The 143,577-nt window shown below is 44.1% G+C and overlaps 2 protein-coding genes across 5 annotated transcripts; both read left to right on the top strand.

Annotated features, from left to right (window-relative positions):
- Positions 1–45,718: 45,718 nt before the first annotated feature.
- UBAC1 (UBA domain containing 1) lies at positions 45,719–75,590 on the top strand. Its single transcript, XM_090022057.1, has 10 exons — positions 45,719–45,994; positions 54,574–54,694; positions 56,858–56,931; positions 58,194–58,301; positions 60,279–60,381; positions 60,875–60,983; positions 62,378–62,609; positions 67,460–67,546; positions 68,684–68,822; positions 70,465–75,590. The coding sequence occupies exons 1-10, from the start codon at positions 45,857–45,859 to the stop codon at positions 70,578–70,580; spliced, it is 1,227 nt and encodes a 408-aa protein (XP_089878183.1). The 5' UTR covers positions 45,719–45,856; the 3' UTR covers positions 70,581–75,590.
- Positions 75,591–82,014: 6,424 nt separating this feature from the next.
- CAMSAP1 (calmodulin regulated spectrin associated protein 1) lies at positions 82,015–141,577 on the top strand. 4 transcript variants are annotated; one of them, XM_090021327.1, is made up of 19 exons: positions 87,169–87,306; positions 87,993–88,152; positions 100,016–100,178; positions 113,637–113,899; positions 114,117–114,278; positions 114,760–114,840; positions 118,695–118,836; positions 120,318–120,457; positions 120,555–120,651; positions 122,964–123,141; positions 126,109–126,200; positions 127,619–127,703; positions 128,103–130,539; positions 133,424–133,560; positions 134,152–134,360; positions 134,458–134,560; positions 134,861–134,976; positions 137,430–137,548; positions 139,388–141,577. In XM_090021327.1, exons 3-19 carry the CDS (start codon positions 100,016–100,018, stop codon positions 139,688–139,690), a joined length of 4,827 nt encoding a protein of 1,608 aa, XP_089877453.1. In that variant the 5' UTR covers positions 87,169–87,306; positions 87,993–88,152; the 3' UTR covers positions 139,691–141,577. The 4 variants fall into 4 exon arrangements, with proteins under 4 accessions (XP_089877454.1, XP_089877453.1, XP_089877452.1 ...); XM_090021328.1 differs by lacking the exons at positions 87,169–87,306; positions 87,993–88,152 and adding an exon at positions 82,015–82,032; XM_090021326.1 differs by lacking the exons at positions 87,169–87,306; positions 87,993–88,152 and adding an exon at positions 98,905–99,077.
- The last annotated feature ends 2,000 nt before the right edge of the window (positions 141,578–143,577 follow it).

The following is a 143,577-nucleotide window of genomic DNA, read 5'->3' as shown; positions in this document are numbered from 1 at the left end:
CTACAGGGACGACTGGCAGAAGGGCAAAGTGTTGCAGGTCAGACTGAGCTGCACTAGAAGAGACGGGCGAGATGGCAGCATCTGGCCCACAGCCCTATTGTCATGTTACTATTTTCTAATTTTCTTCAGCCCCAAAGTCTCCCACAGACTTGCCTTTTTTTTTCCAGAAAAAAATAATGCTTTTGGTTTACTCACAGTTCATTTGAGGACAGAGGGATCTGGTTTTTAAGAACCTGACCTTAAAGAGTCTTCAGTTCTTAGGAACCCCTCCTGCAAGATGGATGGCGGAGGTCTGTATCTACTAAAACTTTATACCTTAGTTAGTTTAGTTGTTTCCCTCCATGCCTATGCCCAGCTTTTAATCACTAGAATTATTACAGGCCCATTCGAGATGCTGTTCAGTGTCCTTCTTTAAATACATTAAATAATGATGTTGTAGTATTACAGCCATGTCTGAAATTACTATGCGCTGCGCTCCCAAGAGAACCCTGTAATTGTGTAATAACTTGAGATGGAAGATAAGGAGAGAGAGATCTGACATCCAGAGATAAATTAGAAGTCTAAAGATTCTTGAATTTCCAGGAAAAAAAAATCGCTTTTCTCAGAGCTTGGCAATGACCAGTTTTCCCCCACTTCTCCTGCCCTCTCACTCAACCAAACTGATTGGAAATTGCTCCAGCCATTATAGTCCTCATTGATTTGCACAGGTTCAGGCTTCTTCCAGTTCCTTTACCGACGGGCGTTTCTTCCACCGGCTGGTGCTCTGACGTTTGACGAGGTGCAATGCCAGGAAGCCATTTCGGTTTTGCACCGGTTTGGTTTTGGCAAACGCAGAGCGCTGTCTCCAACCCAGTTCCTTCTGTGTCTTCAACCTCCAGCATTTGGGGTTGCTCAGCTAAATGAGCCTGTCTTCAGCTGTCTTGATGGTCTGATCAAAGTCTTTCCTGCCCAAGTGCAGGGGGCTGGACCCGATGATCTTGTAAGGTCCCTTCCAGCCCCTAACATCTATGAAACTATGAAAAGGCACATTGCTGACTAGAGAGGCTGAAGAAGGGGATTTGTGTAGGACACACCAGACAAGATTGTTCCAACTCAGTTAATCCTCCCATTATTGCTGTCCAAGTTGGCGACCCCTACAGCCACCTGGCAGGGCTTGTCTACGTAACGGAAGAGCTTCGAATGGTGAGGACTGACGGTGGGGTTGTTGGTTGTAGCCGTGTTAGTCTAAGGACAGAGGCAGGCAAGGGTCTTTGAACAGATGTGATATCTTTTATTAGCCCAACTAAACTGAGGAATGACTGTCACACATCAGATCCAGGCCCATGTTATTTGTCACCAGCTTCCTGCGGCAGCCAACTGCTGAGCACAGGCCCTCCCGGGGCGACCTTGCGGTGCTTCTCCGGGTCACTACGCGATGCACGGGCACAACGTGGAGGAAGGTTAAACAGGGTTTGTACCGCCTGGTGTACAAGCACTGGGCCACAGCAGCTGCGTTGTGCCCGCCCTTTCATTTCACTCACCTGCCCCTCATGCTCCGCAACTGCCCGGGGCAAGTTCTCACCTGCACGGCCCAGTTCTCACCAGGTTTCCCCACGTTTTGGAGAAAGGGGTGTCTTGTGCCTTCATCTGTCCTCTTCTCTTGGGGAGCATGAGGCCCTGCTGTGCCGTGGCCTCTCCTTTGCTGTAGCAATGTCAAGAGAAGCTCGGTTTGCTCTGAACATTACCGCTCACTTCCCTCCCTTTATATGTTGAGATCCCGCTGTCTGTCACCTCTGAGTGATGCCGTCGGCTTCGCTCATGAATATCAAATGAGCGTTACGCTGCAAGTGGCAGTGAATTCTCAGTGTGGTTCTGGCAGGTCTCCTTTTACGTTGTTACAGAGGCAATATTTATTATTAAATGTGACTTATAGGCCCTACTCTTTTTTTTTTAATGTCTAACTGGTATTTTATTAACATACTATAAATGTCTTCTTTAATCTAAATGAAATCCTTGTTTGAGAGACTTAATTGAAAGTGTGAATGCATTTAGTTATATTTCAACCACTGTTTACTTTGGGTCTCAAGACCAGGATAGGCCAGGTTTAAAATATGGGAGTATCTTAATGATCTATTAAAATCCCTGTCATCCACTCCAACAGAGAACTGCAAGGAAGCCTGTTGGAAGAGAGATTAAAAACCCTCATCTTTCTTCTCATCTCTGTCTGGGGTCTTTGTACAGATTAGGCCCCTTGGAAAGAAGTGAGGCTCTTTGCAGCATATTCTGTGATCACTGCACCGCCGTTATTGCTCACTGGTTTGACAGAGGTTAGGCGCCCCCGGCACCCCCTCCCCGTGCCAGGCTCTCTAGCGACCGGAGTGAAAGCACAGCCCCAATGTCAGACAGGACTCAGTGGGTGTCGGACAAGCAGGCGTATAGGAGGCAGTGAGGCAATAAACAGTTTCTCATCAGAAAAATAGAAGTCTAAGCTGTTACTTAATTGGACTAATGTCAAAGAGAAAGAGTTGTAGCATCACATCAGGGGAGGATGTGAAAATACTTGAGGGAGTTCAGAGGTGGGGCAGAAAAATGGTCCAGAAGCTGGAAAAACAAGTTTTATAGTGTGAGCTTGGAGAAACTCCACTTACTCGGTTTCCTAAAGGCGGGATCAAAGGGCGGCTTCAACAGCGTGCACAGGTACTTAACGGGTGGCGAAGGGGTTGCTGGTAGGGCAAGACAAAGACATTCGAAGAACCAACGCCTGGTATTAAACTTCAACCTCAGCATAAGCTGCAGTGAGGGGCATGAAGCCTTGGGACCGCTAACTCAGCACTGCTTGCAGCCCCACACAGGAAAATAGATATTTTTTTCAAACAAAAAACCCACCAATATGAACTGGTCCTGTTGGATGCCCGTGGGAGCCCCAGCTGGCCTTGCAGTCTGTGCATCTATGAATCTCCCGCGGCCATAGAGAGAGACCAGGATTTCCTGCTCCCACCTCAGCGTGTCCAGGAGGCTTATACGTCTCCATTAAGACGACGGCTGTAGTTACGGCTCGTGCTGCGGGCAACCTCCTAGCAAGGTCAGGAAGGAATTTTTCTGCCAGTGAGGTTCGGCTTCTCCCGACGCACGTGAGATTGGCCAGAGATGGAGACTGGATGTACACCTTGCTGGGGTCGTTTGGCCCCAGTACTCTTTCCTGCCATGGCAAGGGGTCGGACTAGATGATCTGCTCAGGTCCCTTCCGACCCGAGAAACTATGAAACAAGACCTGGGGTGACATGGATTAGTGCCCCAAGTGGTACAAAGACTATAAGTGTACCTGGTGTGCCTTGCTCACATGCTCAGGATCAAACTGATCACTGAGTTTTGGGTTGGGAAGGAATATACCTCCCCCCCGCCACCCCTGTCCCCGCTCCTGCAAATCTGGCCTGGGGGGAGGGTCTTATTCTGCACGATGGGGGATAGGTCACCTACTGGGAGGCTAAGCACCTCCTTGCCATTGCAGGGGCTTCAGGTGTCAGTGGCATGTGGGACCTCCCGGTTCTCTGCCTGCAGCAGTTTAGTCTCTTTTTAGGACTTACCTGTGTTGGTCCAACCCCAGTTATTGGGCTGAGTATAGGGCAGAGCCCAGGGGCCTGTCCCATGCGGGAGGTCAAGGTAGACGACCTGATGGTCCCTTATGGCCTCCAGCTCTTGGACCCTATGGAAGGAGGTGTTTAGAAATGGAGGAAATGTTTCTGAAGCCAGCAGAACTCGGGTGTCTGTAACCGCCCCCCTTCACGGCCTCCTCCTATTCCCACCAAAGCCAGGGGGGAGGTTGGAGGCACGGGAGACGTTGGGGCCTTTAAGTAACATCTTAAACTTCACGTGGAATATCCCATTTTTGGCTGGCTGGCAGACGTGATGCCTTGCAAACTGCCAAGAACGTTGCTGAAAAAGAAAAGCTATAAATAGCAAAATGTTTGACATTCCCTGAGCTCTGGCTCCTATGACATACTAACTATTTGTAACCAAAAAAAGTATGTAAATACATGCAATTCTTTATCTAGCGTTACCTGCATATTTGTGGCATTTTTAAAAGTCTGCTTGAATAGAAAAGGGGGGTTGGGGGGAGTTGGATGTTTTAGATGTCAAGTGGGTGAGGCAGGCAGCCCCAGAACCTGTCATTTGTCTTGAAAAAGCAGTTTGTGGAAGAAGAGATGCTGGGGCAGGGTCGTAGGCCAGGACATCCTCTGATGCTTGCTAAATGCCACTGCACTGGGTAATTGAGAGCAGTGGAGCTGCATCAACCCACATTGCCTACAGCGGGCAGGCCTTGCCAGCCCAAATCATTAGCGATGTCATCTGTGATTGGGGGAGTTGTTTCTGACCCCTGCCCCCTCCTGACAGTCTTGCTCTTACTATCTTCATCCTTTTACTTAAGGCAGCTTCCAGTTGCACGGGTCATGGCTGCAGCTGGGGAAGGGGGCCTGAAGGCGGTTGGTCGATCCGTGTTGTGTACAAGCGCCCCCTCACCAAAGGGTGATGTTTCTCACGTGGAGGAAAGCAGAGCACTGGTTCAAAGTCCCCAGACAAGAGGGGCTTTGTATGATCCTACGTGGCAGTGCAAAGCCATCAGGGCTAATACAGACAAAAAAGACCTGGTCCAGATCTCCTGCTGGTCCATTGCAGCTCTGCCGATTTACACCAGCTGAGGATTCAGCCCTTGGAAAACGTAGCAGCTCCCAGCCAGGCTGGGCTCCTGCTTTCCTGCCAGGGGGTGCAGAACACCTGGAGAAAGACCTCTTTGTTGGGAAGCGTCCAAGCTGGCCATCAACTCCTAGGTGACTGACGCGCTGCTTGCAGCATGACCGGGTACTTTCACAGGGCTGGCAGAGGTGCCAGGCAGCACAACGTGCCCGGTCCCACTCACGTCTTCTCCACTTCACCGTGGAGGGAGCAAGGAGCCTTGGGCAGCGCCAGGTGGGTGCAGCAGGGCGAATGCTCCAGCTTCCTGCGATCAGCTCTGCAGCGTGTTTCCCTCCTGACCTACAGGTCACTACTAGCAGATCTTGCTTAGCTGATCCCGGGAGATCTTGCTTCACTGATGCACCACAGTCCTGGTCTGCGGGGCCCGTGCCATGCCGATCTGTAGCTATTCACCCAGATCTGCTAGTGCCCTGCAGCTCTCTCCTCTCTGCCGAGAACGCCAATCCCTGTTCTCCCCTAAGTGAACTCTAACCATTGCACAGCATTGCTCCTTAGCAAGGTTGTGTTTTTTTCCGCAGAGGTGCACCCTCAAGAGCCCAAGGCGAGGCAGGGGAAGGCTATTGCTTGGTTCTCACCAGGATCAGGAATGATGGTAGGGCTCCGCAGGTAAGCAAGGGGCAAGGCCTTGAGTCGTATATGGGGGAGAGCTGCCCGGCCTCTTTGAGACACGTTTGCGTGGAAAGGCAGAAGTGCACTTGCAGACTGTGGATAAGAGAACAGAAGTGGCACCAGCCGCTTGTTTCCTCTGTGCTGGTGCTCATGGAAATGTAATTGCTGTCTTGTAGACAGTGCATTGGGTTAAGGAGACGAGACAGCTCCGATCCTTTTCAAGCCCTGGCCTGAGGTCTGAATGCTGGCCTGTAGACCGGGGAGCGTTGATTCGTATTCAGCGTTTCCCCAGATCTTTTTCATGGAGAAGTCACTTTGTTAGCCTAAAACTCCTGGCAGGAGGAACCAGAGGAGTGAAACGTCTCCTTAAATTCAGTGATCCGGTTTGTGCTTCAGTGTGCAAATCCCGATCGTTTAGGCGGCACCAGGAGCTAAAGTGGAAGTGACGTTTTGTGTCTTTTGACATTTCATTGTGAAGCCTCTTGCACCTCTCCCGCTAGGGCCTTGCCTGAAGCAATCCTCAGCTGCTGCACACAATTGAGGGCAAGTTCATTTGATCCAGTGCAGAAGCCCTTCCCAGGGAGATGCTGCGTCTGCACTTAGCTGGCATTGCCAAGGAGCCGGTTTGGGATGAGAGACACCCCCCCCTCCAACCACCACTCTTCGGCTAGTTTGCAGCAAGACCTGCCCTGAGCCAAAACGAACCTTCCTAGCTTCACTGGGCATCGCACAGCAGGCAGGATGATTAAAAAATCCTATTCACATGCCCCGGCGGACCAGACCTGTGCGGGTCCTATCCAGTGTCCAGTCCCCAGCTTTATCCCAGCGCCATCTTCACCCCCCACAACAACGTGTGTCACGTGCTCAGAGCTGCGTGCGGGGGAAGAAAGTTCTTCCTCACCTTGTTAATATTTTTCGGAGCTGCCTGAAAACCAAACAGATCGACCTAAAAAGGGCCTCTCTCTGGTTTCAGTTGAAAATTTCCATTTTCCACCCAAGTGTCCAGGTTTGCGTCAGCAAGTTAAAACTGCAATTCCATTTTAAAAATTTTTCTCCCAACCTAAACTCCGCATTTTCCACTGAAAACCTTCCCCCTTCAAATTCCCCGATCTGGGGAGTCCACGTTCAACCATCTTCTGTTTTCTCTCGACACGTTCTGCTTACTGGTAACAGAGGAGCTGGAGTTTGCAGTCTTACAATGCAATTATGAAAGCTGATTTAGAGGCTTGATCAGAATAAAGTAGGTTTCTTTTTAATCATCCGTTTTCCACGAGGCCAAAATGTCCTTTCCAGCCGCTCTACCAGGGCTGTGGCTCTTCAATTTTTGCACATTGTGCCCCCAGCTCCTTTGCCAGTGCGAACAGTAGTGGCTCACCTAGCCTCAGTGGACCTCTGCTGCTTTACACAGGCTGAAGATATGGGCCTAACATTTTCTGCTGCTCTTTTTCATATAAGCGCTCATTCCTTCTCAAATACTTAATTCATAGGATCGTAGACAACAAGGGTGGCAAGAGACCTCGGGAGCTCACATCTAGTCCAATCCCCTGCTCCAAGCAGGACCAGCCCCAACTCCATCATCCCAGCCAGGGCTTTCGCTACCCAGGTCTTAAACACCTCCAAGGAGGGAGAGCCCACCACCTCTCTGGGTGACCTGTCCCAGTGCTTCACCACCCTCCTAGCTAGAAAGTTTTCCCTAATATCCAACTCCAACTCCCCTTGCTGCAGCTTGAGCCCGTTGCTCCTTGTTCTGGCATCTGCCCCCACTGGGAACGGTCCAGCTCCAGTTAGATATTTGCACACCTGTATTTAAGTAGCGATCGCCATCTAAAAGCCTTACATGTAACTGGCATCGTGCCACCTCAATGGCTGCTCACCGCTCAGCATTTCACGTGCCTCTGTGCTCCAAGTGCAGAGGGTAAAATGGCACCTGAGTAACCACTTGCATTAGATGTCACAAATTTAAGCAGAAATGTTAAAGAAATGTCAAAACTCTGATGTAGACCGGGGGGGGGGGGGGGGGGATGGATAGATTGAAAGCAGGAAAAACTGCCTGTTTAAACCTCTTTGCAAACGCCATGATTTTTACACCTTAGAAGTGAATGAAGCAGGTAGATCTGCTTATATCCTGCAAAGGCTGATAAGCCCATTCAGCTCCTGGGGCTATACATGTTTATAAAAATAAGTAAGTGTAAGTCTCTGCAGGATCGGGGCTTGCTTTCAGAGCCCGGTTCCTCGCCTGGAGGTTCAGGGGATGGAAAAGGGAATCCAGGGGCCTTTTGTTTGTCAAGAGTCTGTACGCTGAGAGCTCTCCCCGTGCCGACCTATTTGTGATGAGCTTAGCAAAATCACAGTGCCTGGCCTGAGCCAAAAAAAAAAAGAGAGAGAGAGAAAGAGAATTCAGCATCCCCAGAGATGGCCCACGCAGCAATAAACCTGAGGGAAATGGGAAATTAATTTTTTATTGACATTTATAATACAATATAAGTACTATAAAAATCTGATTGCAACAATTAGCCTAAGATAAACCACAGGGTAAGTGAGACAGTCCCAGCAAACATCCTGTTTGAAGGATGCAGCTGGCAACGTGTCATGTTGTTTACGCGGCGGGATCCGAATCGGTGTTGCCGCTCGTTGCCCTCGAGAGGCAACCCGAGGGCTCGGCTGCGAGTTGGCCTGCGCTAGGGGCTGTACGGAGTCAAAGGAAAGATGAAAGCCAGAAAGTCTTTAGTGCAATGGGTCGGCGGGGATCTTCTGTCCAGACACCTGGCTGCAGGTAAGGATGCTGCCCAAACGTTGGAAGCCAGCTGCAGCTCCGTACTGAAGAGCTGAGACGGAGAAGAAATACCCCGAGGGCACGCCTGGCTCTCTCTCGGGCGGGCGTGCGTCCGACTGTCTGCGTGTCAGGGGCGTAGGTTGTAGCCATGCTGAGCTAAGGACGTGGGCAGACAAGGTCCTTTGGGTAACTGTGATTTCTTCTGTTAGACCAACTTGCAAAGAACAATTTTTCCAGCAATTTAGTTGATCTAATAAAAGAAATCACGTTTACCCAAAGAACCTGGTCTGCCTGTCCATGCTTCCAGGGCCCCATCATGACAGGCTCTGGGGCCTTCCCAAGGAGTCAACTATATAAAGAAGTCATGGTCACCTCTGTCCCTCTCTGTCCTGTAGGAGCAATGTGCTTATTTTTAAGCGTGTGGGAGAGAGAGAAACACGGAGAGACGGGGCGCTGTGCTATGCATCCGAGCTAAATCCAGACGCTAGCTTTGCTGCAGGGTCACAGTGTGGTGAGGGTGCCTAGATCCCTCCAAAGTTGAGGCCCGGTGGCAGAGAAAGTCCTTTTTTCCCAAACCACTAGATCCTTGTCCCCATTCTTGGCCAGGCTCACAGAATCGGCGGGGCTCGGCCAGCGTGACGCCAGGGTCCGAGAGGGATGCCACCCTCCACCCCTGAGAGCCAGTCTCGGAGCAGAGACTTTCTCTGTTGCAGTGGAGAGCCTGCGCGGCTGACAGCCCCCCGGGGCGTGGATCACGGAGGCCAATAGATAGACTTGGGCTTGTTAGTTTTAAACATCCTGGCTGCTTTGGCATGCCAGACAGGGCCAGGAGTCCTCGCTAGTGGGGAGCGGTATAACTAAGCACCTTCTTTTGCAATACATAGACGACCAGGACCACAGCAGAGCTAAGCATGGCCGGTTAGGACCTCCCTGCAGAATGGATTTAGGCCTGCCGACCCGGATGAGCCCTGTATTTATCAGAGTTCAGTATTTCAAACTCTCTTTGGTTTCCTCAATATTTTTGCCAGACGATACCCAGTCACGCTCAGCAAACAGCGGACGTGGTGCCAGCGTGAGCTGTCGAAGCCCAGAGGCAGAGCGCACCTGCTCGCAGCCCCCCGGTCTGGAGGCGCCTGCCTCCCGCTTTCCATATTTCTTTACATATGAATGAAGTGTGAGATTTATGTCGGAAAGAAACATGGAGCAGATGCCGTAAATCACCGGAGGAGAAAGCTTGCCGCAGCAAAGGTTGGGGAACACTTCATGGATTTTCTTATTTATATGCATCTTTTGCACCGAGCCATTTTATAATAGACTGTAGAGCGGCACTCTAGCACTGGAGCCGGCTGATATATATCGCGCCGGACAGCAAATACAAATAGAGAGTGAAGGGTAGGGACTGCATCATTTCCTAACACACACAATTATGCCGGGATTGTTCTAAGGCTGTGACTTGGATGCCTCAGCGCTGAATTAGGATTGCCACGGCTCCCATAAATCAGGCTCTTGTGGCATAGGGGTGCAGACATCACCTCTGGAACGTGATTGCAGGGCAGATGATGATCATGAGAATGATGATGGTAATAGTGCTGGCGATGCTGCTGCCGTGACTTTCAGTAATGGTAAGGTTACCCCAAAGCAGGGACTTCTGCAGCCTTATGGCTCACAAGCAACGCCTCAGTCAGAAATCGGAAGGGCTACTCTTGTTCTTTCATTTATTATTATGAGCCGCCCTACAAGAACCAAGCAATGCATCCATGCAGCGGGCAAACCTTTTGGCAAGGGAAACAGCTCCGTGCCAAGGGTGTTACTGCAAAAAGCATCTGATGATAACTTAAATCAATGGGGGCAAACTTTTTGGTAGATGTACCCCAACTTAGCCCTCCACCCTCCCTGAGTGTCACTCTGATCGCCCTCCGCCTGATCTGCTGCTCTGCTTTCTTCACCTCTGCCACTGTTCTGCCTGTCCCCCTCCCGAATCTGCCGTGTGCCCCAGGCAGATCCTGTCCGTGGGCGGTGGTCCCTCGAGGGTGATGTCCATCAGGGTTGATGGGTCCTCAGGTGGCCGAACGGTCCTCTGAGCCGTTGGTGTCAATGCCTCGGTGCTTGAGGTTGACCCCGAGTGTGTCTTTGTACCGTTTCCTTTGGCCACCCTTTGAGCGCTGGCCAACGAGAGCTGGGAGAAGAGTATCTGGCAAGGGAGGCGGTTCTCGGACATCCGGACGCGGCGGCCCGTCCATCGTCCTTTCTCAAGAGCAAGGCTTTGATGCTGATGGACGCAGCTTCCTGGAGGATGCTCACGCTGGGCCGGCGGTTCTCCCATTTGATCCCCTGGATTCAACACAAGCACCGCTGGTGTAAGCTCTCGGGGGTCTTAATGTGCAGTCGGGAGATGGTCCAGGTTTCGCTGCAGTCGAGGAGGGTGGTCAGCACAACAGCCTTGCAAACCAGGATCTTTGTTGACGCCGAAGGTCTCTATTTTCAAACTTTGTCACAGCTTGAAGAAGGCAGCGCTGGCGCAGTTGACCCGGCGCTGGACTTCTTCATCCATGGCAGCCTGTTGAGAGAGGCTGCCCTTGCCAGGGTGGCCACCCCGAGCTAAATGCAGGTAAATTAAGATGCTTGGGTCTCTAAACAGCGAGGAGACGAGGGGTTAATGAACAGTGAGGCCCCTCTTGCTCAGCAGCTCTTTGACACATTGAATGTCATCACCTCGTCCTCGGCAATCCCTCGCAGGCGAGGACGATTGTCTTCCATGACTGTCTTGCCCGTGGGGCTGAAGATAGCTAATGCATATAACTTGCTTGGGGAGTCTGGATGAGATGGCCGGCCCGGCGAAGTCGACGTTGGATGATCATCGGCCCGATGCTTGTGGCGTTTGCTTGCGGGACGACGCTGATCTTGCTTCTGTCTTCACCCTGGATTGCAGGGGTCTTCCGCGGGCAGCGGTGACGGCGCCGCGCCCGCAGCTTGAGACATCTCCCAGGCGCTGTCCTCACCTCGGCTCCGTGCGGTGAGGCGGGGATCACGACTGCCTGGCAAACCACGAGCTTGGTTTTGGGTCGTACGTCTGATCTTCCAACACCCATTTCTTCAGGCTGCTCTCGCACGTTTAGGGTGATGCTGGACTTCTTCATCGATGTCTGCCTTCTGCGAGAGATGGCTTCTGAGGTACAAGGAAATGCTCGTTGTTATTTAATGTAACCGTCTAAAGCTGCACTGACTCCTGTCCTGTTGCTTCCTATAGGTCTTGCAACCAGGATAATCTAAACAGGCTGCAGAGGACCACTCCGGTCCAACAAACAGCCCTGATAGCCGACTAAAACTGGGCGGCAGCTCGGCTCTGAGCTCAGCGCAGAGCACGTGACCCTCGGGGGAAGAGAAAGCCATGCTTCTTCATTGTGGCGCCCCTTGCTCCCGCATGCATCGTATGGGGAGCCTGGGCATTTGCCTCGGGGCTGTGGGGGCCACTCTGAGTCCTGTAAGGCGGTCCGTGGACCTGGTCCTAAGTCTCCTTATGCTTTATTTTTGCAAAGTGGGGACAAATGCCCAAAGCTGTTGAGGTATCGGGATGCTGGAGTCAGGGGGTGTCTCAGCGCCGCCTTTGTCTGAGCGAACGTCTCACCTGGCCCGGTGGTGCTCCTGGTGCTGCAGCTTGCTGGGCCGCGCCGCCTGCAAGGGGGGAACGGCCTCTGCCTTTAGGACTGGCTCCTCGGAGGTGGGCGCCCGCTCAGTGAGGAGGGGCAGGTCTGCGCCATGACTCGCATGCCCAGCGTGAAAGGAGAATTAAACCACAACGACGTGAGCGGGAGGGGAAATGCATCAATGCCGCAAACCTGCACCCGGCCTGACTAGCGCGGAGGGGCCTGCCGGGCAGCCGGAGCTTCCTCTCCCCAGCCTGAGACCTCGGGGGCAGGATTCGACCTTCGTTATGTGCGTGGAAAGCCCCCCGGCTCAGTGGGGCTCTGACTCCTAACCGGGATCTCTAACAACCAGTGCAATGCAAATGATTAATGCTAATAATTAACAAATGCCCTGCCCCGAATGCAAAAGCCAAGTCATAACAATCTGACCACCCAGGGCTTTGCCGGGAAAGGGAGCGCAATTAAAATGCTGAAGCCGCGAAGCATTTCTTCAGCAATTCAAAGCCGTTCATTTCTTCAGGAGGAAACCCGCCAGCCGCTTCAGCAGCCGCAGGTTTGATTTAGAGGCGATATTAGACGTCAGGAAGGTGAAGGCCCCACGAGGCCACAGATAGCCCAGTGCCCTGGCCAGGACCAAGGATCCTGGGGTGCGCCCAGACTTGCTGGCTGCTAGACAAGAGAGCAACGCCGACAGCAGGAGCAACTAAATGAGCATCGCCTGCAAAGTTCAGGTGCGAGTTTTTACAGCCGCCGCAAGTTGCTGGAACTGGGGAAGCAATGCAACATGTCTTTGAGGGGATCTCCCTGGGCTGGTAAGAGAGGGGGGCTTGCTCCTGACCCCCCCCAGGGAGGCAAAGTCGGTGATGAGGAGCGCCTCTCGGGAGAAGCCCGGGTCATGGCCATGTGGTGACGTGCCCTTGGGCGGGTGCCGGACCCGCGGAAGCTGGGAAAGCAGACAGTGGTGTGACGACTGACGATGCAGATTTGCAACCAGAATGAAGGTAATTATTAACTTCATTAAGTGCAAGTGCAAAGTGATGCACCTGGGAGGAACAACCGGCACCGTACCTACAGGTTGGGGAACTCCCCTCTTGTCAGCACGGAGGCGGAAAGGGATCTGGGGGTCATCATTGACTCCAAGATGAACATGGGCCGGCAGGAAGGCCGACCGCACCTTGTCGTGCATCCACAGATGCATCTCGAGCAGGTCCAGGGAGGTGATCCCCCCCTCTATGCGGCACTGGTCAGGCCGCCGCTGGAGTACTGCGTCCAGTTCTGGGCGCCGCACTTCAGGAGGGACGTGGATAGCATGGAGAGGGTCCAGAGGAGGCCACTCGCATGGTCGGGGGCAGCAGGGCAGGCCCTACGAGAAGAGGCGACGGGACCTGAACCTGTTCAGCCTCTACAAGAGAAGGCCGAGGGGGATCTTGTGGCCTGTTACAAACTAGTCAGGGGGGACCAGCGGGCATGGGGGGGTCACTGTTCCCCCGAGCACTGCCAGGAGTGACCAGGAATAACGGTGACAAGCTGGCAGAGGGCAGGTTTAGGCTAGCTATCAGGAGGCGCCACTTCACGGTCAGGGCGGCTAGGAGCTGGAACCAACTTCCAAGAGAAGTGGTGCAGGCGCCTACCCTGGGGGTGTTTAAGAGGAGGTTAGATGAACACCTTGCTGGGGTCGTTTGACCCCAGTCCTCTTTCCTGCCATGGCAGGGGGTCGGACTAGATGATCTGCTCAGGTCCCCTCCGACCCAAGAAACTATGAAACTTGTGATGCCTGCCCACGTGCCTAGCAGAGGCATGCCGGGCAGAAGGGATTGCAGGTGACTTAGCCTCTTCGTTCGTGGCTGTGCGACTTGTCGGGAGCTTGGGGCTGGGGCAGCGGGCCCCACCTGTGCTAGAGGAGGCAGGCAGTGGGTGACCGGCTGGAAGGTGCGGGAAGCTTTGTGTCCGCCCTGATCTGGATCCCAGGAAAGCTCTGTTGCGTCCTGGGTTCAGGAAGGAGCTCTACCTGGCCGGGGAGAGGGTTGCAAGTTGGGGCATGGGGGTGTTACCCCATTTGCGAAGTTTCTGGGGATTTGCAGCCTAAGTTCATAGTGATGCCGCAGAAGAGGGAAGCCATATCCTTGTTCTACAACTCTCCTAGAGGGAAGATTAAGTGCCTTGCCCACGGTCACACAGGGAGTCTGTGGCAGAGCCCAAACTCATCTTGGTCTCCCAGCTCCCAGCCTGGACTATCCTGCCAAACTTGGATTCCTCCTAGTGTCCTCCGGGTCACGTCCACATGGCTTCCCTCCCAACCCTGGCTCTGCCTCCAACAAAATGAGCCCTGTGGACTTGCTCCCACCTGGGCCGTTCGGCAGAGCGCGCAGCTCGGTCGCAGCCTTGAGCAGCTCGGGGCAGACTGGAGCCTCCCACCGACGCCTTGCCCGGGCCCTTTCACAAGAGCGTGCAACGCAGCCCTGGGGGCACCTCCGCATTACTCCAAGCTCCTCCCTGGACCACAAGTGTTGGTGTCTGGTGCCCTGAAGTGGGGGGGGAGTGCGCGGGGTTTATTTTGTCATCAGCTGTCCTATAGTTGGGAGGAGGCCACACAGAGGTCAAATCACAGGAAGTGAGGGTGGAAGGGACCTCACATCTAGTCCCCCCCCGCTCCAAGCAGGCCCAGCCCCAGCTACATCATCCCAGCCAGGGCTTTGTCTAGCTGGGTCTTAAGCACCTCCAGGGATGGAGAGCCCACCACCTCTCTGGGTCGCCTGTCCCAGTGCTTTTCTACCTTCCTCATGAGAAAGTTTTTGCTAATATCCAACCTCAACTTCCCTTGCTGCAGCTTGAGCCCATTGCTCCTTGTCCTGCCATCTGCCCCCACTGAGACCAGCCCAGCTCCATCCTCCTTGCAGCCCCCCGGCAGGGAGGTGGAGGCTGCTCTTCAACCCCCTCAGTCTTCTCTTCTGCAGACTAAATACCCCCAGTCCCTCAGCCTCTCCTCACCGGTCCTGTCCCCAGCCCCCAAACCATTTTCATTGCCCTGCCCTGGACTCCCTCCAATTTGTGCACGTCCGTTCTGCGGTGGAGGTGCCCAAGCCGGACACAGGCCTCCAGATGTGGGCGAGCGTTGTCCATGTCCGCCAAGCTCCAGGCCCAGCCTCTGCTTCAGGGAAAGGACGGCTAACTTGACTGTGCAAAGCAGGCCGGGAGCGTGACGCTTTCCCCAGGCTGTGAATAAAACAAGTCCTCCACAGACGCTATCCCGTTCTGCCGCAGAAAGCAGCACCCCCGGCAATGCCTGTTCTGCGGGGAAGTAACCACTTTGTCCCAAGGATAAAACGTCAAGCGAGACTCTGCTTAACTTTTCCATGACACTTGCCCAAATGAAATGTGTTTCTGCTTGGGAAAAAAAAATAGACCAAAAAAAAAAAGCCCAGATCGTTCCAGTTCAACGCAAGGAGGAAAAAAATGCAGAGCCGCAAACTGAGAAGACAGATAAATCCTGGAGGGGATGTGATCTCGTTCCCCAGGCCAACAGGGAAGTTGCAATACATAAATTATCGCGCCTAAAAGCTTCCATAATTGAACTTGTATTTGATTCATCCTAAAGTACCACCAGGCCCTCTGCATCCAGTTGTTTGATTAGACGTCTGTATCTGGACGCCGTGTATGCTTGAAATAACATTACGGGAACAGAGATGGACAAGAGGATTCATTTGAATGGAAATCAATTTGATTAGAAAAGTAAATTACCCTGAGTATCAGAGCAGCATAATGCAGTCGGAATTAAAAAATGAGAAAAAAAACAACCCAGCGGTCACAAATACTTTTAATATTTGCAGGGCGTGAATGACCTGTCACTGCAGCGGGAGCCTTGGTGGGTGCTGTGGGGCACCCTTAAAGCACAGCCCTAAACCCTGCGAGTGAGCAGGGCTGCACAAGGGGCAGGGACTCTGTGTGTACGTGTGTGTGTGCACGCGTACGTGTGTACTTGTGTGTGTGCATGTCTGTGCACATGCACTGATCCCGGGGTGGTGCGTCAGGGTTCAGGTCGTAGTTGCCTCTCAGAGCTTGGGGTATAGGTGGGGTGCCAAGGGCATGCTGGGCTGGGGTTAGTTAGTCTTGGCATTTAAGACAGGGGCTCTCCCGGCTTCACTGAGGATCTTGGTGAAGCTGAACCCGCCATGAACTGTATTGTCCAGCTTGCTTCTCGGGGACCCGGTCCTGGGAGGTTTCGGGGTGTAGCACAGAGCAGAGGCGCTGAGCCTCGCTGTGGCTCTTTCCAGGAAAGGCTGCAGGCAGTATAGATGTGTCCTATGCAGAACGCACCGTTTTCATGCGAGTCCTATATACACGGTAGCTAATGTTTGTCGTTTCCATCGATCCAGTGATGAGCATATTTTTTTTAGACCTGAACACTGCAGAGGGGGAGCAATCTATAACCAGGGGAAGAAGGGACCAATTTGGGCTTCTTAACACACTGATCCTGTGTCATTAGCAACGAGACCTGTGGCAGAAAAGCCGGCTTGTATCAGAGTTTATGGTGTCATAAATTAACGTGAAATGGGCTCTCCCTACTTCCCCAGCAGGTTTTGGAGCTGGCAGAGTGATGGATGGCTCACCTAGTCATCTAGGGCAATAGAAATGGCACTTGGCTCTCGTGCGGATACAAGGGCAAGTTTAACTGCAGCCCACGGCCGTGGGACAAGGGACAATGTGGAAGAATAAAGATGAACTTCGGATCCCGACAGACACGCTGCTCCCTGCAACAGCCCAGCGGTCGCCTGGCTGCACTTCCAGATTGACCGATGCAAGCTGCTCATCTACGGCCACTAGCACAAACCTCGGGTTTTCAGGACGGTGCCGTCTCCCGCGAAATCTGTGCTGCAGAAACGCTCTGGTGGAAGAATCGCCGTCTCTCAGGTTACAACACCGCTCAGATCTGATGTGCAGGCCGTTGTTTCTTCAGCTGGTGCCTCCTTTTGAAAGCAGTGGCACTATCCCTGGTTATCAGAGCAAGACGGGATTTTCTTTCTGGCAAAGCGGGTTTTCGCTGGAAAATGCTGATTTGTTGTTTTTGCAGCCGCGTGTTGGTTTTGGCACCGGAGAGCCAGGGTCGAGGGCTGGGCTCAGGCTCCTTTCCCTGGATGGACTTGCATGTTGGAGCTGGTAAGGACGATGCTGGCCCGGGGCCACCTGTGCTGGGGCCTGGCTGCAGGCTGCGCGGTGACCTAAAACGAAGGTAGCTCCTGCTTTCAGTAAAGAGGGACAAAGGAGGCTCCGACAAGGGTGTAACCCAGCCTGGAGCAGTCGAGCCGTCTAGCAGCACAGCTGAACACAGAGACCGGCAGGCGTCGTCTGCAAGAGGATGAGGTCAAAGGTGTCAGGACAAGGCTCCAAAATACATGCTGTCATCAGCATGCCAAGAGAGTTCGGCCCAGGGTTTAATAGCGTGATGGCCGGCTGGTCTATAAATAGCAATTGATTAGTAAAAGTGCATTTACGCCTTGTCAGTTATTGCGTGATAAGACGGTGGAGTTGCAGAGTTTGCTAAGCTGCACTATTTTATAAATAATCAATTGGTATTTAATTCCCATGCGATAACTGTCTTATTAAATCTAAATTTAATGTGTATTTGGGAAACCCTAATTTAAAGTGTTACTGCATGCACCATCTGGTGTGCTCTCTAAATACAAATGCAATACCATAATTCAGAATTACATCATAAAAGTAAGTTATAAGAGATTAAAATGCACAACTATGTTCTTCAGTCAAGGCAGCTTTTATGCTTTTTCTCCTGATTCGGATACAAATCACTGCAGAAGCCTTCTCCCCTGATTAAGTGATTTTTTTTTTTCCTGCTGGGATTTATTTAATGGCAAACAAGAACTCACTATAAGGAGGATCAAAAACAGGCACTTGTTCGTGCTTCGATGTGCTGAGAAAGTCAAGTTCAACCTTTACAACAACGCTCCAGCGCTTGTGATACGCCATCAGTCCTGGACGGGATCGTGGTACTGCACGTGCTTTCAGGACCTGCCCGGCATAGGTCTGTGTGTGCCTTGTGGCTTAACCGTGTGTCATGGGTACTGCGCTGCCAACAGCGGATGGAGATTCTCGGTTGGATCAGGCATGACCTTGGCTTTGGAAGCGGGGTCCGAGTTCAAAACCTACAACCTTTCAAATCCCCGGAGCGTAAGCGGTAAAGGAGAGGTCCTGCGGGGGCTGGCGTCCCCACCGACTCCCCTCGTCCAGATTCACCTGCAGCAGCATGACTGTAGCGTCTCCCCACGTCCCGGGAAAGGGCGATCCGAAGGGTCGGGAAGTATGTCTGGACAGCTCTGAGGCCTGGCTGCCTTTCTGTGCAAAGTGGAGCGCTTCCAGGAATAAGGCCCGGGAGCTTCAACAGCCTTTGGGATCCTTCAAGAGAGAAGGTGGCCAGACTGCCTCTTTGCTAAGGAAAGTGAAAATAAAGGCCATGTCTACAGGCACCCATAGACCCCCCAGGCAACCCGCAGCCCTGTTACAGGAAGCCCAAAGCTCAGAGAAGAGAAGCAGTGGTGAACACGCTAAAGCAACTCTTATTTAAAAACTGGTCAAATATAAAGCATCCTTAAGAGCATCAATGATCTTTTATAGCCGCAGTAAATCTAATATCTTTACAAAACCCCCTATTTTCACTCAACGTTGAATGAAACATGAGATTCCTTAATAGAGAGGGAAATTAAAATCTAGTTTTATTGCAGTTCCTGTAACTGGTATCTAAGCTATTAATAATCAATCCATTCTTGCTTAAAAGCTAACATTTATCACGCCAGCTGAGATGGGCTGATGGGCACTGGGGGGGGAAGTACAATTGTCGGCAATTACACGGTGAAAAATGTTATCTGTGCCACTGACCACTCGGGATAAATGATGAGATTTCATTTGTTTCTTTTTCCAGGAGGGCGGTTTGCAGCCTTTTTCCTAGAGCTCGTTGCATGCCAAGGTAATTGATACAGGCATTTGCCTTAAAGGCACTGCCAAACAATGGGGCTGTCCCCAGGAAAAAGACGGATGCCCGTTTGAGTCGGGCTGCTGAATAACAGGGAGTTTTATCTTGTGTGCGCAGAGGTTGGGGGGAGAAGTAGTTAAGGAGCTGTAGCTCAAGGCATCCGTCTTAGCTGGAGTTACAGTGAGTTTCTCCCTCCCGTGGGAGCGGGTATCAGGGGCCAAAACGTGACCATTTCTTGTGGGGTGGACTCGGGTGGTGCAAAGCGATCCTGTTATCGTTGTTGCACCCTCGAAGGGCCTGGGGCTTCCTTCAGTAGCAGCCAAAGGCCGCCGCAGCCATCCGCTACAAGCCTGCAACGCTTCGGTCAGGCGAGCCGTGTCCTGAGGGGTGCAGCCGTGCAAAAGGAATTGCTTTTCACCACCACGAGCCTCTACTCCAGCCTGCCATTGCACGAGAAAGTCACGTTTTGATGTACTGGTGAAAAGCAAGGCAAAGAGAAGAGCGAGACGTGCTTCAGCACAAGGGAGGACGCTCAGGGACTCCTGCTGCCCTGCCTGGACCCCGGCCTGCGCCTTGTGCACCTGCCCGCTCCAGAAATCGGCAGGTCCCATTCGAGGCCCCTTCCTGCAGGACGCCGTGAGCGCGCGCAGAGATGCGCCTGCAGCCTGCTGCCCGACAGTGTCAGCGAGCGCGCACAGCATGGGAACGGGGCCCCGCAGGCCCGGGGAGACGCACGTCCCGCCTTCGCGCAGGGGTATCGGCACGGGGATCTCAGCTTCCCATCGCGTCTGCACTCCCTGAACGAGGAGCAATCCCCGGCCCTGGCGCGCGTAACAGGCGGGGGCCTGGGCACTGCTCACTTAGGTGTCTAGCTAGGGAGCGCGCTCAGCTGCAAGCTGTCGACAGCCAGGGATTCGCGCAGCGTCAGCACTTTCTGCCAAGATCCTCTAATCCTTCCACAGCCTTTCTTCTTGTTTTTTTTGCAGCTTGGCAGGCAGGAGCTGCCGGAGTCAGACTGGCACCGGCAAGAGCTCCGCGTTTCTTTGGCAGGCAGCGAGCGGCGCAGAGTTCAGGCCAGCGGGGACAGGGAGCAGGGACGTATCCGTCCCCCTCCCCACTTTTGGGGGACCTGGTTGGCAATGCAGGTGAGGGGGGAGGCCTTGGTGCAGGGTCCTTGCCCCTGGCTGGGCAGGAAGGTGTCGCAGGTCTCGGAGGGCGGCGAGGAATCGGACTGCCGGCCAGGTCCGCGCCTCCCGCGGCCCTTGCACGTGGGTCAGTGATGCCAGCCCAGGCAGCCCTCTTGCCCTGCCACTTCCCCTGCCAGTTAGCCTAGACCCCAGAAAGGGGTAAGAACAGGAGTTAGATTGGACCCTAAAAAGCTCCCCCATAAAAAGGGGAGAGAGCTCTGCAACCACCCCGCTGCACAGCAGTGTTGCAAAGTGCAGCCTTTAAACCCGGTGTCCATTGCTGCATGGGTTTTATGCTCCCACAGTCAACACCTCCCCGGCGTGGCTGGCTCCAGATGTCCCCCCAGCGGGCGGCCCACTCCCATCCAGTCCCTTCTCCTCCTTTCTGAGACATTCCTCGTATCTGCCCAGGTCTGTGCTGCCAGGAGAAGCTTGCTCCTCCGATTTCAAGGGGGCTTTGAGATCTGCCCTGCTCTGTGCAGAAGCAGATGGATCGCCCTTTGGCTATTTTGAAGGGAGCGTGTGTCTTTTGCCTGCTGTTGTCAGAAGCCACAAGCTGCCAGCATGCCACTTTACTGAGGCACGAGCATAGCTGCATCGGACACGCTGTTTGCCCCCGGGGCTCTGCCAGGTTCAAAACCTGGGTGACAGAGCGCCCCGTCTTCTACCAGGCCTGGCCCCATCCTTGCCCCACTGCAGACTCCATGGACAACGGCAGCCGTGGCAGGCAGCTTACAAAATGCAATTCAAGTGAAACAGGGAGTGCATGCATCCCCGCAAATCACTTACCCCACGGGCTGCTCTTCCCACTGTCCCTACAGCTCTGCCTGGGGCAGGCCAGGTCATCAAACCCATTAATAGCTAGGGGAACTGGAAGCTCAGTACCGGCTGCCCCTTTGGCGATTGCGTTGGAATGAATGATTGCATGTTCCCGAATAGTTATTACCATCCGGGCCAATTTTTCAAGGTCCTGCAGGTGTCTGACTTTAATAAGATAATAGGTCTTCAGGAAGGGAGACTCAGAATACGTCGTATGGCCATGGTCACCTGAAGGGATGTTAAAAAATAATGAGAACGCCTTATTCAAGTAGGGCAGCTGTATGAAGGCTTTGCATGGATGTGTTAGATGGGCCACTGCAACTTGCCTTCATAGCATAGCATGCACACACAGCACTAGGGGCACTTTTAAATGCTCCCCTCTCTGCTGTGTACAAACGGTTGAGTCCTGCTGGTAGCTCGGTGTCTCTGCTGGGCTTCCCTGGACGCTGGGGCATGAGAGAGTAGCTTTTGGAAGAAAAATGCCCACTGCAGAGGTGCTGCTTTGGGTTATGCGCAGCTTTCTGATCACAGTGGGCTCTTGCATGCCACTTTTCATCCATGGGCCTCAAAGCACTTTGCTAGGATCGGACCAGGATCTCTTATCAGATGGGGAAACCGAGGCACGCAGAGCAGTGCGGCTTCCCCAGCTCAGTGGCATTGTTGGAAGCAGAGCCCAAGTGTCCTGACTCACCCTGGGGCCCCAACCACTAGGCCACACGTTCAGCTCCCTTTGCTCAAGTCCATCGCATGGTCCCTGACTGTTCCTCCTGGACTGCAAGAGTAACGTTTAACTTTTCCTGGAGTTAAACACAAGCCCTTCTATTGCCTGTCTTCAGCTTAGGCTGTACCTGCTTCTTTCCCAGGCCTGAGGAAGGGCACGCTGGGCCTGAAAGCTTGTGTAACACCTGTCCCAGCTACAGGCAACCCCATGAAAGAGATCATCTAAACCCTGTTCTTCTTGCATATTCCTTCGGGGGCGATTCGACTCCTTTTGCTTTCCAGACGCTCTCCGTTGTTACTCCCTTAGCTCTCACTTAGCCACGCTTATATGTATTTAGCCTTTCCTCTCTGTCCTTAGTTCTCTTTGTTAGCCCAGGTTGGCAGTCACTTAATAAAACTGAAAAGGAGAATCAGTGACTCAGCTGGAAAAAACCTTAAGAAAAAGCCGCATGAGCAAGATACTACAGTCTTGGCCTTCAGTGTGATTTGAAAATGCCACATTGCTCTACCTGCTGCAAACACCTTAACATGTTGCAAGCCCCTTAGCATCACGTTAGTGCTTCTTTTCTTTTCTGTTTCTACAGTCAATATTATTTAAAAGGTAACCCCGCACTCCCTTGTCCACCTATTGCACTCAAATTAAACTGAGGCGCTGTCATGCTTGAAAGACCCTCACTGCATTTAGCTGCTAGGCATTGATTAATGACCTCCAAAGTCAGTCCATCGTTTGTTGATATAGGTGTTAGGGCATTTTATTTATGGTGGACACGGATGAACCAAACCCCCAAGTTTCTGGCTCGCAGTTTGTTGGTTTTATTTTCTGCATTTTATCATGGGGAAGAAAAAGGAGGTGTTGGAACGGATTTGTTTGATTTACTGGTATTAATGAAGTGTCTGACCACAGAATTCCTGCAGCGGTCTTGCACTTGCTGCGATAATTCTCCAGACTCCAAACTTTTCAAATGAGATTTTGCAATCTAAAATTAATAATTGTTCTGTCTAGAACAAGGATAATTAAATGCCTGTTCATCCTCATTATTGTCAGCCTTGTGATTTGTTGTTTTCTCTGTAATAAAATTAACCAGTTTAACTAATGGATGCCAAAACTTGATAATTAGAGCTGAGCAAATAATTTGCAACAAATAATTTACCCATTGGCTTTGGCAAGGGATGGCTTTGTACTCAAGGCTAAATTGGGACTTTGCCATAAGCCCGTGTAAGCGGCAGCACGTTGTTGCTCTGCTCCAGAAGCAAACTTGGAACCTGATTGTGACTCCGGTGCAGCGACCGCAGCAATGGGCGTTGCTTTGAAGGTCTCACTTTGCAACCAGCATTGTGACGCAACGGGGTGCTTGCAGAGCTAACCCCCCCCTTTTTTAGGGAGAGATTTGAGTCCAATCTACCTCCTGTTCTTAGACCTTCCTAGGGTCTAATCTAACTCCTGTTGATGTTAGTGGGTGTGGGATCAGGATTGCATTCATTTCTAACTCCTGTTACGTACACCTGGGTCTCTGGCTATCATTAAAGCAAATAAAGAAAAAGAAACCTGTGAAACACATGGCTGCGAGATGTTGTCGTCATCATCTGCAATCCCGCGCATTCGAGGATGATTGTCTTCCATGACTGGCTTATCTGTGGATCCGAAGATGGCTGATGAAGCCAGTCCTAGATCATATGATCTGGGATCTAAGGCTGCAGTAGCTGAGCAAGTTTTAAAAAGGCGTAGACATGAATTGGAGTACCGCGCACATTCGCGGGTACATTAGGTAGCGCGTTAGTCGCTCTGTCAGGGCTGCCTCCACACTTCACGCTCATTGGCACTGCTGGCTGGTTAGATCAATTAGTACCGCCCCCCTCCCAGGCTGATTTGCACACCCTGCTCACTACGCATCAGGCCTGATTTAGGAAGCCGCTCACACAAGTTGCACTGCATCCTCCAGGGTGCAGTTGCAGAAAAGGCGAGGTTACCCTGTTGATATGGGGGCTGAGTCTCTCAGGGCCCCGGTTCCCTGTCTGTACAGCGGGGATGTAGTTTTCCCATCTGTACAATGGGGATATGGGCACTCTTCTGTCGCCGAGGGGTGCTGGTCAGGATGTGTGCGTATAGGATGTAGGGTGCTCAGACTCTGGTAGCAGCTGCCATATAAGATCCTCTTCATGGGTGAATTCCTCCTGGCTGCAATTCCCATAGAGTTAAACTCAGATGAATGCGGATCCCTTGACCTAGAGAGCATTTACAAGTACTTATCTGCCTGGTGTAAGGCAAAAAACCGTCCCTCCCCCAGCAGGCACGTGTTGCATGTTCTCTGGGTGGTATTTTCATTGAGATCTAGAGAGTTGCCTTTTGAGGAAGGAGTGTGGTATCTGCACTAGAGGTGAGTGCTTTGAGATAAAGAGGATGAATGTTTGATAATGAAGATGGAAAGTGTAAAATCATGGAGTAGGTCCTCCAAGCAGAGGAGTGGAGGAAACTTTTAGGCTGCATCATTCTGATACTAAAACTTTTCCTGCGACTGCCCAGCGCGCTGTGAGCTAGAAGCATTATGCCGGCTTCCGGGTTTCTAGGTTTTCATGGTTTGCAGCAGTTGGAAGGCCGGAGTGATTAAATTAGCGCTCCTGAATGACTCTTCCTGGACATGATTGCACTAAATTAGATTAGCGAAATGCAGCTAGGCACATTAGGGTTCTGTGGTTACTCTTAGTTCAGGCACAGCAGACTGCAAAGCATCAGGCAGATTTTATACTTAGCCCCCAAAACGCTCACTGTTTTCCCAGACGTCACTCAGTGGAGTGGCGCTGAGTGTGAGATGGTCATTTTACGGCTGGGGGTCAGCGCACATGGCTAAAAAAAGGCATCTTCGTGACCCCACGCTCGTGCTTGTGTCGAATGTCAAACAGTGAAAGGCAAGGAAGGCTCAGAGGTATGAAGTGGGAAAGTATAAGGCATCCCAAATATAAGGGTCTCTCTCTGCCTCTCCCCCTTTAATACAAGTGGAACGTGTGCCCATTCAGCACGGTTTCCTTGCAATATATAAGCATGGCATTGTTCGGTGCAGGAAGGCTGCAGTTATAGGCGGTCTTCTTCTTGGTGTTTTGCAGAGCTATCCTTGCTGTTGTTTGCTCCACACCCCTTCCAAGGACACCTGGCAGCAGCTGACTTCTTATTTCCATTTGAATGCCTCATATATTTGCATTGCCTCTGACATTTCAGCCGGGAAGACTGACATTAGGAGTGTCAAAGCGCACGTAGGAGACTGATCCGAACGGTAGAAATTCAAACCAGAAGATCAGCACGCCCTAGGCATAGCCACTGCATAGGGCTGCAGTGCCTCCAGCATTGCTAGCAACATGGTTTCAGGTAGAAAACTCATGAGTAATCAAATTAAATGTTAGCAAGAGAGATTTAAAAGAAGGCCACAGTTGAAAATGCCATCGATGTAAGAACGTGACGGGGTAAGTTTCAAAGTTTTGTGAAATTTCGTGTAACTGGGTCTAGCTTTTCCTGTAATAGCCGCTTGTAACCCATACAGACTTCACTGGAGTCACTCCTAATTGACTCCAGTTTAAATGACTCCATTACTCACGTCCAAGACCTAGGAAGCAAGGTTTGGAGCGGTGTATACCAGGATACTCCATCATGGCTTTGATGAGGTACGATGAGTAACTGCAGTGAGCAAGTAACCTCCAGCATTTGCCGGAGACCTCGTCTTTCTTAAAACCCATCGTTTGTTGTTTTTTTTAACATTTCTAAGAAAAAGAGATTCCTTAAAAAGACTTTCCACATATGCAGAGCATGAGATTGACTGCTCATCAGCCAAAGTTTTGCAGGGTAATCAGCACATTAGAAATGCCCAGAAGAAATGACAATTACCCTTAAGTAAATTCCAAAAGAGGATATGTAGATAGTCTAAAAATGGCAAATCTCTCGGGGAGGGGGGAATTAAAATAATGAGCTAACAAAAGGAAGTTGGACAGACACAATCTTCTAACAAGAATGGACTTTAAAATTATGGTTATTAGTGGGGTTTCATTTCATAAGCAGTTAAAAAAGCTTTAGAAGGTATTGCAATTAATTTTTAAGTTTATATTGCACATTATAACACAAGGGGCCATTAACAAGGCAGTGATATTAAATTTAATGTACTTGGCAAATTGGACAGTGTGTCTCTCCCTACTGAGTATATTCCCAGGTGGCAGATAGGGGGAATGATGACAGAAATATAGCTCATCGTGTCAATGAGGAGTAATGCCTGGTTCTCCACATACGAGGGAAAGGAGGGCATAACTTTGGAGGGGTGACATCAATCTCCCAAAAAACATTCAGGGAGAATGTGGGACACTGTTAAGGTAACAAAGGGAGGATGAGGTGTCCCAAGTGCCGGTGGAAAATAGAAGATGGGGTATTGGGTATGGGCATCGTTGGCCAACCACCCAAAGAGAGGAAGAGTTTCATCACGGAAACGTGCTCTCACTGGGTGACTCTTCACTGATAGGAGAAAAAAGATGAGCTCCCACCTCACTTGCACCAAACGTAGCAAAATCCTATGACGCTGTGATCTTAGGCTGCTTTTAAAGATCCCACACAGGGTAGCTGGGCAAGGTGAATGCTGCGGGGGTCTTACCCTCATTTTAAAAATGCCCTGTCTTCACTAGGATGTCACCTCCTGTTCATCACCACAGGTTACCCATTGCCAGGTCTTCCAGCAGAGGTGTGGGCCTGGTCATAATAGGGGCCTTCCCCAGGCAAAAGATCCGTGCCTATGAGCGGGCAGGCGAGAAAAGAGGCAGAATCAACTTACCTAAAACAAGTCCCCTGCAAGAAGGCCGAAAGCAGAATACAGAGATTCAGAAATAATACCGGCTTCTTTCTTGGCGATGCTGTTTATTTAGACATGGCAGGATTCGATTTTTTTATCGGTAAACGCGGACGAATGTCAGTTTTGACTCATACTCGCCGTGCGATGAAAAAATAGTTCAAGTATTAATCATCGAAATTTTATAGAAAGCGTCCATAAGAAGAATGATGGCCGATGGAGTGCGTGCCGGCAGGGGGAGCGGTCCTACCGAACCGCGCTGGCCGTAGTTTGGATGGCAACTCCCAGAAACCCCAGGGGACTGGGAGCAAAGGAGCAGGAAGTGACAAAGCGGATGAGGGACCTACAGGCGAGCAGAGCTAGGACTGATGCTCACACCCCTGTACCAGATGCATGGCTGAGCCCGCCCTTTCCGTGCAGCCTTTGCACGCCCTTTCCATGCAGTCCTACGGTAGCTGCAGTGGTGACAGCGGGCGGTTAAACTGCACTATAATAATAGGATTTGGTCATTAATAACTTGCCTGCCCCCACACCCCTACTTCCATGCATTCCTGACAATGTGAATCGAGGAAAAATCGAAACAAATGCTTAAAAATAACCGATGATCTTATCCATCCAAATGATTTGAAAAAATCGAATTCCACCACGCCCATTTATTCCAGTCTCTTCACTCAAAATCACCTCCGTTAAGCCAATTCCTCATTCAAAAGAAGTAGCCTAAATTACTTTTGTGTGCTCCCTTTTGGTTCAGTCGTTGAACATCAGCTCAACCAGCCCACCCATTCTGTCTCCCCCAGTCGCTTGCTGGGGCTGTTGCAGGTGCTTTTTGCTGCACCGAAGAAGGAAGTTCAGTGATCCGGCAGTTCAGCTCCCTGCAGGGTCGAGGGAAGGAAGGATGCAGGATCCCGTCAAAGTGCATCTCTGAGAAGTGAAACCACCGATTGCGTTCAGGGCATAACAGGTAACGTTTGAAGCATCCTTTGAGGTGGAGACCGAACGGGTGCTCTCAGGCAGGAGAACCAGCGGTGAGCAGAGCAGCCGAGGAAGTTCAGCCGGGTAATGGAAACGGTGATACTTAATGAGCTGATCCGATGGCGCAACCGTGAGGGATGCTGCGGAGGGAAGGCGGGAGATGGCTAGTCGTGCGGGGCTCTGTGGGCAATGATAACAGAGGACATTTGGAAGTAGAGCAACGTATTTCTGACCTGCTTGAGGGAATATAGTTACACCAAGGTAAGGCAGCTGCTAATGAGGAGGTGGTCATCTGGGTTCTGCCTCCAGGTAAGTGATGGGCCAGGGGGATGAGCCCTTGGTTTGACATCAGAGACGGGGAAGGAAAGGTGAGAAGAAGGCAGCCATGCAGGATGACAGTGTAAAGGCTGGAGAACATGGCAAGTGATGGAGGAGATGGCTTGAAGGGGCTACGGAGCTGCTTAGAAAGCCATTGCACACCCTGCTGAAATCCAAAATCACTGATTTCAGTGCCACCCGCCGCAGCTCAGTGCTTCTTCTTAAATCAGTCACTGAATTGTATGACTGTATTGGCAGCACCTGGGACAAAACGGGGGCTGCTTTGTCTGCGTAAGGGGGGCAGAGCCTGGTCCTGTCTGTGGATCTCAGGAGCAGCCCCCCGCCTGCGCTGTGCAGACCTCCGAGCCCCTCGGGCACCTCTGCTAGGGGATGCGCGTTGCTCCGTGCCACGTCCTCGCTCCGTTTTTCTTTTGCTTCCTTCTTCTCCGTTTACTTTTTCTCATTCCCTCCTTCTGTTTTCCCTTCCTTCTCCTCTCATACCTTCTGGAAGTGCTCTGCATACTCCAGGACCACATCTGCCCCACTTGGAGAAGCACTGCCTCTCGCGTCTCTCCTTTTCCCTATAACTGCGTCGGAAACGAGGGATGAGTTAGCTGTTGCTCGCACCCCTGTACCAGATGCCTGGATGAGCATGCCCTTTCCATGCAGTCTTTGCCCAAGATCCCCCCGAGAGCAGACCTGGTTCCAGGACGTAGCCCTTAATTTTCTGATTCCTCTGTGATTAGCCATTTCAAAAGTTTAAAATACCCTGATGGCTGGGGGGTGGGGCGGGGGGCGTGTTGGCCAACTACTCTGCTGACGTTTCTTCTTGCACTAACACTTAGAAACATGCACAATGGACTTGACTGAGCAAAAGGAAGAAGTGATTCCTATTGCTAAGAGCACCGTCGCGGCAGCAGGTAAAATAACCCTGAGCTGGAGGTGAGCGGAAGCCAAAGCGTTGCAGTTTCCTGCTGCATGATTTTTCTAAAAGGCTGAAAGGTTTGTGTTCACCCTGGGTCGTTTTATAGCCTTTCTGCAGGGCAGCAGGGCAGGAGTCTGTCTGTTAGCCAGGGAAAATGCAAGGATTCAAAGGTGCTGAGGTCCTGGCAGGCCTCTGGAGTCCGTCAGGGTGGGCTGGAATATGATCTTGTTACTTCAGAGAGGTATACCTCCCATTTGTCGGATCGCATTTGCTAAACGAGTGCTGGGATTTATGTTTCACGGTTAGACTTCACTTGAGGTTGCTTTCATCCCCAGGACCCTGGTAGTTTGAAGATTTGAACAGCGGCGATGGCTGCTTTTGCTCATAGTAATGTCACCGCTGAGCATCTGTGTTGATGTCAGTGAAGGCACTCCAAGTCTGCAGTGAATAGGGAGCAAGAACCAGTCTTGGCCTTGAGTCTTGGAGGTAAAAGCCCCCACTCCAGATAAAGCCAAAGGCTGCCATCGCGCGAAGGAGGACAATGATGCTAATCCAACTCCTCGGCCCCAACCCCGTGCCACAGCCAACAAGGCTCAGATAAATATGAGGAGCGTATGAAATGTCTCATACCTATAACTTTAAATTAAAAAAGCAATGTACTGTTTATTGGTTCTTCCAAGTGTCTCTGGAGCGGCAGGCTCATAAAGATCATATTACAGTACAAGCCATTATGCAAAGAGTTTACTATATATACATTTCTAAATGCTTCAGCAAACAGCAGCCTGCTTACGAGCAGAGGATAACTGGTTCGTTTGGGGTAACAAATGATCCTTGATTTGATTTTAAATGCAATGACAGCAAAATTTATTTCTTATTTAATCACTTGCCTGAGCTGTTGAGGATGGGATGGTATTAAGCTGCACAATGCAGCATATGACTACTGAATCAGTTGAAATAGGCATAAGAATATATTATGTTTATAGGATAGAAAAAGATTGTACAGCAATGCATATAACTAGAATGGGTATTTTTGTCATTTATACAGTAGCTTATATCATTATTTCTTCCCGCTTCCAATTTTTCAGTAATAAAAATACAGGGGATGTGATTCTCTTTGCATTACAGATAAACCATCTTGATTCTTTATTAAATATTTTTATTAATCTGAAGTACTACAAAGCATTTGAGCAGATAAATCAGGCCCCGAATAGTCATTTCCTCTCTGCTATGGCTCTATAAAGTGGATTCATTTATGAGTGTGCAATACCAGAAAAGAAGGTTTCCATATTCATTAGTATGCCCCCTTATGTTCCTATTTTTATATCCTCTGTACTGTGCAGAAGTGCTAGTGCTAACGGGATAGTTGTTCCCCTAAATGAAATGGGTCCTGGTAATCCGTTCCATAATCCCTCCCTGGTTTTGTGTCCAATTTAATTAGGAATTACTATACAGATATCATTCAAGCAACCGTTGCTTAGAGAATGCGGTTGCTTTTTATGGGCTCGCACGCCTGGAAATATTGCTCTTTCTTTCATTGCAGCAACCCCCAAGTACTGATGGGATTGCAAAGCCTTTGTCTTCTGGCTGATGCCGTCAAATATCAAAGCCAGATGAGTTTATGAAGCTTTGTGCGTTGCGAAGGAGCCTCGGTACGACAAGGTCACATTGCGCGCTGCTCTTCCGTTGACTTCCGTAGGCTGGCAAGCAGGGACGGGGGCGGCGAGGCAGCTCTAGCTGGGCCGTCGGCGATGATTATATTAGCATTGACGACTTGCAAGCAGAACCCCACCGGTTCCCACGCTGGGCAAGATCCTAAGAAGACAGCGGCTTGCATATTTCCGAGGAGGTGAAGTAGCCACTAACAGGCCCTTCTTCGCGTTAAAGGGATCTCTTCCAACCCTCCGGTCTCCGTGTTTGGCATGCAGGTATCTCTGGGTGGAACAGGCCTCCTTGCATCGCTTTACACGAGGGGTTGTACACGTCCCAGCGCCTGCAGGCCGAGGCCCCTCCCTGATCCCTCTCCTCCCCCGTGCCAGACCTCCCACACACCCTTTGCTGGTTGGAAAGAAAGGTCGTTTAGGGTGCTGGCATGTCATTATCTCTCTTAAGAGGGTGAGCGGAGGTGTTGTTTCACGGGAAGGTGCATATTGGGCACCGCCCACCAGCCGTCTGATTTGGGGATGTTGTCGTAGAGAGGCTGGATTGATTTTACCCTATTTGTGCCCTATTTATTTGACCTCGTTCTGCTTTTGGATTTGCGTCTAAACCTGGTTCTGGCCCCACAGGCATCGAGAACCGCCCCTGAAATTTTGGAAGTAGCAGGAGGCAGCTTTGAGACAGCTACCCGGGCAGAGCCGGGTGAGGGTAAATCCTCTCCCTGAGCAGCAGAGCGTCCGTTTGTGCACATCTCAACAGCTCAGGCCGATTGACTGGGAGGTTTTCTCCAGTATTTACCCTGAAGTCCACATGCATCACTAATAATTACCTGCAGTGAGCCTTGCCTATAGTTTTTGCTGCACAAGTCTGCGTAACTACCTTGCAGAGGGCAATTAATGCCACCAGCATTATTTAGCATAAAAGAGAACGCGCCGACGGAGGGTCACGTCTCCGTCGGTCCCGATATCATTTCCTGTTTGCCTAGCGCCCCCGTCGCCAAACATTTTTGCCAGCCTCACCAGTGTCCCAGCTTCCCCTGTATTTCTCCGGGGTGTCTCCTGGATTAAGGGCAGCCGAGGGAGTTCTGCCAAGGAAAGTTGAACTCAGCAACGCTCAGTCTTTCGCAGCTGATGAGTCGTTTAGTCATCGGAGCAAGCTGCAGAGAGGCACAAAGGAATTAAACCTATTTAAAATACAGCCAGGTGTGCAAACAAGTTTACTCTCTTGTAGCAGCTAATACATGAATCAAAAGGACTAAATAAAGGTTACAGTGGAAGCGGTGTTATTTAGGGCTCCTTAGGAGACATGACATTTTGGCGTCTGGATCTGCTACTGTTTTTACCACCGTCTGGTTTCTTTTCAGGTTGCTGTTTTGTCGTGTCAGAAAGGTGGGGAGCGTCTTGGTGGCTCTTCCTAGAAGGTAGGATGCATATTGGGGTCTGCTCTGACCCGCAAGGGGTTGTGAGATCTTTGCACCTCCCAGCCCTTTGCTCAGCCCCACCAAGGGGCTGGAATTCAGCTTAAAATTTAAATGCAGCAGCTGTCTAGCATTTATTTGCCTTTTGGAGAAGGGAATTGACAGAGCACAGCAGAACTTGGCATCATCCCGGTAATACCTGACTGCAGCTAGCCGGGCTCTCGACTCTTCAAGCTCAGCCAGTCTAGGCCCTCCCAACTGCCCCAGGCTACTTGCAATATATGAGGCCTTTTACAAGAAACCTGAAGCCAGCCCGGGTCATTTTGCACCTAGGAATTCACAACTCTCCTCCCATGAATATGCTTCCTTGGTGGGTTTAGCCAAGCCTCTGTTGTGCCTGTTCTCTATTGCACCTTTACATTTTTGCTCCCTATAGAGAGCAGCAGCAGCTGTTCTGTATTTGTACCGTGCCTATCCGGGGGCCGGCTCCGTGATTTGGGACATCCTAGATGCAGCCCCAATAATAATACTATTGTGCTGTAGAGGAGCTGTGCCTAGTTCATTCCCTGACCGAGCTCACCCTCCTGTTTGCTCTGTATTTGTGGCTACGCTACCCTGAAATAAAGGTTTGGGTATAGAAGAAAGCCTCTGGTTGGCAAAAGATAATAGTTTGGAGCCAGGGCTGATTTAAACAGAGACCAGTCCAGTGACTTTTAGAGCTGTGCTGATTCAGAGAGGTGAGGCTCAGACATGGCATCTCCCAGGCTCAGCAGGAGGCCTGAAGGCTTGAGGAAGAGCTTGACCTTGGCCCTGCTGCTTCATATCCATCAGGCAACCCCCAAAGTAGCTGTTGCATGGTACTGGGATGATCTTTTCCCCATGAGTAGCCACACTGATGGCAGGGCAGCAGGAGAAAGAGGATCTGGGCTTCTCTGTAGGCAAAAAGGTGCAAGGCATGGGTGGCTCAGGAGCCCTGGGTTACATGCGACTGGCTTTGCTGCAGGAAGTTAGCCACGGTGCATCCCAGCCTGTGCTGCAGAGGAGGGGTTTTGCATGGGGGAGATAACGACGAGGCCAGCAAATAAATATATAGCCTGCCACAATAATATCACAGCTGTCCCGGGACATTCATTTTTTCGCTTTTAGTGCTGGCATAAAGCTAAATTATGAGACTTGTCAGCATTAACAAAAATGTTCATCTCAGCCCTTCTCATAAACAGCGCACAGCCAGTGGTGAGGTTTTACTGGCTGGTGAGGCCCCAGAGACTGGAGCAGAAGGAAGAAAGTTGGGTCAACTCATATATTTTTCAAATTATGGGGAACAAAATGTTCCCAGGCATGTAACTGGAGGATGCTCCTTTGTCTCCGGTAGCACGGTGCCTAGTCAAAGCCTTGCTCCCGTCTCTAGGGCAGGTTATGAAGTTGCGTTCGTGCTACGGGGGCAGGTGTCAGCTGTAACCATATGAGCACTGTGTGTCCTGGCTGCTTCCCCAAGCCAATAGTGTGGCCCGTCCTTTCAAATTAGTAAGTGGCTGATGTGAGCACTGACATGATTTCAGTAGATTATAGACAAACCGGACCTTTTCCAGCATTAGAAGTATGTGTCTAGTCCGACCCCCTTCTCAAGATCACTTTGCAAGCATTAATTAAGGAGCACCACCTCCCCATCCAAAGGAGAATCTCTTTCATTATCCCCTTGTACAGATGAGGAAACTGAGGCACAGAGAGATTCAGGTGCATCACTTCTGTGTTGCCTCGCAGTCTTGTTGCTCTGGTTAATAGGTGCCCCTGTTTCCATTTCAGAGGTCCTAAGCATCCACAGTTGCCCTTGATTTCAGCCAGAGGTGTAGGGGACTCACTGCCACTGCAGATCGGCCTCTAGGTTGCTAAAATAAATGAAACCCCGGTGCTTGAGAAATCCTTTGAACTTCTGCCGGGGGAGCCATGCCCCGACTGAGCCAACGTGCAGTTCATGGTCGGTCAGCGTTACTCCCTAACCCAGGGGTGGGCAATTATTTTGAGCAGAGGGCCACTTTCAAGCTATTGAGGGGCTGCGTGACAGGCAGCCAGGGGCAGATAAATATACATTTTCTAAATTTTTTAAGGGCCCCGCGGGCTGGATAGAATGGCCTGGCGGGCTGCATCTGTCACCCCTGCCCTAACCCTACACGGGGCAGGGGTAGCTGTTTTCAGATGTCATCGTGCCCCCTCTCTCCATGATCCTCACAACCACTTCCCTCTGCCGGGATGGACTCAAGAAAGGATGTATCCCAAGGCTTGCGAGGCGCACAGAGATCTTGGGACGAAAGAAGCCACGCGAAGGCACGTGGTAGAAAACACCAGCCTTTCACCTTCCGGGACGCGGAAATGCTGTCAAACACCTGCTGTAATAAAGCGGGAACAAAAGCGTTCTGCACCTTTTCAAAATGGCATTCAAGGAGGAAATGGGCAACTAGCGATCCTAATTGAGATGGATGAAAAGACGTCTGGCTTCCCCCAAAGCGTTTCGAGCAACGTACTTGAGAAGAATATGAAGTGCTGCTGCTCTCTAAAGATCGCCACGCTGCGGCTAAATTATTAATGACTAGGAATGATTTCATATTTAATCTAAAGACTATTAATTACACTGCAGAAGTGCCACACACTATCCTGAGAGCCCCTCTCACCAACTGAATAATTTAGTGATGTCCCATATTTTAACTTGATGTGAAGGAAAGCAGCGACACACCCCTTCCACGCGCAAACGGATGGCATTTGGGACGGAGATTAATGTCCCAAAACACAAGTGGTTTTTGAGCTCTTTGAAAATATAGCAAACTCACAAAAGCTGGTGTTCCCGGTTCCCAAGCCCACGTTCCTTTTGTGACAGCTGTTCTGGAACCGGTGGTTTGAACTGGATATCAGCAAAGTTCAGCAAGAGTCGCATGTGGCGACTAAAACTGCAAAGGACTCTCCCAGCCTCTTTCTTCCAAGCAATGTTGATTGCCTCCTCATTGACTTTTGCTCCTTCCCATCCCCTTGCATGGGAAAACCACCTCTTTGGCATTTGCAAAGGGCCCTTTTGTCCTCTTCTAAATGCCTCCTTCAAGTTCAGTTTTGCACCGGTGCCTGCGGATCCCTCCCGGTGTGACCCCTTCAAGCTCAGCCTGCTGGTTTCCTGCACAGCTCCTCCTTCTGCCTCCACTTCCTGCTGGACAGATTTTGGCTTTTGCCTGTAAAGTGAGTGCTCTGGGTTAAGGGCCGTCTTCTTTGTTGCACGTCTGTACAGCTCCTACAGCGGAGCCCTGAACCCCGAGCGACAAGTGTAGAGCATCAGCTCCATTCTCGGGTAGGGGTGCAGGTTGTAGCCATGTTGGCCTAAGGGCATCGGCAGACAAGGTTCCTTGGGTAAATCCAATTTCTTTTATTTGACCAACCTCGCCCCGGTAGGGTGTTTCTTCCTCGGGTCCAAACACTGGCCCCATTAACGGGTGTGTTAAAAGCTCCCGCTATCGCAACGTGATGTCGCCTTAAAAAAGAAAAGTGATGGAAAGCAACGTCTCCATGATGTACCGCAGGTCACCAGCTTGGCGACGCGCCGGCTGTACAGGGTGTTCCAGCTGCCTGGAGCCACATTGACATGCAGAGCGGCTGCTGGAGTCGGGGCTGCGAATGGGTATGAAGAGTCAAAGCAGAAGCTGTGCTCCCCTCGTCTCAATGGCCATTGCGTGGCACCCCTTTCCCAGCGCCTGTGAGATGGGCAGAGTTCATCCAGGCTCGTGGCGCATTAGCAAAATGGCCTAAAACCAGGGTTCTGCTCTGGTCCAGTCGGCGCAGCACCTGGAGCTGGCTCAAGCACCTGGTGCGTTGCAGCAAGACGGTGCCTGGCTCTAGTTTATCTGTTGGCTTTCGGTGCTACGGTCCAGCTACTGCAGCCCAGTCTGTTTTCACTCGGGACTGACTCTCCTCTCAGTCTAGGAGCCAAGTCTTGATCCAAGGGCCATGCCAGGCTGTCCTAACATCACAGCACCCTGGCAATCCCTTTCCAGTCCCTCGTGGTGGGAGTAGCCTCCACCCTGGTTGTGGGCAAGAGGGGCCAGCATTTCAAGAGGCTTGCTGCACCAGCCTCCCTGTTTCTGATAGCAAGATCTGCTCTGGGTCCCCGTCTGTATCACTTATCTCTGTTTATCCAGAGCTCCCCCGGGCTTTACAGCAGCAAGATGAGAGTGCTGCATGCCTCTCGGGGGCTGCAGGTCCACCCGCCGAGGGTCCTGGGGGGCAACATAGTGGCTGACCCTTCTCTCTCCCTGGATTTTGCACCCTTTGGCCATTTCCACTGTGTAAATGCCTGAGTCAGACAGCTCATTTGTACGGGTGTTTATTTGTCCAAGATTAGTGTTAAGATCGCTGATCACTGTTACGGTGATTCCAGGGATGATCATTAAAAAGTGAAATGGGCTGTTTAATAATAATGCTTAGAGCACACAGTTTGCTTCACATTATGGGAACGCTTAAGCATAAGCCCAATTAAGTCCCTCACATCCTTACTGAATATCCCAGTTGTGCGAACTATTAGCCAAGCTACAGGCTCCTTGTGTTCGAAGACAACCCTGGAGTCTGGCACGCTGCTAGAGACCCATTTCTATCCTGAAGCTAAATTAAAATCCTATTGTGCTGGCACTGTTAATATTTCATGCTCTTGTTTCCAACAATTAACTTGTGACATTTTGCCAAAACTTGCAAGAAAATGAGACGGCCCCTTTGACTGGCAGGGAGGAGAATTTGACCGAGCAGACTCCACAGTGACACCCAGATGCCGTGGTGATGGCCACGGTGAGGACAAGGAAAAGCCGTGCAGATAGCACCATTTCTGGTGCTGCATTTGTGCACTGGGAAGGGAATTTGCCCCGTATGTGTTGTAAACTTTCCTTTTTTCCTTTTAGGGATTATGTGCTGATGTGCATTGGTGTAGCTTTGCTGGCTTTAACGGAGATGTGCCCTGTCACACCAGCTATGGACATGGCCTGGATCGGGGTTTTTTCCTACTCCTCTTCCAAGCAGGATCATTAATAATGATATGCTGGACTTACAAAGCACAGGCGCCAGGGACAGGATTCTGCCATCCTTACTCGCCCTGAAGAAACCTCGCTCCCCGAGAAGCCTACCACTTTCTGATTAACCCTAACCCATGTGCTCCCCTTGCCCCCCACATGAGGGCCTGGCAGAAACCACCCTTAATCCATTTGCTGCTATTTCCTTTCTCTTCCAGGTAAGTTTGAAGCAGGTGACAAATACCAGCGTGGCAGCTCTGGAGCTATCATGCCTGTCTTGAGCTGACGACCACTCACGTATGGTTATACGTACGGGGCAGGCTTCCCTGTGCTGCCATGCCCCGAGTCTCGCCCCCGGCCTGGAGGGAAGGACCTCATCACTTGGATGAGAAGAGGGATGTCTCAATGGCACAGTGAGATCTCTGCTGATATGGCCTGGAAAGCAGGCAAAGTTGTGCTGGTGAGGACAGGGCAATGGGAACGCCTGTCTACCTTTCACTAAGTAGCTCCCAGAAAGAGATGACTTTGGGACATAAGCATCCTGGGCCTGTTGGCAGCTGGCAAGGCAGAGGGAAGCGGTCCTTATCTGTCTGCAGGAGTCTTCTGGGCTATGCAGCCTCCTTTTCTGAACCCCTGTGTACTCGCATGCAACAGCAGCTTTGAGGTGGGACTGAATTCAAGCCACCTGGTCCAGCATTTCCCTTTCCCCTCTCTCATGCCTGCAGTTTCTGGGGTGTAAGTCTGCCCCCCTTGCAGACAGGAGGGATGCAAGAGCACTCTGGGCAATTGCAAATAAGTAGCCCTCTGCAGGTGCTGATCCCAAAGAAAGGAGAGGATTTGGGAAGAAATGGAAGAGGTCAGGCACGGAAAGGCCAAGGGTGGGGATCTGAGTCCCAGACTGGCGAAGATGACTTGGCTCCCCTCCCACAGTCAGTAGATGCCAGCTGTTCTTTAAACTGTCTCTTCTTCCAGTAATGAGCAGAGCTGCTAAAAGAGGGATGGAGAACTTCTCTAGGAGGAAAAGGGAAGACATTTGGCATGATTTGTATTTACTGGAATGGTGACTAGATAAATCCAACTGAGGGAAGGGGGGGGGATCTTGTTTAAAAAAAGAAATGACTGTTTGGTCACAGCTTAACAGCCTGTACTTAGAAATTCCATGAATTTTAAAATAAAGACATCGTGCGGTTTGAGCATGCTTTTGAACACACACAACCAGTAGTGTCTAATGTCTTCCTTACCTATTAAAGAGTTGGTGTGGATGGCAGAGTATGTTAAGCACTGAGCTGATGAAGTAGTTAAACAGGATAATAAAACTGCATTTGGAAAGGCTAGCAATCGAGATCCTGGGGTCATACATTACCATCCACGGTAAGCAGCAAGAGCATTTTGTGCCTATCTCCACAAAAAGCTTTGTATATTTATAACAACCTGAAAACTTGTTTGGAGCACAGTTGGGGGCCTTGCAGAAGGATCCTGGGAGTTAAGTTTCACCAGAGAAATATGTTTTCCCTGACACTAAAACCAGCCATAAACCCAGCCTTCCCCAGAGCCCTTCATGAAGGTGATGCTGTAGGCTAACGCTGCACTCCACTCTTGATGAACTAGACCAAGGGATAGCAAAATTCTTTGATCAGAGGCTTACAAAGGCAAATAGAGCAGGGTTTCAGACAATGAGGGATGAAAAGAACTGTGCAATAATAAAGATGATGCTTCATTAGTGCTATGCAAGCAGCCAGAGGGCATGGGGGACCCATTTTGGCTGGCACTGTACAAGGTCATGCAGCTAGAGGTCACTGGAAATTCTCCAATAGGATGGTTTTCTGTCTGAAAAGGCCAATGTGTCCTAAAGGTATATATATGCCAATTTCAATAAAATTAATTTATTAAAAAAAAATTGAATCATAGAAAATTATGTTTGGAAGGAACCACATCTAATCCACCCCCCTGCTTAAAGCAGGACCAGCCCTAATCAGATCATCCCAGCCAAGGCTTTGTCTAGCCGTGCCTTAAAAAGCTCCAAGGATGGAGAGGCCACCACCTCTCTGGGTAACCTGGTCTAGTGCTTTACTACCCTCCTAATATGACAGTTTTTCCTAATATCCAACTTGCCGCAACTTGAGCCCGTTGATCCTTGTTCTCTCATCTGCCCCCACTGAGAACAGGAGAAAAAAGTATTAGTGAATTGTCTCCCTGCCCTCACTAAGCAAAAGAGAACAAGCACTGAGAGCTGGGAATCCCTGCCCCCTTGGCAAGCCAAGAAGTAAAGTAAGGAACAAGGAAAATGCATGCTCCATCCTCAGGGTTTTGAAAAGATGGACATTTCCAGATTCTTTGGACCATAAGTCAAAATAGGAGCGATTAACCTTAGTACCTTCCATTTTACACACACATCTTTTAACATCCTAATTCCAAAGATAACTGAAAATGTTCCTTCAAGATTCCTTCAAGATTCAGGATGACCATAGCATTTAAATAAAGCTCACAACCGGTGGAAGCTGAAAGTGAACAGAGCCTCTTCCATGGCAGGGAGGGGTTCAATACTAGGGAATACGGAGTAGACTCCACATTGGGACTGCTGGCCAGGTCCATGGCTCTCTCTCTCTTGTTCCTGACCTAGCATTTCAAGACACATTGCTTGTGAAAGACATGGGGGATATAAGGCATCCATACAGAAGGGTGCTGGTTTGACCCAGGGCTAGGAAAGAAATGATTATAATCCAATGCAAGGTTGTCAGAGCACCAATGGCAGCCTTCTGCAAGGCATTCATACCGGTAACCCCTGCAAAGTAACTGAGCCGGAGCAACAGCCAGGGCATATTTATTGCTTTAATTTTAATAAGTAGGTATCTTACAGTTACAAAAACTTCACCGTGCAACTCTTGCAAAACCTGAAACCAAGAGATACCTAAGCAGTTTGAGCACTATCCATAATAAAATGCTAATTGCAGTTCATAAATTATGTTAGGATGCCCAAGACTATTGAGGAGCCCTAAATGAGGTGTAGTGTTCAATTTATCCTTTGCATGTTGCCGACAGCGCTGCCAGCCCCCTCTGTGTTCCCCCTGTGTTATTTTGTCATTTCTGTACTATCACCAATTCATCACAAAGGCAACTGAACTCTCCGATGTCCACCCACCAGGTGACTTTGTCTGCGCTACTCTATGACTTCTAAATTAAATTGTCAAAACATATTACAGAGAAAAATATTGCATAGGGAAAGTTCTCTACCCTTTTATCCTGTCTGAGGGGAGCATCATTTGATTTGAGGCAAGCAGGTCTGTCTTGTTATCCCTTCCGCTACCTTATTGCTGCTCTCAAAACCATCAGGACAGATGTGTCATGCCGAAGTCTTGAAATACATGGTGACCTTCCAGCAGTCGGTACATTCATGTATAATCAGAGAGGCCGTAAGGAAGAGGCTGGTTCTTGCTCCCACTCTGTTCAGACTGCATGAAGAAGCATAGGCTTGCTACAAATTCCCTGTTGGAAATGGGAGCAAGCATGGCATGAGGTGAGAGAAAGGGAAGTGGTCATCTCACAAGGCACTCAGAGCAGTTTTAAGGTTGCTCTGCTATCTGCAAGCAACTTCCAGTGCACCAGCTGAAAAGTGCTCTAAGTTGCAGGAGAGGCAAGGCACAGATCCAGGCAGGCATAACCAGCTCTTGGCAGCTGTTGGGACCATCATAAGGTGATATCACTGCATCTGTGCCAAGATGTACAGTGCCCAACTACAATAGAGCAGCCTACCACATAGCCCAAGAAGGTCCTGCAAAGCGAGGTGACCCATAAGCTCCCCCTTCTGTATTGGTCTTGTCCTTCAGTGCAATTTAGAGCAGCCTCCAGGCCAAATCAATGGGAGTTTTACAGCTTTCTGCAGTAGGATTTAGCCTAATCTCAGGAACAAGGGAGATAACCGAGGCTGGAAGAAATCACGGAAAATAATTCAGCAAGAGAAGCCATTTGTCAAAGGAAAAGAGACTTTGATTTCCATCATTCCTTTTCCCCACACTCAGTTTTCAAGCATGGCACATCAGTCATAAAAAGCAGGTTAAACATTGTACACTGATTCCTTTGGATTGGGACAATATTAACATAATACACATAAATTGTTTATTTATGCTACTTAAGTGCAGAGAAAGCAAGTAATGTCCCTCATTTAAGCAGAATACTTTTAAATGCTGGCAGTCCTTGAGCTTTGATGATGTACTATCCATCAGCAGTCAGATTGCCTTGTATTTGCACTTTTATGGATACATTTTATCAGAACAACAGGGGCTGCATTCAAAGCATGAAAACAAACCATTCTGTTCCGCTTCCATTTAGCAAATGGTGTCCGTATGCAAGAAATGGGCAGAAAAATCATTTTCACTGCTGCCATTCCAGAAAGTTTCCTCGCTCTGCAATGATTTCTGTTGATAAAACAGCTGGATGGTTGTATGAAACTCCACCGAATCGTGGACTCAGACATAGCTCCCAGCTCAATTTAGGCCCATGCAGAAACCTGAGTGCTGCCTTATTGCCTTTAAATATCTCTGAATGTAATCCACTGTTTGCTCCCTTCTTAGGGGAGAGAAAGGGCTAGGATTTCAGTGAGTTGCACTGCTGATTCAGACACAAGGTTTTCAGTTCTCCCAGGGCTGTGTAACTAGTAAAAGTCGCATTGAACAAAAAATAATGGTGATAATAACAAAAGTGTGAGCGGTGGTTCCTATAGGGGTTCGATTGATTCTGTGTCTGGCAGCCACCCTGGGTCTTGCAAACATCAGTCCACAGCAGTAGGACATAATTAACAGCTAAAAATGTAAAGAATATGATGGGAACCAAGTGTCTAACAAGACTAATGGCTATAGGTTGTATATATAGGATGTCTAAGGACATCGGCAGACAACGTTCGTTGGGTCAGTGTAATAGCTTTTATTAGACCAGCTCAAATAGTTGGAAAAAAATCTTTGCAAGCTTTCAGATATAAATACCCTTCATCGGGCTGAGGAAGCCTCTGCAGATAGCCTGAGCACAGACCAACTGCAGACACTTCCTCAGCCTGACGAAGGGTATTTATACCTGAAACCTTGCAAAAAGTAAATAAATTTCCAACTATTTGAGCTGGCCTAATAAAAGTTAATGTGACTAGTGGACCTCCTACTGAAGTTTATGAGAAGTCTGGCCTGCAGTGGGTGTCCGATCAGGCCCCCAGTGTGTGGACAGGCTCGGAGAAAAGCCAGTGTTTCAGCACCACGGAGAGGGGCAGGGAGAGGTGAAGTTCAGATCCCCTCCGCCTGCCCCTCACCTCTACCAAGAAAACAGGAACGGGTCAAGAGCTGCCTGCCCAGGCCAAGGTGCCGGGCAATGCCCCAAGAAAAGCTACAAAGTTCTGCTGTTTTTTGCACCTATTATTTTACCGACCAGCAGTGACAGTCGCTGCCGGGAAAGGTTTAATGGCATTGTTGCCATGGGGGAACACAAGGGAAAGGTGCTTCTAAAAAGCAGGGCATAATATTGCAAGGTCGGCTTTTCACTCCGTTTTGATCTCGTGTTCATAACAGTGGGAATCCCAATGTATGCATGGACAGGGAACACCACATAGCATGCTCAAATAGCCTGATGGTTGATGGCGTGTAGCACCGGTCATTCATAAGGAAAGGGGACCTGTTGTGAGCTGCAAGGGTCTGGCAGCCTTTCCCTAAAGCTGATGGGAGGTGGCTAAGGGGAAGTTTACTCCCTTTTGTGGTGTGTTGGCCTTCAGGACAGAGTCCAAAATGCATCTGTTTTCTTTGGCTTGGAGACTTGGGCTAATGGTGCAATTGGGATTTATTGTCCAGAGTAAGGAACGCTTGATTTTGGGCACCAAGAGAGATGGGTTTTTTTAAATGCCTATGGATGCACCCAGATATTTTTGTGATGCAGGCAAATATATAATATTCTCTAAATAATACCCAGTGGGATGTGACTCTGGAAAGCAATAAGGCATCTCCCTTCTTTTTAGAATTCAAATGGGTAAGTGTTAGAGAGCTGTGGAAGGAGGGGTACTCTCTATCATGTAAAGACAGAGATGTGAAATCTCTACCTTGCAAAGATCTGGCCTGGTCTGCTGGTGGGTATACTATCAGGCAGGGTATATATGTTACCAGTAGCTTTTCTTGGCATGTTGCTTTTTTACAAAGGGTGGGAGTTTTTCCTGTACTTTGAAACCTCAGAACAAAGGCTGCTCTCTAAAAACACCTCCAATTTTGGTAGGTATAAGCGGAGGCAAATGCATCAGCATTAGCAGGAAGTGGCTTGTAGGAAGTCATTTGCATTTCATGGAGTCAAATGATCACTGTGCACTGCAACACCAAAGTCAAATCCCATTCTTGGTCAGGTGCAGCTGTAACTCCACAGAGATGTAAAATTTCCTGCCCCATATTGCATGTAACAGGTCCTGGGAAGAGTGCATCATGTTCATAGGGAAGTGTTTCACACTAGAATCTCTTCTTCCTGAGATTGGCCCTACGCTAATTAAAAATATGTATTTATGTTACATTAACATGTAGAGGCCCCACCTAAAATCAGGGCCCTGTGGCACTGTGACGAAGTGATGTGTAATGAATGAGAGACAGAGTCTAAATAAACAAGACGGAGAAAGGGTGGAAGAAAGTTAGTAAAGCAAGCCCCAGGTGCAGCGGAGGATCGAGACAAGGGGAGGGTAAAAAATGTCTCAGTGCAGGCAGGCAGCAAGGTAAGAAAAGGTGTTTCATCTCCTGGTTACAATAGGGTCTCAGAGCCAGGAAACCTTGGTTCTCTTGTGTGAGTTTGGGAAGTCACTTCAATAGAAAGATCAAAAACCAGTTTTTGGGTTTCGCTGCCCATATGAAGACACCTAGCTCTAAATACTATGTTTTGTTTTAATTCTGGGTTTGGTAAATGTAGTGTTTGTAGAATATCTTTCCGTCTGGCACAACACTGTTTTTGCAGATGCAAGGGAAACAAAGAGATGGTCTGAACTAAATCTGTTTTTTTTCCTCCTAAAAATATTACTATCAAATTCCAGAAACATGAAAAATGAACTTTTTTTTTCATTTGTAAAGGCATAATCAGCACAAATCAACTGGAAGAGCAAAATGAATAACCTTACAATGGAGTGAAAGAAAAACAAGAGAAGAGGATGAAAGGATAAGAATATGCCTCCCCTGCTCTAATAAATCAATCGCAGTATTAATATATCTTATATTTCCAGTAATGCTTCATCTCTTCTGTCCTCAATACAGTTTATTGTCTCCCCCTACTGGCTAAATCGAGCTGCTCGTATCAAGTCCTACAGCTTCAAAAAGAGTCATTCAATGAAAGCAGGTTCCCAAATGTTGTTTACAGACCAGTATCCAACTTTACCATGGCTTTATTTTTTAATAGTTACATATGGACTGCAGAAATGGGAGAACACAAAAGTCAGAGCCTTTTATGCATCAAGTTGCAAAGCTTCTGTTTTCAGTCATTTGCGAACGTCCAGGAACGGTGCTTCAGGTCTAACAACTGCTACGTTCAAGAGACAATATTTGACTTTTTTTTTGTTGGTGTCAGATTAGTCCTCCCTCTATTTCTTCTGTTAAAAAATGAGGTGGTTCTCACTGTCTTTTGTTTTCCTGCATTCAGCTGAAGTCAATTATTCTAGGACAACATATTTTCAAGTTACAGCTGGTCTGACTTGTCGTTCTGCATTTTCACTTAAAGCATGTGTATTCTAATATCATTCCGCTTATTTTAATGTATTTTAACATATTTTCTTCACTTCTGGGGGGAAAACAAATGTTTTTCACTGTGTATCCAAAATTCCCCAGCCAATGTTTCACTACCTGAAAGCCCGTAAGCCCATTTCCTGACATGATTCACAAGCGGTGCTGGTAGCAGTGGTGTAGAGGGTAAAGCAGGATGCTCCTAAATCAGGGGGACAACGGTTGAGACCTGCGTTCCCCAACATCAACCCTGCAATACACAAACCTACAACTCTTGGTTCAGAGATGAGACTGTTTATTGCACCAGCTGAGAAATTGCAAAACATTTATATATATAATTAATTTTGGAGGGGCCACCATAAACCTTAGTCCCTAAGGTAGATTTCTGAAAGTCGGCAAAGGTGGACGGGTGTGGGGTGAAGGGACTGAAACCCAAAGCGGACACTCTTGAGCGCTTAGAGAAATATCACTGGATGGTACACTGATGAAATGTCGCTGGATGTTATCCACAGAAGACTTGGAGGGTGAAAAAGCGCGACAAGACCCCCCCCCCACTGTACACCAGTGATTCTCAACCAGGGTCCTAGGGTGCCACCAGGCCCTTTGAAGGGTGCCCTTCCCACAATGCATGAAGTCACCTTGCCTGCAGGGACTGCATCTCCCAGCATGCACCTGGCGGGCTCCATCGTCTGACAGGGACTACGGCTCCCATGGTGCACTGGGGCAAGGTGGATGGAGGGAGCCTCTAGCACACATTGGGGAGAGGAGAAGGGGCAGGCTCCCATCCCTGGGAGGGAGCTGGCAGGACCCCGCTGTAGGCCCAGGGAGGGGGGAGGACTGCGATTCCCACAGTGCACTGGGAAACATCCCTCCCCCTTCTCCCCACTCTGCCCGGGGTCTGAAAGGCCCCCGTACCCCTCAAGGGGGTGGACTCCAATTCCCACAATGCACCGCAGAACTCGCAGCCGCCATGTTGGGGGGAATTATGATTCCCACAATGCACCGCAGCGCCTCCCATCTTCCATGTTGGGGGAAACTATAATTCCCACAATGCACCGCAGTGACGCCCAGCCTCCATGTTGGAGGGAACTATAATTCCCACAATGCACCGCAGAGCAACCCCTCGCCGCTGCCTCTATGTTGAGGGGGACTATACTTCCCACAGTGCATCGCAGTGACTCCCCACCTCCATATTGGAGGGGAAAACTATAATTCCCACAATGCACGGCAGCGCTTTCCAGTCTCCATGTTGGGGGGACTACAACTCCCACAAGCACCGGACACCTCGGCGGCGGCGGCGGCGGCGGCGGCAGCACGGTGCCCGTAACTCCCGGCAGCCCGTGCACGGCCACTTCCGGCCGCGAGCAAGGCGGCTGAGGGGGAAACTACAGCTCCCAGCATGCAGCACGGCTGCGACTTCCGGCGCTGGGCTGGTCCCCTCAGCAGGGGCCGTGGCCGTGACAGGAGCCGTGCGGGGCGGCGGGGCCGGGGCCCCTCAGCGCGGCGGGGGCGCCGCCATGCCGCTGGGCCGGTGAGGGGGGCAGCGGGCGGCGATGTTCGTGCAGGAGGAGAAGATCTTCGCCGGCAAGGTGCTGCGGCTCCACGTCTGCAGCGCGGAGGGTGCGGAGTGGCTGGAAGAGGTCTCGGAGGACACCACGGTGGAGAAGCTCAAGGAGCGCTGCCTCAAGCACGTAAGGGACCGGCCGCGCGCGCCGCGCCTGCTGCCTTGGGGGCGGCACCGCTCGAGGAACACCCCCCGCCCCCGGGCGTCTCTCACATGCACCCCCCCCCCCCGCGTGCACCTGGTTTTGTGTGTGAGAGAGGGGGTGATTTGGTGATCTGATTTTGGAGCAGGGTCGAGTTTGGGGTCCGACTTTGGAGGGGAGGTTGATTTGGGGGTCTGACTTTAGAGGAGGGTTGATTTTGGGGTCTGATTTTTGGAGGGGGGTCTGATGTTGGGGTCTGACTGGAGCGGGGCTGATTTTGTAGTGGTGGTCTGATTTGGGGGTCTGATTTTGGAGGGGGGTTGATTTTTGAGGGGTTCTGATTTTTCGAGGGGGGGGGTCTAGTTTTGGAGGGGGGTTGATTTTTTTGGGGCCTGGTTTTGGGAGGGGGGTTATTTTCGGGTCTGGTTTTGCGGGGGCAGGGGCTCATTTCTGACCCCAAGTACAGCATCGGTGCGACCATGAGTGGCTGGCCGGTCCAACCCCTGCGCATACCATCCTGTGCAACCATCTCAACTGTGCATAAGACGAGCCTGATGCAACACGGCCCTGACACCCGAGGCAGGATCCTGCAGCTTGGCTCCCAGCAGAACGCTGGCACAGCCCAGTGGAAGCCCCCAGCCGCAGCTGTAGGCGGCCCCAGATGCTTTTGGGGAGGCTAAAAATACCTTTGTGCACAGAGCTGAAAAAAGGGGGATTGCCTTGTGATTGTGTCGGCTGCTGCGGTGCTGTGCTCAGCTCAGTCCTCGCTGCTTGTAGCCAGGGGAAAGCGGCTGCGGTGTGCAGTCGGTATTCAAGCGTGCACTGTGCCTCTAGTCGGTTGTTTCTTTTGCCACGTCTGTAATGTCCCCCCCCCCCAAAACTCGGGGAGCCTTGCAGGCCATGAGTGCTGGTCTCCAAGTGCCGAGGAGGAGCAGGGTTAGGAAGGGAGTCGTTTTGGGCCTCGAGGTCGGGATTCGGGTGGCTGGTGTTGGGTATGTCTGTCTTTTATTCATGGCTGGGGGGCGGGGACTGGCAGCTCTATGCTGGGAGAAAATGGTAAACTGGTTTCAGATGACTCCCTGAAGTAACTGCAGTATCTGTGCATTTTCTTGCTCTGTTTTAAGTGCAGACAGACGTGTAAAGGGGAATTGTAGTGGGGAACATCCATGCAATAGAAATCCTTCCACCTCCAAGATTATTATTACACTATGGATTATGGTGTAAACCAATCCTTTTGCAATGTGTTAATTGAAAAATCGCAGCCTTCAAGCTTTATGATATTCCTGCATATATAAATCAAGTGCTTAAAGCTGATTTTGTTTTGTATGAGTGTGTTAAACCCTTACACAGGAATGAATATAACATTGGTAAAACAAATGTCACAACAGTGCTCCCAAATTGGTGCAGTAATAGTGTAGATTGCCTTTGGGGGGACCAGTGGATTATCCTGATGGCCTCTTGCCCTCTATCCCTTAACTCATTTACAGTTATTCCAATGATTCTTTTAGATAACTGATCGCACAGAAATGAGAAGTTTAAAGGTCTCATTGCAGAAGTTTGGCTGGAATACAAAAGGTTCCTTCATGCTGGTTGGCCCAGTTATTGTGTACATGGTCATAAAGTTAATAATCTTCTTATCCAGGGCTCTACTGGATTGAAATCCTGAAGTTGTAAGGACTGTTCAGACACAAATCTGAAATAATGTGTTGGATCTCAGTGTATGATCACACTTTGCCCCAGAAGATGTCATTTCTGAGCCAAGGCAACACAGCCTAACAGTCTCAGCAGGAGATTGCTGAATTCTAATCCCAGGTTTGGTGAGGACTGGCTGTAGTGACTTGGACAAGTTATTTAACATCTCTTTAAATGATTTCAAGAGTGTGAAGGATGCCCTGTACAGTAGTTTGCACCATCCACGTGTTTCAGAGGTGATGTTTCTTCTGGCAATGATGCAGTTTTAATACAAGAAGTTAAAACCAGAAGTGTATGATTACATTTCACATCCCATAACATAAAATGCTGTTATCACAAACTAACTCATTTTATCCTGTAGACATGCAGTGATTGTATTTGAGCAAGGCTGATCAATAAGCTAAATCCATCCATAGCAGTCACACATGACCCACAGCTACTTATTTTTACACAGCCCCTTGGAATTTACAGGTCTCAGCCTTCAGTACTGCATCTTAATCCAAAAGGCCATCTGTTTAGCTCATAGCATGCTAGGGCCTGTAGTCTCCACAGCCACTCCCATGTTTAAAGAAGGCAAGCAGCAGCATTTGGTTTGGCTTCATCCAAGGTAGATGTTGTCTTCGGGCAAAATTGGGCTGTTTCTGTATGGCAAAATAGGTGTGGGACCATCGCATGCTGCAGAGCTTCTGGAGCATGGTATTGCTGTTCTTATTCAGCCCCCCTGAATGGTGAAGGACTATCAAAGTACAATCTTTAAAGCCTTTAGTTTTCAGGAAGCTTAACTGAACAGAAGTTTGTATACAATGGGAGTCAGGCCAGAGGACAATTGATAACTTGGCAGCGGTGGTTGATTTCATTCCATCTACTGCCTACTGCTAATGGTGTGATTTGCATAACTATTATGATAATACACTGTCTTGTGAAGAGGAAGAATAGAATTGGAAAAATCCTGACTAGCTGATGGGCATATTGGGAAGAATCTTGACAGCACCTTTTGGTATCTTAGGTGATTCCTGTGTTCCCGAAAGCCTCTGCCATCACTATTTCAATGAGCAATACAAATGGTTTCATAGATTTCATAGGCATTAGGGGCTGGAAGGGACCTTCTGAAATCATCAGGTCCAGCCCCCCGGCCATAGGCAGGAAGTCAGCTGGGATCAAGTAACCGCAGGAAGAAATATATCCACCTGTTTCTTGAAAGAGTCCAGAGCAGATCCTGTTCTTGTTCAAGTTATGTTCTTTGGCAGTTCCTTTTTTAGATAAGGAAGGTAGGCATTTTTTTCTAGTAAGCTCCAAAGTGCCATTATGTATCCAGATGTATTTTCTTAACTATTTATGGATTCTGAGCAAGTGCCCGGCTTTTAACTCCCTATCTCCCTGCTCTCCTAAGGAGCTTCCTTGTAATGGCTTGTTTGCTTCTGCCTAGAAAAGGGAGGGATCAGTTCACTCTAGAATTTCCATGGGCTGATCAGACAGAGGTGCGTGTGTGTCACCTAATTCATAAGTAGAGATGTCTATTCTAGTTAGCTATGAACCAAGGCCAGTCCTCCAAGCTGATTTGGGTTGTCCATACTTGCCCTCAGTCCTGGGTGTGAATTGCACAGGACATCTTCCAAGATGAGGACCAAAATGTTCCCAAAACCTGGTTTTGAAACAGACAGTTTATTTTCTTAAAGTGACTTTAAGAAAACTCTTTCCATACACGTGCACATACATCTTTATTTTTATCAGAAGGTGGTAAAAGAAGCCTAATGTATGTGAGCTTTACATTTGGAGTCTTGTCACTAAACAAAATACAATAGTACAGAGCAAGCAAATGGCTGTGCAGGCAGAAAATGGGTATGGGGCACAAGTTTTAAGAAACGATACTGAGCCGCTGTAAGTAGAAAGGTTAATCATTGTAATTTCAAAGAAAAAATGGGAAGGTGGAAGTTAAAAAAAAGCCTAATACTCATAGTGCTGCTTATTTCAACAGATCCAAGGGCTTTTATTTACAGACAGCAAGTGTCATTACTCCTATCATTACTTCTATTTTATGTAAGGAAAAACTGTGGCATAGAGGTGAAAAGTAAACTTTCAAAATTGTACCACTGTGTTTGGGCCCAGCTTGAGACATCTTAGGCTCTTACTGACTCTAGTTGGGTTACTGAGTGCTCAACATTTCTGGAAATCAGACTCCACCTCTCAGAAGTTAGATACCTTAAACCAGATACCACTTATAAGTGACTTGCAAGAGATCATAGGCTGAGTCACTGGTGGAGCTGAAAATAGACAACAAGCTTTCTGATGCTTTATGCAATAACTGTCAGACCACTCCCTGCCAAAGGAACATGAGGAGAGGAATAAAACTACAAATTGTTGTCTCTGAAATTCAGTATGTGCTGTAGTTGAGGATTTAAAAGACCAAAATAATGAGTAACATGAGTTGTGTGTGTATTTCAGCTCTGCCTCTGACTTGCTGTGTGATCTTGGACAAGTTTTGTAGCCTTTCTGTACCTCTGTCTGCCCATGTCTTCAGTGGCTACAGTCATATTTCCTCACCTTACAGAGGGGGTCCGCTTAAGCTTAAGCTTGAGCTGTTCAGGCAGAAGCCTGTGTAAACTCAAAGTATCAGCATTAAAATATGCAGAAGGGTGTGGTGGGTGCTCCTCATCACACTTCTGGATCCTTTGTAAGACATTCATGTCCTTTAAGCTTCCATGAGTACAGTAGAGAAAAAAAGTGACCATTAGTAAACTAAACATTGCTGTGTCTTAGTAAAGAATGCATTCAGTTGGCTTCTGTTAACAATTTTGAGGAAAGCAAGCAGAGTATTGTTTATAGAGCCCAACTCCCGAGATGCCATTAAAGCATTGCAAGTTCACTGACCGCTCAGACATCTGTGAATGAAGCTTTATCCCCACTTTTTTCACTGCAAAGCCACCAAGCAGACTGCTGCAAAATCCAAGATTAGAAATCAATGCAAGCATTTAGGCTGGCAATATAAACATAAAATGATAGGTAGTAAACTTCAACTGAGCCCATCTTTCTGTTCCCTTGACATACCCTGGCTTGCCCAGTGCTGATGTCCCGCTTCCCTATGTTCCATCAACCACCACACTTCCAGCTTAGGCTCTGGGGCTCCTCGTCGTTTTTCCAGAGCACTCCCAACATCCTGCCTGCCTGGTAAACCAGGCACAGATCCCAAGGTTCCCCGTATGGCAGTGCTGAGCAATAGTTCCCACTTGGCAGCAGGGTCCAGTGCAATCTTTCTGCTTCCTTTAGTACAGGTATGGTTGTTCCTATGCTGTGTAGGGTATCCCATGCCTCTTTACAAGCTCTCTTCCTCTCTCTGGACATGAGAATATTTGGTTAAGAGTGATCAGATATTCTGTTTAGAGTGGGTGTGCTGCATTTCAAACAGCTCTCCTGAGGCAGAGGTTCCATGCTGTCGCTGAGCCTCCTGCTGGGGTTCTGCAGAGAGGCTGCTGGATTATACTCTGCTGGCTATCATCCTTATTTTCTGTGGCAAGTTAAAGAAGTCTGATGTCTTCGTAATTATACCAGTCTGTGCCGTAGTTCCTGTAGTGGCCATGTGGTGCTATGTGACTACAAGTGAGAGAGAGGTGTTTAGAGTAGTAGAAAGGAAGGACAGAGGTCCACAAGATACTTATTTAGACGAAGCCCACACTATGGACAAGTTTGAGACCCTTCTTCCAAAACAGTAGGTTGTGTGCGATTGGCAGTATTTCCTGTTCCCTCTCAAAGAAGATAGAAGTGCAGCAGATTTGATGGGTGTGTACATACAGTTTTGCATGTGCTGACTAAAAATCTGAAGGTTAGAAGCAGCTGTGGGGTTCCTAGCAAGGTTGTAATGTGACATTAGCTGTTACAAAGCTCTGCACTTAATCAAACCTATTTCTACAAAGCTGTCTTTTTTCCATATGACTTCACTGTAGAGCCGTAACGTAAGGATTTATAAAAATAGCATTCTGATTGGGTCCCGAGGTCAAATGCAGTACAGATATGGGAGCTGTTTTGATTTCTCATAGATTCTCATGCACTCTTTGGCTGTAGTTCTTCAATTAACATGTTGAAAAGGCACTAGTTGAGCTGAAAGTCTCTAAACAGTCTAACGGTGCTAAAACAAATGCAGCAAAAATGTCTTGGTAAAAAACTGTATTGAAAGGAGTGTCATTTGGGAAAGTTTGTCTAATGGACCAACATTTGGAAAGCTCCTTTTTGTGAGCAAACTGCATGAAGTCTTGCCCAAGGCTGGCTGCAAAAGGTGTTTTGCTTGGCCACAGTCAGCTGCCTGGGTGATAAGAGTAACCTGGCTTCAGTGATTTGTAGTTTAAACCATTACATTTTCTAATTCCCCATGAATAAGTGAGAAGCATCTCAATACACTGATGTAATGCTTTTCCTGGAATCTACTCTCACCGTTGTGTGAAGATGAGTCAGTTGGAGTTGTGGATTTGTGTTGCTGTTGTCACTATGCTAAAATAGCTAAAGAGGGCTTGAATCTGAGCCCTGTTGTGGAGCTACTTTGGATACGTGTTCAGAGGGTTGGCATGTGGTTATATAGTTGCTCCGTTTACCAAAAGTCAACCTTCTCTGTAGTCTGTCCAGCTGCAGTGGTGCAGACTCTCAGCAGGCATGAAACAAACTAGCTCCATCAAATTGAACTGAATTCATCTCTCTTATGCCAGCAGAGCATATGACCCACGCTGGTAGCTTATTCCTGATGCTTGGGAGCAGTTCTCCATGTTTTAATTGGACTTTCTTTGGAGAAAGAAAGGAATCTGTAATCATGTGCCAGGTTTTGTAAATACCTTTGGCATTTCTGAGCACTGTTGTAATCAGACTGCAGACAGCATATCTACTGCAAAGTCTGAGTTTTAAGATTTTTGTTGCCTAAGGAAAGTGCACTGACATATGCAGTAAAAAAAAAAAAAGTCTTAAAGCAGCTAGAGGCCTAATGCTTTTTTTTTTTTTAAAGAAATTGGGAAAATGCATTTTCTTTTCTGGTAATTGAACTAGTCATTAAACATTAAATGGAAAATGACAAGAGACTTTATGGTATAACTTCAGTCTGGTGGATAAAGCCGGTATCTTGATACTAACTGTTAATTCCATTGAATTGAAGCAAGATTCAGAAACTCCCACTGCCTTTCTGATCTATAAAACAAGGCCAGTGCTTCAGATTTCTTGTGTTTAGTGTTAGCTGGTGCTTTCAGATTCTCTAAAGGATGCAGTGGTGCAGTACTTGATATCTCTGTAGGATAGAGGCAGAGCTGGCTGAGACCTCAAGGTCATATAGTATGTCTTCCCACCCCCACCTTTTTGAGGCAGGATCAAATATACCCAGACCATCCCTGATAAATGGTGGGTGAAGCTGGCAATGCATGAGCAAATAGTGATGCTAGATTAAGCAGCCAGCTTCTCCATTTAACTCTTTGAAGAAGCCCGCTGGCCATGTTACAGCCTTCCGTCATAGGAAGCATTAGAGATGTTCTCTGTCCTTTTTCTCAGTCTTTTAACTTGAAGGGCTAATTGCTACCCTGTGTGCTGCCACTCTCTTTAAAATCCCCCTTTTTGTCTGAACATTAGCCTTCATGCCCAGAGACTCGCCTGTATTGCCAGTGGGATACTATCTGCATTGTCACGTCAGCATAAATCCACTCTACGTGGAGTATGCTGATGTACTCAAGACTGGAAGTTTGCCCAGTTAAAAGCAGCTCTTAACTTCTACTGTCCTCACTTGCACTTCGCCTGGAGGCAGAAACTCAGTCACCTACCAACACAGAAAAAGACTGCAAAAAAAATGTTCCTTTTAAGACAAAGCTGTTATCTATCAGGTTAGGAATACAGTACCTCATTTCATTAGTGTTAGAAAAACTGCAGCACAGCTATCGTGCTGGAAGTCACCATTCAGTTCCCAATAACATGGACAGTGAATGATGCAGTGACGGTTTTGGTTTTGACCGGTTGCAAGCCGTGTGGTGTTCCAGCTATAATGATCCACCAGTAACGCCCTGCGTTCAAAACTATGTTTCTGTGCAGCATGTGTTTTTTTGAAAAAGCCCTTAGAAGCTCTGCAGATGCACATGAAAACTGTTAAATGAAAGCCAGGCATCCTGGATGGGAGCACCATTATTTTAAAGTGGTGTTTCAGTACTGACCTTATTGGCATGGCCACCTTTTCATCCTTTGTGTGAACATTTTTAAGGCCCTTTGAATCCATTTATCTTTTTGATAGAATCAAACTGTGTGTACACTCTGTTGTGCGATGAATGTTCAGTCACTCTCAGGTTTTCCAAATCACCAGTCAAATTAAGCCTTTGCTGTAATTCCCAAACATTTCTATCCAGTGTTTCTTCTTTCACTTTTGGAGTCATGACCCTGTAGCTGTTGGACGGTAGCATATTGGTTTCAAAAGGATCACCTGCATGTGGAAGAGTTGTGAGTATTTGCAGTAGGGTGTTAGAGAAAGTTGTTAAGAGCTTAAACAACCTGAAAGAACCTAGATGCTCCGTCTTGCCAGCTGTTAATTTATCTACGTCAATGAGATGGGGCTAAAGTGATTTTACTTTCTTCGGCATATTTTCTGATCTCAGCCAGGGAGCGTGACTCCTCAGAAATAAACCCTTTTTTTTTTTTGCTGCCACAGTTTGCGAGAACAGTTACAGCCAGACACAGCCTTATGTTTCTTTAGCGTATTATGTGCTGTATATTGGCTTCTGGCATATTGTACTATTACTTAAGCTATTAAGAAATAAGTAAATGCTGGCACAGGTTGAACATGGAGTCTTTAATGCAAGGTGCAGTGATTCATGCAGCAAGCTTATTATTCCTGTCCTCTGATGCTCAATATTTATTATCTTCTCTAGTGTGTACCTGGTAGCTTGGAGGATCCAAAAAGCATAACACATCATAAACTGATACATGCTACTTCAGAGAAGGTGCTGACTGATACAAAAACAGTCTTGGAGGAAAACATTCAAGATAAAGGTAAGCAGCCTCCATACATTTGTAACTTGTGATCCTAAAAACATGGGATTGTATTTTAATTGCAGGTGTATGTGGAACTGTGACTACCTTCTTACTTCTTTGGGGTTTGAAGATAAGGAAACCTCTTATAAAGGAGCTGTAAGGATTGGGAAATACATAAACAAGTTTGTGTTTTTTCAAAAACCAAAAAGCCAACAGCACTTAGTCTGTATTTGGCAACACATTTCTACAGAAATAAAAGCCTGAATTCAGTATATGTGAGCTAAATCAGTAGGCCAAATGATTTAAGACAGACTTGCCAAACAAAAAAAACAGCAGTGTTGTATTCTGGGTGCATACAACTTTATCCATTCAGAACTTGTGTGTCTGATGCTCCTGAAGCTGGGTGAAATGGACTTTTCATGATCACTTTCATATGCCTGCTTTTGTATTAAATGGGATTATTTTGATAGGTGAATATGAGTAAGTAAAAGGGAATGAAGCTGAGATGCACTGGATCTCCAAGTCACGTAGTCAAATTCTATACTTGCTGAAGTTTATTTAAATGTCTTGGTGCCAGTGTACACTTAAATTGTGCTTTGCAGCCATCGGTCCAAATGAATCCCTGGTGTAGCTTGGCTGATGCCAGTACTATTGTGGCAGGCATCTAATTGCCCTATTGGATTAAAATGTGAAAGAATGAGAAACAAAGCAAGGTCTGAAGGTTAAAACAATAAATGGAAACTTTTCCATCCATCTTGGGCATCTACAGTTAATAAGGATGGGCACTGCTGGAAAATGGGGCCCTTACATACTTCGGCCTCTGTCTTCCACCTGAAGAACAAGTTGTAATGTCCTCTGTAACAGAGGTCCAGGAGACCTATTTAAACAACTGGTTATTGAAGCACTTACAGACCTTTGAAGATCAATGTTTTGGAAATGGAAAGTAGTAAAAGGCTGAAGGAAAGCATGTCCTGGGACATGAGGGAGCTTTCATACTCAGGCTTTGTCCACCCTGAGGACACATCCATTACAGGCACGGGTGAGCAGCCACCATTAAACACCCCCACTGTAGAAAGTGAGCTGCTGGAAGGGGTCATTTCCCCTTAAATCAGGGCTAACCTCTGCTACTGCAAGTAGCACTGCAGTTATGCAGGGTAGCTGGCCAGGGAGGGCTGTGACTAGGGCAAATCCCAAAGATAGACAGCGTTGTAGGCAGCCTAGCTCTAGGTAGCTTCTCTCCAGTAGCTGGTGTTGTTTGCTCACGCTGCTGCCACATTGTCATTGCAGTGGGCCAGTTATTGTCACTTCCCCCAAACAAGCATCAAACTGGGGGGTGTTTGCCTTCAGTCTTTCCCACAGAAATGTTTTTTCTTGTGAGGGGGAGTCCAGTAACAGGCAGAGTGTAACTATTCAGGAGCCATATTCTGAGCAGGGCAAAGCTGGTATGATTTCCCTGACATCATTTTGCTGTTGCAGTGTAACTGAGGTCAGACCCTTGCTTGTGAGGGTCAGACTTTTTGACTACATCTCTCAAAATAATTTTAAAACCCCCCCAAAAACATAACCCCCAACAAACAGCTTGGATTAAAATGAGTTATCTTTGAACCTTCCTTTCTCTTGGCTACTGCTTTACATTTTGTGTGTCGCTTACTCTGTTTAGTAAACCATTCAGAGCACGTCTACACAAGATGCTACGGCGCAGTAGCTTGTTGCTACTGTGCCATAGCATCCGTGGGCATTAACCATGACAGCAACAGTACTGCACAATAACGTTAAAAAAAACTGCGCAAAAGCAAAAATACTGGTTAAGCAAGTACTAAATGAGTGTGAAATAACAACTGTGCAGTCCACCATTTGTGTAGATGCGGCCTGAGCATAGTTTTTGTAAAATGTTTTATAGATGGCTTAATCTTTTGACTCTCTTGCCCTAGTACACTGATGCTGCATTTGGACTGTATGCACCAGTGTAATGCAATGATGGACAGCCCACGAATGCTGACAACCATGTTTTAAACCAGAGAAATTCCTGACCGTTCCAATGAAATTAAGTGCAAGCAAAAAACAGAAGCCATCTTTATTGAGCCTTTCTGTTTGACCATTCTAATGTTTTAAAGCAAAAGCAGCCTGGCACTGGTCCCTCATGTTATTCTTGAACATATTCCACTCTTGTTGTTTTTCCAGATGTTTTGCTATTAATAAAGAAGCGTGCGCCCCCTCCACTTCCCAAAATGGCAGATGTATCAGCAGAGGAGAAAGTGAGTTCAAAAGAGTTATGGTCTTCTTATGTTCATTTTTTTTTTTCCTTTTATTGATAGCTGGGAGGAATATAACTGGATACTTGCTCTTTAGTTATGGCGGAAAATGAAGATGAAATAAAGTTAAGAAGATTTGTTGCTCTTAAAGTTTACAGAGAATGCTACCGCACACGGTCTAATATTGCAGTAACATAAGCTCTAGGATAGCATAGGTAGGCTCTGTGGAAATACTCTAGGGTTGATCTTTATATAGGATTTAATCTAATATTAGTATCGTAGGTTGTGCCTTTTTGCATTTCTGTTTTCTAAAAGGTACCAGTTTAGAGTGGCTAGCCATTTCTATTTTCTATCTTCAGAAGGTGAAAAGCCCAGTGTGGCCAAGCAGGTCTCAAGGGCATTAACAGAGGCACTGCTAAAACTTAAATTCCATCTTTAGCATAGGTGGTTATGGGGTTCCCTCTAATCTGTGGTGTTAAGCACACTTCGGCACTGGTGATAGAAGAGTTGACACTACCTCTCCATGTCGTTACAAACAACCTGATCTATCTGCTTGCTTCTGTCTCTCTTTCTCTTTCTCACTTCTCTTGTGACACTAGTTTCCTGTCAGTATTTGTATTTGCCTGTCTTCTTATCCATGGTCCTGTGGTGCTGAGTGTCAGCCTTAGGAGTTTAAGGCATAGGACTGGAAGGTATCTCCAGGGCCATCTAATCCAGTGGCCTGCTATGGTCCAGTGTTGGACAGTAAGCACTTCTTGAAAGTTTAGAGTGAGTCCAAGGCGTTGTGTTTCCCTGGATGGTATTTACAAGCAGTGCAGTGCTTTGACTAGTTACTATATAAGATATTCAGTGCTGTGTTTGAAAGGAGTGTTCTATTGCAATAAAACCAAAATCATTCCTATCCAGCAGGAATTCACAGCAGGCGGCTGAATTCAGAATAAGCCATTTGACTGCATCTTTTCCATCAAAGGGCACCACTTTTCCAGTCAGCTTTGAGCTCATAGCTGGTCCTGTGCAGTTCATCAGACAAATACCATTCTTTGAAATAAAAGTTGGGATATTGTTTGGGGATTTTGTTTCCTTGATTTGGCCCTGTAAATGCAAAGTGGTTTGCACTGCTAGACTGTGGTTTCCCTTAGTTGCAAGTAGCAACATGATCCTCCATTTGCTTGGGAAGAATGTGGAACTGCAGATAGCTATGCCTCACTCCTTTTACTCTTTGGAATACTAATTACAAAAATCTGATCATGCTTCCTTTTCTGTAGAGGAAACAGGAACAGAAAGCTCCCGATAAGGATGCTATTCTCAAAGCAACGGCAAATCTGCCTTCTCACAGTGTGGATCGCACAGTGGCCCACCACAACATGAGGGACGTAAGTATGGGGTTTCATGTTTAAGTTGCATGTTAAATCTAGAGTTCTGCCACAGGAACAGCATTAGCTCACCTTCACTAAAACTTGAAACGGATGGCAAATGTAGGGCCTTGCATCTCTGTTCAAAAATAATATTTTTAAAGGTTTCTTTCTTCTTATACCAAGAGCTTGGATGATTTAAAACAGCCCTAGAAAGATAGCATTGATCTTGTCCCTGTTTCTTTTTACTTTTCATATTTCTCTTACAAGGGAATAAGACTCCTAGGGCACCTGTACATGAGCAGCAAGGCTGCTCCGATGCACTGTAATTACCACGCTACAGCAGACTCCAGCATCTTGTGTATCAGCATAACAGTGGGGCACTTTTAACTAAAGTTTGTCGAATGAGCTTTAGTTAAAGCAACCCTGCCACCATTTTTAGCACGATACAAGAGATGCTCCAGGCGCTTTAATTATCGGGGCTCTTGGATCTGCTCTAATTAAAGCATCCACCCCACCCCCCTCAACTCCCAGAGCACATGTATAAATGCCCCCAATTTTCACTTTCAGGATCTAATGTACTAGTATAGTATCATTCAGCTGGAATTCAAAATTCTTTGGGGTTATGATTTTTTTTTTTTTTAAAGAAGTGTTAGATCTATGCTCCCTTGCTTCATACATGCTTAATCTGAAACAGACCTCCAAATGTGGAAAATGTTACATGTTTTGTTCTGTTTTCGCACAAAGAAATTAAAAATGACTGTGTCTTCATGTCTCCGTCTATCTTTATAAAGAAGATTTGAACTGAAAGTCCAGTGCAAATGCAAACTGTGTTCCCTACAGATATATTTATTTTATTCCCGTATTTTTGGTTATACTTCATATTAAGATCCATAATGTTAAACAGTTACTTGTTTGACAGGTCACCCAACTGCTTAGAACAGTCTGTAATGCTTTGTGCTGATATAAGCATAATATCTATTGATCAGTTAGTAAATACATTGCCTGTGTCTAGATGATGTTGGTTGGCTGAGCCAGGTTTCTGGTTCTTTTTGTTGTTGTTCAAGTCTCTCTTTTTCAGAGCTCTAAGTTTCCACTGCCTTGTCTTCAACGGAGAGGAAGCATTGCTTCATGTTTCATATTGCCATGTGCTTGACGTAGCCTCTGTCTACATCTTCCTTGTTTGGGGCACTTAAAACAAAGCTGGATAAAGTACTAGTACAGGGAGTAATTTTGTCCAAGGCAGAGCAAAGATGGGGTGGCATGAAGGAAGCTTATGCAGCTGTCTTCTCTGCTGTACCTGTTCTGAGAGTGCATTCTGCTGTAAAATAATTCAATAAAATATTGAAGGTTAAAAAATCAAATATGTCTTTACCATAGTCTATTAATGAAGTGAAGATAGAATGTGTAACACATAGCATGTTTAGTGACCAATTCAATCGGTCACTTATGAGATGTTCTAAAAGAAAAAATCTCTATAGGAGGGGGAAGTCCTGACCCATCAGTATGGGCATGTATTTCACAAGATGCAAGCATTTCTTGGGCTGCTTGTACTTGAAAGAAAGGGGTGCTAATCAAGAGAACTTATTTCAATAGGAGTAGGGGTTCCACTTCTAAAAAGAGCTTCCTAGTATCTCTGCAAAGCCTGCTTGATTGTCTGTCTCCCCCCCGTCCCCTCCTTACAGAGGCCCTTGTAGTGTTGGGACCTTTCCCTGTGAAGAAATGAGCTTTCTCAGTATCATTTTCTTTTATGGCAGGAAAAGCAATGCAGGAAATCAAGCTTTCAGCAAGGCATTTCTTGCCCTGTGTACCACTGCACAGGAAACATGCCAGTGTTTTTTTGTAGGCTAAACACAATGAAAAGCAAAGCCATAATGAAACAACCTTCTCCACAGGGGGCAAGGGCATAGCACAGATGCCCTAACAATAGATGTATTAAGAGAAGATGACTGTTGGTAGCTTCCTGTATAAATGTTTTGATGGTTTCTTTTCCTGCAGTTCCAGACAGAGCTCCGGAAGATCTTGGTTTCACTGATAGAAGTTGCACAAAAATTGCTAGCACTGAATCCAGATGCAGTTGAGCTATTTAAGAAGGCAAATGGTATGAACATATCCCTACCATGTTTTATGAAGCAGACCTTTTAAAAAGTATTCAAAGACATGTTTGCCCATGTTATTGAAAGCATGTAGCCATGTCTCACAAATTATGCAGGTTTGGGATGGGATCATTGGGACTCATCTGGGGACTCCTGATTGACAAAGAAAGTACTATTGCATGTTGAAATGATACTTAATCACAAGACATCAGTGGTGAGGCTTGCATGTAATGGCACACAGTCTTGCTTCTAGTTAAATAGACCTGCCCAGGTAGCAAGGAAGTCTTTTTCACCATGGCTTGCAACATGGAAAGCTGTTGTAGCCAAAGCCCCAATGAAAGTGTAGGTGAGCAATCCAGCATTGGCAGAGAGCTTTGGAAAAGCTCTATCTCTGACTTGATATGTTTGAGATGAGAAAATCAATGCTTCTAACTTAACAAATGTGGTCTTGGATGGAGCAGGCTGGGAGCTGTAACGTGACCATGTTGTTGTTCGTAGCCATGTTGGATGAGGATGAGGAAGACCGAGTGGATGAAATAGCCCTGCGACAGCTCACAGAAATGGGGTTTCCTGAGACTCGAGCTGTCAAAGCCCTTCGTCTAAATCAGTAAGTATGCCCAGCAAACTACCAGGTTGGCAATTAATGAGGCTACCCATGAACGTTATTACTCGGTGTATTTTCTGTAAACAAACAAACCCGATCTTTATTTGAACCACCTGAAACAAGACTGGATGAAGCACTCTAGTGCATGGAACAGTCCTATCTAAGGTAGAGTACAGGGGATGGTGTGAAGAAAGCTTGCACTTCTGTTTTATGTGCCATACGTGTGCTGAGAACATGGCCCGCAGGCTGTCAGTCTGGCACTGTTTACAAGTATTGAACTCTCAGTTTAGAACCCCTTATTTTCTAAAGAAGAAAAATCTAACCCATTTTTAGAGCTGCTTTAGACTTCTTATTAATTTCTAAAGAAGTTATTTGTATCCAGATAGGAGTATTGAAGGCTGTTTTCTTCTCCTGTGGTTACATAACTTTTTATGTTGTACTAATCCAGTGTTTGATTTTTTTTTTTTTCCCTTTTTTTTCCTCTTTACTTTTTCCCTACCATTTGTCTCCATTTTCCCCTGCCCTGAATTTGTGGCTCACCCAAGCGTTCACCTGCTTTATAGCAGATCATGCAGATATTGAAACTATGATCAGAGTGCTCTGTTGGTCTTTTCAGGAGTGGCTTTTTTTCTTTTCAACTAGGTTCACTTGCAAATATGGGCTCTGTTCAAGGTGTGGATGCCCTGCCCTTGTTCCAATGCTCACGTGGGCTCTGTGATCCAGACTTTGGGAAGGAAAGGTGGTCCTATCTCCTTCTTATACCAAAGTGACCTGTTGCTCCCAGTAAACTGTGCAGTTGGAAAATATTCGTCTCTATATTTTCTTATTTCTTTTGATCAGAAATAAAATAGGTAATAACAGTGATACTTAACCATGATCATGTCTGGGTATCAGAATGAACTCTGAGCTATGGTTTCAGGTTCTGCACCAACTTGGATAGATGTTTATTTTCTTTGCCATATTAGGGTTTTCTCTACAAATCCAAACTCTAGAGAGTGACTTGATCTCTGACACTGAGGTTTTGCAATGACGCTGAGGTTCTTTCACTCCCTCAAATGTGTTTGAAAGCACTAGGTTAATGTTGCAGTCAGATTTGAACCTTGACTTTTTCCCTACTCGGCAACTTCCGTTCCCCTCACTGTAGCTCCAGAAGAGGCTTCCTTTGGTATCCATTATATTTCAGAAAGGTAGTGTCTGAGAAATTGCACCAAAGTTCTTTTGTAACCAAATGAGAGGAAAACTTCAAGGAAGGGCATTCATATTTTGGGATTTCACTGATATTACGAGTTAGCAAATCTGGAAGTTTCAGGAGGAAAAGCCAAAGGTTCTGTCAGCCGGATGGTTCGTTACTTGTTGAGCTTTGCTGACTCCTCATGTTTCTGTTAATTTTGCCGTAGTATGTCAGTAACACAGGCCATGGAGTGGCTGATTGAACACGCAGAGGACCCCATGGTTGATGCACCACTTCCTGGTCAGACCTCCTCAGAAGCTGCAGCTGAAGCAGGCGCTTCCTCTGCCGAAGCAAGTGCTGGGCCTAGTTCAGAAACCGGTGGTGAAGAGGCCAAGGATGAGCTGACAGAAATATTCAAGAAGATCCGCAGGAAAAGAGAATTTCGTCCTGACCCACGAGTATGTATTTAACTCTTACCTCTCTGCATAACAAGAATATTACAGCACCAGCAAAGTTCAGATAAGGCACTGTGCATCTTGCAGGGCCTAATATATATTTTGCTGCTCTGGCAGAATTCTGGTGTCTCTGAAACAGAAAATACTGGGGTCTGCTAGAAGACCATCAAACTATCTAAAGCCATACAGCTGTGCTCCAGTACTTAAATATTGATGCATTGAACGTAGGACATTGCACCTGATATCTTTTAAATCTCCTAGCACAGACTTCTGTAACTGTTCTACTCTACTCACTGAAGCTGGAGGAAAGATTGTAGTTATATGTATTGGTGAAGAAGGGTCATAGGATATGTGTTACAGTGTCTTAAAGACTCTAGCTGTGCAAATTAACAAAATAGCAGTAAAGTGTAATCTTGAGATGTTTGCAAAAGTAATGGGAAAACTGCTGTTTATCAGAGGTCAGTGAAACAGTTAAAAAAAAAAAAAAAAAAAAAAAAAGAAAGAAAGCTGATCCCTATTCGAAGCTATTTATCATAGGAGGAAAAATGTGCAGATGTGTGTGATAATTTCCCCTTAAATGCAGTAAAAGGTGCTCTTCAGGATTCTGCTTTTACAACTAAAGCAAGAATATCCAGTTCCACTCCTGCAGCTTCAGTGGGAATCCAGCCCAACTTACTAGCTGATGAGACAGGTGTGAAAATTACTCATCGCTGAAAATGAGACTTTTAAAATTATTTGCGTGTGTGTATCTAAACGTGTAATTTTCACAGCTGCGTAAGAAATCTAAGGAGAGGAGTAGGTGCACTTATTACCTGTCAGACCGTGGCATGTTGTCCTGCTTGAGGCAAGTTGATTAAAACATCACATACATGGACTGAAAGGAATAGTAAAGCTAAGTACCAAACTGGAAGCTTTCTCATAATTTGCATAGACTGGAAGCAAAGAGCTCGGTGCTATTCTCTTGATAGGTTTGCACTGCACAGCGCAGCATATGGCTGGTACCTGAGCTAGTGGTAGTGCCACTTCAGCACAGAGCAACTTGCAGACCTTCTTCTAAGAAATGGAGTAAATTAGCCTGAGTGGAGGTTTGTGTAACCATGATTCCTGCTTCTGGTACCCGAGCAAAGTTATTCAGAGGTGTCTGAACATCTGGGTGCAGCACTGCACAGGGTATCAACATCTTCGGTTGATCCTGAGTAATGAGTTAACTCTAGATTGTCCACTGTACTTGAACAGAATTAGGTCTGCGGGATCCAAACAGTGCCCTCTGCTTCCCTTACAAGTCTGTAATTATTCACAGGGTCTTTCTCTCCTTCCTGTTTCCCAAAGCACTTCAGATTAAGGTTTAAGGGTTCTCATTCCTCTGATCAGTATTCTAAATTGTGTTATAGATAGCCAGCTGTTTTGAAGAGATCAGGCTAAATGCACTTGTTTGCTGTTTTACAATCTGTTTTAAATGTACCCACCAATTAGTGGATTACACATATACTTAGGATTATTTATCACTAAGTAATCTGGATCCACCCTGTTTAAATGGTTTACTTTCTAAGGTTTAAGGAAGGTTATCACTGCGTAATATCTCTATTTTCTACAACACAAAAAAATCCAGTAGTAGCAGTGCCGGGGGTGGTGGAGGGGGTGCAAGCAGGTTGACCTCCCTGGGTGCCAAAGCAAAGGGGCCCCAAGAGGTGCTGCTCAGCTGGGGTGGGGTGTGGGACAAAGCTGCAAACAGCTCATTTGGGGACAGGGAAAAGTGACTCCCACCACTACGTCCACTCCCAGGCCTGCATGGGAGTGTGTGTGCCCCCCCGGATCTGTGCATGGGGCAAGGGCAGGCTGCCACTGTGGGGTTTGCCCTGGGTACCAAACTTAATTGTTGTGCCACTGAGTAGTAGGAAGTGGACTAGATTCAGATTAATGTGAAACAGATTTGGAATTGCTGTTTGGGCAGCACCACAAATATGTGGAGTATTTGGCTTCAGACCACAACTAAGAGAGGAAGCTCCTTTAAAGGTAGTGGGATGAAGGTCAATAGCCATGATATCACCCTTTGAATAGAATGATGGGCTTCTTACCAAAGTAGATGCACCCTGTAGCTCAGTCTCATGAGGGAGGTGTTCACAATACAGGTACCTCTGCTTTTCCTAGTCTGTTTGTCTTTCCAGCATGTACATAATTATCCAATCCCTAGAAACTGAGTAAAGGATAACAATGTCCGAAGAGGATTATGGCATATGAGAAGTGACTGCTGCAAACTGGAGCTGCCTTTGTCATAGTGTCAATGAATGTTTTGAATCTGAAAGTGGCTGTCAAAATCTGTTTAGCTATACAGACTCACCCCTCTAAAATCAAGGAGAGGCTGAACCTGTGGGTGTATACTAGGTAACGAGGGAGAGTGAAGCATGTACTTTCTGTTTGCAAGTACATACAAAATGAGTGCAAAAGGAGATGCTTAAGTTAAAACAATCTGTCCTCCTAGACATTTTCTTTAAGCTTTAACTTTCTTACGAGATGGCGTCTTGCTTTCCTGCAAGTCCTAAGTCTCTTAGCTGTCACAGTGCACAGAAAAAAATGAGTGCCATGGCTCGTATACTGCACATGCTGCAGTAACTAAACCCCTAACAGATTTAATTGAAAATAAGCCATCTGATATTGTCCTCTTGCAGGTAATTAAGGTGAGGAGCAAGAAAAGAAGTAGTGTTAAGATGAGTTCCCACCCCCTACCCCAAACATGTTTTTTGTAGGGATTACTAGAGACAAGTTCTTTTATAAGACGTTTTGCTTCCTTATAGGTAAATTTTTTTTATTAGTGTTTTTACATTTGCCAAACTGCTGTGTCAGTGCTGTACCGTGAATACCTTTGTCAACAAGGTCTCTATCACATCACTTCCAGACCAAGAGCAGTAATGGGTGAATATTATACTGTAATGGGTGAATATTGCAAACTTTAATTCAACTTCGTAATGTAATTCCTATGTAATGAGTGGTTTATGTACAGTCGTAACAGGGCCATCTGATGCTATTTAAGAAGCAACTTGAGTATAAAATAATCCCCCAATATTCAGCATTGTCTGATGGTGCATTAGCAACTTCTTTTCTGAGCTCAAAGAGAAGACCCCTTCCTGAAGATGAATAGACAGTGCTTTCTAAAGTGGCTACCCTTAAATTATAAAGGAACTTTTTATAAAATAATTCTATTTAGAAAGAGTGCTCTGATAACTGAATGACTGTATAAAACACAGAGTTATTTAAATTTGTCAAGCCCTGATGGAACTGGAACAATATGTCAGCAAATGGACCGAATAAAGGAAAGTTGGAAATTTAATTTAAAAACATGTTCTGAGAATTTTCTGCTACAGAGACCAAAGCAGTATGCTGCCAAAAAAAAAAAAAAAAAAAATCCAACTTTTCCTGCATATGTGTAGGAGGGTTGGAGAGTAGAGGTAGCCATAGCAGATAGTGGTTTCAGCTGCCAAAATAATCCCACATTTGTGCTGGGCCAATGAAAGGATGGCTGCATCTGGCACACCACTTAAGAGATGCTCGTGCCTTCTTCAGTAAGACCGTAGAAGGACCCTTCCTGTAAACTGCATGACACGCAGCAGGATTTTCTTTCTTCCTTTATGTTGTTGAACAAGGTTCTTTGGGTAAATCTGATGTCTTTTATTAGACCAACTCAAATAGTTGGAAAAAAAAGTTTTTTGCAAGCTTTTGGGTACAAGTACCCTCCTTCAGGCTGAGGAAGGACTCTTGTTAAGCACTCACCATAGCTCAACCTCTTCATCTCTGAAAACAAGCAAGCAGTGGGCAACAGTAGGCAAATAAAAAGAAGCCCCGAGCAGTAAGGAAAAACAGCATTCCATTTCTTCTCACCCAAATGAAACGCTATTGTAATTTAAGACATGAATAGCTTCTAATAAACGCCACAGTGCTGGGACCATAAACTGTCCAAGAGAGACAAGCTAAAATTAATTAAGATTGGTAGCGGGATTTAATTCAGTTTTAGGATTCTTAATATTTACTAACTGGTCAATCTCAAGACTGACCAGTTAGTAAACATTAACAATCCTAAAACTGAATTAAATCCCACTACGAGTTTTAATTAACATTAGCTTGTCTCAAGACTGCTCATAAAATGGCTTCTTTTTAATACCTATTTAAAATACTTCTTGGTTTTTAAGACTGTAGTTTAATGTGAGCACTCTTAACTATTTACCAAGTATTCACTTCATCCAAAATGGAGTGAACAGGACTTGCTGATTGCTAACAAAATGACTTTAGCTGTCCAGAAACTATTTAGGTTATCTACGATATGCAGACCTAAGGTATAACTTTACCTGGGTTTTAACTTACCTAGAGAACAGTGTTCCTAACAAAGGGTCAGATGCTTTCACAGGTGTTATCTTTGTTAAAAGCTCTTCAAAGAGACTGACATATGCTTGGTGATTGAAGGTACCCATTGTTTTGGGCTGTTTTTGATGCTGTTTTCCTTTCTTTTATTAATAAAAATCATCATAGCAACTAATTGTGGCTATTGTGCTAATCTTTGGCTCTGGTTTCCAGGACAGCAAAGGAAAGAACCTCACATAACTAAAGTGCCAGGAGTCACAGCCTTGAATTGGCATGGAAAGAAGCAATTAGGATTTAGCCTGCTGCTGCTGTGCTGCTTGACTACAGCTTTGGTATTTTGGGGGGTAACATAAACTGCTACTTGACAGCTTGACACACCCCTTTCTGTCCCACCAAAAGGCCCTGTATAGAAGACAACAGGATGTTGTTTGTTCCTGTACATGTAGTGGCTGCTATAGACCAAGTTAAATGTTGCGTGTAATGAGCTGTGTCATTTGATTTAGGCCGTCATTGCCCTGATGGAGATGGGATTTGATGAAAAAGAGGTGATAGACGCACTCAGAGTAAACAACAACCAGCAGAATGCCGCTGTGAGTTCACTGTGATTTTTATTCCATATTGTCTTCTGAGTTGAGAATTTTGGTGGCCAGCCTGGATGGTGTTTTGGTCACTTCAGTCCAAACTCTGTTAAACTGCTTGGCTGCTAATAGACCGGTCCCCATGTTGACTGATGCTGAAGCAAATGTTGCTTAATACTAGGCACCCTTCTAGCTAGATGAAACCACTGTGGAAAGTAGCTGCTTCTGGGGTGGAAGATGGCAGCCAACCAATGCCTAATGTGAAGGGAATGGTTTCCACATGAAAATTGTTCAGATGAAAAATTTTGGTCAGGGATATATATGTGTCTGGTTTTTTTAGGCCCGCCTTTGGAAGCTGTGCCACATGCTGTGAACAGCAGGACCCCATAAGAGTATATGCTGCCTAAAAGAGAAGGCCTGAGTTAAGATAGCCGCTCCTGAAAGTTGAATCAGTGAGTGCCCCTTCATATTCAGACTGGGAAGTCCTGGAGACTTTTGGTGTAGGAGACTGACTGTTCTGGACCAAGCAGCAGGCCCGCAGGCTGACCTGTATAGAGACACCTCACCTGCTTTTTTTAAATCCATGTGCCTGGTGCATTTTTTGCTGTCTCAGACGTTTTATGGCTATGCTCCAAGAGGCGGGGGGAAGGGTGCTTTAATTAGAGCAACTCTAAATAAAGTGCCCGGAGTATCACGTGTATCAGCGTCCCCCTCCTGAAAAATGGTGGCAGGGGGCACTTTAACTAAAGCCACAATTTCTCAGTGCGGAGATGCTGATGCACATGACACTGGAGTCTGCTGGAGTGCAGTAATTACCACGTATTGTATGTATTGTATTGTAATTCGAGTGCATCAGAGCAGCCTCTCTGCACGTATATAGGTGCCCTCAGGTGCTAGACCTACACCCAGTGACATGCAGGACTTCTGCAGTCGCCTTCAATGGGAGCAGCATCCCAATGAATAATAGCTGATGTGTTTAATACATGTGGTTCAGTCTTTCAAGCCACACACAAGGAGAAGTTATTTGTCTGGAATGTCCTAACTTGCGCCTTATTTATCTGAGAGATTAGATGTGTTACCAACTTGCATTTTAATAGAACTGTTCCTGACTTTGTCATGCCTGCTGGGTTTTTTTGTTTTTTTTTACAGTGTGAATGGCTGCTGGGAGACAGAAAGCCCTCTCCAGAGGATTTAGATAAAGGAATAGACACCAACAGCCCTCTCTTCCAAGCCATCCTAGAAAACCCAGTGGTACAGTTAGGACTAACAAACCCTAAAACGCTATTAGGTAAGTATGTCATGGGCTTCTGGCAAAGAAGCATCACCTTTGCAGTAGGTAACAAATGCAAAGTACTATAACTGTAGTGCAGTTAGCAATATGGATGCTATTACTGTTTCCCCTTTAGTCGGACTGAAGGCTTGTTTTTTGCTATTGTGTATTGCTCTGTGGGCCTTTCTCGGCTTGAACACTTGTGAGACTACCACAGATGTGACCCTGAATTCCAGGGCAATTGCTGCTACCTGGAACACTCTGAAGCCCCTGGGTATTCATGAGGATCTGAGAGACCCCTATCCACATTTTGGCAAGAAAATTGGAGACCTGTGTTTGAAATCTTCAGTTCCTTGTCTGCAAATAGTGGGCAAGAGAGAGCATGCTGCAGTACAATTGCTGCATAACTCCCTGCTGAGTGGGCAGCAGTTGCCTGAATTTAACCAAATTGAAAGCTGTGAGCTAAAGCCTTGTCCTGCCAAGGCTGAAATATTAGCTGTGGACACATGCTGTCCCTTTCTTGGAGTTTTGCCCTGTAGTGCCTCTCTTTTCTTGGTCAAAAAGACTGCGCCAAGGAAAGGTACACAGTTGATGAGCCCAAAAGAGAATGAAATGCAAATCTGTGGTTGATGGGTCACTAGGGAAACTTCTCACAGGGAGATAATACTGAGGGAAATCTTACTTTCCATGCTGCATATAAATGACGTGCTTATTCTTTAGCCTCAGTGTTGCCTGGGCTTTTTAGGTAAGGGAATGCCTTTAAAGAAAGATTGCCTCCCTGTTGCTTTATGATAAAGCTTTTGAAAATACCTACATTGATTAAAATGCTGACTTTAGCAATCACTTGCTAAACTTGCTTCTATTTAAACAGGAGCAGAACCTGCCCACCCTGATCTCTAAATAAATAGTCCCTTTATTTCAGAGCAGTGGCACACTACAGCTCAGGGTATAAAAATAGAAAATGAGATGTCATTGTATACATGTCCAAAGCTTGGATGAGGACTGGAGCACAGTACTTTGAATGATACATTGGCAAATCACTAGTGTCTCTGATTTTGGTAATAGTTTCATTTAATTAGAAAAGCATTAATCATAGTAGAATGATAAATCTCTAGTCCTGCATAGTGCAATCTCTCGTCCTCCCCCAAAAGTGTAGTCAGGTTTCAAAGTATGAGATCTGTATCTTATTCTCAGCTCTGCCAGAGACCTGTGACCTTGAACAAAGTATTTATACCTTTCAGAGATGCTGGATATTCATGGCTTCCATTGCCTATAGTGCCAGTTCCATAGGATGTAAGACCCTGCTCTCTGATAAAGGGGCTGTGTAAAGAGATTTTTTCAGAGATGCAATCCCCCCACCCCCTCCAGCACACAACATCCAGGGCTGACCTGTGGGAGACAATAATTGAGGCTCTTTAACATGCTGTTTCCAGTTGAAGAAGCAACCTGGTGAAGATAGAACTGCAGGTGGCGTTGCCATGTATATAGAACATTTGGAGAAGAGCACAGAATATCTAGGGTATGCTCACTCTTGGTTTTGACCGAATTGTGATGGCAACTCTCTGATCACTTCCACAGTAATTAAAACCAACTCCCCTTATGTAAAACATCCTAAATACTTGGTCATCCTTAGCTAAGTACTTCTTCCTTCTCTTGGCAGCCTTTGAAGACATGCTTGAAAACCCCTTAAACAGCACTCAGTGGATGAATGATCCAGAAACTGGGCCTGTCATGCTACAGATCTCTCGAATCTTCCAGACGCTGAACCGCACGTAGAGGGGGAATGCCGATCTACTGTGCCACTTCTACTGTCCCTCGCTTTGTGTGTCCTGGACAAGAGGGAACATAGATTGTTTGGGGGGTGGGAGGGTGGAGAGTGGGGGGAGAAGGAAGCGGGGTAGCTTATCTGGATAGACATCTCTCCAGTGAGCACATGTGTAGTTATGGCCAAGCTTAAGTTAATTGCCTTGTGGGCTTAGTGTTAGCAGAAAACGTTTGAAGACTTGTTTGAGAATTTTTTGTTTTTTCTTTTAGGGGGTTTTTTTGCTTTCAGGTGTTAGATTGAAAATAAAATATCTATCCAAATATAGAAAAAGGCTTTGAAAACAATGAAGCATATGGTCGTTGGAGAAAGTGATATGATGACATCGATCATGTTTCAATCTTCCTTGTAAAAGGCCTGTGACAGTAGTTTTACTAGCCGGCAGTTGTAGCATCTGGCTAGTGTTTACAAAAGGTCACTGACCACTAGCATAGGGTAGGAATCATCTTGATACAGTGTTAATTTATATCAATATCAAAATGCAAAGTGCTTTTTAGGAAATTTATTTTTTACAGAAGTCCAAATATTGAGAGTGCACATTTCTATCCAAGCTTGTTAGTCCTGCATTCTGATTTAAACAGAGTAAGTCAAAGATGGCATTTCTTTAATAAGTAGCATTCCTTTTCCCCTATTTATTATTTCTGCCTTAGTGGTGTTCCAGTCCTACAGGGCTTGTGCATTTGCAGGAGACCTACTCAAGTCTATTAAAGATGCAGTATCTCTCTTTTTTTACAAAACATAACTTGCTATACCAGCACTAGGATTCTCTCGAAGCATCAGTTCATAGGTTAGTCCTGGTTTAACGTATCCTAGGTTAAGGATGCATCCTCGTGGCATTTATTTTCCTTGTATGAGAATGTCTCAGGAAAGGAAGCATTCTGTGCTGCTGATGTCTCCTTTTTCAGACTCTACTTGCAAAAAGAAACTGGCTTGCTTGGGTTTTCACTGTAAGGTGGCCTTAAGTGAAAACTGAAGTTCTTAGGTTTGTGGTTCCCTTGGCTTGTTTATGTTGCATCAAGCACTTTTGAAATATTTAGGCCTTTCCAAATAAGGTGTCCTGTCGTGTCTTTTCCCCACCCCACCCCTGCTTTTTTTCTTTTCTTGTACACCTTCGAAATAACAAAAATGTCAAGCTCTGTCTTCCCTGGCTTTGTTGGAAGGCGAACTAGAAATCTCAGCCTGGATAGATGAACTTTGTTAAGCTTCCAGTTTTTTTTAAAGCATGGGAAACCAAATCTTACACACACATTTCTTCCTCTGACCGTTTATGATGCATTTGAATTGTTTCAAAAAGGCCAAATATTCTGATGAAGAAAGGCATCACTTTTCAGGCAAATGAAACTTGATTCTCTCATTATAAATCCTGCAGTTCTCCCCAAGAAATGTTTCATCTTGCCTTTCCAGCAAGATAGGGCCCTGCCTGGTTTCAACTATATTAAGTGTGTGAAGAAAACAAATCTTTCACACCTTCTTTAACCAGTGTAGTAGTGTGTGCCTCAGGGAGATTTCTCGAATAACTTTGTTGCAGGTCACCTTTTAAAGCAATCGCTTACTGAAGGCAGCTAGCTTCAGTTCAAAAACACACAACAAGTTTTGGCCTGATCTTGGCATCTGTGCTGGAATAGTATGCAGCTGAGGTACTGACATTGCCAGTTTCCCATAATTAGGGTGATGGGTGGGGAAGTTAAGATGGCTTAGATTTTATCTTGACTTACTATCCCAGTTTTTGTGATGTCCTATTAAGTTGGCTATACTTTAGAAAGCTGGTGAAGACTGCTAGTTTTAAAAATGAAAACAAAGACCTTTATAGAATTATTGCCTAGCTTTTGATTTCCAAGTTTAAAATTAACTTTTTTTTCAGGACCTTTTTGCCCGGCATGTCCTCATCTTCCCCTCAGTCTAATTGACGCTTTGGTTTGGGGTGCTATAAAGAAGCCTGGTCCTGCCACATGGCTTCTCAGATCAGTCCCACTAGTTTCAATGCCACTGCCTGTAAGTTATGGGCCATAGTATACAACGCATCCTAACAAGGGGCTTTGAAAGATGTTTCTCCCATCAGGACTTCCTTTCTTACCCCTGCAATTATCCATTTGGACTCATACCCAGGAATGTTACTGTTTGAAGTTCTACACCCTTGAGTATCTGATGGGTATGGTTTTCCCTCCCCAGCATTTTTGTAAATAATCCTTATAAACTGGATGGATCCACACTCTGGTGACCTTTACTGGCTTCTCAGTTGACCACGACTTGTCCTTTCCTACAGCTCAAAATTTAATTGGACAAGCATTGAGACAGCAGCATAACCTGGAAACATTAAGGTCCAATCAGGTTCCTATTAAAAATCAGCATCCAAGTTCCCATTGGTTTCAAGGGCGTATGTTCAGACTCTTAAGAACGACATGAAGTTCCACGTTCAGATACCACCTGCACAGTCTCCACGCCATATATTTTTTTTTAACTCTTCATCTGGAGAGCAGAATATTTTACTCTTTGGAGTCCTTGAAAACCTCTGCATTTTTCCCTACAGCAGGGAATTGGTTAGGTCGCATGGTTTTGTCAGTGCCTGATACTGAACAGTATGCATCTTCTACATTGGATTGATCTGGGTGACAGAAGTCAATCTAAACCACATCCTCTTTGTGACTAACAAGTTCAATACAACAGACTCTTTAAAAACAGCTTTTTCTCCAACTGCAATTAGGAGACTACACTAATGTAATAAATGAATATTAAAAGCAGGGCATTTTTATTTTAAATAACTTTGCAGTTATAGTTAGAAACCTTATGATGAAAGGGATCCTGCATCTTTAAAATGCCTAAAAGCTTTGAGTATATATGATCAGTTTTAGAACCTGCTTTTTTTGAGCTGTACAGGTGAAGTGTAGGAGGTAAAAGAGTGGTTATTATAAAATATTCTCCTTGAAATCTAAAATGGCCTTGTTTTTTTTGGTATCACTTTTAAAAAAGATGCTGCTTATCTTTTAAGAACTTACGTTTCCAATGGCCAGTAGTTGGAACTAGCATGACATAACAAAGATGTAATGTTTTCCATCGAGGCTTAGGAACGAATAACATCCTTGACGTAGAATGCCACTTGAGGAATCAATCATTTCAGCTCATTAATTTCATGTATTACTCATTCATGCTGTATGCTGCCAATAACCATGAAGTTGAAAGTCCAAAGGCACGTGCTGTGAGTCATGTGGATTTCTACTCCAGCAAGGTTAATGTAACATACAGTGGCTGGGGAGAGATTCTCCTGTGCTTCATAAGACTGAAAGCCTAAATGTCCCTGCATTGACTGTTAAGCTGGGATTCAGCATTAGCAGGGCCTGTTCTCCAGGTAATGAATGTGTAGTGAGTGCACTGTCTGGGAACAATAGCCCTGTTCCATGGGTAAAGATAAAAGGGCTATGAGCTTTGTCCTGCAGAACAGTGGGTGGTCCTTAATGGTGCAAGTAGATACGTTGTAAAAACGCAGTGGGATTACTTGTGTAAGGAAATGCTGCTCACAGAAATAAGAATTTGTGCATCTCCTAAGGCCCCTGGCAGATGTTACAGTTAAGATGCAATGAGTCTGTTAATCACATGGCAGATAGTAACCCAGCCACACATGCAAGCAGTTAACGGCACCACAAAAAGGGAAATCAGCCACAAAAATATCACACAAAACTCTTAATGTTTTTGTGGCTGATTTTTCCATTGTACCCTAAACTGAGCTTGTGGCCAGGTTAGGACTGCACCAGGCCCTTCAGCCAGCCCAGTGTGGTCCCTGTCCACTGATGATCACAGATCACTGATTGTTAGTTAGATCCAGAACCACACTAGGGCTTCAGGTGGTCCCAGAGTTGGTTCAAGGCATGGTGTAGTCCTGTCTCCACTTGACAATCAGCTGATGGTTGGCCAGCTCTAGGGTCTGCACTAGGACCAGTTGGACCCCTGGTGTGGCTCTGGAGCCAGCTGACAATCAGCTAATTGTTGAGCACCCAGTTTTCAATTTGCTGGTGCAGGAGGAGTCCAGGATCTGATCCCTGCCATGTATGTGTGACCTGGCAGGAAGCATAATTGTTGGGACTGGGACCAGATCTCATTGTGCCTTTAAACAAACATCTGTCAGCAGTCTAAGTTTAAATGAAAGCTACCAGAGGGCTATGGCAGTGAATCCAGCACCACCACTGAAAGTGTCTCATTGCCTCATCAGAACTAGGTCAAGGGAAGAACTGGAAGATGGATGAAATCAAGGCAAAGTGAGGAAGTGGGGCAGGTAGGTGGGTTACCTGCTGCCGTATTGGCTCCTTGTTGGTCTTACACTAGGTCTATCCCTGCTCCATCAGTGGATACAGACAATCTCTTAACCTTTTGATATAATGTGACTCTCAGAAGCTAGCTAGCTATTTATTTAAATATATATAATTTATAATTTTGTCATCACAAAGCTTTGATATTTTTAATAGAAATATATTATATGAAAGTTTGTTCTCAGGGCTTCATATTTATACTGTCTTTATAGGGGGGTACATTTAAGGGGGTGTATTTAAAAAATTTTTTAAAAAGCTAGTAGTTACTTTGCAATTTCAATGTTGGTTGGTCTTGACCTGTAAAACCAAACTAGCTCAATACCCCTAGTGAGGCTACAGTCATACGCAGGTCCAAGAATCTGCCTTTTCTTCTTTCCCCAGAGTGTGGGTTTCCTTTTGAGATTTGATGCCTTGTGAGGTAGAAATGACCATGCCAGAATACACGGCAGCTTTGCACCTCGTTGCTCTTTACACAGTTCCAAGGATGTTTCTGCCTTGTGCACAGAGGGAAATAGAAAACCAGTTCCCGCTGCTCTTAGCAGAGTAGCCTTTAGCCCTGCATTCCGCGCAAAGGGCAAGGTGAGCTGCCACACAAGCTTTAAAACCTGCCAGCTGATTGCTCCACAATTAGCCATTTGCAGCCTGTCTGTCACAGTGTGACCAAGACACCCCCCCCCCCCCCCCCCCCCCCGCCAACCCTAGTTCTCATGGAGTTCTGAGAATGGCTCTTGGTACCTGAGAAATGCTTGAGGAGCCTAATCCTTTCCAGCTGGAGCAGTCAACCTTCCTGGCCCTGTTTTAAGCAGCTTTGGCTTTGTGCATTTCAAACTGTTCGATTTAGCGTGGCATTAAATGATGAATGCATTATAGTGCTGCATTGGCAGACCTCACCTAGGAAGCAGGCAGTGAAATTTGTTCCCTTTAACCTGAGTTTCAAATGACGGTTTTCCAAAAGTAGTAGGCATGGGATGGCACGTGTTGTCCGAATTAAACGCCCAGTGTTTCTGCTTTATTAAGTGACATTTTTATCACTTGGCATGTATTGCGTATTTCTAGGACTTTATAAAGAGCTGGTAAAATAACAGGTGGATATTACATCCACCACTGGGTTTAATAACACAGTGACACTAAGATCTTTTATAGAGGGATAAAAATGCGTGCTTCAGGGCATAAGCCAATCATTAAGTGCATCTTCACCTTCAAGCTAATTATTTCTCCAAAGCATTTGGTGCTGGTCATTGCCAGAAATGGGAGAGCTAACTGGCTTGGCCGCTGGTCTATGCTGGTACAGTGATTCCTTTGTTACTACAGAAGCAAAGCAAGCAGTGTGTGTTAACGTTTACATGTAAAAAAAAAATTGCCATGTTCATTTGCAACACTGAGTCATAACCAACATGTGATGTACCTCTTGTCCTAGGCTTGAAGAACTTAAATGCAGGGCCTGTCTGAAGCATATGGACTTTAATAAATGTGAATACATTACATTCTTACCGAATTTGGTTATAGTTTTTATATCATGTTGTGGAGCGGGGAAATTGTGCTAACACTTTAAACTAAACCCTACCAAATGAAACGTGTGTTGTTACCTGTTGCAGCAGGTAACAAACACCTGTAGAATTTTTTTTTATTTGCAAGAGCTGTTTTTTATGATGGGTTTAACCAACTGTACAAGAATGTGATTTGCTATACAGCACTGACCACAAGGTAGCACTAGTGAAGTTATACTGCAAGGTACCGACTTAACAATGTTCTTCATTTCATCTGTGTATAAAATAAATTAGGTCCAGTATATGGTCATTTTTATATGGAACTGACACTGATGTGTGGCATGCACAGTTGTTTTTAAGATGTTACGTTACTTTTTCTGAAGCTTAACTTGGGTGGATTTTGACAAACCTGGAGAATTCAGGGTTCATTCTAAAGGATGCTAACATGGGTCAATGACCTCTTGCATATCTGCCAAAAGACTGAGTAGTGGCTAATGCTAATACTAAACCTTTTTCATCCAGTTTCAGTTGAATACCATGGCCCTACCAAAAGATCAGCGCAGCCTTGTTACTGGTTTGCAGGCATTTTATTTGTTTTTAATCTTTTTTTTTTTTAATTGGCTGAAATATCTTCTCAGAAGGTATCAAGAATGTTGGTTTAACTGACAAGTCTGGCTTTGCTAACCACTGTATTAATATAGGCAATTGTTAGGTTAGACCCATGTGCGGGACTAGAATGAACGCTGAGTCTTTGAACCTGCACACACATGCACACTGAAGACACTGAACCTGAATTGTTAATGTGTGTTGTAAATTTATAACATATCTTAAAATAAAGGGTTTTTTGATTTTATTACAAGCTGTTTCTAAATACTTTGACAAGGAACAGGGAGGTTCCAAACCCACGTTCCTGACCCATCTGTGTACCTCTGGGTGTAGAATTATTTCTCTGTAAATAAGTTGTCCATTCCCCTTGTCCCATCTCCACCCTTCCACCCCCACATCAAATCCGGAACAAAATGTGAGCAGAAAAGACTGACTCTGCATACAGTCAGTAGTCCCCCTCTTCCAAACAATTCATCTATTTTTGTGGTAAAATTCAAGCTGCAGGTTGGAATGGAGTGTAGGCCCTCTGTGCGAATGGGCCGTGCAAATCATGCAGTTGTTTTGGGTCCCTGTTGCATTACAGTTATGTATTTGTTACAGTCATCCAATGCTCACACCTCTACTGTTGATTTAAGCCTGTCCACAGAGCCCCTCAAAAGTGAGCTCTGCTGCTGGGAGTATGGCATGCCGGGGATCACCCTGTGTTCGCGACTTGTCGAACAGAAAACGTCTCACAAACTGCAGTCCTGCAAGGGAGTGAAGAGAGAGCTAGCATCCTGTGGGGTCCTGAGGCAAGCTGCGATGCGTCAGTGTCTGCCCAACCCCAAATGGTCATCCTGCTTCTGAATTGCCAGTGCTGCTGCTTGCTGTGTGGGAACCTGCTGAGAGGCTTTCTCCATATTCTGCCTATGCGTGGTTGCCTTGGAGGCAGTTGAGTAAGGAAGACGTGCATCAGGTGATTGCTCTGGAGAGTAGGAGGATTTATTAGCATTTTTACCAAACATACAGAGCAAAGAAATGAAGGGAATCTATCATGAACCAGCAACTGTTCATCCAGCCTTCTGCAGCACGTGGTAAGAAATCCAGTGTTACTTTTGTCATGTCCTTTGCCAGGCAGGCAACTGGTTGTATTCCACCCAAAAGTCCTTTGGCACGTTTCCCCATTTGTTTTTGTCAATGGTTCTCTGCCACATCAGACTCAAGGCACCCCTTGTTATGCTCAAGGCCCACCTTGGAAAATGCTATCTCTTTGCTTTCACTCCTTTTTTTTTTTTTTTACTACAAAATGGCAATTCTTCTGTCACAAAGAACTCAAGCCACAGCAGGTCAGATGTTTTTTTAACAATATGGATTCCTATTTGAAATCTCTGGGTTTATCTTGGGAATCATTTATACACTTAACAGTACTAACGATGTGTGGTACCCTTGGAAAGATCTCAAGGTGCTCCAGGTGCTGTGGCCCACTAATTGAGAATCACTGGTTTATCCCATGCAGGGCAGCATGGGCCAATACTAGGAGGCTTTAGTGGGCAACACATTTGCATTTGGAAGCATTTTCGTTTTAGAGTAGTAGGTCTGGATATAGGAAACCCTGGCTCTCCAGTAGCTGTTGAAACCATCTTCAAAACAGTTTGCTGTGTATAATTAGGTAATGGTAATGATTCTTGAAACTGAATCTAAACTAGCATAGCAGGTTTGTTCAGAATCTACACCTTAAAAATTAAAGTAGCTGGCATCTCAGTAACTAAAACTAAGTGTCACAATGGGCTGGTGTTTGTAAAGCTCTGCAGAGCTGGAAGTGCTATGCAAGGGCATTTGTACACACCACGGGATTTGATCCTCATTAATTAACCATGCCACATACATTCTAACCTGGGTTAATTTGGTGCATCAAATGTGTGTTTGCTTCATACCACATGCTTAAATTGGATTATTCTCAATGTTATTTTTCAAGAGTACAGAACTGACAATCTGACCACCTTTTAGCCCCAAAGTCCTGTTGCATTTGCTTGATAGAGACCTTGTAGTCAAAGCCTGTTTCTATTCTGCAATAGGATTGAAAAAGTGACTAGTGTACCATGCTTTTTGAATAAACCTCACCTCATTAATAATCTTATACCTCATTGATAGGTGCAAAATTGAGCCAGTATCCAGGCTCAGATTGAGCCTTTGCTCAAAGTTGGTGTATTCTGAGGTTTCTGCCAGCAAGATATTTCTAACCCTGCCTTCCACTCCTCTTCTGCAGTACAGACCCTTCCCTGCCTCACGTTTTTATCCTGAACAGAAGGTAGTGAGTGACCCAAAAAATGGGGATGGAAGTCGGTGCAAAATTGTTGGACCAGCTCTTGATGCATCCCATCAGGACTGGTTTCCAGCATTAAATGGAATTAGTTGGCAGACTATGAAGTCCTAAAATGTGGCAATTGATCTCAGACAGACCACAGCCATGTCAAGAAGGGATGTAGCCAGCTAATAACTTGTACTACATTTGGTCCTATTGCTAAATGCAGTTATCCCACTGTAAGAAACCCCCAGAAGGATCAGAAAAAAATCAGCAAGGAGAAAACTGCTCTAGGGGAACAGTACAAGGATGCTTCAATGGTTATTCCATGCAACATGGCAGGACAGAGGGAAACAGGCCACAGGTCAGAATTCGTAGTATTAACTCCTTCCTTTTTCTCACCCAAAACTGCTTATGAACTCAAAACTTCAAGATGTGGGAAGTGGAAGTAAACCATAGCTCAGATGTATGCTCTCACAGGTGGCTTTAGGCTGGCCAGAGTGAGGACATGGGAGTGATGGCGAAAGAACAGCCAAGTACAGTGTGGCCTGAGAATCGGTGCCAGTGGCTGAACCCTCACGTATCTAGTAGCATTAAGAATCCTGTGTCATTTTATGGAAGTGAGGGAAAGGACACAAGTAACTCGAGATGCGAAAGACCAGGCAGCTCTTTACTGAAATAAAACTGGATGGGGCGGCCAACAGCTTCAAACTTGAGAGCCTAAATGTAGGTGCTAAACTAAATGGCCTGACTTTTAGAGGTCCTGTGTGTTCATGATTCCCATAGGAGTCACCTAAGGCTATGGGTGCTCAATGCTAAGCATCTCACCTTTTTTTTTTTTTTTAAGTATGTCTCATCTTGGCATGAGGGCACTTGCTTAACTCGGGGCGGTTGAGTTTAGCCGTTGTTGGCCATGTGCATTATTTAAGTATGGGATTGTCTGGGTTGGTTAGTCCATTGCCTTCTTGCAGTATTTCTGTGATCAGTAAAACACTTCTCTACCCTGTTTGGTTGGGCCCAACAAACTAGCGTGAAGATGACACTGGCGGTTGCACAAAAGGCTGTCTTGCTTCACCTGGAAGAGAGTAGCACGTGAAGCTGTGAGCTTGTTTAACAGGTCAAACCTTAGATTCTTGCCAGTGTGCAAGGTCTGCTTCAACCAACCTTTGCAGAGATCTTCAAAATCCACTTGTTCTTGGCAAGCGCTCTTTAAATTGCATTAAATGTTTAGCTTTCAAATCTGCGCTGCAAATGCTAGAGTGCAGCTGCTGGCATGGTTCTCTTTCTGCTGAGACTGTGTCTGCACTTTTGAGTCTTACCTTCTCCTCCTCACCACCCACACACCCAAAATTTCATACTGAATTATTTATTCACTTTACTTCTCCACATTGTTCCCTGCTGCTGCTACCAAAATAACGTTGCTTCTAGGCTATTTATTGTCATTGGTTGGCTATCCTGAATGATGCCAGCATGGAACTTCTTAGGTTTCCTGCACTGGCTCTGTTAATGGTTGTGTGCGAGGGGGATTAGGACATAATTTCTGGATTCTTTGGCAACGGTGACTTCTGTTCCCATTTTTGATCATTTTCATGCTTCTTGCAAAAAAAAGGCAGGAGCAACATCTTTAAGCCTTGTGTTAGGCAGAAAATGCCGTCTGTCAAATCACAGCCAAGCAGCTGGACTTTGAAACTGTGTGCATCTGTGCTTTTCCTATCGGAGCTGTCTACAAAAAAAAGCAAAATAGGTTCAGGTCCTTGAACATTTCTCCTTAAAAGGAAGCTGGCAAGGTATTTCCACGTGGTTGGCTCGTCTTCGCAACAGCCTCGTTACAGCTGTTTCCCAACACACAAGCTTGTTGCCAGGTTTGCTTGTGGTGAATCACGGGGTTCTCTAATAGATAGCCTAGGAGCTCCTGTACTTGTATAAGCTGCTAAGAAAAGCGTAAGCAAAAGGTTTCTATTGTGTTGGAGAGGAGGGAACCCCATATGGATAAAGAGAAAAGAAAAGACCCACAAAGGGAAAATGCAAAACTCTGAATGAAATCTACTGCCTACCCAGAGCTCTGCCGCTCTGCCGGTCCCACTAGAAAACCAGAAGAGATGTGAGAGATTGTAGCATATTGGTCCTGAAGGTATGGTTATGTCCCACTCTCCTGATGGTTTGAGCACAGCACTGGCATAAAGGTCGAAATAGTGGAGGGAATGTAAAAAGTCTGCCAGATTAAATGTGCTTGAAGTGTCTGACAGGTCAGCCAGCTATTTGAGAGCAGCTGGAGAGAGAAAAAGGAAGGCACGGTACTAAAGTGCATGCAGCATATGATCACCTTGGGCTCTGAGCCTGCAGGGACCTCCATGCTGGAGGAACCAAGTATCCCAGCACAGTTCATTGCAGAATCCAGTGATTTAGTGCATTCCTCCAATGCCACCCTTGCCTGGGTGGCGTTCGGCATGACAGCCCATGTAGCTCTGCTGTTCACCAGTGCTAACATTTCTTGAGCTGATAAATCTATCGAGTTACCATCAGGGACATGTGTATATTTAGCTTCCCTTGCTAAAAATAAAAGCCTTTGGTGTTCGGTTCCATGACCCCAGCTTCACGTCCAAAGGTACATAGGACATTCGGAGGAAGGAGAGGGCGGCTAATGCAGACTCTGGGGGCATGTCATTCATGCATATAACGACTGTCTAAGGAATCAAAGCAGCTGAAATGTCAGTGTTTCTAAATTTTAGATGAGGTAGGAACCCAGTTTCTCTGTGTCTGACTAATTTTCTACCGCTGCCATATGCTATATATGGAGCCTTGCGCAGTTTTTGCTCCACTAAAAATATTTCTTGCTGACATGTCTGCCTAGAAGATCAAACAAAGCCCGTCACTTAAAGGTAGCAAAGCTGAGACATTTTTGGTTATTGTTTGTTTTAATCTTATATAATAACTGCATGCTCAGCCTTGAGACGAGCCAACACATTGTTTGGAAAACCTTGTTTGCATGTGGAAGTAGCTTAAAGTGGTAGGTCTGTTTGTATAGAGGGGCATGTTTTTAATACTTCTCTGGCATCTTTTCCTAATGAATTCAAGGTGTTTCCAAATTTATGGCCTGATGTTACCATCTGATCCATACAAGCCACCCTGGGGGTCTGCATAAATACATCCCTTTGTTCAGAAGACCTTTCATGATGGGGGCCACAGTACCTGTCTGAGAAAAAAGAAGTGGATTAATTATTATACTGATGCACAGGTAGATTTGGCAGCTTGTCTAAAGTCAGATGAGGAGTTTGGTGGAGCTGAGGCTCTCGGAGCACATGCACAATCAGGTCTTGCACCTTCCTGGGCAGGGGAGGTGATGCTGGACCCTTAACGAAGATGCCCGTTCATCATAGTGTTAGCCAGCCAAGTTGAACAGGCCTAGATAAAAACTTGGGGTTTAGCAGCCACTACAAATCCCTTGCCTGCTCCACTTTCTAACCTAGGTTTGTTGTTGTCCTCTCTGTGTTTAGATCCAAGATAAATGAGACCAGGATTGTTAAGTCTTAAAAAAACAAAAAAAAACACCACTCCTTTCAGGTCTCCTTTCTCTCTCGTAAAGAGGCAAATTAAAACAACCATTTCTAACCTAGGTTTGTTGTTGTCCTCTCTGTGTTTAGATCCAAGATAAATGAGACCAGGATTGTTAAGTCTTAAAAAAACAAAAAAACAAAAAAAAACACCACTCCTTTCAGGTCTCCTTTCTCTCTCGTAAAGAGGCAAATTAAAACAACCAAAGAGACAAAAGTCCAAATCCTATCTGCTTTGTAGCCAGTGATGAAAACTCCCTGGGTCTTGGTGGCATGTGTGTGTCTAAACAACATCTGCTTATTAGGGGCAACTAAGATGCACCGTAGACAAGTGAAGGAGAGCAAGGGCAAGAATGACCCATTGGTCATAAGTCTGCTAAATGCTGGCAGAGGGTTGTGATGGGGAAAGAGATGGTGGTAAGCAAGAAAGAGGAGCAGGAAGGGTAGAGAGTGAATGGCAATGAATGGTCTAATGCAGAATCTCTTGACCCCCTTTCCAAGGAGTCAAACCACCAGAGGCACCAAGACACATCTTTCAAACAAAGCCATGAAAAGCCTCGTCCTTATGAACTCCCAGGTTTGTCAGGGAAAGAAACTGCTTAATGAAGCAGAAGCATTCAAGGAAAAAGCGCTGGTTCCATGGTCCCAATGCTAGCAGGGCAGCCCACAGTCTACTGTTGTCTTTCAAGTGTACAGGGATAGTTTCGTACAAACAGACTGTTTGTATCTGCTGTAACTGCAGTTATCTGGTGGTGTTTTCCTGTTCATTCTTCCCATCATCCCCAATTAAGCGAGGTCAATGCAGTTGTAGAAGAACGTTTTATAATCCGCTACCTGACTCCATCCCAGTGCCCAGGTCGTGTAAAATTTCCCTAATAGAGCCAGTTGGGCATTGCTATCACAGGAAAGTGTCTGCAATTTCAAACACCAATTGGGACTCATGGTAGAGGTGGTATCTTTTATTAAACCAACTAGATTTTTGCAACAACAAAAAAAATCCTTAATTGCAAGCTTTCAGGCACAAATACCCTTCACCAGCCGTTGGAGAAAAGGTAGCAGTTCTCCTGGGTAAAAATGAAAGTTCATGTTTCATTGGAGAGTTGAAGGTGGTCAAATCTCCTGTTTGGAAAAGTTAATTTTGATATGCAGATTAGGCTCAGAGACAAGTTGGCATAGTCTGTTCATCTTGAAGTTGTTTGTTGGTAAGCAGGATGTGTTCATATTTCCTTACGGTTTGGGTGTTTCAGATTTCACTGGGGAGTTAATAGATGGGATGCTCCTCTGGGCAGGAATTTCTCGTCTGGTAAGGAGTCTCTGAGCTTTCATGGTTTTTTTGATTCGTTGAAATTTTTGATTTGTTGAGATTTCAAAGTGTTTTTTGTTCGGTCAAACTTCAGTTGCTATAAGTTGTCTCACGTCAGTATTCGCATGCCCTTGCATAGCAGTCCCTCGTCTGTCACCCATACAAACTGGTGATTATTCATTGTCAAGTTGCTTATGAGATCAGAGTCTGTTGAAGTGTCCTTGCCTAACTAATTACAAGCTGCTCAGTTCCAAAATAAGCAAAGATGCAGTAGTATTCAGCACTGTACCCTCCTGTACTCATATATACATGCACGCATGCTTACGTGTACACAAACAAGTTTGTATTAGTTGCGATAAGAACCACAAGGAAAAGTATATAAGAGGAGTTTTAAAATGCCGTACAGTGGTGGTGTCACTGATACATGTATGACAGGAAACACGAGTAATATCATTTCTCAAAGCTGGTTTGTATTACTGTGTGACTTAGCTCTGGGATTATAGGTTGTGCCAAATCTTGTGATATTTCACCAGAAGTTTTGCTGGGAAACGGACTGCGAGCCTTGGGCATGAAGTCAGTCATCGGCCACATGTAGGATATAGCTTAAGTAATGACCTGGAACAAAATGTGAGAATGCACATGCAGCGATGTTCACGTTTGGCTTTGCGATCAAAAGGATGTTTCAGCCTCTTGTGCACCAAGCGAAATGCAGGGGACTTTCCCATGAAAAAAAGATGTTGTTTTAATCCTCCTCCAGTGTAATGTCTGCTTAGCAAATGATTTATCCTTAGCAGGGTTTACCTCAAAGCAGAAATGTTTAACACTAAGTCTATCCATTCATTGTAACCACGAATAAATATTTGATGGGGAAATTCACAAATTAGGTGATGGGGGCACAATAGATTATTTAGTTATTTCTAGCCCCCAGGGGCAGAAATGTCAGATTGATGGAAGCTGTCCTGAACAGATGGCTGCTTGTCTTGGCTCGGTTTGAGAGGGAGGGAATATTGCCCACAACCCAATACTATCAGGCTTAGCACCCTTTCATCTGATGCTATTTGCATTTCATTTTCCCTTTCCCAAAGGATGTGGAAGATGAGGGTTTCCTGACTTAACATGCCAGACCCACTTCCCTGAATCATGGATGTGCAGAGATTGGGCTCCTGGAATCACTAGTCAGGTAGTGAATCATAAAGCAGCAGAGGTGGGTTTTGCAGGATATAACTGATCTGGTCTTTCTCTCGTCTTGGGACAGGATCTAAGCACAAAAAAAGGAGTATCCTTTGCTGATGAGCTAGTCTACCAGTTGTTGAGTCGCAAAACCTTTCTGGGATGATGTAGTTGGAGCTGGTCCGGCTTGGAGCAGGGGGTCGGACTTGATGGGACCTCCTGAGATCTCTTCCCACCCTCGTTGTCTGTGATTCTGTGAGTGGCTGTCACTGGGGAACTGTTAGGAAGTCATCAGTAGATGTTTCTATGGCACCATCACTGGTAGAGGCTGGAGAAGGGAGGGCATGCAAACAAATAACAGTAGTAGGTGTGGCTATCACCAATGAGCTGCAGTCGCCACCACCATGCTACACTGTATGCAATCACCAGTCGTAGAGGAGCAATCGAGTGACTTAGGTCAACATTTCAGCTTCGTGTTAAAATAATGCATAAAAACAAAAATGATTTGCCTAAAAAGCTTTTTCTTTCTACTTTTAGCTGTCAGAGGGAAAGCATTACTGGTTTTGCTGTTCCCATGCCGCCCAAGTGTTGCTGCATTGTGTGAATACTTGAAACCTAAAAAGTGACATAACTATTTTGCATGTGTGTCATTGATGGCAAGGGGAATTCCAAGTCAAATACATTTTTAAAGCTGTTTTGGCTGTTAATAATTAAAGCTAGTGCTGGTGCCCCAGCCAGGATGTTTTAAAGCATCTCCTAAATATACCTCAAGGGCACACATCTTCTAAGCAGGAGAGAGAATCTGCTTTGCTAGCTGACCAGGTCACCTTCTTTAGAGCAAACTCTGTAGCTTTAATTAGAAGTCAATATTACATGGATGACTTACCAAGAAGCCATCACTGCAGTAAGAGCTTTCTACCCCTTACACGTTTTAAAGATATGATGATCTGTCTCGAGACATTAACAAGAGCCACGTTCCCCTCTCTAGGCATACAGCATCCTAGTTAATGCTCTGTCTGGTTCAATTCTGTCCTTTCCTGTCTCTGGGTTAAGGAAGACTAGAAACCTGTCTGGAAGACTAGAGACCTGGGGGCAGCTCGTTCATACAAAAATATTCAAACTGTGATATGACCTGCATTCCTTGCACTGTTGCCTTGATGTATTGCATTGCCCTGCACCTTGGGTAGACATCAGTGCAGAATGTACCAAGTTAGCATGATAGCTTGTAAATGATGGAGGGTAACAGAGAATCAGGGGCCTGAAATCCTAGCAAATGAGGTAAATGAGGGCTAGGCTTGTCTTCACAGGAAAATTTATTGGCATTATTATACCCATGTAAGTCCATGTGCGTAGGCTCTTAATTGGAATAACAGTTGCCTTTTTCTTGCAGTTAAAATTATACTGAAAAGAGACCACTGTCACTCTAATTAAGAGTGCCCACACAGGGAATTATACTGGAATGGTAATGCCAGTAAATTTCCTTCTGAAGACAAGCTTTCCTGTACAAGCAGTCTGGAGAAAATAGTCTGATTTTTTTTTTTCTGCCTATAATCAAACAGAAGACTATGTGAATAGACTTTGCAATTCATCCTGTTAAACCAGTGTCATGCCTTAACATAGGCACACCTAAACTGGTTTAACCCTTAGATATATTGATTTAACTTATGTAAGCCCCAGAACTTACATCAGTAAATGACAGACAGCTTTATCATAATCCTTCTGCTAAGACAAGTGTCTTTACCTATATCTAGGGCTGAATCCAATAATGCCCTCTTCATATTTTTCAAAGTAAAAAAATAACAACCTGGTGGGTTGATCTACCACCTAACACTGTATTTGCTCCCAGGTTTTAGGAACTTTACCTTGGCAATCCCTTGGGGTGCCATTTTCAAAGGTGTCCTGCCTGGGCTTCTACAGTCTGAAATCAAATTGACCATCAGATGCTGAAGTTACTTTTGAAAATGGGACTTTGTCGTCTTGACACGTAAGAAAATGCTTCCTCTGGAATACAAGGCTACAAATAGTTTTTAGTTAGGAAAACCTCAATAACTATAAACTGAAACCAATCTATCACAAGCAATATGTCATTGGCTTGTTAACCCCACAGTCTTAAGTATATTCTAGAGCAGGGACTCCCAATGTTTGTGCGCCCAAGGGTAGATCCAAATTTAAAAGAAAAAGCAGCGGGCGCCCATATGGATATTAAAGTTTAGAATCTAGATCAATCCAATCATCTCCTCCATTACTTAAAATCGCATTAGATCCACAGCTTCAAAATTTAGCTTCCCTTTATTTTGCATTCTTGTGAAGTTTTATCCATGGCACCCATGGGCACCACGTTGGGAACCGCTGCTCCTAGGGATGGCTTTCTCCCACTTGACCGCCCCAGTCTAGGAAAGCTTATACCACCATGTCCAGTTTCTCCCTATGGGGCTGTTTCTCGAGACAGTCCCCCCTGCCCTAAAACTGAGCACTGACACTAGCCCACTCGGATCCTGCAAGGTTAACTCTGTCTGGTTCTGGATCTGCAGGAAACTTAGCACAGGGAAGGATTCCCAAAAGCTGCTCAATGTGGTGCCTACCCTAGCGAGAGTCCAGCGTGTGTCAGCTAATGACTCACCCTCTCGTGTGTGTGTGTTGCCTAATTGATATGTCCTTTCATTAATACAGCTGTCATCCGTGAAATTGGAACATAACCTCCAACCGATGCGATGTGTTACATTAACTGGAACTATGAGTAAAGCAGAATCGCAAGGCACGGATGTGAAACTAGGCAGCAGCTAAACCTTCTCCGTATCTACAACAGGAGGATGCAGCGAGTTCCATCTCGGTATGGCTTCCAGCGCTGGGGCTTACCTAAGCTAAATTAACACAAGCAAGAGTGACGTTGGTTTAAATGCATTAAGGGTTCACATCTGGCTTCACTAGACTGGTGTCTGAACTGTTGTGGTTAGGACGGTGCCTTTGTTAGTACAAATGAGGACTAAACTCATGGCTGGTGTTCCATGTTGCTCTTCCCCTGGGTTTAGTAGGACCTGTTTTGATCAGGGGGCACCAAGCAGAAGCCAGCAGAGTTTCTATCTTGAATATTGTGGAAGCCCAGAAGTTCCTGTGTAGCTGTGCCAGCTGGATCTCCCTGCTCCAAACTCTGCCGTATGAGGTGGGCTTTATAGAGGACTGACAAAATGGTCAGCTTCTGTCAAAGAACAAAGCAAAAAAGGAAACAGATTTAGGCATGCTCAGGCCATGCTAATTATGCAGAAGCACGCAGAAAATAAAAATACTCGGTGAGCTCCAAGAACTGGCTGGCAACCCAATTACTACCCTGGAGGTGGGTAGGGGAAAACAGAATTGAAATGTCGTCTTCAGACATAATCTGCTTATTTTAATAGACGATTCAACCTAACCAGTTCCTGTTTTCCTCCCCTCCCTGCTACAGGCCAACAGAGAAGGCACTTCTCTAGGTTTGAGCTCTTTGCTGAGTCTATTGTATGTGTAATAGACCCAGATTGCTGTGCCTGGAAATATTTCAGCCCTCCCCTCCCTCTTTGCCCTCGTTCACTTCTTGTGATGTCACATTATGAAATGATCATGATTCACTTTGCAGTTGCCATGGAGATGCTAGCTATGCTCATGTGCTCAGAACCAACACATTCGCTGCAGCCTTCACTGGGAGTGACTCGGAGGATGCGGGTTGGAGGCCAGAGCCGGTGCTGGTGAGCAGCTGTGGGAAGTGTCACAGACAATAGCTGTGTCTGATTTCACAGAAAGTCACTTGGGTGCAAGGCTATTAAGGAGACTGCAACAATTCAGGCAGGAGAGGTCAAAAGAGTGGTCACCTTCAGCCATCAATATCGTGAGTAATTTAGCCTTCTGCAGCTCTGGACAGCCAAGGGGTTTAACGCACTTGCGCTTTAAGCCTCACAGCCCCCCTCTGAGATGGGCAGCGTTATCCACATTTGGCAGAGGGCAAAACGGAGGTGCAGAAAAGGTGGCGACTTTCTCCAGGTCGTACAGGCTGTGGCAGAGCTGGGAATAGACCTTGACACTCTGTGTGGGGCTTCAGGCACAAGAGCACAACTTGCAGGATCTCTGCTGCAATAAAGAACAGGAAAGCACAGAGCAACCTGTCATTTAGGGCCCAGTCCTTCATGGACTCTCGAGCAGGTGGAGCCCCTTCAAAGAAGTCCTTAGGGCCCTGTGCTGGGGTCTGACGGCATCCCATTCAGTGCAAGGCTGGGCTGGGACTTGGCACCTGCTTCAGCTTCATCTCTTGACTGCTTCCTGTGTCTAACCGGCCCTGTCATTAAATAAATAAATAACTGTGGGTGGGTCAGAGCTGTTGAGACTTGCTTCAAATTAAAACTGGGTGATCCTTCCAGCAGGAGTTTTGTCTGCACGAACCTCAGAATGTGCCAGTCGGGTTATCGTTGAGCAAAATTGTTAGCATATTTCCACCCCCCCCCGCTCAATATCAGCCCAAAAAAGAAAACCCACCTATTTAAATGGATCTCTCCATCTATTTGATTGTATATTCCAGCAAAAGTTGAAGGTAGGAGCAGTGCAGCAGTCTTCAAATGTGAGCTTCACAGCTTGAGAAATGCTGGGAGTTTTCCTGAGCGTTTCCTGGGCTGGCTTATATTCTGAGTGTTGAAGAGAATGGAAAGGGGAGAGGCCTTTAATGCAAAGATTTAGCTGAAGAATTTTGTTTCTGAAGATCTTCAGTGGAATAGTTTTTTGTACGGGGAAATATCGGAGAGTCCTAAAACCAAGACAGGCCTTGTAATCTTCAAGACACGGGTCAAGCAAGGTCATTAAACCGTAATCACTTCTGTGACGAGTGGTGCACGTTAACATTTTTCAGTGTCAACAAACATAAGAGCATTGAAATGTAGCATGAAAAATCGGGCATCGAGTCAGCGGGCAGATCCAATATAAGTTGTTTTTTTTAAGCGCCCTCTAAAAACAGGATGAGATGGAGCTCTAGAGGGACTCAGTGAAGGGCTCAACTGTGCTCCTTGGCTGGCAGTGAGGTGCTTACTGCAGCAAAGGAAACCGCAAGCACATCACATCACGGCAAAGGATGAATGTTGTACCAAAATAACAGGCTAAAAACAGTGGGCCGGACTGATTGTAAATCTAGCCAACCAACAAGGTAGCTGCGTTTTGAGCACATGAATGTGACTTTACCTGGGAGCTGGAATAGTTTAGCTTCAGATCCTCTTCTATGTGGATTCTTAGTACTTGCTCATTGCTGTAGTATCCAAGTGCTTTCCCGTAGAGCATTGGGTGATGTGTCTAATACTGGTCAGGTGTGGCTCATATTTTATTTCATTCTTCCCCCTGCAAGGGGAGACGCATAAGTGCGGGGTTCGGTTTTGTGTGTCAAAATGCATGCGCACTCTCTGTTTGTTCAAGAAGACAAGGCAAAGAGGTGCAACTTGCTTGCAGTGGTATGTTCCCAGTGTTATTAAGTGCTGCGCATATTTGTGAGAGCCTGATCCTGCCCCCACTGAAGAACAGGGCATGAATCCCATTGATTCAAAAGGAAGCAGCCTCACGCCCGAAGCTCCAACCCTGGACTGAATCCATGCAAGTCAGGTTGGACTCCAACCATAGTGATAGTATCCAGGTGACTCCAGGAACTGGAGGTGTTTAGACTTGTTTTTCCATTTGGAGTTATCTTCAGAATGAGCCGATGCCTTAAATAATGCAACAGGGTGCAGGGGGATAGCAATAAAGTTTTCTCTGTCAATGAAAGCAGGGCATGTAAGCTTCCTTATATTATGCTGCCCTGGTGTATAGCTCAACCTACCAGGTTCGTTAGCTGCATCCGATTTGGCCCTTCCAGTTCCCATAGCTTACAAGGAGTCGGTCCAAGGGCTGCAGTGCTTTTATGATGTTAAGTGGACACAGAGCTGTACCTAACAAACTCCATTTGCTCTGGTGGCCAAATAGCCCTTGGTTATTGCTAGTTGGCACCCAGGGCTCAATTCAAAGCTGTCAACTCTAGGTGAAAGGTCTTAGGCTGCTGCTGTTCCTCTGAGAGCAGCTTGACCTGGTGGAGCGATATTGGTCACTCCATGATTTGGAGTACTGCAGTTCTTACTAGAGATTCCCAGGGGTTAGAGCAATGCTACAGGGCATAGTAATGTTGTTCATTAGGGTGTTCCCCCTCTTGCATATTTGTAGGCTTTTGCCAAGTACTTTATTGTGTTAATAAATGACCTGGGAGCAAAGGGAGGCTCAAATTCACTGTGAAGTCTTTGCTGCTTTTTGTAAACCGCTTGAGCTGAACTCCTTGCACATTAGGAAGTCAATTGGTCCCCTGGAGTGATCTGCACTCTCGTGTTCTTGCTCAGGGCCATTTGTTATCTGTTATCTTACTCTTCACACAGGGAGTAATGGTATAATCCAGAAATGGCACCCTATTCCTGGGCCATCATGGGAGAGAACTGTCTAGGTCAAATAAATCATCCATACATCTTAGGCTGAGCAGGTGTTTTCCCAAGATATGGCTGGAAAATTGTGTCTTCGCACATCCCACAGGGAGACTGGAACAAAGTGGCTCCAGTTTTGTTCCCACGCTAACACCTACCTCCATGCAGAATTCTCCAGCAAATGCAAAACATTTAGTGAAAATAAAGATGTTGTAGGAGCCTTAGGAAGACGTTGGTAGGAGTCCGCTGTTAATTTCTAAAGGTAATATTTTGAGCAGTTTAGTGTATTATTGTTGCAATAACCATGTATAGAAGGGATAAAAGGGCTATGTATTGTTTCACTGGAAGGCAAATGTACCGGTGCCTTGAAGCTTGTACCTCTCTGGCCACAAACAAGGTACTCATTTATTGGTACAAACATGCTGTGTATTTTAAAATGTGTCTATTGCTATGTCACCAAGGAAGGCATGGGCCTGAACATATAGGGATACATCCCTTTGGAGTTCAATTAGATTTTTTTAAATTATGGTTTTCTTCTGCCATTCTGTTGTTCATTGCATTCCAATAAAATTTACACAGCGGTGTGAAAGTTGGAAGTAGTCATTCTCTCTTTGTACAGCTAGCTGTGCATTTGCTATTCAATAGACTGTTACTTTCTAGCATGTCTATCAGGAAACACTGCTTTACCTGGAAAGCTGTTTTTTTGGGGGGGGGTTTTAATGCATCATTAGTGAAAACAAGAAATCAAGAATCCTCTACAAAAAAAGCTTTTAAAGAAAGTAGGTTTAAAAGCAATTTTATTTTGTCTGCAGGAGCACTCTGAGTGCATCTGATTTGTTATTTTATGTTTTTTGTGGTCATCAATTCCATTATGGGAACACCCAAAATGCTTTCCAAACACACAGGGAGATATACTCACTGTTCTTTATCTCTCTGGCAGAGATGGGAAAACAAGAACAAAGGCAAATATAGGATGTTAAAACAAAATATCCTGTCATGGCAACGTGTATGGAAAACCCATATGGGTTTTTAAGTACTATTGTATCCTTATGCTCTGGAAAACAATGGCTCTAGCACATTAGGAATAAATTAATTCATTGCCTGCAAAGTTATTTTTATCCAATACTGGCCCAATTGAATAAATAAATAAATAGCCCTTACCATTTCTTTGTTGGTGGCTTTACATATTATATATTACTACATTTCCAAGTGACAGAATCACAAAGTAAAGCAACCAAATGGGTAGTGGGAGGCTACCTGGTAAACTAGCAGTATAGCCATGTCCATGTAGCCCTGTGCCCAGGTCAGCAGTGGAAATGGTGTAGCCTAGAGTGTTTCTGGTTCTTGAGCTTTGTGGAGTATCTGGGACTAAATCTCAGATTTGGCTCCCTGAAAGTTGGTCATTTTATCACATACTCTTCATTCCTAGCAAATGAGGGGAAGAATTGGATTGCTTAAAAAGAGAATTAAAGAAACAGAGGACAGGAGGATTGCAACCCCCTTCCCCCTCTCCTGCTGGAAAGAACTGATTAATTTTAGCTCATGTTTGAGAAATGTTAAATAGCAATGTTACTTTAAGCATGAGGTTGATTATCCTGGTACCATGAGCAATAAATGGGAAAGATGCCCTTTTCTGTAATGGGCTAGAAATCAGCACTCAGTGAATGCAGGCTCCATCTGGTGTTTCTTACTCACTTGAAAATAAAGCCAGCTCCCCTGATTGCAGTGGGAGGCAGGGGACAAGAAACATGCTGAAGTGGCCCCATCCAGTGTAACCTATGAACTGTTGATCAAAAACTCCACGCAGCTTGAGACCAGCAGGACAAGGTTTTACATCCTAGCTCAGCTGGGACAATACCTGGAGAAACATTATGCACTGAAAAGGAAGGAAAATGGCACAAATTAGGGTAGCCATTTTGGCTCTACATTCTACTGAATGTAATGTAGTCTTAATTAAATTCCCAGTTGCTTAAAGAACACATGTTTACTGCAAGTTACCAAACTATAGCTAAGTAATTACCAGGGAACCTGGTTTTCTCTGATTAAAAAACAATCCAAAATTTTCTGATTTAAACTCCACCCCTCCCCCAATTCACATTTTTTCCATGATTAAAATTATATATATGTGTGTGTGTGTGTGTGTGTGTGTGTGTATATATACGTGTGTGTATATATGTATATATGTGTGTGTGTGTGTGTGTGTGTGTGTGTGTATATATATATATATATATATATATATATATATAGATGTATATCGATATAGGTATAGAGAGATATGCATGCCAGTAGGCATGAATGTAATGCCAACATATATTCCACAACTAAGTTTGAAAATGTCATTTGCTAGAAATTTTGAATGAATAAATAAAAAATAGATCACATTTAGCACCCTGCTTTGGAAAAAGGCACCATGATAACACACAATGTGAATACAAACTAAGGAATTAGGCAGGACCTTCATTCCATTGTTGCCTTGACAGTTTTTAAATGTCTTATTTTCCTTCATGTACAAACTCCTATCTCATGACAGTTCATTATGTATACGTCCTTCAAGAAGGGAGATCAAAATCATGTTCTTAGTAATTCAGAAACAGTCATTATAGTGCAATTATCAACAACACAGGAACAGTTCCTATAGCATAGCAGAGCCATCACTAATTACCAGGAATCCTGGTTTTCTCTGATTTAAAAAAAAAAAGAAAAAAAAAGTAATAATCCAAAATTTTCTGATATCCCCCACCCCACCATAACATCCATTGTTCCATGATCAAAATGACATGTTTAAAATGAAATGCCACTATACATATAGTGTGGCGTGCACACACACACACACACACACACACACACACACACACACACACACACACACACTATATTTTATGACACTATATATGACCCTATATTGTATATATAATATACATATTATCTAATATGTATACACTATATTTGATGACATTATATATATGGCACTATATATATGTGTGTGTGTATATGTATATATAAAAAAATCTGTCTAGATAGATAGATAGGGTCATTCATGGTATCATAGTAACAGGACCACAAACACCTCTGAAACCATTCATTACTGGGCTGATGGGACGGGGTCTTCAGCTTGGTTAGGTTGTCATAAAGACTGACCAGAAGGGTGGAAAAGCCAGTTGTTTGATTGACGTGTGTCTTCCCTCCCTCCCCACCAACTCTGGCCATCCAGACAAGTACAAGGGAACAAGCTCAAAGGTAGGGAGATGGTTAAATCTCTTCCCCAAATAACACTCCTGCTTGCTGCTGAAGAGAAGGGGTGGATTAGCAAGTGCTCCCACTGAAATGCTAATAAGCCACGCTGGCAGCAGGCAGCTGATTCCCTGAAGGATATGGGTTATAAGCCAGCTAGAAAAAAGAGATGGAGTACAGGGGAGACCAGAGTGGTTTCTTCTTGTTTGCTTGGTGGCTGTACTGCCTGAAGCAAACCAGTCTTTATCCTCTTGGTGCTGTGGAGCTTGAGTATGGTAAACCTTGCTTTTATTCTGGACAATTTTTTAAGCAAGAAAACGCTTCCCTATTTTTCCAGTGATTGGATCCATTTCTTAATTTTATCATCCCTAAAACTGGGGGGGAGGGGATACCCACGTCCACTTTTGGCAAGTGCTTTAAGATCCTCTATGAGAAAAGGCTTGTGGAAGCAGAATAATATTAGCTTGAGGAGTGCTATTGTGTCATGCAGATGAGTTTTCCCATGTGGAGAGATTCTGGAGTCGCAAATCCTCTCTCATTATTGTGAATGTGGTGCTAACGAAAAAAGGTGCCTGATGGTGGTAGTTTGAGAAACTGGAATCTTCTGCCTAGCCATGGGACAGACGGTGGCAACCTAAGCTTTCTGTTTCATCTCCCACCAATATGCCTCATCTCTGATTTGAAGCGGCCTTTAATAGTGCCGAGAGAGAATTTAATTCCCCTACGGTCTATTCAGGTCTATTCAGTCCTTGGCTACTCTAATGAGACTGCCAACAAGGGTGCCAATTAGTGCCCCTGGCAGGGCAGCTCTATCTTTCTCTGAAGCTTGAAAAGCTACAGGGGAAGCATCTTTATGTTGGATGATGGCTATGGAAATAACAGAGTATGGCAGAACATCAGTTGGTTGCACTAGGAATTTATTTCCCTTTGTTGTGAAGTGGATAATGGCTTGATATTCTTGCTTGTTGGCTGGAAAGCCAAATGGAGACAAGAAACCTATAGCTCCAGAAACAAAAGTTCCAAGTATGCTCCTTTAGGCCAAGAGCCCTAGGTAGAATAGTCCAAACATGGCAGTGTTTGCAAAGTGATCACAGCCTTGCTAATTATCTTAGCGGACTGCTGAAAAAGTGACTTGCACAACAGACTTCAGATCGTATTTACACTCACTGTGATGAATAATAAATCAGGGAGAACATAATAGAAAACCCATTTCATATGAAAAAGCAATAGGTTAAGACTTGTCAGAGACTAAGTCTTATAGCATGTGTTATGGTGCAGACCAGGGAATAAAGTTAGTAGTATGTGAATAATAAGTTTGCCGCTGCTGAACGTTGCGAAGCATGGGACCATCGTTAATATTCTTATAAATAAGAAAACATGTTTAGCAACTTACTGGTACCCCTCCCATTTTAAATACAGGCTTTTCAACACTTGCACATTCTAGTTGGTGCCAAATTAGCAAAGTATTATGTGAGGCTCAGTGCTTGACAAGCCACTTAATCATTAGATCTAACCCCCCTTTTTTTTTTTTTTTTTTTTTTTGAGTATCAGCCTTTACTTCCATCTAAGGACATGCGCATCCTCCAGGTAAGTCTGTTTCAAAACACTGCCAGTCAGAAAGAACTCATAGTATATTTTATGTCAAGACTAGATGACAGCAGGGCATCAATGAAAGGGGTTGAGAGTACAAAGCAGTGATACAGTTAAGGGAAGATCAAGTAAAGTTATTTCCCATGAAGCAACATCAAATGTTGGTTATGTCTATCCAACTCAATAATGGCTTTGTTTTCTTTGGGTTTTACAATCTTAAGTAACTTCCCAAGGAGAACATTATCCTTATCATCAGGATATTTTTCCAGGTGAGTTTTTCTTTTGAATTTCATAGACTCATATGGTAAAATTACTCACGTGTTTAAGCATTTGTATGCTCAGTCCTTTAAATCCTCATAATCCAGGCAGTATTTTCCGCCAGAATGTTGTGCTCATGCAGTGTGGCACTGATTCAGGAGGGCTGCATAAGCCTGCAGGATCTGTCCCTGCAAAGTACCTTAAATGAGCTGAACCTTAAAACTAAGCTGCTCAAAGCATGCCACAAGGCATACAGAGTGCCTAACATGCTGACTGTAAAATAATAACAGCTTGTTCACTTCATGAAAAGAACTCAAAGAGTATTTTCAGCTGGAGCATTCTGCAAAACAATGAGATAATACTTTCTCTTCTGTTGGATCGGACTTTTTTCTATCCTCATCATAAGGCAGGGTGTGAACAGTGGATCACCTGTGTTTATTCTGCAGGTTAAGAGAGATGTTTCAATGTCAGTGTCCACATTTTACAGTGAATACATGATCATGTTGGAATGGCTCATCTCTTTGTTGTTAGTGCAACTTTCATAGTGTTGATAGGCTCAGAGAAGAAAGGTCAACTGAGAACTGCTAGCATTTGTCACCCTTGAACTATTTCCTTACTTTAAAAAAGGAAGTTGCAGTGATCTTACATGAATAAGTGGTGATCATCTCTGAAATGACTACAAGAGGTCTGTCAAACCAGTGGGCCAGGAAACAGTGGTCTGGAGATGAACCACACCTGAATGACTGTTAAATCTGTGATCTGAGAGACTTGTGTGTGTTGGTCTGAAGTCGAGGAGAAGGTGGGGGAGATTTGCACCTTATAGACTAACCCGTGTGTGCATGCGCATCTGTATGTTTTGTGTGTTTTTTGTCTATATCTATGTATAAATAATATGTGTGTACACACACACACACACACACACACACACACATTACAGACACATTACAGACACAACATAGCACAAGATTTCATAGGCTGCATCACATGCATGTGATGAAGTGAGCTTCAGTCCACACAAGCTCACGTCTGTCTGCCTATCCATCCATGAATGACGTGTGCCCCTGGAGGCTGGCGGGGCAGTGACCGCCTGCAGGTAGGGGTGGCAAGCGGGGAGCGCCTGCAGGCGACTGTGGTGGTGTTGGGGGTGGTGAGTGCCAACTAGCAATCAGCAACCATGCGTGGACACCGCCGGCGGTGTCAGCAGCAAGGGGGAGAGAGGTGGCAAGTGGTGACTGTCAGCAGCATCAGCACCACTTCTCTCAGGGGGTGCACTGCTTATCTGGGGGTGCACATGCACCCCCGTGCCCCTCCTACGTGTCGCCAGTGCATCTGTCTCTATCTATCCCTCCTCTAGCACGCTAGCAGATCTGTTAGCAGGGGTGGGAGAAGCAGTGCTTTCTTTTCTTGGGCCAGCTTTGCCGTTGGGATGCCGTCAGATACGCCTTCAAAAGCAAGATGTTCCTCATCAAGCCTTCTTGGGAGTGGGGTCATTTTAATGGCTAGATTAGGGTGGGGTGGGGGGAAATCAGAAGCAGTTTTTCCAACAGCGATGTGTTTCTCCAGAGCAACCTGGAGCCCCCGCTCAGCTTTTTTGGGGTCCCTGTTTCCCCCATCTCCGGGACAGAAGCAGCGGTACCAGCCCCATCTCCTGAAAGCCGGTCCTGGAAGGCGTGCGGCGGGATCGTTTGATCTCGGTCTTGTTCCTGCCCAGAGCAGGGGGTTGCACTTGATGATCCCTTTGTTTCAGGAGACTCTGCGGGGTGGACGACGCTGGGCACTTTCCAGCTCCCCCATTTTTTTCATGCCGTTTCCTATTTTGGAGGTTTTTCTGGGCCAGGAAGCTCATGGGGCCTCAAAATTTTTTTCAACTTCAAAACAATTTTTGTTGATTAGTGGAGGACATCCAGTACGGCTGTGGCTGCGTGGGCCAGCCACCACAGCCGCCTTCCACTGGCCCCCTTGCGCAGCGCTTTATATACCCGCCGGCCACGCCCACAATCCCTCGGGGCCGGTTGCCTAGCGAGGGCCGCAGCCGGCCTCGCGCCTGCGCAGTACAGCGCCGACGCCGCCCGCGCGAGAGCCGGGCCCGCTCCGCTCTTCCGCCAGGCCCCGCCCCCCCCCAGCGCGGGCAGGCGGCGGCTCCGTCCTCACCGAGCGCCGCGCGGCGGGACCGGCCTGCGGGCCTCCGTGAGGGCGGGGCCGGGCCGGGGCATGTGGCGGCAGTAGCGCGCCCAAGGTGAGGCGGCGGCGGCGGGCCCTGCAGGCCGCGGGGGGCGGGCCCGCGACGGGGAGGGGCGAGAGGGGATCTTTTGGGGGCCTAAGGGGATCTGGGAGGTGAATGGGGGGTAGAGGGGATCTGGTAGGGCGATTGGGGGATATCTTGAAGGGATCTGGGGGAGAATGGGGGGTCTTCAGCAGATCTCGGGCGGATCTTGGGGACCTTGAAGGGGTCTCAGGTGGGAATGGGGGTGCCTTGAGGGGATCTCGGGTCTTGAGGGTGAGTGGGGGGGTTTGAATGGATCTCATGTGGCAATGGGGGGGTCTTGAATGGATCTTGGGGTGAATGGGGGATCTTGAAGGGATCTGGGAGGGGAATGGGGGTCCTGAGAGGATCTGGGGGGGTCCTTGAGAGTGAATGGGGGAGCCTCAAGGGGATCTGGGGGGAATGGGGGGATCTTAAAGGGAGGAAAAGCAGGGTCTTGAGGGGATCTGGGAGTGTGCCTAGTCCCCTGCCCAGTAGGAGGTGGGCGCAGCCCCTTGGTACCTGCTCACATTGTTCGGGCTTGCAGCCAGAAGGGTATGGCTCTGTTCGCAGGGAGGGATTGCCCCCCCCCATCTCCCCTCATTTATTTATTTCCTGCCCCCAGGGCCGGTGCAGTTAGCCTTCATGCGAAATCGGGGGGTTAAAGACTGGGGGGAGGTGGGGATCGACACTGCAAGCACGCTGCCGGCCGGTGTTGCAGCAGAGCGCGGCAGGCCTCCGAGGCTTTTCCCGGCACAGTCTGGGCAGGCTGTGCGGGCAGATGCGCCCCTGAGGCGCGGGAGCTCTGCAGGCCGCTGGTCTTCCCGGGATGATGCCGTTTATTGTATTTATTTTTGAGAAGGTGTGAGGGGAGGGGGAGCTGTCATCGCCTGTGCGTGGCAGGGCCTGCTATCTTTTGTGTGTTGTTTCAGATGGTGGACGTGGAGGTTTGTGCCGGTGGAGAGAGCACCCGCAGAAAAATGGATGCCCTGACAGATAGTGCCGTGGAGATTGTCCCTTTGGAGCTCTATGATTCCTCCAGAGCCAAAATAGCTGCTAATCTACAGTGGATCTGTGCTAAAGCCTATGGAATAGGTAAGATCCTTTTCTGCCGGCAATTGTTCTTGTTTCTATTCTTGCCTTTTCTGTCTCCCCTGCTATCCCAGATGTAATTAAATTAGGCTTTGTTTTAAATAGAAGTAATGTGTCAAACCTGTTCCCTGGTCAGAGTCTGGTGCTTCCTAGTGTTTTTGACAGGAATAAAGCAAAGAATCTGAATAAATAGGTGTGAGAGGGAACCTCATTGTGAACAACACAGATGATAATTGTGACTGATGCGTACTTCTAAAGATATAGTATTGTGATGTATTTAGTGAAGAAGATTCTGCCCCACACATCTGTTGTGTTGCCACTTGAAAACCTGGGGCCTGTGTAGGCCTCTGTGATTCCTTGTCTAGTCATCTTGGCAGGTTTCTGATGTGCTAGCTTCTGGTCTATCACATTAGTTTGAATTTAAAATAAAAATACTGTGGTTTGTGAGCTTGGTAGTAATAGCCTACAGTTTATTTTTCAAAGTAAGGAAATCTATTAATGAATTATAGCTGTCTTTATCTGTATGCTAAAATACAGAAGTGGAGGTAGGATATAAGAGAAAGAGGTTCTTTTGTAAACTGTCTTTTGTCAGGAAGCATTACCATACAAAGAGGGTTTTTTTGATGGGGGAGGAGAATATTGAGGCACTTTTGCAGTGTGTTCACAGGCATCTGCATTTTATTTATTTATTTATTTTTACATTGCAGTGGATCAGTCTTTTCAGTTATTGTTGCTTGCTGCCTTTTGAGTGTCTATAGCTAGACTACATATTCAACATGATTGAATACTTATTTCTGTTTAACCAATAAAGTGCAATAAAAATATGCTTCTGTTTTGGAAAATTAGATAACCCTGTTAATCTAACTCTAATTTGCCAAATTCTAATATGCTTAGTGGATTAACACTAGCTTACTTTGTGACAGGGCTGAGCAGAGCAATCCATTCCTGCAGATAAATATTTTAGACTGTTTCAGCTGGGATATTTAATAAGTATATCCGGTACTGCCAGTAATTTCTCTTATCTGTCTGTGGATAGTACCCACAAAAAGTAGAAAGAGGACTTTCGGTGTTGTAACCTGAATGTAATTTTTCCTTCTTATCCTAGGTGTAAAGGTAAGGTATTTCATTTATGTGAGGTATAAAGGGCAGAGTAACAGCAGGGTGAGGCTTTGTATAAAAAAAAAAAAAAGGACTCTGGGGAGTTAACATAATATAAATGTTGACTATTGCTGTCACTGATAACTGGATAGTCATGAAGAATAAATGGGTGTTTTCCTGTATGAATACATTTCAGCAGCTAGAATAGTTTATAATACTTAATTAGGGCCTTTTTAGCGAGTGGAAATAAAGTGTGATTTGTAAGTTGTGTAGGTTCCTTATTTATATTTTGGGTTTGCTTCAAAAGAGGGCTCTAATTCTGCACCAGAATTTGGGTAGAAGAAGTGATTGTCCTGCCTTTGCTTTTACATTGACCTCAGTGAGGTTCCTCATAAGCTCAAGGATCTGCTGGCATGCTTGTACCCTTCATCAGTTGGACAGATCTGTTGTATGCATAGTTGGGAGAGCTAACTTGAATAACAGTGTTAACTGGCCTAAAACTTAGTAAAAATACCATTATTATTACTGTTTATTATTGGTTAACATTAATATAGCTTTACTGATGATAGGAATGTTGGGATATGTTGTGTAGTGAAGTCTCCTGTTGTAGCAGGCAGTCTTTGCACTGTGTTGTTTTGGATGGCTTGGCTCACATGTAAATAACAGAATTAAATGCCAGCAGGAGCGTTATATTCCCAGTGTCTCTCATTGTTACTGATGATTGGGTACAATAGGACTAGGAATAGGGGAGGACTAAGAACTTAACTAGGACTCCAGTAGTGATTGTGCCCATGTTAATTCTGGTTAAATCCTGAGGTATTGTATGGTATGTGCTTAAATTGTTTCTCATTTAGCTAAGCTTTCTGTGTTTACCAAAAATAGTGGTTTATTTTCATTTCATGAAAGAAGTTGGGCCATGACAAATAATTTGCTTAGGCATTGAAATCCTTCCTGGGAAAAGGGATGGATGACTTAAAGATGCACTTCTCCTTGAGTTTACTTAGCTCTGTCCACTGTCCTGGAGGGGAGAGTTTGGGCAGCCAAATTCCCTTCCACCAATACCCTGCATCTGAAATGATGGATAAGGAGGAAACCTTCCTTTCTGTAGAGATAGGAGTTTGACTTGTGTGTATGGTTGCTGCCTTGCTAGCTCTGCTCTCTGACAGTACATATCCTCAGCTGGATCCTGTAATAACTGCCCAGCAGAAATTTGGCAATAGAGCATGGAATGGTACGGTGGAGGGAAATGTTTACCCATTTTTCCTTCCCTCTGCAAGAAGTCAGGGAGTGGGCATGGTGCTTCAGATAAACTACTGTGTACTCTTCCTATGGACTTAGTCATTGGACACCTGTGTTTTTTAACTTTATAGTACAAAGCTGGTTCCCATTTTATGTCTGTTACTTGTACTGTAAAAAAACCAAACCCAGCTGGTCATTTGCATATCATTTAAGTGCCTAAAGTGCTTGAGTTCATAAGAACTCCCTGAGCTCACTTTCTGTTTGGTAACTTGTTCTACCATTGCAGGTACCTGTTTGGTAAAACTGACAAGGAGCCTTCAGTTTCAAGGCCTTTAGAGCAGTGGTTTCCAACCTTTTTAGATCCCGACTGGCAAACTGCAGACCAGCATACTGCAGACCGGACAGAAGTAATCAGCATACTGCGGACCAGCAGCCAACCCTTTTTTATACCCAGTATAAAAAAGGGTATAAAAAAGGTTTAGCTGCTGGTCTGCAATATGCCAGTCCCTCCCAGACTTCCCATCTGGCAGCCGACCCTTTGCAGCCCAGTACTTAGGCCATGGCTCACAGGTTGGGAACCTCTGCTCTATAGCAGCCTTTGCCCTGTTAGTGCCCAGGGTGCTTTTAGAGGCTTTTGGGTCTCTGAGAAACAAGCTAAGAAACTTTAATGAGGTGTGGAAAGCTTAGTACAGGCTGTTTTTGTAGTTATTGAGTGTTGTCTACCTTGAGTTTGGGTAAGTGAATAGATTTTTCAGGCCCAGGGCCTTGCACTTGAATGGAGTACACTGTTGACAAGAATGAACAATGAGAAGTCTTCTTTCGGCAACCCTAAAGGAAATCTTGTCTAGGCATAATGCACTGAATCTGGGATGGAGTTTATTTGGTTTGAGTCCCTTTTTAATCAATAAACCATGCAATTTAAGCAGGAAAGGGTTCTGGTGAGAAGCATTTTGAAAATCATGCTTTCAGAGCCTAGGAGAACATATTTTGTCGACTCTTAGTGGGATTCAAGTTTCTTAGTTATTTAGGCCCTTCTGAAAATCTTACCTGAAACCTTTATGAGCAGTTAGAGGTTTTAGTGGAAGCTGACAGATGACTGACAAGAGTACTGCTGTTCCAGGGTAGTAGAATGAGCTGTGTTTCCAAATAGTAATAATAAGAGGACCACATATGGAAAAGTCACAGCTGTTGCTTTGCCCAATAGTAGGAAAAAATGGATCTGATCTCTCGGTTTTCCCTTTAGGGCTCTGAATGACAGTAAAACTGACAAAACTGGTCAGTTTTCATTCTCTTGCCTCTTGGAGAAGCAGTGAGCAGTCACAGAGACGTTTCAGCTTTCTGCAGATTTAGGAAGAAAATACCCCACCAGTTTACATTTTGGAAAATTGTTTTAATTGCCGTTGAGATTCAGATTCTTAATTCTTTAAGCAGAAGTTAAGAATGCAGAAAAGTAAAAAGGGTCTCATCTGTGAAAGTTTACACTTGCCCTGAACAAGCATGTCTTTCAGTACCTGGGCTAAAGCAAATACTGTCGCCTCTGTCAGGTGGGGGAGCAGAGCAATTAAGGGACTTGGCTGCACATATTACAGTTGAGTGGATTGTGCCTAAAGCTGGGAGTTAGATCTGGATTCTTAACTTGGTTTTGAAAGTTGCCTGCTGTTCTGTGTCTTGGTGAGGGTCACTCGCAAGCCTTTGTTTTCCTGTCTGTAGGGCAGTTGTGATACCTATGTAAAACATATTAATTGTTACATAGAGGAAAGTGTTGCTACTAGTCAATGGAATGAACTTTCTGCTTCGCAGCCCATGCCACATCCACTAGATCATTAGATTTCAGATGTGTTCTCTTTTCTTCCTTTGGGAGAGAGGAATTCCATGATAATTATTTTATTTATTCTACGTCTGCCAACACTTGTGGAGTTCAGGTTTTTAGTTTGAGCAACAAATGCTGCAATTTTTAATTTGTATTTTGGTTTGACAATAGGATTAGATGATTGTCCTATCCACCTCACTTGAAACAATTGGTAACAATTGTTGCCCCCTGACTACAGGCGGTTTTTTCCTCTCATACGCTAATATAGGATACAAAAAGCAAGTATCTGTAACGTGATTATTAGAATTAGAACATCTCTAGTTGGTCTGGAAGCCAAGCTGAAATGGTTTCAGACCATTAGGTGGACAAAGCCTTAATTAGAGGGTATATAATTCATTTTCTGTCACATTTTAACATACCTGAAAGCATATAAATACAGCATCTACTTGAATGATTCTCTGCAAACGAATTAATTAAGAATGTTAGTTCAGATAGAGTTTTGCTCTGATTTTTTGTTTCTGCACAGTCGGGTTTTTTTATGCTGCCACAGCTCAAACAACATTTTGCTGGCATCTACTTCTGTACTTCAGATAACAAGTCAGACGGTTCAAACTGCTGCATTTTTAGCTGGTATCCAGGTAACCACCCTGGCACTGATTTTTTTGTATGTGAAATGGTAAAGAAATACTTTTTTTTTTTTTTTTTTATCTCCAGCTGGGTGGAGGGAAGAGTCTTGGAAGATTTTAATATCAGACTGCTGTTGAATTCAAAGTTTTTTTAAAAGTACTTGAGTAGCTTAAGTCATATTAAAATTTATTTGCACTTTAGTAATGCTCAGTTTTGGAGAAAACAGCATTGCCTAACAAGTAAGGGACTGGAATAAACTACTTTTCTCATCAGGAATTATACCAATGTAATTTGAAGTGTTTCCTCTTGTATGAAAATAGGTGAGGGATCACTGATAGACATTGAAACAAGAGCACTTAAGATTCTGTGCTGCTCAGACTTGAATGTTAAAATAGAGCATTATCTCATTTTATCTCTCCATTTATCTGGCACAAGCATAGGAAATACCAAGGACAGGGACATTTTCCTTGTAGGTAGGATTGGGGATTGTTTAGCAGTTGGTCAATACAGTTTTGCAGGCAGGGAGCATTTTATGAGATTTGCATGAAATCATTGTGTGAAGGAGATCCAGTCACCCCTTAGTTTTAATGTAGCGTAGTGCATTGTTAGACAAAATAGTGCCTATGACAGAAAATGTAGAGCATGCCAGATAACGCTGAGATTCCTTAGCTGTCCTCAGATTTACTTGCTGAGATTGCACGTAACCACTCTGCAAACCTTTTGAAGGAAATATTGTGGAAAATTTTGAAGATAAAAGTTTTCTGAACACCTCTACTTAACTACAAACAGTAGTTGTGAAGCTAATGCTGAAGAAACTTCATCACCAAAATATTTGGAGGATTTACTGAATAGCTTTAGCATTCAAACCAAAAGATTTTCTGCAAGATCTTATACTTCCTTCTTGAGAAGTGATAGTTTCCTTGTGGACTTACTGTGATAGCATATAGACTTTCTTTTAAACAAAAGACTACTAAATATTGATTTTAGTTTTGCATTGATACAGGTTTGTTATGAGCATGAGTTCAGGCAAGAATTTTTATAGCTGTAGCTTAGAGTTTTATAGCTGTAGCTTGGATTTAATGTTTATGCTTTTCAGAGAAGTCCAAATAGCTTTCAGCATTAAAAAAGATCATGTGTGTAAAGGCATACTTGGAAAGGGTGAACCAAACTGTGTAGGTGCTCGTGCTGTGCTTGAATACTGTGTTTAGAGATAATGTTAACAAGCACTGAAGCAGCCTTTTTCAGGAAGAGCATTGCAGTGGGGAGTTTTGGTAAATGTGTATGACATATGAAAATTGCTGCTGATGGGCAGAGGAATGGTTTAGAAAGTGTCTTAAATTCTAGAATTCTTCATCTGTGTGTCACTTATCACTGTACCAGCTGGCTAACTACATTGATTAGTTGATCAATTCTGCCTGTTAGCCTTGACCCACCTTTTGGAGGGCACAAAGACTTTCAAATCTAAATATTTTGAGGGGATGGGGTGAGAGACAAAGTACTCTGGCTGTATTGGTCTGCGTAGTCTGTATGAAATTAATTGGCAATAGAGATGTGAAAGATTTGATAGACTATCTCTCAGCATGGCTTCTACCCTAAAAGTGATATTTTCTGGATGAGGTAGCCAGCAAGTCTAAGGAGCAGCCTAAATTCTGTGATAGTTTTGTGTTTCAGTAAGGCTTTTGTTGCCACAAGGTTTGGACCTAATACATTACATGCAGTAGTGAAGCAAGGAAAGTATGCAAGCCTTCCTAAACTTATATCTGTAAACTTTATAGAATCCTTTCTGAATCACATTTTTTGTCCTACTCCTTTCCTCTCTTCTGTCTTTTTGAATCACCTTAGCTGTTACAGGTCCCCCCTCATATGGAGATAGTTGAATAAAACTTATAAGAACAGTATGAAGTCAGTCTACAGTAAACACTACTTCATAGTGTTACAAATATCGAGCATTCAGAGTTATGACAATTTTCAGTCCTCAGAAATAGGCAGTGCAGAACTGAGGTTTTTTTTTTGGTTTGAGCCGAACTGGAGAACTCTGTGTTACAAATGTCACTGTAGCAGTCATAATGCGGTCTTAACAATCGCAGTTGCCAAACAAATCCTGTAAAATGGTAGAAAACTTAAGAGCGTCGTTGTGTCTTCTGTCTGCTTCCTACTGAAATTAGCCCTAAAAATCCCACTGACTTCAATGGGAGCGCCCTCAAGTCTCTTTGGAATTAATGGCGCTTAGTGTGGTATGCTCCTGTTTATTTCTTAAAACTGTGATAGTTCATAATGTTTCAGCATTGTAATTCCTGGCCTTATTAATAGGATATTTCCCCACCTTTCTTCTGAGTTATTGATACCTATTACATTTAAAAAAAATAAGCCTCAAGAAAACCAATTTGGACAAACATATTTGTAGAACGAATCTGGAAAGATTAGAGAAGAGCAATAAATATACCATGATTTCTAGTGTTGACCTGCATATTGAATTTTTCCTACCTTTACCCATGTGCTAATTGTTTAGACTAACATACAGCAATATTTTTGTATCAACTGCTTACCCTGCTGCCCACTTTAGATTGGGGCAGGCTGTCTGTTAGCTTTTAACTTTTTTCCTAAATATCAGACTAAAAATCTTAGAGTGGCATTATGGAGAGATGCATAGTGAGTGTAGACACGGGGGGTGGGGGGGGGATGTAGCTGACTAAGACACATTGCTGTTGAGTCCTGTGGGTTCATTCCTGGTGAAGTCAGTGGGAGTTTCCCCACTGGACAAGTTGCAGAACTGAATCCTAATTTTAATGTTCTTGAGGATTCACAAACTTTACTTGCAGCTGTTAATTACTGTCAGCATGTGAACTTCGTGTAACTCCCCAAACTGCCTTTTCCGAGAGGTTAATTCTGACTAGACAGTCCAAACCCATTCATGATTTTTGGTTGCATGCAATTTTGAAACTATTTCACTATTCTTTGTCTCTTAACTGAAGGTAGTATTCATTTCAGAATAGGCTTTTCTGTACTGTCCAGCTTCTCAAGCAGACCTTATATAAGATAATCTTGCTAAATACTTCTTTGTGTAAAAGCCTGTTTTACATAACTTGGCTAATGCATAATACTTAGGGCTTGTAGTCATACTTTACCCAAGGCAATGAGAAGTTTGCTTTGCAGTGTACTGACATTGGGGTGACAAAAAGCAACCAACCTGTTTCTTGAGGAGAGGGAGGAAGTAGAGGGCTGAGTGGCTCAGATATTGCTGCTGTGCTTTTTGAGGGTTTTTTAAAGCATTTTTTTAAAGGGCCAAAGAGGCAAGCATCCGGGCCGCAAGAAGGTATTTTAAAGGGAGCATCGAGTTCTGCTTTTTATTTCATCAAGATTCTCTGAAGTAGTGGGCGGGGGAGAATATGTGATGGGGAATGTGAGAGATGGTTATCATAGAAGAGAAGCAGTGGATACTGAGTGTGTGTGTTCTGAAAGGAGAGAGAAAGAAGATGATGTAGGGAGGAGAGAAGGCAATATAAAGGAAAGGAGTCCAAAGTAACATAAGGGGAGAGGAATGGGGAAGGAAAAGCAGCAAGAGAATCTGACAGTCATCCTAGCAAAGATGCACCATCATAATTTGATTGAAAAGAAAAGCTGATTCATATATAGGTAGGGAAGAAATGCAGACCCCAAAGTTAAAGAATGTACCTTGTATTCTTCAAATATAAAATTGACATTGTTACAATCAAATAGAGTACATGACTCTTTTATGATAAGTTGTTGGAACTTGCAGGGAGCCACACCTGTATGGTAGAGGCTGTGCTCGGGTAGATGCTTTTCATCCCAGCTAGCAGGCGTTGTCCCAAACTTGTATGATAATCAGCCTTTTTTTTCCCCCAAGTCCTCAGTACACTGTTGCCCTCCATTACAAGGGGTGACAAGTCTGCAAACTGCCACATCAGGACTGAACTTTTGATCATAGATGGCCAGGTAATCTAGAAGACAAAGACATTTTAAGATCTAATAGCTGGAAACTTAAATTAGAAATCTGGTGGACATTTTTTTTATGGTGAATGTAATCCAGCATTGGAACCATTTAGCAAGGATTCTCCATCATTGAATATTTAGAATAACATCCAATCTTGTTTGAACTATAGCATGATTTCTTCAATCAGGAATTAGTGCAAGGAAGTCCCGTGGCCTGTGGAAGTCAGAATAAATAACTACAGTAGTTGTTATATGACACCTGCTAACTCAGTGCAGGCAGCCTGGCTTCCCCCACTGTGTGCAGCATGGGCACACCAGCTTCCTTGCTGCACGTGCCACCGAGATGGCTCCCTCCTGCCTCTGTGTACAGCCTGGGCACCCCAGATCCATCCTGCCATGCACGCAACATGGGTAGTCCAGCACAGTACAGGCATCCCAGCCCCCTCCACTATGCTGCCCTGCCCACAGGAGTGAGGGCAGGTGGTAGAAGCTGTAGAGGGAGGGGAAGCTGAGAGATCCCCAGTTGCCACTGCATCAGAAGTGCTAAAGGAAGTGGCAGCTGGGCAGGAGCCCAGGGGCTTCATGTTAGCCCTTTACAGGCTGTATGCACCCTGCAAGCCACCAGCTGGACAGCCCTCGTCTAGCTAATCTTGGTAGATTTGTGAACTCCTTGGGTTGGAGACCATGCTTTTCTTTTTCTCTAGTACAGCAGTTCCCAATCTGTGGTATAGGTACCACTGGTGGTACGCAGACGACCTGTCAGTGGTGTGCATTAACAGATTTATTATAATTACTTTATATGACAAAAATTTGCTGGTGGTACTGAAGGCTGAACTGAAAAATTTGCTGGTGGTACTTAAGGTTGTATTGTTGTGATGCGGAATCTGTCAGAGTTTGGGAACCGCTGCTCTAGTAATTTTAATGCTTCTGTATATGTACATGCAGTTGTTGTGTCACCACCATAATATTTGTCAGGATTTTTGATGACTTCTCTGTTTTTGCTTCTTCCTCTGTTCAGTTTGTTTGGCTTCCTTTGCTGTTGAATACTGGACACCAAATGAAAGTCCCGAGGGAGTGGCAGAACAGTGCTGAACAGTGCCTTTTTGTCAGGCAGTAGCTCTTGTGGTTGGACTTAGATGTGGGTCATGTTCATACTCTTTACTGGAGTTGGATAAATATAGATTTAGAAACAGAAGTGTCCAGTCTGTTCTCATATTTGCTTTTAAAATCGCATTTGGTGCCTCCTAAATTTCCGAAGCTGTAAACTCGTCATTCAGGTGGTGATGCTGACTGAAATTGAAAGCTGGTGAATTTGAAAGAGAAATAAAAAGTAGTTTCAGTTACTATACTTAATCTGGAGCGCTTTATCATTCTTTGTGGATTTAGTTGCATTTTAGTCTTGGTGACCTTCATCTCTTCTCTTGCCATGTTGAAAATTAAAAATGTAGAACCTTTTTCTGATGGGCTGCATATGAAAATGATGACACCTGATGCATACGCATATGCACCGTCAGCAGCTGAACTGAATTTTTGCTCTTGAATCATTTGAGGCGCTGTTTGACACAACAAGGACCCCAGCCTAGATGAGGTCTGCAGGTGCTGTTGCAATAGAAATAAAATAGTATTTTTAGATTTTCTTTTAGCTGATTCTTTAAATGGTTGCAGGCACTGGAAAAGGAACTAAACTCAGGAGGAACTGGGTGAATTAAATCATGTTGTTCGCATCCATGAATCATTTTAGTAAATGTTAAAGGGATTGATGTTTGTAATGCATCACAGTGGTTAAATCATGTAACCTGTTGTAGGTTTTGGTGTTTTCTTCCTTCCCCAGAAGTAGGAAATACAGCAAGATTTTTTCCAGAAGCTGTTAATCATTGTTAAATTGACTTACAACTTAGTTGCATTAAAACAGAAGCCTGATCAGTATTGACAGGGCTGAATATAATTTAAATGATTACATCCATTAACTTCTCATAAAGCGTTTAACCTGCAAGCATATTGAGAGAGATTATTTTTCATAGTGCAGATGGGGTTTCATTATCTCTGTCCCTTCACTTCTGCTCTCTTTGTGTGGTCCATGTAGCAGAATATTAAGCCTCACATAAGGGGAAATAATGGTCATAATTCTGATAGAATTATAAAAATCATTTCTACTGGGTGCATCTACACATTCTTTAATGTGCCTTTGCTACTGCTCATTAAACTTAGTACCTCTAATGTGAGGTACTAGATAAAGGCACAATAGCTGTGCTAATGCGCAGTAGCAAAGGTGAATACTTTTTTTTGTGATAATGCGTGTATTCTGATTCTTCTATGCATTAGCATGGTTTTTGCCCTGACCCGCTAATGCTCAATAGAACAGTCCTCTGCATTAAGGCATCTCACGTAGACGCGCCCACTGTGAACTAAAGGGTGAATGTTAGATGGATGCTTGAATCAAAAACATATTACTATATAGTTGGCTGTCTTTGAGTACTCACTGAAAAAATGCGTATCGAAGTATTTGGGAAGAGGAAGGGGAACAAAAGGACTTGTAGTAACACTGCAATGCAACTGGATGGGAATCTTTTTACCGTGGGAATTATCTAGTCTTTGACTTCTTAAATACCCATCTGTAGTAGAACTCTGATAAGGAAATTTATACTTTCCACTTTTTCATGAGTCATGCTATTAAATCACCTGCCAGTGTGTTAGTGCAAGGACTCTTTTACATCATGAATTCACAATTTAGTTTCATGGTGTTTCCCTCCCACCCATTCTTGATGGCACAGGCTAACTATTTCCTTTCTTCATGAAATGTCCCTGTGGAAACCATGGAAATTATTAAACTAATATCAGGGCAGTATTAGCAACAAGAAGAGCTGACACTATTTGAGCTTAATTCTCTGGAGACCACTTGGTCTCTGGACCAGTTTGAGAAGAACTGGTTTACCACATTTTTATTTCAGGAGTGGGTATGAAATGCAGTTATGTTTGAACTGTTGTATGCTTATAGCACAAATACTTCAATGGTTGTTTTTTTTTTTAATGTTGTATGTTATTCGCGCTGAACAAATTGTCTCAGAATAGCTTATAACTTATTATAAAGGAATACATGCTACTGTTAGGACTTTTTTTGCCAATTTAGTTGTTTAAAAGACATTGAAAAGCTGAATGAATAAAATCATGTAACAAATTACAATAATTTTATCAATGAATAGAGTGTGTTTGTGGGTGTATTTAAAATGCATTGTTAAAATGAACATGGGGAAAGTCTTTAGAGGAAGTAAAATAACCTGGAAATAAAATCTGCATTTAAAAATCATGAAATGCTGGACTTTACAAGAAGTATTGAGTTGGATACCAACACAGGGGCCAGAGACTATCACTGTTACTGCCAGGTTGTGGAAAACTATTAGCATCTATCTGGTAATTAGATTTATAGGTAAAATGCTCTAAAATGAAATACGTAATGATGTAAATTATTGGTTTTATATTACCGCAGTAACGGCACAGAGGTTGTGTATAAATTAGAACTGTTATCTTGTTTTCAGCTATTTTATGACCACTCGAAGTCACCATTGGTAGCAGAAGTTTTGATATAAGTAGGACTTGAGATAGCAGCGATGATTTTAAGCATACTGTACTACAATGTAGACCTGTATCGACAAAATGGACAGAATATTGGTCAGTGGCGCTTTGTCTCTCCGTGTATGTAGCAAAGGTGGACCGTTTTAGGAGAGAAAAAAACCGTGGATCTGACAAAGCCAAAATCTTCCACATTTGTGATTTGAGAAGTGGGAAAGTGGTTATGCTTGGGATGCCATGTTTACATTTTTGAAGACCCTAAAATATAAAATGTAGAACTGACATGTTGCTTCATGCTGATTGGATCATTTATTAGAAATCCAGATTGAATACTGTTTCTTCATATATTTTTATATAAATGCTGAAAGAGCAGTAGCTGTCTTCGTTATCCAGACAGTCAAGGCAAATACGGTACCAAATGGAGACAAATCAATTTTATGAACAACATTAAAAGTAGCTAAAGGTTTTTTTCAGAGATGTCACATTTTCTTGATAACTGTTCCTGTTTCAACTTGACATCTTTTTCCCTTCGTAACACTTACACCCAGGCATAAATGTTTTGATTCTCTTTTTTTCATGTGTGAATGTGCAGCCAAATGGTCTAAACAATGGAGCATGCTCTAACACAATTTAAAGTGGAAACATTTCATTCTAAGCATCTGTTTGTGGATGCTGCTTGAATTAACTGATCATCTTACACTGAAGCAGTGTGTTCTGTGCACCTGCTGTATGCGGCCCCCCATAGTCTACATGTTCTGAATAGATGGGTTGCAGTTGCTTTTTATTTAGCTTTTTAAGGGTAAACATTTCAGTACTAATCACTATCTATGTAACATTTTCAGAGAGCTTCTTTCATCACAGAAGCACTGTGTTGACCTCCGTTTGAAAGACAGCTAGAAATGTATTGTTTTTATTAAGTATTAGATATATAGAAGGAGGGGAGGATAGCTGTTTGAACCTAACGTACACTGTTGGGTGTCACTGAAAACCATTTGGATGTAAAACGCTTTGTATTTAATGCTTTAATTTTTTGGTTGCATTGCCTGACCTATGCCATCCAGCTAATTTTAATGTATAATATTATCTTTCATGTGTTGCTTTGAAGTATGAGGGTTTGTTTTCGCTTACAGCTGACTCCACTACATTGAAACCCTTTCTTTTTGTTTCAGATAATATCCCAGAAGAGCTGAAGGATCCATTTTACATAGACCAGTATGAGCAAGAACATATTAAGCCACCTGTCATCAAGCTGTTGTTGTCCAGCGAGCTGTACTGTCGTGTCTGTAGCCTCATCCTGAAAGGGGATCAGGTGGCTTCTCTGCAGGGACACCAGTCAGTGATTCAGGCTCTGTCTCGGAAAGGGATTTACGTCATGGAGAGTGATGATACACCTGTGTCTGAATCTGATCTTGGCTCTGCACCAATCAAAATGGTTAGCTTAATTAAATCCACCCCTATTTTTATAAAACCGTGCTAGTTTTGGCTTGGGGGGGGCGGGGGGATAGATAATGAAGTAAAGAGCTTTCACTTCTAGGTCACTTGTCTCGGCAGTTTTTCTTGGAAGCGTATTGTGAATAGAGAGAGTATTTAAAACGTTGATAGTCTGAGGTATGTGAAACACTGCGACTATTTTGTGTTTGCTTTTTTAGGGTTCTCATATGGCAATGATTGATGCTCTGATGATGGCATACACTGTAGAAATGATCAGCATCGAAAAGGTGGTTGCTAGTGTCAAACGGTTTTCTACATTCAGTGCCTCAAAAGAACTACCCTATGATCTGGAGGATGCAATGGTGTTCTGGATTAATAAGGTAACTTTGACAGTTAGAATGGACAGGTAGTTGCTTCTAAAAGTAATTGTTGATCAAGTAAAAAGGCTTGATCATTGCTTTCTCCCCTTCTCCCTTTCCCTCTGGCTAAGGAATCAACAAGTACGTAGCTATTTCAAATAAATGTTGGTACGTATTTTGGAAGGAATTGTGTAATTATAGAAGTACTAATTGGAGAATATTTCTTTAAAATAGTAGCTTTTGTTTTTGTAAAACTATGTCCATACATTCCAGTGGGATGTCAGGGGAACTCAGCATTTAATTGGAGTACAAAATTTTATGTCAGTTTTGATGATTTACCCCTTTTATAAGTGAAAAACAGATTCAAGATTTTTCTTAGAAAATCTAGGACTTTGTAAGACACTTCTCTATATCTGGAATGGTGGGTAATAAGGATTGCTTATTCAGTTGCAAAATTTCTGAAAATTGAAATGCAGCTATATTTTAATCTTTTCCATTTTAGGTTAACCTTAAAATGAGAGAAATAACAGAGAAAGAGTTCAAATTAAAACAGCAATTAATGGAAAGCCCAGGTCACCAAAAGGTAAAAGATTATTAACTGCCTGACTGCTGTATTTTGGATATTTTCCATTAAAACTGAAATCCTGCTATTGTTTTGGATATACATGCATTCAGTGCTACTCTTTATAAAATGAATGGGGGGGGGGAGGTATTCTAGCCAGTGAAACTCACTCTTGTGAGATTCTTTGTATGTAGTTTGTTTTGTGTTATCTTTATTATCCTTTCTTACTTTTCATCCCAGTAGTACCTTTTGACTTGCCACTAAATTATGATTTACAGTGAAATAACTTGTTCGAACTTTGAATGCTTTGTATAAGTGGGAATTCAGTTTTAATAGAACAGAATGTACATCTTGTATTTTGAAGTCTTTCAGGCAGATTTCTTGTGCATATGCTAACGATACAATGGACATACCAGGGGTTTAATTCAACTCTAATAAGCATGCTCTAAGCATTCAGATGGTAATTTATGCATGCATTTCCCTCCCTTATCCCCTCACCCCCCTCAAATTTATGTCACAATGCACTGATGTTGCAAAAATATAGGACACTTTCATTACTGGAGAACATAAAATAGACTTTCCTCAAATATAAATTAATTTGATGCTGGTAGGAGCAAGCTCCAGCTTAAAGGTGTTTTGAAAAAGATGCATAATGCTCACCTTTCAAATTGGCACAATTCCGCAAAGACGCACAACCTGTGTAATAGTCACAAATATTTAAGTTTCATAAAAAGGAAATGTGGGTTTTTATGTCCTTAGGTACAGCATAACCTACATGATTTATAAGAACTTGTGAGCAGTTATACATTTATAAATGTGTGGTGTTGAGGATGGTTAATTATATGGCTCACGTTTGAAAGTTTTAAGGTTTTTTAAATATTATTGTAACCTTTTAAAACCAATCTTTGGTTAAACTTCCTCTGATATATGAAAGTGTTTATTGCTTAAGTGCATTCAAGTATTGTTGCTTATAACTTGTTCTGCTGATGTTCCTTTCCTATTCCTACATTCCTTTCCTTGCTTTCCTGAGCAGTCTCCTTCCAAATGGTATTGGAAATTAGTACCTGTAAGTGAACTACTTTTACACCAGTTGTCATTCACAAAATCATGGCTTTTGAACTTCTTTGGTGTTTGCTTCCATTAAAACGCTGCTTAGAGAAGAACGCTGAAAGCCTTTTTGCTTTATGGTTTTTGGGCATCGAGTTTAGTCTCCGTAACACAACTTTACATACTGTACATACAGCATAATCACTCAACAGCACTTCAGAACTTGTAATGGAGAGTGAGGGATGGGAAGAGGCAGGATTACAGGCAGTTCGTGGTGGTTGGAAAGACTGTGTGTGCTGTTTTTGTCCTCTGTAGGCAATTGATTACAACACTAAGGTGATATTAAAAGCTGGTCAAAGTTTAAATTTGATAGGCTGTTCATCTTTCAAGCTGTATTTTAGATCATTTTTGCAGTAATCCATTTGATAAATTCCTCGGGCTCTTACCTGTAAAACTGATTACGTAACAGAAGTTTTTGAGGCCTACAGTTTAAACCAGTAAGACAGCCTCTGAGCGGAGGGAGAAACAGGAGGAGAGTGGAAGCGAGTTGCCCAAAGTCACTGACAGGCAAGCAGTAGAACTGAGGTCTGATTCCCAGGCCGTGGCCTTCACTGATTGTGCTGGTTTACTACCAACCTGGACCGTGCTGCCGTCTGATTTTTTTTTTTTTTTCCCCTCTGTCTCACTCACTTTTGTTGCTGTAGTTGTTCGGTGTCAGCCAGAGTTCTCCAATCTTGTTAAAGGCACTTATTCTTGCTAAGAACAAAATCACTCATCGTTCAGCATTTAGAAAGTACCTTCCTTTTTAGTAGACTGCACAGTTTGGTGCCCCGTAACCCAAATTTATGAATGCATCTTAAATTTATAAAGCCCTTTTCCACTGTAGATTGAAAGTCTGAAGTTTAAACACAAAAGACAGGTGTTTAGCAGAAAAATTAATTGAAAAATAGGGATTTAAATGGAATGGGTCTTAAACCTTTTTGGTGAATGCAACTTTTTTTTCATTCCAGTAAAGGAAGCAGGAACTCCACAGCTGTAATCCTCAGGATTGGCTAATGATTGGCTTAAATTTCATTTAAACTTCGGTTGGCACTACATTTAAAATGAGTATAAATATTTTTCCTTTTTAATAATCTTAGGTTTAAAGAGAAGTCTTTGAAGTTCATCTTTAAACCGCTTAATTCTACTAAATGTGTAAATACTTTTTTAAACTAACCAGATCACCTTAGTATAGATGCTCATTCTTTTGTTGCAGCAATCATTTTCAGTGCACAGTGGATGATAACGCATTTTATTTGGTTCATGACTTTGAATAATCATTGTTGTGTATCTTACTATTTCTTTCTGTAAAAGCCTGATCTGATGCATGCCATATCACACTGCATGCTGGAACCAGTGGAATATGCTCGTGTGGTACAGTATGATCACATTACATTACATGTGTAAGGAGTGATCCAGGCTGGGGGAGAAGCTCAATCTGCACCTAATGAAAACATACACCCCAAAATTTAAGATGGCAAATTCAAACAGCAAATTTGCTACAGTGTAGCAAATGTTTGCCTCTTCATAAACAGACATATTTTTTTCTTACAGAGCCACTTATCATTAGTTTAAAATAAAATATGCAAATTTGGAAAGCATAATTTGAAATCAACTATATAATGGTTGATTTCTTATATTCTGCTTTGTTACTGAATGACTTTTGTTCAGTTGGACAGAATTTTTCTCAGCCTGTGCCATTCTTGTGTGTGTGTAAGTAGAGACAGACAACTTTTCTGACCTGCCTTACGAATTGTGTTAGTATCCTCTAGAACATATTCGTAAAAACAAGTAGTTCTTAAAAATAAATGCATTATCTATGTATTTTCAGTAGAATAAAGCTGCATATTAGAGCAAATTACAGGATTAGATAAATAGCTTCTCAAACGCTGGTTGATGTTTAATGCACTAAATGTATGACTCTAGTCTTATTTTCCCATTCTGAAAGTTAATTCTGCTAAGCTCCATAGTGTGTGCTCATTTGTGCTGTCGCTCCATGCTGTAGTTAAAACCTCAAAAACAAATTCTTGAACTGCTGAGGCATCCTGCTAACTTAGCATGTAGTTTATTTAAATTATTTCAAGTTAATATTAATTTCCTTTGAAAAACAAGCCATTCCTAATGGTTTATTCCCCTTTTTTGTTGGACTTTTTTCAAAATTACCTGCTACTTTCTAAAGTCTTTAGGGTAGGATTCTCGGGAATGCTCAGCATTGCCTGAACTTTTTGAATGATGAAGTCCCTGGGAATACTGTCACTGAAAGCAGTGGCCTAAATTTCTTAATTTGTTTTTCTGCTGTGCAAAATTATAGTTTATATTGGTGCTGCTGCATGGGGTGTCCTGTCTCAACTTCAAGTGAAGTTTGACTTAGCTGCTTGCGTACATATTAAGAAAGATTTGGTTTGAGAGTAGGTAACGAATAGGAGGCTGATACCCTAACCATAATGAAGCTTCTTGTCTGCTGTTCAAATGTGAAGTGGCTTGGGTGTAATGTTTATCTTTTGGATTTGATATTTTGCATTTGTGTCTCTAAATGGAGGACTTATGATCTTACTTTCACAACAAAAAGCTGTTGTACAGGTACAGTTTGGTTTGGGCAGCATGAATTACTTTCAAGAGTTAGGGGTAAATCTTTAAAAGGGAAGAGTGGTGCTTGTTAAATTTGACTTTTGTTGAAAAAAGAGAATTAACTGAAATTAACAACTTAAAGATGCGCCATAGGGAATTTGAGTACTTATGAAAGCATAGCGATTCTTATTAGCATAATGCAACTGCTTGTCTTTATTTAGGTTCGTTATCGTCGAGATCATCTTTCAAGCAGGCAATTACCGTACTTCCCTATGCTTGAAGATCTCATGAAGGATGGCAGCGATGGTGCAGCTCTTCTAGCTGTCATACACTACTATTGTCCAGAACAAATGAAGCTAGATGGTATGGTGGGAAGATTCTTTGAAAAAGTATTTCACTTTGAAAAAATGCAGTTAGAAACATATAGTCAGATAATAGATATATATCTATATAGAGATAGATATAGATGTATAGATAAATAAACGTAAGGTCTCATAGATATAGATAGATCTATATTAACAAGAAATAACTTGTTAATATAATCCGTAACTTGTATTCCAAAAAAGAGCCTCCTTTTGGTACATGACTTTGCTTCGCAAATGCATTTTGATGAGTAACTAAATTTATCGTATATTTAATAATCTCAGCAATTCATCTTTATTTTGTTTCGTAAATCCAGGAATTTTTTTTTTTTCCTTTTTAGAGTATAATAATAATAAAATAAGTTGGGGTCAAATTCCATTTTAGGAAAAGATGTAGGTGTTCAACAGCTGTCAGTTGATATTTTCAACATTTTTGCTTTCCGCAGACATACATTACTACATAAAATGCAAGGTAGCAGAGAACCATGCTTTATTTTCATAATATGTTTAATCACTTCTTCTCTTGTTCGTTCATTTGACCTATTCTTCAAGATGGTGTCAATTTGATCTCTGTTTAATAAATGTATTTTAAGAAAAAAGAGGGATATTTTAAATAGATTGTCATGAAAGTATCAGGCATTTACAAACATGTCATAAAATGTGAGAGCCTGCCAATGTACCGTATCAAATCTTATTGAATGCTAAATTTGTTTTTGGAAGGAAAATAATGATGTAAAAAGGACAGGTATTTTTGTGTAATTTTGATAGTATACAAAGATATTAATGCAGTTATTAAAGTCCAGCCGTTTGTAAAGTGTGATAGACTGGATGGTGATGCAATCATCTGGCATTCAAAGCTATAATCTTTAAATGTTGCTTTTTTTAAAAAGCACTCAGAGGGGTTGTGGCATTTTATAATGGAAATAACCTTTTCTTTTTTCTCTTCAAATTAAGGCTGTTGCTCTGGAAGTGTTTTGTTATGTTTACGTGCATTTTGCTTCCATTATTTTAGATTTTGTCTATCATTTCCAAGTACCTGTTTAGATCAGAGGTCAAACTGAATACAGAATCATTTGTGTTTTGTCTATGATTTTTGGCTTTCCTTTTACTTTACCTTAACACTAAGTTTTCCTTTTGATGATTAGCTTCACTTTAGGATCAACTGATGAGTCTTTCTTAGGATTCTTCAGGTTTTTGTGCTGGAAATCCTTGTCGTTTCTCCTTTCTTCTTTTAGAGGGTTTGAACAGCCATAATGCTGATACAGGGATACTTTCAAGGTCTGTTTAGCTGCAGATAGATAAATAGCTATGTGGGCCCAAAGGTATTCTGTCAAAAAATTGCAAGTGGTCTTCTGACCCAGGGTCTCTTATAACCCTACTATTAGTGTGGGATTTCATTTCTTCCATACTTATCATTTACAGTAGTTGTGCAATACATGGTGATCCCTTATTTAATTCATTCATTTTTGTGTCTCCCTCCAGATATCTGTTTGAAGGAGGTAACCTCAATTGCAGACAGCCTCTACAATATTCAGCTTCTGAAAGAATTCTCAAATGAATATCTAAATAAATGTTTTTACCTCACATTAGAGGACATGCTATATGCTCCTTTAGTCCTAAAGGTGAGGCATCTGGTTGAATTAATCTTTTTTTTATGCAAAATACAAGAGAAGCCGTTAGCGTGAATGGTGATGTGTTTTTTTGGATTTGTTTTCTTAGCCCAATGTCATGGTTTTCATTGCGGAACTATTCTGGTGGTTTGAGAACGTCAAGCCAGACTTCGTACAGCCCAGGGACGTTCAAGAAATAAAAGATGGTGAGATTCTTTAACTTTAGGTTGATATTAGTGTTTGAGCTAGGGAGGGGGGTGAGGGACATTTACTAATACAGTAAAAGCAGTGTTAACCTGCATTTTACTAATGGGAATACTCTATTAACTGGGATTTCCAATATCCCCCAATACAAATCCTCACTTTAGCAACCGGAATCTTTGCTGAGTCTATCCGGCTTGCGCATGCACATCAAGTGTTTGCGCTACAAGTGTGGCACTGTCTTCTGTATAACACTCAAGTAACCATAGTTTATAGATAACCAGCACCCCCTTTACCCCACTCATGCCAGATAACAAAGCTTTTACTGTGTATAAACTGTAATGAAAGAGCTTATTTTGCAAAACTTTTTCCTCTTCTATTTGTTTTCCTTCCAATGATTGTTTTTCCTTTTGAAAAATATGAAGGAAAAAAAATGCTCCTTGATCAAGCTGTGGATTGAAATATATGTATTTGTATAATTTGCCTTCTAACAGCTTCAGAATCTTTAAAAAACAGATACCTTTTAAACTCCTGACACTTTCCATGGGAAGAGGTGCTAAATTGGTTGTTCATTCGTACTGCTTTAGAGGTTCATTTTCAAACTTGGTAAAAGAAAAAGGAATTGTTAGGTAGGAAAGGACCTCCTCAGTTATTTTGTCCAATCTCCTGCTACTGTAAACATCTATATTGTAACATCTGTTTTATAAATTACTAAAACTCTTATCTTAAACCTAGAATCTTTTTTGTTCCACTGTTTTTGTTGGAAAGCTCTTCCAGAATCTCACAGCTCTGATGTTTAGAAACCTTATAATTTCCAGCCTAAATTTAGTTGTGGCCAGTCTTATATCCATGTATCTTGTGTCAGCATTATCTTTTGCCTTAACTAGTTTTTCATCCCTCCCCTTGCATTTCCCTCATATAAAGAGCAGTTGTACCCCCTCTCAGCCTTTGTTTTGCTAAGCTAATCAAACCAAACCCTCCTGTATGATAAGCTGTCCATTCTCTTGATCATCTGTTAGCCCTGCTCTGCACCTATTCATGACAAATTAATTCCAACCACAGCATGGGAGACCAGTCTTGTATGCCATGTTCCAGGTGAGGTCTCGTGAGTTCCCTGTACAGTGACATTATAGTTTCATAGTTAGTGGGGTCTGAAGGGACCTGAGCAGATCATCGAGTCCGACCCCCTGCCATGGCAGGAAAGAGTACTGGGGTCAAACGACCCCAGCAAGGTATTCATTAAAATACTTCTATCTTTGCTGGAAATAACTTGAGTGATGCATCTACAAATTTGCCTTTTTCATCACTCTATCATGCTCATCACTCTTGCTCAGCCTCCTGCAATCAGCTAATACACCCTGGTCTTTTTCCAGCTCAGTCTTATTTCTGATGGATGAGGTTCCAGCGTGTAGCATAAATTCCTGACGGCGCGTGACTTCAGCTGTGTGCTGCTGAGTTGCACCCTTTCCTATTACTATTATTCCTACCCATACTCACAAATCTCTAGTTTGAGCAAAATGGTGCTCTAACTCATGGTAGCTGGTCTGTCACAAGGTTTGGGCTGCAGCTTGAGCTCGAGTACACCTGCTGTTTGAGCTAATAAGTGAATGAGGGCACAACTACAGCTTACTGTTTTTAAGCACAAGGCATCAGCTGCTAATCAAATCGCACTGTACAGCTTGTGTTGAGTGTTTCCGACTGCTCCCAAGTTAGGCTGGGTAACTTGTACTGAAGATGTGATGAAAAATGTGTACAGAAATAAGTGAAAATAGTGACTTTTTTAGATAAATGAATAAAAGTAGAAGCACTAATCCTCTTTTGGCTGAAACTATTGAAATTGATACCACTTTTCTCAGGCATCTTATATTAGTTTAAAATTTAGAATGGCTGCTTTACTTTTAAGACTCCAAATGGTGTGAAAAATACATTGGGTAACTATTGAGTATTACTGCTTCAGAAGACTTGGATTCAGCTATAGCATGCATTTCAGATGCACTTAGATTATTTCATCCACAAATTGTTAGTATTAATTAAAATGCCACTATTTTAGTTTGGCCTAGCTTGTCTGATTTCCCTCCCCCCACCCCACCCCCTACAATTCCCTATCATGTCCTCAGGATTTTCGCATCTAAGTTTAAAAGTTAAGGTTATCCTGTACTTTGAGTAACTCTTTTCTGTAAAGGTTACAAAACCTAATGTGAAATTTAAAGTAGAAGTTTTAACTCTGAGCACCTGCCTTCAGGCTAGAAAGATCTTGTGCTAGTCTGGTGTGCTTTTATAGGAATCCTTTTTGGTAACATTATATATATGTGTGCAGCTAAAACGGTATTGCAGCAGAAGAGCAGTCGTCCTCCTGTTCCTATTTCCAATGCAACCAAACGAAGTTTCATGGCTAGTCCAGCTAATACCAATTCAGCTGACCTGCAGCCTTCAATTCAGCTACCCCCAGAAGCTTGCAACAGGTATTACCTGCACCCTGAAGAATCTGAATATCTGTAAGTCTGTCTCTGTATCCATTATCTTGCTTGCATTTCCACTTGGGTAATCTAGGAATGTCTGCTGTTCCCAAATTATCTGGTTTTGTTACAGTAAATGAGAGATGAAGCTTCTTTCACCCAGTTTCTAAAATGTGCCCAGTTCTCATGAGGAAAGTGGTGTGTATCATATCTTTGCCATGAATGAATAATCTAATGTAGTTAGCACTGTCCTATAGCCAGGGCTGTCCCTGGCTCTGTGAATCAGGGTGACTGGCCCGGGCCCTGTGCTTTGGGGGGCCCTGCAGAGCCGGGCTGGCTTTGCGTCTGGCTGCTTGCCACCTTCCTCCTCCCCCCCTGCTGCTGCCACCACTGCTGCCGTGTCTGGGCCCCACACAGGCTGATCTGCCCCGGGCCCCGCACCCTGCTGTGGTCGTCTCTGGTCATAGCAGAAGTTAGATTCATTTTGTTCAACTGAGAAATTATAGAGTACTGAAACCATTCTCCAATGGAAGATTTACCATGCTGTATAAATGACAGCACAAAAAAAACCAAAAAAAAATCCCGGAAGTCAAATCAGTCCACTGCCTAGACAGCAGAAGTGAGAGAATTTTGAACAGTGAGCCTACCTGCTAGGCTTGAGCTCTTACTTTCCATTGCTGATAAAATTTGGAAGTGTGTTCTGCTAACCCCAGGCGCGGCGGGACAGGTGGCGGCCCGAACAGGCAATGTTCCAACCAGAACGTGCCGCTCAGTTATTCAGCATATTTTGTTATCTGGCACCCTCCATTCCCCGTGGGTGCCAGGTAATGCAGCTTTTACTGTACTGGAAACTCTGGGATCAAGAAACCTTTATCATCAACAGTTGCAGTGTACATAGTTGTTCATGGAACAGAGTGCTGCTAATTTCTGTCCTCTATGAGAACATGGGACCTCCTGCTTTTGCTTGACAGCCCTTGTATTCGGTAATACACATACTCAGTGAGAGGGGGAATGGGCAATACCAATGTATCAGCTCTGTAACAGGAGCTTATTAGCCCAAACAAAATCAAGGAAAATGCTTTTTCTGCCTGATAATTGATCAGGACACAAGTAAGAATATGTGGATACTAGAGCAGGCTAGTTAACTGCTCCAGCACATTATCCTGTCTCACACACAGTGGCCGGTATGACCTGCTTCTGAGAGAGGTGTGAAGACCCTGATGTGAGCTGTTTAACAATAACCTACTTTGCAGGGGAAGTTTCTTAATTGCTTCAGAAACTGGCTGGTGCTCTGAAGTGCGTTTGTTTTATATCCTGGCTTTTAACCTTTCTAACCATAACCTGTGTAATGATCTGAGCAGTCAGATAAATGTCCAGTCCTTTTTTTGAATTTCATTATGCTTTTGCCATAGGGTAATTGTGTAAGAGTTCCTTTTTCAGTTTTACTGTTGTAGCCTTTCAACCTTTTCAGCATTCCCTTCTTTGTGAATTATGCAAGGTGGGTAAAAAGACCCCCTTTTTGGCCTCCCTGTTATGTTATACAACTTTATCATACCTCCCTGCTTTCTCTAAAAACAGTTTTCGTGTCAGTTTTGCATCATATGGGCATTTCTTTCCCTTTACTTCTCATTGTCTTTACTAGTCTCTGAATTCCCTTTATTTCTGCTGTATCTTTCTTGAGTTAGAGCATTGATACCAATGGCAGTATTTTCCACTGCCACTTTTATTGCCAAACAGTTTATCTTTTTTCTCTACTCTTAGGCAGAAGATTACTCATCATTGTAGACAGTGACAAGTTAGTGTTTCCCCAGAGTCATTAATTCAGCTTGAATCCACTAAGTTATAAGAAATATTCTAATTGTTGGTCTAGGAGAATTCCCTCCATCAAGTAATTAAGAAACAGCAGTTGTGGACCATAGGTTTGTTTTAAAAACTATTATTTTGGTCTTTCAATGCAACTAACATGTGCTGTAGTACTTTGGGCCAACCTGTTTGACAGGTGTGCCACAAATTAGCCCCATACCCTTCCCAAGTGTCACTTGGATCCCCTTCCCCCTGCCTTATCTGCTGCTCTGCTTTCTGCTCTCCTGCCTGTGATCTCCTGGCTGGCTTTGTTTTTTTGCTTTGCTTTTTGCTTGCTGTCCTATCTGCTGCTGTGTTGAATGCCCCCTTTCCAGTGCCACACACACAGGCTGCTCGTGCTACTTGTGGCACCCCTGCCATAGAGTGGCCACTGCTACAGCGTGGCAGATCACTTTTGCCTTGTACCTTCTTGCTTGGTGACTGATTGTTGCCTATATAAAGAAGGCAGGGTGGATTTGCACCTTATATGCTAACTAAATCAGAGATGCTTAGCATAAGCATGGGTGTTTCTGGTGAAGTAATCCCACTGCTTACAAAAGCTTATACTATGCATCTCTGCTTCAGTTAGTCTGTAAGATGCAAATCCATCCTGCCTAAAGGATATTTTTAAGTTTATTTGTCCCAACACAGATCACATTGTGGATGGTTTCTTCAGTTTCATAGCCTGCTCAATGTGATGATACCTAGCTGATTTGGTTACAACGCTACAGCTTTCTCTTCCTCTCTTCTATGTAAGATTAAATTAAGCTCTTGTTTAAAAAGTAAAGTACTGTTAAGGTTAAAATTGTTCTGAGGTCTGCCACGTAATACGTTTAACTCGGTCTTTCTTTTCTCTTTTTGTAGCAGTTGCATAGGTATTTGTCTCCAGTGTATTTTAAAATGAGGTATATTTTAAGAACACGGTAAACAAAAACATTGCGGATGGTTTATGGAAAGTTTTAATGCTGCTTGAAATCTTGTTCTTAATTTTCCGTGATTGGTTTAGATTCACCTTCACTCGTTTATATTTAGTGGCATTTTGTTATAAGGCCAAGCTATCACCTGCTGTGTGTCTTTCCTCCTGTGTTTCTTTTTTCTACCATTGTAAAAAGAAATCTCATGGTAGTGATTACTGTTTTGTTATTTTCACTTTTTCAAAACTAGTGGCAAAGGGACCCCTGCCTTTAGCCCCTCCCATCCATTGCTGCCCTTGAGACAGAAGCAACAAAAATCATTGCAGGAAGAAGATAGCTCAGGTATGTCTTCACTTGAATTTGTCAGCAGATGATCCACTCTGCATTGGTCACCTTTCCCTGTCTGGAAGTTTGGTTTTTCCTGTATTAGAGAATCAAAATTAAATCTTTCATGAGCATTTATATATTTAAAAAGCTGCTAGAACCCTTTGTATTTGGTGGTATGATCTTTAAATGTGTGCAATTTAAATGGAGGCCTTTTTGCTGCTTTTATATTTTTAAAAGGCTTCAATCTAACTAATACTAAAGTACTCAAAAACTGAATTATCAGATGAGGTTAAATTTATATCTTAAAAATATGATGAATTGTAAGATATAGACATATTGAGAAGTGCTCTGATTGCCAGCGCTGCTACATTCTGGCAGGACCTAGACTGCGTATTTACTTAGTAGGTCTACAGGGCATAGGAGTCGAGTCCTTCCTTTCCCAGATCTCCAGAGATGGGTTGTATCATTTTTGGCAACTTGCTCTGCTATTCAGTAAAACTGCATGCATTGATCTCTTGAGGTTTGGTTATGGAGATACGTTATTCGGAGAGCTGCTGACCACAAAGTGGTAGAGACAGTATTTTTCTTCCTGAAATAATATGGCATATTTACAAGCATGGCAATATATGCATTGTTACAATCTGAATTCCATTATGACTCTGCACTTATTTTTAATTTCCTCAGTAACTACTTATGAGTGAATTTAGAGAGAAGTTGGGATTTGTTATTTAAGTAGTTCATAAGTTCAGTGACAACCAGTCTGAATGCAGACTTTCAGTTTCTTTTGGACTGCTTCAGAATCAAATACTAACATTATTGTAGGGATTGCTAAGATCCTTCAGGAAAGAGGGGTTTTTTTTGTTTTGTTTCCACCTGTGGAGTATCACAATCACCAGTTACACAAATAAACTTGCTCCTCGATTAAAGTACACAGGGCAAGAAATTAAAATAAGCCCAACTTCTTAAATTCTTCGGGACAGAAACAAGCTATTGCTCTTAACTAGACAAAATGTTGGGAAATGGATTAAAAAATAAGGTATCTATCAGCAAAAACAAATTTATTCAGGATTCCAGTGCGTCTTAAACAGTGGTTAAAGCGGTACAAAAAAAATGGTTTTCTACCCAGATGAAAAATTGGATTTAACACTTATTAACAACAAACCATGAAGGACTTACAGTTTTTACTAACAAAAACTATATCTCAGGTAAAACAGATAAATGAGTTTGCTAATTTTAACTTTCCATGCCTGTTTTTTTCAGTGTTTTTCGGTTGCGTTGATCTTTATTTCATTTTTCCTGCTTTCTTATATACTGTTTACCTGTTTTCTGCTGCCATCTGTTGGTGAAGTGGTTTGCGTTTGTTATTGAACTGAGTAAAATTGCAAGTGTAAGGCCCATTTCTAAATTTCCCAAGTATTTTTCTAATATTCCAGGCCATCGTCATCGTTCTAATTCTTTGACTCGAGTTGATGGACAGCCACGAGGTTCAGTTCTTGCGTGGCCAGAGAAAAAACCTAGGTAACTGCTATTTTAACTTTTTTTTAATATATATGCAAGAGCTTCTTTTGCCTAGAATGGGCTTAAATTATATGGCAAGTTTGTGCAGTAACATGTATGAGTTATTTAGAGACAGGTCTCAGGCTAGCACATTTTAGAAGTGGTCAGTGATTTTTGGGTGGAGAGTAGAGATGCCTTAAAGGGGTATAGTAACTTTCAGAAACTGCCAACCACTCACCCTCAAACAAAAGCATCTCAAGCTGCCATCCATTGTTGCTAGGAATTCTTGATACAGCCACTCCTCTCAAAATAGAGCGTGGATTTTGGCTATATACATTGTAGTCACTATAGCTAAATAGATTCCAGCTTATCTTATGCTTTAGCACCGTAGGCCGTTTTTAATAGCTCTGTCTTTTCTAGGCCTCTGTCTCAGCCAACGCCATTTGCTCTTCATCATTCTACAAGTAGTGAGGTGGACCCTGGTTCTGGCGATAGCATCAGCCTGGCTAGATCAATCAGCAAAGACAGTCTAGCTTCAAATATCATCAATCTAACTCCAAAACACCAGCCTCACGCTGCATCAGTTAAAACAAATGGAAAGAGTTTGCTGAACAACGTTGAAATAGAAGATGAAGATGAAGAACTTGTTGCAATAATCAGATCGGATGAAACACCAAGCCATGGTGTCCCTGAACTTCCGAGTACGTCCTCCAGGGCACCCACCCTAGCTGCAACCACGTGGTCTCCAAAAATGCAAAGCGAGGCCTTGGAAAGCAAAACAGATAGTTTTTACTTGGAGCCTTTATTACCTGCAGTCCTAAAACCAGCAAAGGAGAAACAAATAATCAACAAAGTGGATGAGTGTGGAGAAGGGAAACAAAGGAGTTTCTTAACAAAGAGACTAAATGAGGGACACTTGCCTTTGTCTCGCAAGAAAGCAAGCAGCAGTCATGGGGACCATGATCTCAATAGGACTTTTACTCCAATATCTAGTTCAGATTTCACTACAGTTGCAGATCCTAGTACTGCAGACTCGATGACGCTCTCAGATGCTGTATTAGAAGTCTCTAGGCCTTTAGCTACTAGCAGCTTGGATCCTTCAGCTCAGGAGCAATCCTTTGGAGGCTTCTTTCTTCATGCTGCTAAATCTGATGAAGACATTGCAAGCAAAGCAAATGTCAACTATTTGAAAGGTATTAACGCACACGTTCCAGATACTACATGGACTATGGTGAGGCATGATTCAGATTCAGATCTTCTAGATATAGAGGATGCTGAACAGGACATGGTAATGGTAGATGACCACCCAGTAGTTGCAAAATATATAGGGGAAGAGGAATCTGCAAAGTTACAGGAGGATATGAAGGTGAAGGAACATGAAGATAAGGATGATGCTAGTGGGCGTTCAAGTCCATGCCTGAGTACTATTTCTCAAATTAGCAGCGTGTCTTTGACTAGTGGGAGTGTCAGAATGACTAACTTTGCAGAACGGAAGCTCCAGAGACTTAACAGTTATGAAACAAAATCTAGTACAAGTAGTTCCCAGAAGACCACACCAGATGGATCAGAGAGCTGCCCAGCACCGTTGACTACGTGGAAACAGAAGCGAGAGCAAAGTCCCAACAGGCAACATAAAGACAATGTCAATGTCTTGGCTTCTGAATTGGTACAGCTCCATATGCAGTTGGAGGAGAAGCGAAGGGCAATAGAAGCCCAGAAGAAAAAAATGGAAGCTCTGTCAGCTAGGCAGCGACTGAAGCTGGGCAAGGCAGCTTTCTTGCACGTTGTTAAAAAAGGGAAACCTGTTGATGTCCCGCAGCCACTTAAACCAGAACACTTTCCAAAAGAATATTCTCGGCACGGTGGGGAAGACCTAGATGATGTTTCCTTAAGTTCTAAGTCTGAGGAGTTTCTTGCAAAAGAGGAGGAGAGAGAAGAAATGTTTGTTGATTCACAAGAACTGACAATAGCGAAAATGCAAGAAAACTTGGCTTTTGCTGAGCAACACAAACCGAAAGAATCTGCTGCTATACATGAGATAGAAAAAAGCAAGATTATTTCTGCTGCTCTTCTAGAAGATAATGTTGCTGAAGTGGACGTTAATGAATGTGATCTTTCAATTGAAAAGCTAAATGAAACAATCAGTACGCTTCAGCAGGCTATATTGAAGATTTCTCAGCAACAGGAACTTCTTATGAAAACTCCAACAGTGCCATCACCCAGTACCAGAAGTAACTCACAGGACCAAAAGGTAAAACCATCCATTCATTTTGTTGAGCCTCTTTCTCCAACTGGAATGAGCAGTCTTCGTAAGCCGCCTCGATTTGGTCAAGGACGAAGTCCTCGCTCAGGAAGACCAGCTGACTTGAAAGTTGCTAAAGATAGACAGCAAAACACAACACGTATTAAGACTCCAACCCAAAGCATAGAAACGCTACCACATTTAAGATCATTTCCATCTAACAATTCATCTAGAACACCAACAGAAACTAGTTTTGAAAATAGTCCAGATCATGGAAGTGTCCCTCAAGAAAAGTGTTTCTTTGATAGCTATAGACTCCGTGATGAGAGTAATCAGCGGGCATTTGGTCTCTCCACTTCCAAAGATGCAAACATTATCTCTGAAATGAGCAAAGATGTGACCAGTGATTTTAAAGAAGCGGGGTTAAATTCTTCAGATGGCTCAGGAAAAGAAAACGTTCCAGTGGAAGAACCGCTGCGAAGCAAGGCAAATCTCATTGAAGTAGACTTGTCTGACTTAAAAGCCCCAGATGAAGGAGACCTTGAAAGCCAAGGTAGCTCTACAGACATCATCAGCGAAAGTGATCAGAAGTCTGGAGTGGGGTTTTTCTTCAAGGTAAACATTGCAGTTTTGGTTGCATCTATTCATCTTTCGCTTCATTTCCCAACCTGGTTTGCAATTGCTTGCTATTGCATGGGTGCAGTTTTATGGTAAAAGCTGCGTCTGAAAGACTTCCTTGTGAAAGGAAGTTCTTTAGGTCAAGGAGTGAAGTCATGGTCCTAGCATATTAGTGTCAGGCCAGCATCTTGACTGGGTTTTTTACTTCTCCGTTACATCTCGTCACAGTGATCTGGTTGGGGTGGTCCTGCTTTGAGCAGGGGGTTGGACTAGATGTGACCTCCTGAGCTCCCTTCCCACCCTGGTTTTCTGTGATTCTCTGAATCCTGAAGGTCAGCTGAGAGCAATCTTCTACAAGTACCATCAATATGCCAAGTTTGCTTGGGAAAAACACATAGGAGGTTGTTTTCAGCAGTTGCTCCTCGGCTCTGGAACACCCTTCCTCTCAAGGCCCGTCAGAACCGGAGCCTGGACGTCTTTCAGAAGTGTAGCAAGACCAACTAAAGCTAGGCTGAGATGTTTAATAGATTTTCACTTTATTTGCTGTTGTGTTTGTTTATTCTCGTTACCCCTTGAGTTGTTCTGTTTCTCATATTATAAGCCTCCCTGAGCCTTTTTTGGGAAGGTTGGCATATTAATGGCATAATATGAATAATCATCATTTGCTATACCTGGCATATATTCATATAACTATTTCTGAAAAGTAAGCTGCCTGTACTGTTTATTAAGAAAAAAACCTCTCCTATGTATCACCGAGTTGGTAAAAGAGTAGCTGCTTATTTATATCCTACCCAATACAGCTAGAAAGATTAGCTGCAGTATTTTCAGTTTTACTCTATAGTCAGTTAAACAGATTTGCTGAAAGCAATTTTCAGTAGTGTTATTTCATGACTAGATTGTCACTTTTCTGTTTCTAGATAGTATCTGTTTGTTTTTTTATTTGGCATGGTAAATTGTAGCAATGTCTCACAAATAATGGGAACAGTAGTTAAGCACTTTTAAAAAGTATATACTTAGTTTTTTTTATTTAAGGCTCTTTATGGGATGTGACGCTTGAAGTTGTCTGCCAAAGAAATAATAGAAAACAACTTCTATGAATTTAAGCAGCCACTAAAACAATTTGTTCTTAAATCTTATCGTGTGGAATCTAATCCGTCACTACACTTTTGTCTTGTGTTATTTGCTCTGCAAAAAAGTATTGTTTCCAATATAGCGTAAAGCCTGCATAAATGCTTCTTGTAACTTGTGAATTGTTTGAGTATTCAGTTGATGATCTGTGATAACTCTGACTTGTAATATTTCCCATGCACCAAATAGTGGCAAACACGCAAAGGATAAAGAGGTGAAATTTGCTGGTTTTAAGTAGGAATAAATTCAGGTATTGCAGAAAAGCTTAGCATGCCACATCCCCAACTAAAGAAAATGAGAACCTTGACATCGGCTAACAAATGTCTTAAGCTGCTCTTTTATTTCCACTGGCTCTGTGATGAAATAGCTGCACATCCTTTTCTCTGTTCCTTGTTGTTTTTACTGAAGGGTATCTGTTTTTTTCTATATTGCTCTTTTCTGCTCTTCGGTTTCTGGAGTCTTGTTAACACTTCCAGAAGTAAGTCCTGCTTCTGCACCTTGCCTGCTGTGTTAGACAACATATACAGTTGTTGGTCAGGCAAATTACGACCAACTGGTTTTCATCACTATTTGCCTATTACTTGAAAACTCCATGTTCCACTGGACCACGTGCGTTTCAAATTAATCATTTCAGTGGAGCCTAGCTCGTTACCCGCAAAACTTGTTGTTCTAGGCATGCCTTGAAACCTGCTAGACAGGGAGCAAAGAGATTAGGTTTTGTTGGCCAGTTGGCAGCACAGACGTCCAGTCCCCTAGTCCAGCAGCCTCAGAACTGGGGTTCCTAGGATCTCTGACGTCCAGTAGAGTTAGAGAGAGGGTAGTAATTGTATTTCATGGAGAATTTCCTGTTTTTGTACTAAATAGGATAGAAACCAGATTTCAAAATCTTGATGTCTGTGACAAAGGGATTGGTGTTTTTTTATCCTGTGCTCATTATTTCACTTGCTGTTCTGCATAAGAATCTTATTGTATTAGGCACCAAAAAAGAAGTTAGTTTCTATGCCAATGATCTTAAATCTAAGTAATCTAATAGGCTTTTCTTGTTTCGTTGCTTGGCTTTGAGCTGGGGAAGGGCACATTACTGAAGTTCTATTATGCTTGTGCTCCGATACTGCAGAAGCACTAAATATTTTTCAAATAATGTAATATCCTTTGCAGCTGTTTAAAATTCACAGGATCTGTAAGAATATTTTATATGCTTGCATTTCTGGATCGTGGTGATTATGGCAAATATCTCAAGCTGGCAACTAAACAGTGTTCCTTTATTCAGTTGTAGTTAAATGAGTTAGAATTGGAGTAGACTATTTACACTTGAGTGAAGTTGACTTCTACCTTTTTATATAATCTAGTTGATAGTAACTGGCTTGAGTTAGTATGTTCCTAGAATAGAATAGTTACTGATACTGGATATCCTGGTCAGCATAGCAATTGCACCGTACAGCATAGGCTGCAGTTTCAAATGGTCCCTGTATTTCATGCCAGTGTTAACAAAACTACACTGAACTGAGATTGAGATTAATTCTTCCCAACTTCCCTGGCTGACCTACATGAACACTAGAACGCTGACAAGGTTTTTTCCTGCTAAGTTATTCATGTAGCAGACAATTTAAATGTAGTTTATACTTCGTCTTTCAGGCTCTGGTAGCAAAGAAATGAGCTTTGTAAAAGTTTTCAGTTTTGACCTTCAGAACTTTTCTAGTCCCTCCTTTGTCCCCACCAGAGTTCTCTAACTTACCTGAATTGTCATTTGCAGGATGAACAAAAAGCAGAAGATGAACTAGCAAAAAAGCGTGCAGCATTCCTTTTAAAACAGCAACGCAAAGCTGAAGAGGCTCGGCTCCGAAAACAGCAGTTGGAAGCTGAAGTTGAACAAAAAAGAGATGAAGCCCGGTAAACATAACATTAGTACAGTGGAAAGGAATATTTTTTTTTAAACCTATGCTTTTTGTTGAAAAATAGCAAACTGCTGCATACTGTGAGTGCATCTACTTGCATGCTTTAATGCACATTAGCCTATATTAATGCACGTTAAAGGATTACAAAAAAACTATGCTCTAGCTAATGCACATTAAAATAGGTTAATGTGTTTTGCTAGCACCTCACAATAAGGGGCATTTATACCTGTGGTCCAGGAGTTGGGAGGGAAGGCAAGGGGCACTTTAATTGGAACGACTTGAAGAGCACCCAAAGTATCTTGTGTATCAGCATCCCCATGCTTCAAAATAATGGTAGGGGTGGTTCAGATAAAGTGCCCCACTGCCATTTTGAAGTGAAGGGACACTAATACACAAGACGCACGCAGCTGCTGGAGCGTGGTAATTGCCACACGTAATGAATCAAATCTGCTCTGACGCACTGGAATTGGAGTACGTAGGAGCAGTCTCCCTGCTTGTATATCGGTACTCGATTTAACACCCATCACCTAAAGTGCATGAATTGAATGTGTAGATGTACCCTCTGAAAGCCATGTTTGCCTTTTAGCCGCAAAGCTGAAGAAGACCGAATAAGGAAAGAAGAAGAGAAGGCTCGAAGGGAGCTCATCAAACAAGAGTATTTGAGGAAAAAACAGCAGCAGATATTAGAAGAGCAAGGGCTTGGAAAACCTAAATCAAAACCCAAGAAACCTAGGCCGAAGTCTGTTCATCGGGAAGAGTCTTACAGCGATTCAGGGACAAAGTGTTCTTCCACACGTAAGTTGGATTTGTTTGTTTCGTTTCACTCCGTTTGAGTCTGGAGATGTGCTAAAACAAAGTCAGACACCATGCTTGCTTTTTTCTTTTTTTGTAGCTGATAACTTAAGCAGTGCTCAGTCCGGTTCCAGTCTGTCTCTGGCATCAGCAGCAACAACTGAACCCGAAAGCATACATTCTGGTGGCACTCCATCCCAGCGGTAAACAATTAAAAATAAAGCCTCTGTTATGAAATGTGGTTGGGATTAAATACTACTCCATTTTTTCAAGTGGCTAATAGGTGGACATAACTAGTAGAGAGAAGCTTTCCTCAGTCTCATTTACATCTTGAACTGTTTTTTAACAGTACACTTTACCTTGGGTTCATTTTGAAGTAGGGATGATAGAAAGTATGGCTAAGTAATGTGGTTGGGTGAGGGGAAAGAGTTTTCCTGAGTGGCTGTCTGGTAAACCATTTTATGTTCAGTAAAATATAAATATGGCATCTACCCTTTGTTCAGAGTTGAATCGATGGAATCCTTACCAATACTGAGCAGGAATCCAAGCAGGAACACGGAGCGAGACTGGGAAAACGCTTCGACTGCATCCTCAATTGCTTCAGTGGCAGAATACACAGGTAGATGGTTTCTCTTTGGCTTTGTCATTTCTATGTTATTACTAGCTCAGAGTGCTAAATGTCACGAAAATGTGGTGGATTGTGTTGTGTTGAGTTCTTATTTCTGGGAACCTTTCTTGGGCCTGTTAGTGCACTGAAACTTTAGTTAATAGCAGCTTTAAATTCAGCCACTGGGTTACAGATGTAGAGAGTATTTCACATATTGTATAAAATGTTTTACAAATGGATAGATCTATCATCTGCAGCCAAGGTCTATGTTACAACTGTATCTGCTCTGATTCCACTGACTGGGAAACATACCATAAGGATCTGGAGCAAGGGTTCCTACAATCACAGTACAATCCTAAAACCATAGTCACTCAAGCGGCAGAGCCAGGCTCAGATCCCACTCCACCTGTTACAGTACCAACCCCGAGACCCCAGCTTTAACACCTTATGCACATCATTAATGACCTCTAGTGCCTCCTGGAAAATGGCTGTCATCTGAAGGCCACTATGGCAGAAAATCTGGCTTACAGGCAACCCCCTGCTGTCAAATGGTGTCTTTCCAGCAATGGACTACCTAGCTTCTCTTTTTACCAAGGCACCAGACCATGCCCTGGACCCAAGTGCCATCTGTGCCCCATTGTCAGTGCAGACCCCATCGGCACTGAGCCAGATAACATGGATTGTAATATCCGAGGTTCATTTACTTGTGCATCTACTAATGTTATATATGCTGTCACATGCTCACAATGCCCCTTTGCTGTCTACATTGACAAATCTCTGTGTGCTAGAGTGAATGAACACTGATCTGACATCAGTTCCAGAATGACACACAAGCCTGTGGCAGAACATTTTAATCTTTCTGGACTTTCCAATACTGATCTTGGAGTGGCTCCTCGTAGACAACAACTTTTAAAAATTAATGTGAATAGGAAATTGTGGAAAAATAAATCACCTATAATCTGGATTGTTAAGTATGGTCTAAACCAAAGGTGGGCAAAATATGGCTTGTGGGCCTGATCCAGCCCACCAACAGATTTGATCCAGCCCATGGGTGGACATCTGCCAACTCCCTGGATCTGTCAGCATGCTGCTCTGGCTGCCAGGTGGGCTAGGAGGACTGCTTGGGTCCCACGGTATCATGCATCAGCTGTGGACCCAACCAGGGCTTTCCACATAGTGGGCAGGTGGCGACATCAGCCATGGACACAGCAGGCAGGTTCAGGAGCCCAAGTGAAGAACCTGCAGGCGATGTCCACAGCTGATCCACCACCCTCCCAGCATCATGGAAGCTCCTACGCAGAACTTGCCACTGGCATCAGCTGTGGACACAGGCAGGCACTGCTACTGCACCAGGTGGGCAGGCAGCAGCATTGCTTTCTCTCTTCTCATCTCTCTGTCCCTCTCTCCCTGCCTTCCCCCCTCCCTCCAGAGCCTGGCTCCTGCCTGGGTCCACAGTTGAGCACTGGGGCTCCTGGGCAGATTACAGCTTCGGTCAGATTCTGGAAGGAAGGAAGGATGGCGAGATGGTGATGGATAGACATGGCCCTCAACAGGCCCCAGAACTCATTAAGCAGCCCTCCAGCTGAAATAATTGCCCACCCCTGGTCTAAATCAAGCCAATGGATTAATCCCATTACCTGGATTAGCTTCTACAACCCCTGTGTCCTTCAGTGGGTTTACCTGTGTTTTTTCTCTCCTACCTGCCTTGCCTCTCTCAGGTGTTCCCCATCTCTTTCCTCCCTACTTCCCTATTTGTATTCTAATCACGGCTTTCTGTTAGAAGCTCTGCTTCCTGCAGTCCCTTCACGGCATCTGGTGAAGTAGGCTCCCTGCTTACAAAAGCTTATGCTATACATCGCTTGATTTAGTTGGTCCATAAATTGCAAATCTACCCTACCTTCTGCCTGACTGTAGACTAACACTGTAAACCACTTCTCACATTAAATACATCACCCTTTCCATAACCAGTTCCAAAACGCTTCCAGTTTTGGGGAGGTGACACTCCTTACTGTGATTAGTTGAGGAGCAGCTTCTTGACTGTGGCTAATTCATCTGTTGATACAAACCTGTCTTGGTTGTTTAAGTTTCCTAGTACTGTCTGCCCACCCACTGAATTAATGCCACCAGGCTGCCTGTTGACAGAGTGGAAACGGTGCTTTTAAGTAGAAAGTGGTTGCTCAGAAGGAGATCGTTGGCTTGACTGAGCCCCTCAATACATGGAATAATGAGCGTTCTTCTAGTTAAATTCACTTCACTGCTCACTTAATTTTTTATTTTTTAAATCACCACTGCTTCTTTTCTGAAGTGTGTTTTACATCAAAAAAGTGCTGAACATTATTCATCAGTGTAAAACCTGTTCAGTTCATAGATATGGATAGAATTAAAATTTTTAAAAAATTGATATTAAAGATACCTATTGATAATACACAGCAAGTAACCCGTGTGCTCATGTCTTTCTTCTCTAGGTCCAAAGCTGTTTAAAGAACCGAGCAGCAAGTCAAATAAACCAATAATTCACAATGCTATATCCCACTGCTGTCTTGCTGGAAAAGTGAATGAACCACATAAGAACTCAATATTGGAGGTAAGTAATTACTAAAACTGCAGGGTTTGGGATGCACTTGCAATAAATTATGATGCTTATTTCATTAATGTGTTATCTTAAATGCTCTTCTCTTAACATGCCTCTGAAGGAAAGCATGTTTTCATTAACCCAGTGTAGTCTCTCACACCATGTATTTGGGGGTATTTTTTGTGTGTTGAGGCTTGTACTTGAACAACTTATTTTGAAAGTGCACGTACATATTGCATGGGGGAAGGTCAGGCAAAAGTGGGAATTAAGCTGAAATATGTGAACAAAATAGTTTAATTTTTCAAGTGATGTACTAAAGTAAAACCTAGGTGTATTTTGAAAGATGATGCCTAAGAATAAGATCTTAAAAGTCTTTAAATTTTTTATATCTCCAAGATAATTTTTGCTTCAGAAGTTTGTCAAAGTACAGTATATATAATAAAGCAAATGTCTTAATATAACAAAATCTGTTTTTATTTTAAACTTGTGCATGTCTTTGAAACATTGCAGAGAATAGTTTGCTTTCTAAAAGCACTTTAGTTTTAGAATAAAATTAATGCCCCCAACTGCATTTTTAAAGGTTCTGATGTGATGTGCATATGAAAATAATATTAATATTGACTAGTTGAGAGGCTGTCTTGTTTAAAGTGGTTGAAGAGAAATCTGCAGTTCAGTTCAAAGGGAAATTGTGATATTGTTCCTATTATGCATTTATGTCTCAAAATAAGACATAGTAGAAGCAGTACAAGAAAGGGAAACAAGCCAGTGTTGTTAGAGTTATTTCTAGCTGAAGTACAGTATAAAGGAAGAAAAATAATTCAGAATAAATGTGGGAGTTTTAATTTTTTCATTGTTTGTGTTTTGGCCATTGTCACTGAGTTTCTTTGGCTGACACAGATTATACCAACTTGCTTTCTCATCTCCTGGAAATGTCTAGTGTGACTAATCGTTCAATCCACTCAGTTAAATCAGTAAACGTAGTTTTCCCAGGCTTTGTAACATAGCTTTTTATGGGGAGTATTAAGTATTTAAACACTTGCCGTTACAAGAGTAATCTATAATTACTGCTTATGTAGGCCCGCCTTTGTGATGAGCAATGAGATTTCATTTAGATGGGCTTCCAAAGGCACTCATCTTTTTTTTTTTTTTTTTTTTTAAATGTATATTCAGGATCACCATTTCCCTATTGTTTTTGGTTCTCTTGCCATATTAAACCAGAAAGGCCTGTGCCTGTGCGAGACCAGCAAGGGAGTATCATGTTTTCAGTCCAGTAGGTGTAATGTAATTATTGCATCCGCTCACTGTATGTTTTCTTAAGGCCCCATTGCAGTGTGGAGTTTCTCTGCCACCAGTATCAACTTCAGAAGAAATTTAGTTCAATAGGTCACTAACTCATGTATTGCAAGGTTTTCCTTTGGCCCCCTTAGTAATATGAATTTCGGAGGAGTCTGCAAAACCTGGTGATGTCAAATTAGAAACAAATTGAAGCATAAATGTAGTGAAAAGGTGGACATGGGTACAAGTTATATTCCTATTTTGTTTTCTTTTCCTTTATTTCACCTTGAAGATTTCTCTATCTAATATTGTTGGTTGTTTTCAGCGCCTTGAGTTCTCCCTTTCCTTACTCTGGCAGAGCCTTGTGTTGTCTCGCACATCGGGGTCTGCTGGCTCTCTCAATGTTATTTCAGGAAATATTAGTTCATCACAAAAGTGCAGAAGATTCAAGTTAAACCTTTATTACTTCAAAAATTTTGTTGTTAAGCAACTTCGTCCTTAATGTATTGATAGCCCAATACTGTTTTGCACTATTTATTATGAAGAATGTCCATATTTGTCTTCCTTCAAATATAGGAACTTGAGAAGTGTGATGCCAACCACTACATCATTTTGTTCCGTGATGCTGGTTGCCAGTTTAGAGCACTTTACTGCTACTACCCTGACACAGAAGAAATCTATAAGCTGACTGGAACAGGGCCAAAGAGCATCACCAAGAAAATGATCGACAAGCTTTACAAATACAGTTCAGACAGAAAACAGTTTAACGTGATTCCAGCCAAAACCATGTCCGTCAGCGTGGATGCTCTTACAATCCATAACCATTTGTGGCAAGCCAAGCGACCTGCAGTGCCAAAGAAGACTCAGACTCGGAAATGACACTGAATTCTTGGGGAGAAGAATGGGATTGTGTTGAAAGAAGAAATGTTTACCATTTTGCTCCAGTTTGGTATGAAATGTGCAAAACCATAACCAGTTTTTTTAAGAAGCTTCTAAGCAAAATCCGTGGATGCAAGTAAATAAGAATGAAGGAACAATGCCAGTGTTTTTGGAGAGAGATGAATCTGCTGTTACACCCGGCGCTAACTACTGAGGCTTTCAAATGAGAGACAGTGCATGTAGCAAGATCTGTAACAAGTGGATTTCCTTTTACTTGAAGTTTGCATTGGTACAAATTGGGAATAATTAAGTTTTGTTTCCTCTCCATCTCATTCCTTCCTCTTTTCCTGTCGCTTTTAAAGTTGGCAAACTCTGAACTTCAGTAGAAGCATTGAACAGATCTTGGGTGATGACTTTTTTTTTCCTTTTGGAAAAAAAATAGCCTTTAGGGAAAAATGTCCTTTTGAGACTCTTTTTTTTTTTTTGAGGAGCTGTATAATATATCATATTGTTGTACTGTATCTACTGCCAACATTAAGTCCAGCTCTCAGATTTCCGAAACCCGCCCCCCAGCCTGTGCTGCTCTGAACAAGGTTTACTTGTAGTAATCGGTTCACTGCAAAGATTGCAGGGTCTTTTATAAAAAAAAAAAAATTTAATAATGGTGAATTTAAAGATGAATATTTCTGAAACACAATCATGAAGAGGCATACAGGTGCTACTAGCTGGAATATGCCTGGTCTAAACTTGAGGCAAGTTGAATGGAGCACAGTTATCATTGATTTCAGTTCCAGGTAGTGTCCCGAGGACGTTTTGCTTTAGTAAAGACAGATTCTGGTAGATGTAGAACGTTTCCACTCTGAGCACGTTACTCCTGTACGACGGTGCACTTAATGATCACAAATTGTAATGTTTTTATTCTGTCATGAAATGTAATTCTTCTTTCTTTGTCCTGTCTTTATTCTGAATGAGCAGCATGCTCTAAAATGGAGTGTGTTTGGTTTTTTGGGTTTTTTTTTTAAATTTTGGGGTGATTATATTAATATATATATTGATTTGTTTTTCTCATTTAAAAGCAATTTTTAAACAAAAATTTGCATTCGTTTCAAAAGTCCAAAAAAAGTCGAATGGCTTTGATTTCTTTTCATGTTGAAATATTAAATCTTGAGTTATGACCTGAAAATCTGTGTGTGTTTCAGCAGATCAGATTTTTTATTTCTGGGGCAGCAGGGTTTATTATATTTGCAGTTCTTGTCCATTCTTTCATATGACTCTTCCCCTTTTTCCCCTGCTTTAAAGTAACTCTAATTCTCTAACTACAGTGCAACTTATCTGTCAGTACGGTCCGCGGCTACATCTTTCTTTGACACGACTACCTGAGGGTTTTGTAGGTTTATATCTTTGGTTTGCACATGTTTACTTTTATTTGAAGTGTTACTTGAATATGTATCTCGCAGTGCCCACGGCACTACACCGATTCTAGAGAGAAACTGAAGCGCTGAAGTACGAGACAGTGTAATTATTAAATTTTAAAAATAATGGGAGTTGAAAAGTGAGTTTTGTACAGAAGGGGGAAATAGGGTACATAATAAACTGTTCAGTAGAGGAAAGTGAAGGTCTTCCATTGCAATCTTCTCAGTTCTTTCCCCTTTTGGATACTTTTTAAATCGGCTGCTGCGACATATTGTACATTTTGTTAGATAGCTGGCTGCCTGTAAATAACTAAAGGCTTTATGATTTCTAAAGTGCTAAGTATTAAACGCTGTCCTGAGTGTAATTTTTCTGTTATCATGCTTTCCATGCTTGTGCTTTATTTCTCACTGTTTGATATTATATACCATATTTATTTTATCAAAGCACTGAAATTTAATAAAAATCATTAACTGATTTCCTTTTTTTTATTCCATGTGTAATTTTGTTATTTTGACCCATCATCCTGTCAAAAGAACTAATTGTATGCTTTAAAGATGTGCTTTTCTACTCGCTTGTGGGTAAAGGTTCCTAATGGACTTAGCTATATTTGTTTAATAAATTATTAGATAAGTGCTTTTAAGCTGCTAGAATTTGACCAAAATAAGAGGAGAGTTCAGCAAACCCAACAGCATTTTTCCCCCCAGTTTCTTCTTTGACATATTTAATTTAAATCCGTTAAGGTGGTTAAGTGTCCTGTCAACATTTTACTTTTTAGAAAACTGAAGCAGATTCTAGTTTTACAACGAGTCGATGTAGAACTAGGAGTGGATCCACAGATTTCCGACTCAGTTTTGATGCCTGGCTACAGGATTTTGTAGACTCCTCAGATTTAAATTAGTTAGGATTTTTTTCCCCCTCGATACAGAATTTCAAAATTGCACTTTATCATTGTCCTGCGTGCTTGAATTGTGGCACTGATTATGGTGCATGTACTTAATGCATTGATTTACTTGGAGAATATACAGTAAGTATGCCATAAGTCTTCCCCCCCAATACTGTTATCAAACTAATTCAAACTCTTGTGCTTTGAAGTAGTTCTTTTTCAGATGGACAGTTTTTCCCCTTTCTTTATACTTGAAAGTCTTTCCCCTAAAGGCAAAAGGCAGATCTCCTTTAGATGATTCCCTGACGGACAGTCCACCTCCAAAACAGGTGCTGCATTCCTAATATTCTCACGGAGGCTGCAACTTTGCTGCCCATGGTAAGGAGAGCTTCTGCCACCCCATTTTATGCACTGCATCATAAATTTTGGCCACATCTCTTGAGACAACACCAAATCAGAATCTCCGTTTCTGCTAATACTTCCTGTGTATAAGAAATGTCCCCCAAATGGCCATTGTTTCTGACTGTTGTTACAAAGACACCTATTGCATCAGAAGAATTGACCTGGGGAGGTCAGGAAGGAAAGGGGCACTAGCTCCAAGTCTGCAGATCAGAGGTGGTGAAATGTGCAGGCCAATCCGTGGGAGTGCAAGGAGTAGGAAAAATTGGAAATGTGTACAAGCACCTTGGGATCCGATATGGGGCGAAAGAAAATAATGTCATTTGTTCTAAACTGCATTTTAAACATAATGTTACATCTGGAAATAGATAAGTACTTGAATTTCCCCCCCCCCCCGATAATTTCATTTTAAAATTGGCCTTAAACATCTTTGTACATCAGGGTGGTCTTTGCTCAACGTTTGCCATTTTATACACCTACCCTCTGAGTAGCCAATTGGCAAAAAGCCCCAACCCTAAAAAGAACAAAACCTGCAAAGAAAATGCTTAGGCATCCTTTAGAGGTTCTGATCCTATTTTAATTCAAGTTGAAAAGATGCCACACAGACTGCCTTTTGGGGTGAGAAAATGCAAACTAAATCAGTACTCTGGCATTTAGTCATGCACTTTTGTAAAGAAGAGAAACGTACATCTTTAAAGTGTCAGCTCTTCATGCCGTAATTTTTTTTTTCAACCTTCTTTACTTTAGTATACTCTGTATTTATGTGCAATGTGTTCCATCTGTAGTTGGTATATCTTTGGATGTCTGTTTTTATAATATCTCCAGTGGAATAAAAACTTAGTGTAGAAAAATGGTGGTGACGAAAATACTGGCTTATTTTGAGCAAATCAGCATATAATCCATTCAAGCTCTGCACCAGGCTGTTAGCAGAGTAGGGAAGGGTGCTAGCTGGAGGTCCGGAATAAATTGATTTTTTTTTTCCTTTTACGTCAAGGAACCAAGAGCAGGCTTCTCAGACTATTAGAAGTCCTCATCCCCTGGAGATGATAATTCCAGAATAGGAATTAAAACAAGTTTTTTCTACTTCACAGTGATTTTTCATCTTCATAATCTCAGGTTTTCCTACCCATCCAAGTATCCATTTGGTAACTGGTAACCAGTAAGATGAGTAATGTTCATTCAAAAAATCTGC

Source organism: Crocodylus siamensis, chromosome 11, assembly GCF_052110815.1.
Source record: "Crocodylus siamensis isolate JL-2025a chromosome 11, ASM5211081v1, whole genome shotgun sequence".
In the NCBI taxonomy this organism is placed as follows: domain Eukaryota; kingdom Metazoa; phylum Chordata; order Crocodylia; family Crocodylidae; genus Crocodylus; species Crocodylus siamensis.
This window is presented reverse-complemented; position numbering and strand designations above follow the sequence as displayed.

Bases quoted from the DNA above. Each gene is read 5' to 3' on its own strand.
- UBAC1 (XM_090022057.1), top strand. From the start codon at position 45,857: ATGTTCGTGCAGGAGGAGAAGATCTTCGCCGGCAAGGTGCTGCGGCTC. The intron at 56,932-58,193 runs GTGAGTTCAAAA...CCTTTTCTGTAG, and splicing joins ATGTATCAGCAGAGGAGAAA to AGGAAACAGGAACAGAAAGC. The intron at 60,984-62,377 runs GTAAGTATGCCC...ATTTTGCCGTAG, and splicing joins AAAGCCCTTCGTCTAAATCA to TATGTCAGTAACACAGGCCA.
- CAMSAP1 (XM_090021328.1), top strand. From the start codon at position 100,016: ATGGTGGACGTGGAGGTTTGTGCCGGTGGAGAGAGCACCCGCAGAAAA. The intron at 118,837-120,317 runs GTATGGTGGGAA...GTCTCCCTCCAG, and splicing joins AGAACAAATGAAGCTAGATG to ATATCTGTTTGAAGGAGGTA. The intron at 126,201-127,618 runs GTATGTCTTCAC...CTAATATTCCAG, and splicing joins GCAGGAAGAAGATAGCTCAG to GCCATCGTCATCGTTCTAAT.